Genomic DNA, 138,549 nt, shown 5'->3' on the forward strand with positions numbered 1-138,549 from the left:
AGAGAACTTTGGCTCCGTCCTTTCTTCTCTCTGTGGGAGATGCCTCAATACAATAGGGTTGAAGATGTTTCTTGACCTCTAGAAAACGTAAATGATGAAATTATGAATAATATTCCCCACTTAAGTGCTATATTTCTAAGCAAGAGATTTCTCCTGCAAAAAAAAAAAATCCTTTTTTTCTTTCAAAGTAATAAAAGGTGTAACACAACCTCAGCATCTACTTCCCTTATATTCTTTAGTAACTTTAAGGAAACTGATGACTAGTAACAAGATTCTTCTGCATGTTGAAACATTTTTCCTCCTTGTTCAGCAGCAAAGTAAAAAAAGAAAAAGCTTGCTTTTTCTTGGAAATGAGAAGGGAGAAAAGGCAAAATAGGGAGATACTCCAAAATGTCAGATTGCTAGCATAATATATTTTGTAAGATGCTTCTAAATTAAATTCTTTCCTTTCTGAAACTAACAGAAGGAAAATAACTTGGTAGTTTCTCGTGACAGTTTTTATAAGATTTCCACCAGCACTTGTGGTACCAGCACAGGTACCATTCCTGGAGCAAACTGCATCCCTCTGAGCACATCCAGGCCCAGGGTCACAGGACATCCTCAGTCCATGCACCAATGCCGTCGGTGCGTGCCAGAGACAGCGGGCTCGGCAGCAACACTGCTTCTCCTCCAGCTCATGGGCAGACACTAGCGCACGGCACTGGCTTCATCTCCCCAAAGCAGCCCAGAACTGCTGAGCAGGCGCAGAGGAGAAGCTGTTCTCCCCTGCACTACGCTTGGCCCTTCGCGCAGAGCCAGACGCAAAGACGTCCTGACCCCTCGTTACTTTTTCAGTTGTATTTTCCTCTCGTATTCCCACCCCTCAAAGTTGCGCTCCGTGAAGGAGTTGAGGTTGAGTCCTCAACCTGCCGAGGTCGAGTCCTTACAGCTGTGCCCACCTCAGCAACACTCACCAAGCAGAAGATTTCATCTGAGGAAGTCAGCGAAGCTCCTTCTATTTAACAACTAATTGGTTGCAAAGGAAGACATCTTGCTTTTGGTGGTTGCTTGTCCAGAGAGTTCCTTTGCCATTTACTTGGCCAGTGCAAAGTATTTCCTGAGCTCTGCTTTCCCAGCAGCGGAACAGGAAGAGCTCGTAATCAATTCATTAGCATTTAACATTATATTCATAGTAAGATCCACCACTTTACGAGAACTAACAAACGTTGCCACCGCGTTATGCCGCAAGCAAAAGATAAGAGGAGAAAATGTACTAAGCCTGTTCCGTGTTACGAATCTGCCGCCGCTAACTTTATTGTCTACGGCCATCATAACCTTGCTTTCAACTCTACCGAAACAGCTCGTAAAACCTGCCTCTGTCTTACAGCACTGCCTGCTCAGAGACACAGCGCTAACATCTAATTAAATGGATACTCTGCAAGAAAAGCATAGTGAAGGACAACGGCTACGCTTCCGCTTGCAGCAGTGCCATATAACTCGCTCGCACACAAATGCATCCGCCGTCCCAGCTTTACGAGGAGCACCTAACGGCACATAATCGACACACCCCAGGCCCTGGGCTAGCAAGGTGCATCTCTTCAACACCCGTTCTCAAAAAAGAAAGCATTTCATGGGGGCAAGGGCTTAATTAGGTGGAAAAAAAAATAAAACTCAGAAGACTCTTAACATCATGTTGATGCCCTCTTTTTCCAAAGTGAGCACCTTTTTTTCTTTTGTTTTTCAAAGTTAGATTGAGGAGGTATTTTCTTGGAATTGTTTTTTTTTTTTTCTCCAAATGTTTAGTTTAAAAGAATATTGTCAGGCCTGGAAAAAGAACTGCGTGCAAGTAGATAAATGAGGGGGAACAACATGGAGAAGAAGAGGTTGTAATGAGCGGGCAGAAAAGAAAGCATGAACGTGTTGTTTCCCTGTGAACTCTCCTCTGTAATTTCAGTGCCTGATCCTGGGTTTTAAAAGGAAAGACTCAGTCTACAGGTAAAACTCAGCTGTGCCCACTTGACTGGTAAGAGCAAACTTAGACTCTGACAATTACTGAATAAGAACATAATTAATTATTTCTTCAACTGAATAGTCCCGAATCCTACCACAAATCAATCAGCTCTTCTAGCCTAAGAAGCTCCGACTCTATTTTAGCTCAATGAAAACAAAATCAATGAAGGCCAATTATAGCCCATCTCGTTAGAGTATGCAAATAGGGCACCGTACAGATGAGCTGCTGTTGCCCAAGGCCCCGCTTGCAAGGCAAATGCAAACGTGAGCTGGTGCTGGCCCCTAGCTGCCTGTGCTGTAAAACACGGGCTTCTTCCCAATTTATTTGAAACGGATGCAAAAGCAGCAGAGACGGACTGCGCCCCAGGGCAGTTGCTCTTCGGTTTCCTACAAGGTAATTTAGGACCCAGAAACCTCCCAAGTGTGTCTCATAACGCAGACTCCAGGTTAGTTACAAGAAACGGCACACATGGAGATTACCGAGCAAGCCTACTAAGACAGCCACAGCCTTCCTGCTGTCATCCTAGATAACAAAAAGGCGCTTAAAGCAGCACGTAATCATATCGCAAGGAAGGGATTTCAGCCAACTGCCACCTACATCAACTAAGCATCTCTCCGTCTCAGTCGACAATGTAGAGCTTTCCGAGTCCCCAGCACAGATTTCTGGTGACAGACATCGACAACTGTACATCTCCTCCATGCTACTTCACTAATCAGAGTGTGTTTCTTCCCCCTTCACCAAAGCACAAGTTTGTAGGGAAACCAAAAACGTGTAGCGTTTCATGAACCTTTGTCCTCTTTCCTGTTAAAATTCAAAACGTAAAGGAACAGCATGGATCTTAGACCTCACATTAAATAGGAGCAGGGCTTTACTTTTACATTAGGTGAACTCCTGTGGAACCCCCTCACGCCTCTAATCTTTTGCAAAAAGAAAGGCCACCACCAGCCTCCTCATTAAACTCCACAAATGAACTACGGAGAACCAGAACTGCTGTTGCACCCATACAGCAGCACCTGAGCCTGCTCTGGCTTCAGCCCAACAACATCTCCAGCCAAAACCCGGCCGTGCACTGTCTCTCCTTGCCCATGTAGCTCAACTCTGCCCTTGGCTTTGTGAACCAGCTTGAACAGGCAGCTTGCATCTTCCCGTGTCCTGATTCATTATCTGAAAATTATGAGAAAATATTTTCTTCGTTGCAACACTTGTTTGCGTTGTCAGCACTTGAGGTCGACCATCTAGCTGCTTAGTGACTTTTGCAAGATCAGGGTATCTCCAGTTTTGGGGTGTTCACACTTGGAAGGCACTGGATGGTTTTCTGAAATCTCTTTAAGAGGAACAAGGTTATGCTATACTTGGAGTGAAGAAAAACTATTACTGCGTGTAACACTGACAATCTCTGACAAGTACATAACAGACAGGACAAAGCAAACCTGGGGTACAACTGCTCCTACCACATATTTGTAGGTAACTGATTTTTATAATAAATGCAGACACAAGCATTTTTGCACTGTGGACTGCAGGGAATAAGGTCTGAGCTTCATGTTTAACTACTGCAATCTCTCTAACTTCAAGTAGCCCCAAAAAACTTTTGAAGCATTAGAACCGAAACCCTTAAAGCAAAAAAGTGCTTTAAAGCAAACCATTGATTAATTCATGAAATGAAAAACATCCTCTTCAGACAGTTTAGAAAACAATGAGCAAACCCTTGCGCAAAGTAACACAACGTTCAGAAGCATAACAACCTTCTTGGAACAGGATAGTAAAAAGTCTATTTTGCCTTTCTGTTGAAGAGAATAGTGTGAAACAGCCACTCATTTCAGAATGCACATACTGTTAGAAAGTCACTTGAGACACTGCAATAAGCAAATTGTGTAGACTGTCACGAGGTAGGTTGGAATTGTTATCACTTACCCATGAAAAAAGTTTCAGGGCTATCAAGGGCATCCTCAAGACAGCACTTCTGTCGCATCCTAGGATGTACTGCTTCTGCCTTCTCCCTGGGTCACAACCAATTCAAATAGCAATTTTCTTAATGGCTGAGAGTTTTACAGAGTTCATCGTCATAAAGAACCACAGTGACTTATATAGGCAACCTTTTTATTTTTCTTCAATCTATTTATTGTTGGGTTTTTTTTTTTTTTTTTTTTTTTTTTTTTTTTTTTTTTTTTTTTTTAACCTCAAGAAGATACTGCACAAAAGGCCAGGAGGTAACAGCAGGCAAAGCAAGCCAGGCTGCCTTACTGATGGGAAGTTCAAAGGACAGCAACAAGACTGGAGGACTGGCAGGAGTAATATCAGCTGCTGTGAGAAAAGCAGCCCTGTTTAGGGAGGACAAGAAAGGCCAGCTGGGAAAGGCAAGCCACAGCTGCAGGCCCGTTTATAGAGATTCAATCCTTGTTCAATTTCATTTGAGCAAGTGATTTAATGAGGCAAATTAAACTAGCTTAAGCAAGGATTAATCCACTTTAAGGTCCCAAATTGTCAAGTCACTTCAATTCAGCAAGGCTAGCACGTGCAGGTCTAACCAAGTAAAGAATTACATCTTTTTGACAATAAGCCTACGCTTATTGGCCTCCTAAACTGGATTTCTGCAATAGTTTACTGTGATTTAACCAGGTCAAACTCAAACTCTATTTAGTAAGCCGGTATGTATTACCGAACCAAAAAGGTCTTACATGCTCCTGAAAAGAGAAAGCCCAAAATGTGACTAGCAGCATCCAAAAACCAGTATAGCTACAAATCCTGGCGCTGCCCTCAGGAATCGCTGCAGAGCCTGTCACAGGAGGAAGGTCTGGTTTTACATACACAGATTTCAAAGCCAGATATTGAAAGTAAGATAATATGTAGAGTTAAGATTTCCACAAGGACCCAGAGGAACTAGGTATGACACTTGGCACCCAACTCCTAAAACCTATCTGAAAGTCTCACCTGGATTTTTAACAACACACCACTGAATATTTATTAATCAGTATTTTCAAGATACTGGAGTCCAGAAGCCCAGCAGGGACCAGGATTCAAAGCCCAAGTTTGGTCTTTACACCAGACAACTGACAACAACATAAGTTTGTCCAAAAGCTGCCTCCCAACAGGTGTTAAGGTGTATACCAGCTGTCTCCTCCTTACCAGCTTCTTCTGGTTCTTGTTCTTGACAGTGATGTTACAAGTCCTTGCTCATGAAATCGTAGCTTCTCATCATGGCAAGTAATTTGACATTATGAGCACCACATCCTCACTGATGCACCAGGTGAAGAAGCAGCTGACAGAAGAATACATCTAAAAGTATACGTTTACTGTACGCTTCAGGAACATTTTGTGCTGCTAGCAAAGAATAGGAGAGTTTGACTTACTGGAAAGACTTTTGACTGAAGAGTTTCCATTATAAAAATGTATCTCCCTCATACTTTACAATCTTCTAGAAGCGTTATATCTGAGGTTTAAAAGGTGTAGAAATCTGGTTTAGAGAAACTACGGAGAATGCCTTACCTGCTGACCATTCTGTATCCCCAGAAGAAACATACTGTCATTAAAAGGAAAAAGAAAAACCAATGCCAACAAAAAACACTCCAGCTCATTCTGTCCTAAGTGTTGTAACACAAAAGCATTGTAATTCACCAGGAAACGTTACCCCCTACTCTCCGTACAATCAGAAACATCTAGGCTGCAATAAGGCAGGACATAACACTCAAGAGTCACTCTCCCAGATTCTGTGGGCCAGACTGCTCTCCGGGTTGATAATATAGCTGCCTAAGTATGCGCTGCTTGCCACTCAGCGTGATTTGAAACACTTACTTTAATAGTGCCTTGGCAGTAATTACGAAAAAAAGAACATAAAATTCCTTTTAGGTTCCTATCATCCATTCCAACTCTTCCAGTTTTTGTCTGTTTCTATTTCTGAGGTCACGGTGAGCTCCTTGGAGACAGCCTGTTAATGTAGTTGGAATAAGTGAGACAGACACGCCTGGAAAATACTGGAGATTAGTAAGGCTGGAGTGGAGGCAGGAAGGGATTGAGGGGACATCTTCATTGGAGTTAAATAAGCTCAGGACTTTATTTCAAGAACTTTGCTATGCCACATCCTTTAAGTCTTCCCAGAAAGAGCCCTAAGATGGAAAATTAATCTCTTATTTGCTGTTTGGTTAAATGAGACATTACTAGGATGATACACTCTCTCAGCTTTTTAGTACTAAAACAAAACCAATCCCCCTCCCCAACCCAAATGTCCATTACAGGTAAGAAAGCTGACAGTCTCATGACCTTTCTGCGGTTTAGCTCCTTCCCCTATATTCAGCATGTTTATCTCTGAGTTAACGACAGAGGACAAAACATTGAGTTGCTATAGCTCTTTTAACCCCAAGCTCATCACACTAATATTGAACCCAAAGCTAGACCCAACACTGCCACGTTGTCACTCTTCAGTTACTCCGCGGGACGCAGAACAGAGGCTGGTCCTTCAGTACGCACACTATCCCTCCAACTGATCTGCACAGCACACGGGAACTGGTTTTCTTTGATCACCTTTGAAAGACCTTCTAGTAGTACCTTCTAGTCCTCCTTGGACCTGTAAGGGTCGAGCTCTGCTGCAGAGGAAGCTGAGGAGAGCAGCCTCTCTAGTCTATGCTCAGCCCTTGGAGTAGTTCCTCAGCAAAACATCTGTCCGTGTTGCCACTAAAATCCATGCTAGCTGTGTGGGCTGAAGGTTGATAGCCAGGACAAGGAGAAGGAAAGCCACCAAGCCTTGGAGCAGATAGGGCCCGAGCTGACGCTGCCCGCCTGCTTGCACTGCCAGCGACACTGTTTGATTTGCCATTTGGCAAGGAGGCCAGTGAGCCTTGGAGAAATGAGTCGTCCCTCCACAAATGAGGGACAGTAGGTTAAGAAGGCGGCAGAGAAGAGGCCATCCCAAGCAAGGATCCCTTATGGAAAAGCCAGCAGCAAGCCCACGTCAGCCAAATAACGTGACAGCTCCACGGGGAGCAGGTTCGCTACAGAAGGCAGCCCTAGGTCGAGAAACTTGAGCAGAGCTCAAGCACTAGCAAAGGAAGTGGTGGTGGAGGGCTGGCTCCATGGCATAAAGCAGTATTTTCCAATGCAACAAAGAGCTCCATTTTGTTGCCTGGAGAAGCTTTCCTGAAAACCTTTCTCCTGCTGTGCTGGGCAGCACAAGGTCACTGCAGTCTCTCTTCAGCTTTCCAGGAGAGCCGCAGAGGGCTGGGAAAAGCTAAGGAGATGGCTGTTGGGTTTCTAGCAAAGGAAAACAAACAAAAAAAAATGAATGTGACTGCCTTTTACCAATCTGAGAGACTTATTTTAGTAAGAAATTGTCTTATTGCTGTCCTAAGGATTTAGATCTGCAGATTTCCCAAGGGACACCAAAGCCAGATTGGTTAAAAGAAAAAAAAAAAAAAAAAAAAAGAAAGAAAAAAAAAGAGGAAGAAGAAACCTGCAGCAGAATAGGGGTAACCAGTGGGTAGCCCTGTACAGCCCAGCTGCCCTGCAGGAGACGCTCAGAGGCTCTGACTGAACCACCTGAACATCAAAGAGACTTTCAGAGACTAAAAAGCTTCCCTCAAGACCGCGAGGAGCAATGTTTGGCTTTCAGTTTTGGCATTAGTCCCACACAAAGGGCAACAACCACCTCAAGCGTTAACATGTTCAGACTTAAGTGGAAAGTAGCTTTTTCTAGCTACCACACTAAGAAAGCTGCAGGCAAACAAACCCCAGAATAACCTCTCTGACAGAGTGTATAGCAACCCATTAATATTGAGACAAAGACACTCTGGATTTCCATTCACCTGGCTTCCTTATGTCTATTTTTAAATTGTACAGTCTATGTTTGCACTAAATTTCACCTTCAAAACTAACTGCAGAAGATCAGACAGATGAGCCTTTATTCACTCTATTTAAAATGACTCTAGAGTCAGAAATGAGAAGTTCATGGTAAGTTCGGTTGCAAGAACTGGAGAGAAGACCTCTCACTAACGAAGGTCTCACAAGGAACGAACGTGTCTGAGCGAAACGGAAGTAAAAGCACCAGAATTAGAATAACCATTAGAATATCATGAAAGTCCCACCTTTGCCACGTATCTCATCCTCTCTAGGATACTACATGCACCTTTAGATCTTTAAAATATTGATGCACAGAAAATATTTTTTATTACTCTACTGATGGAGCCCCAAGAGATTCCAGTGCAAATTAAGAACCTGGTGCAAACCCAAGGACACAGAGAAAGCACACAGAGCTGTATCGACTGAATTACAGACCATCCTTCCATTCATTTTCAACAAGAATTATAATTAAACCCACCTCCAGCATTTCTCTTTATCCCAAGACCCAGAAGAGTTGGCAAGAAATCTCAGTGTCACTTGGAAACTTCCATCGTCTAGGAGCACTGTCAGAACATCAGGTAAGCCACATCTCCAGGGGCTTTGTACAAAGCCACCAGGAAAGAGCTCAGAATGGGGACCGGTCATTTCACTAGACAGTAGCTTTAACAGCAGCTTCTCCTTTTCACAGGTCAGTAGCTTAAATCAAAGGCACATTTGTTTCTCACGAAATATGGAGGGTTCAAAGCAGTAAAATTTGTCTTTCACAGTTCTTGGTCTGAGATTCTGCCTATGGATTCCGGCAGTATTTTGGGCTCATAATCACTTTAAGTTATGTAAAATAATAGGGATCAATAAGTGGCATTTGCATTTAATAAATGAGAAAATGCCAGACTCACTGCCAAAGTACTGCTGGGAGATGCAATGTCCGGAAAAAAACCTGAAACGAGGGATGTATGAAGTTTAACAGGATGTGAAATTCGTTCAACAGACACACAGTTATGCCAGAGACTGATCATTGTATAAAACAAAAATAATTTAAAGAAAACAGCAGTGTGTTTTAATTTTAGCAATTGGAACAGCACCTCTAGTGGTGCTTAAAAAAGGGCAGGATGGTTAGTACTTGCGAGCGAGCGCATACGTGCAAACCGTAAACTTTTCTCTATGTTGTATATATAGTAGTAGCATTATAGTAACGCCACCCTGCACTGAAGGTAACTCTTGATCTTAGCCCTTAGGGCATCTTTTGTCACATCACTTTGGCCCTCTCAGAGGGCTTCAAAAACCTCCACAAATACTGCCGTAACCAACACTGTTAAAATAACTTCAGGAGCAGAAATCGAGCTCTCTGAGGAAATTATAATGATAAATCTTACCTGTGAAATAGCACTGATCAGCAGTTCTCGATGAGCGCTCTTAGAGAGGTAAGTCGGTTTTACAGAGGGAGTGGGACGCGAGTCAAAACACTGTTGGTATCCTCAAGGTTCATTTCTAACCCTTCAAAACACAGTCAGTCCTGACTAAAGTGGGAAGAGGAGTGAGTCTCGACTGAAATATATTCAAAAAAAAAAAAAAAAAAAAAAAATCAAGGACAGGACATCATATCAGACTCGAAACAAAACCACAGGTTTGTCCCTGAGGGTGAAAGAAGGGCTGGTCACTAGGCTGCTCAGAACAGCTTTGAAAGGAACAGAGAGGTGCAAGGAAAGGACGTAGTTTGCCTTGAACAAGATTTTCCTTAGCAGCAAGAGATCGCAGCAGCTACGATGGCACTCCCTCCCCAGATATAATTTTGTTTTCTTTGTTTAATTCACGTGTCAGTCAGCGGCAGTTTTACAGAACTAGTGTCCATCCGTGTTATTTAAGGAGCTTGCAAGACTGAAGACTTTCAACGGGGGCCCACCTCTCTAAAGCTGTCCGGGAATTTCCAGAAATCTTTCTAGACCTGAAGTTCAAGATAAAAGGTTTTTAGGCGTTTCAGTACAGCATCTAAAAGCCAGCAGGCACTTCACAACCCCAGAGGCCTAAATCCTCCCCCCCCCCCCATCACATCACAAAACAAAACAAAAACAAGCCTACAACAGCAGAAAACAGTTAACTTTTACGCTAAGGAAGGCAGCCCAGATAGATGAAACAGCTAGGTTTGAGACTTTTGAGCTGATCACTAGTTTCTTGCACACGGTTGACCGGAGAACGTGTTACCTATATGGGGTTTTCTTGGACAGGATTGCCTCCTTCCCTCCCCAACCGAGTACAGTCCTTATAGTCGAGCGTGGCAAGGAAGAGATTTCCGCTGCCCGCAGGAGGTCCTGCTGCCAAATTCCCTTCCCGGCCCTGGAGCACGAACCCAGCATTAGGAGTCACGTGCATGAGGGGAAGTTTGCTCACGGTTGCTGGAAAGGGCTAATCCCCGCCCAGGCAGCTGACCTCCTCAGTGCAGAAATTCAGTGGAACCCTTGCACGAGATGAAGCATAAGGGAGGAAATTACCGTACGCCGTGCCAGGGTTGTTTTGTGATAGAGCCATCCCCCATGGGTTTATACACTAGCCTGGTCACTTCATGCAATGCTGCCAAGCCCCTGGACTAATCCATTCGCCAAGGGTGAGGTGAGGAGCATTCAGGGCCCATCTCGTTGTTCTCCTCTAGCAAAATGAAACCAATTGCACGAGACGAGCGACTTGCTCACGTACAGGGGTAGAGAGGGAGACAGCCCACAGGCAAGCAAGAGTAAAAAAGGTTCAAATCAAACAAAAAGAACAAATCTTGTGCCTTATTTTTGCAGGCATTGAGCTGCACAGCCAAAGGCATAATCTCGAAAAAATAAATCTGGATTACAACAAAAGGCATGATGGGAACATTCGGAAAGGTGCGAAATTCTGATGAGCAAAACACACGCACAAAAACCCGTTGTTCCGTTGTTATTCGGTAAGGCCTCTGCTCATACAATTCACTCAACTTTTGAGGCAGAAATCTCGACACGACACTGACACGAGGCTACAGTCTGTAGGTGGCAGTGCTGCTAAGTAGATACTGAAGACTTTCAACAGGGGCCCGCCTCTCTAAAGCTGGTATCTTACTGTATCTAAGGAGCAGATACAGTAGCAGTAGGTTTCCCAAACCTCCACCAGCATCAAGAACAGCTTGCTTGCAAAAGACAAGCATCCTCACTCAGCCGCATCCCATCCAAAAACGCCTCCTCCCTACACAGAACAGGAATGTTTTTATGGTGTTGTAAAGATGAGTTAATACGCCAGTACCCCAAGCTAATCCACTGCACATGAACCTAACTGAAAAACTTCCATGCTGTCACCACCTGACACGTGACATCGCTTAGCGCAGAGGAGGAGGAGGTCTGCTTTCTTAAAGGTGTTCAGTGCGTGTCTGCATTAAGGTAATTGCTTCATAAATCCAAGGTTTCCCCTACGTTTCCGTGTGATGCTTTTTATGAGAGATCTCTGGACTCACCAAGAATGAAAAGCTTAAATACTAAGATGGGACATATGATCACGGTATAGCCCAGAGCCACCATCCTGATTCATCCTGGTTTTAAACTGCTATGATGCCAGTGAAGCCAACAAAGTTACACCGGGGGAACAGTATCAGATATAGCATGGCACAGCAATTCACAGAAATTTATGGTTACAAACCGCTCCCTCTGTCTGCAATTAAAATCCCTACAAAACTAAGTTACTGAGGAACGTTGTGCAAAATGCACGTTATCTGAAATGTAAGAGGAAGTTAAATTTAGCCCAGCCTATGGGCAGGACAATAATCTGGCATAAAAACACAACAGAATCAGTGATGATGACGAGGCAGCGTGAAGAGCAGGTAAGCTAATGCAGAAGTGGCCACCTGGCCACCTTTGGCATGCCAAACATGGCATGCCAGGGTTTCCACCAGCATGCCATCCCTGGCCAACAGGGAAGAGGCAGAAAGTCACTGAGGGCACTACTCTGAGCTCTCACCTTGTTGTAGGGGCAGCTCCACTAACGCTTGGACACAGACAGCTCTGCACTCGTCTGTCACACGAGAGGTCCCATCACCAGTTTGCAATTTGCAAAACAGACACAAGCACTTGCCCATCCCAAGGCATCTAACGGAAGCAGCAGTCTTATCTGGGGAACGGTATCATATCTGCTGTCTATCTTGCATTTAAAAACAATACCATTTTTCTTAATAAACAAAGGGTAGAGAGAGGTCACGCTCACAGTTATAGAGCCTAAAAGCCAGATATTAATTTTGAGAGACTGTAATAGCTTCGTGAGCTGTGCAAGAAAATCACTGTCATTCCAGATGATGTCTTACATGCACTGGCTTCTCTGTAAAATGAATTTACCTTTTCATTATTATTTACTGACGGCACTTGTATTTCATTTGTATGGATTTTATCCAGCAAATAGGGGGGAAAAAAACAGCCTCAGAAAATCTAATAGAAAGATGGAGACAGTGAACAATCATTGGAGTCTGTATCTTGACTCTCGAGGTCACATTTCTGCCTTTTTTATTATGTTCATTTCAGGGAAATAAAAAAAATGCTGAATGGCAACGTATCAGATCTGATAACAGCATGGACACATCCATCAGAAGCAGCAGTGCCAAAAAAGCACAGCTGAGACAAAACCAAGAGGTTACCCTCACTGCTAGGCGTAAGCAACTAATTCATCACCCAAACAACATTCAAGATACCACTGACTTCCTGACAGCTGCCCACTGTGGACCGCAGGCAGGGCTGAGTCACGACCCGCGTGCTGCAGCATGCACTGGCCCTCGTCCGCGCTCCCGCGGACTGTGCCCAAACCTCGGTCGTTAAGGCTGGCCTGAGAGAAGCTCAACAGTATCATTAGTTTCCATTCCACCGTCATTTAACAAAGTTATTTCAGTGAAACGTTGCCTGGAAGAAAGGTCGATTGGCTTGCAGGAGAAACCAGCACGGGGACAGTGCAGAAACTGTGATGTCAACGTGCTCAGGAGCTGCATCCCGGGACAGCCCAGAAGAGACCAGCAAGACATCGGCCTACAGTCTCCGAAATCACCGAGACAAACCCAGTCTGGCTTGTTACTTTCACTTGTCTTCTTCAAAAATAAAAATACGCCCTAACAACCAACCAGGACAACAAATCCCCATGCATAAAATCCAAACGAGTAGAGCGCTCATCAGTTGCGGTGAGCGAATGCGTTTCTCCCCCTTCTCCCCGAAGTTATGCAAAAAGGCAGGCAGTGACCAGGGCATAAGAAAGGCACGGCGGAGGGGGGGGGGCGGGGGGAAGAGACTTAGCTGTCCTTTGAGGCACTGAGCCAACAAACTTGGGCTCTTGTCCAAGAACTTATTTAGGTTTTGAGTGGTTTTCTACAGGAAATTAAACTTGCAGCATCATGACAATTATGTGCCAGGAGATGCATCCCTAATAACTTTGTGCTTGTCTACTGCTTTCAAAAAAAATTTTTTTTAAAGGAAGTAAAACTCTTCAAGATAAATACAGTTCTACCAATCTCACAAACCCAGCTGGCCAGACCAAGGACAGATTATATTCATGTCTCTGCAGAAAGTAATGGATACACTGGACCCAAGAGAATCCACAGCCCTGTACTGTTACTTCAACTACAACTTGCAGTCTAAGTTGGGGCACAAATCCGTGCAAAATCAGGCTTCCTTAGTCCTTGTACTGATGGAATTTTTGTTTATCCAATAGGTATTTGAAGTCAAACAGAGAACTAGGAACCAGCAGTCTCTTGCTACGGAGTTAGTACTAGGGCCTTGGGCAAAGTTTCATAGCTGAAGTCTGCTTCCTTCTTAACTATGGGGCTGCAGCGTTAGCAGCATTACAGGCATCTGTTCTCTGCAAGGTCGGGAGGCCCATTGTGCTCTAGGACTACAACAGAAGGGAAAATAAAAGAGCTTGGACAAAGCAAACTAACATTTGTGAGAATGAGATACAACAGCAAAAGCTGCTGTCTAGCAAACTGCAAGGAAAGAGAGAAAATATTCTTTATATCGTACTCCTTTAAATGCCTATTAAAAAAAGAAAGAAAGAAAGAAAGAAAGAAAGAAAGAAAGAAAACTAAGTACTACCTAACATAGAGGTATTCCTTTGGTCCTCGGCCCTGGTCTCTCCTATAAGAGGTAATAGCCACAGGCATTTCTTTGCTTCTCTCTGCCTCAGTCTGAGTCGTAACTCAGGCAGGCCCTGAAAATCAAGATATACAGCTCATTCTTGATCTTTTCTTATTAGTTTCTGTTTTCTGAGATCAAATGCCTTTCTCCAAATCTTAAAAGAAGGAATACAGGTCCTTAAATAAGAATCAATGCTCTTACGTGCGCTGTTCTAGGAACTAAGTCCTTAAGTTCAACTGCTCCACAGGTTTCTCAAGCTGTCTCTATTGATCCAAACCAATTCAGCAGCAACACTTCCCAGACCTGTCAGGGAAAAAAGGAAGAAATTGAAATAAAACCTTTCCAAAGGCAGGGGAAAGAGGCGAGAGTAGCTTAGTTAATAATGAGCCGAGCAGCATCTATGATTCATCATCTTACTGCCATCTGCAGTTGGGGTATGCATAGCTGCCCCGTAAGAAACTCCCACAAAGCTGGTAGGTTTACCTCCACACCACCCAAAGAATCTGGATGTCACCTCTCTAACTAGGAATAAGATCCAGAAACATCTATTAATAGATACCACCACTCACACAGCCTCCCTGAACAAAACACCTGAAGAGAAATAGAAGCAGCCAATGGATATTACATCAAAGATGCATCATCAGCCCCTGCCGGGGTTGGAGTCTAAAGACTAAGCAAGAATACCTGTTGTTTAAAAGAAGTACTTGAGTAATGGTATGCTCATAAAAACCTGTCAGCTTGTTCATTCACCTAGGTCTTCAGCAACTATGCAGCAATTAAGGGTGACTGAGTGATGCCTCATCTTGTGACTATAAAGATGCACTCTACTTATTTAGTCCTTAGCGTAAATTGTACTGCTACTGCTTATCCACACGTTTTCTTGGTACGGTATCTCCAGTTAAAAAAAAATAAATAAATAAAAATAAAAAAGGAAGACAGATTTTATTTAACAATTTGTTCAGTAGAGGTTATCTGCACACTCGTAGAAGTTACAGGTTTAAAAAGTCACACAACCCTACCGGGCTTCCTAGATGACACCACCACTGTATTACCTTATTATTACCCTTTCACTTAACAGGACTTTTTTTTTTTTGTTGGAAGCCAATTTTGCCCTAAGCAATAGTCAAAGCAGAGTCCTGGTGCTGTAAACACTTATAAATAAAGGGTACTCCCGTGAACACAGCAGGGTTTCATAATCCAATGCAATTCAGTTGCTGATGATTAACTCCAAACACAGGAAGGAATCAGCGGCACAGTCAGGCCGTAAGCTGACCATGAAGATTTGCTTAGGAATTAAAACTTCACCTACTTTTACTTCGTATTTCCTCTATGGAGTAATACGCATGTAACAATATAGAGATTAGAATGTATGTTGTGTCTGTCTATACACACATACCTGCAGAAAAGAAGGGCTTCCTAACACAAAGCTTCCTACAGAAAGTCAGGGCCAAGCTCCACCTCAGAGCAGGCATCTGGAAATTATGACCAAATTCCTTAGCCCAGAGGTCACACGACCAGTTCATCTTAGTAGGAACAATAAAACTCAAATCAAAGTTGAATTAGTTCCAATCAGGCAAAAACTTGCTTCATTGTGCCTTTCTGCATTTCTGTCACCTCTAACCCTCTCAATATAAACATTTTTGCTCTTAAAAGGGCCCATCATGCTAAACCAAAAAGCATTTTTCTAAAGGTTAGATCCCAGTGTTCTTTCCAAAGTCACATAGCTCCAGTGGGTTTCAAGACCAGATATCCAAGACCCAAGGATTTTAAGTCACAATTCTCAGTTCTGGAACAGTATTTTCTGCTCAGTATAAATTGAAAAAAAAACCTCTCTGCTCTAGGAAAAGATGACTTACAAATGAACTCACTGTTTCTAACAAGTTTAGACGTTCACTGTTGCTTTAGAGTTAATTACAGTTTAATTGGTCAAATCTCCCTCAGGTGACTTCACGTTCTGATCTCAAGTTCAGCCTGCATGATGTGCAAGTCATTTTTACTCTCTAGACAGAAGAGACACTTTCCTCTGTTGCAGGAAAGAAAATGAAAAAGTTATGTTAGAAATCATCTAAGAGTTCAACTACAGATGGTGCTTCAGTTAAGTTTCCATGACTCTAAGTTTCCAGGAAGTACAACTATTTCATTTAAACACACACAGAAACAGAACATAAATGTCACACAAGACCCATTAGAAATATAGAATTTATTTCTCTTTACATTGAGACAGCAATACATTGTAATTTTGAATATGCCACTTCTTGTATCATAGATGACTTATAGATCCTGTTTAGAGTTGTGATAGCTATTCCTGGCCCAGATCAACACAAAATGTGCTTCTGGAGTTGTACTCTTAAGACCTGTAAGCCATTAGCAGTAATTTTTTTTCTTTTTTCATTTTGGCAGAAAAGTAGTCTTGCAAATCCACTTCCTAGAACACATCTGTCACAGCCTAACTTATTCAGCGGCCTACCGTATCTTACCTTTAAGACAGCTCTCCTGGTTGGAAGAAAGCAATTTAAATACTAGCAGCAGACAGGTAAATTGAGGATTCATTCTTTGCATCTCCCCTCAGAGAGCAGTTCTTAGTAAAGGCAATTCCATGTTACAAGGCTGCCCAATTCCTCATAGTCCTTGAGCTGTGCTTTTGGCAGGGAAGCTCCTTCAGCCCGTGCTCCCCTCCTCCATGCACATCCAGGGCAAGGTAACCAGAGTCAGCTTTGATTTTGACACCACCCTAAAGCATGTTATGTTAAGAACTCTACAACAAGTAGTCTGCGAGCAACAGGGAGAAAACAAAATTGTTATGTTTAAAGTTTCCAATTACCATGGACAAGCAGCATCTGCACAGCCAGTGTTCTAACAGCACCTGCTCAGTGTACTTCCCTTCATCCTTACAAATTCAGAAAAAGTAGTGCAGTGCTTTTTTTTTTTGCTTTTGTCCCTTAATTCTTCACACGCTCCATTCCTTGATACCACGAACCACAATACAGCAGTGCATCATCATGCTTACAGTGAAGATGGGGAGGGACAGCAGAGGAAGAAAACAGGGGGTAGAAGGGAGAGAGCGCGATACAGAAACACTACCCTTAGCAGGCTCTGCACCAGCCACACAGAATATGTGCACACATCACAAGAGGGATTTTGTTGCTCTTTTTTTCCTTGTAATTAAAAAACAATTATTCCTGCTAAGGCTAGTTGTGCAAAATTGGTTTGAGAGAACCACCATTCAGTCTGACTCTGTTCCTGTAGACAGATTTCCTATTGATCCATTTCTTACTAGCATCTTGCTGTAGTTTTTCTGCTGTTCTTCCTTGAAAGTGTCTTTGACTTTAGCTCGTTTCAGGCCTCCATCCCTGAAATAGAGCAGGAGAGAGGTACTCCATCAAGTTTGTTACCACTACTGTTGTCAAGTATCTTAGTCTACTCTGGAGTCTTGTCCTACAACATGTTTCAGGAGGTTTTTCTTCAGAACTTACAAATACAAGTTTAAGTGTGTTTATTAAAACAGCACTTACCCAAAGCCATATTAATTCCATATTAATGAATACACAGGACAAGTTTAAAGCTTTGCCCATTAGATGAGAATAATGCTGGTACCAGGCTGCACCTACAACTGAATGAAAATCCTTGCCTATGTGGGATAGTATTTCCCTAAAGCATAAAGGTGGAAAGTGGCAGTCTTGTGGAAAACCATAGCTGTCCCTTACATTATTTCCTCTCTAGGGCCAGCTGGGCCTTATAGCTCTAACAACTTGCCCATTCTGGTTATCAGTAACCTGTTCTCGCATTTGCTTTCTATGGTCCAATAAAGATAAGAGCTTATACAGTCTTCTAATATTCAACTTCTTACCGAAGTAGCACACACTATGAGGAGGTCAGAACATCAGGGACTTTCAAGGCCTGTATTTTACTGTTCACTGTTTGTCACTGTGGCCAAGTAGCTTCACCTCAACTTTAATCTCAGCATGAGAAACTACTGTGAGGGGATCCTTTTCAAATGCCCAAAGCCTTCAGATATAAGTCACTGCAGAGGAGCTACCTGCTGCCAAAGACACTCCGCGGTCTTTTTCTTCAGCCATGTCCGCATGTGCGAGTAAAGTTACTCTGCTGTTTTCTCCTGACCAGAATAAAGCGAGCTTAAAAGGTATCTATCACAAAGATAGATCTTCAGATCTATCTCTGAATCACAAGCTGTAAGAAGTAACAGGATAGTCCATATACTCTAAGAACGATAGCGTTACTCACCAGGGAAGTTCAGTCAGTCCTCCTTGGCGAGCAATGGCAGACCTCACTCTGTTGGCAAACTGAACGGCATCTTCTCCTTCCTTCAAAGGTTTTAAGTTCAACATAATGAGGTCAGAAAGAATTGAATTGAGACAGATTTCCTTTGAGCTTTTTACATCTGTGGCCTCATCACATTAGCTTGGTGACAAAAGATCCCTCCTCCCTTCTTATGCCAACATAATCTGAGCTCCCTATGTAGTATTTATTTAGCTCATTTTCCCAAAATGTTGAAATTCGCAGAAAGTTTTGCTACAACACAATGTGTTCATGAACAATTTTGCAAACTATTAACGTATCCTTAACTCTAGCTAGCATTAGCAGCAGTGCTACTGTAAATAGCAGTATGTTTACTGCTATCTTTGGAGTATTTAGTGCAGTGCTGACAGTAGCAGGTTGCATTCCACACCTTTTTCCAGCACAAATCCTGCCAATCTTTCATAAAAATCAAAGCTCAGTCACGGGACAAAATGAACACTGGAAGTCCAGTATAAAATCCTTTTGATTTGGGGGTGGAGAGGATAGGAGATGGGAGAAAGAGGGGAAAAAAAATGCTTGCAGAGACAGTGTGGATCTTAAATAGCAATCAGACAGTCAACCATATATGCCAAATTACCTTTCTAACCATCGGTGGCATGTACCACACGTTGCACACAATGGCCCAGCTGGTCATTATTCGCAGCAGGTAGCTCACGATGTTGTATTTGCTGCTGTTCCAGAATGCATCTCCAAACTGTGGATCATACTGTAAAGGATCACAAAAAAAAAAAAAAAAAAAAAAAAAAAAAAAAAAAAGAAAAGAAAAGGAGAGAAAAAAGAAAAAAGGAAGTAAACCGTAAAACCATTTCCTCACATCCTCACAGAGCACCGCAGCCTGTTTCGGATCTCAGGGGGATGCTTTCAGTTGCACGCCAGAGTCTGAAGCAGCGAGCTCCATGGGCTGAAGGATCGATATCTCTCTCTGCTTCTCCCTCCCTCTCTGCCCTTCCCTCTGGCTGTCCCTCCCTGCATCTCTCTGCTTTCCCCCCTCTCCTCCCTGCTTTCTATCCCCCCTCCCGCCCTCTGTGCCCTCTCTGTTTCTCCTTCCTTCCTCCCAGTCTGCCCCTCTTTCTCTCTCCCTGCCTCCTGCTCCCTTCTCCCCCTCGCTCCATCTGCCTCCCTGCCTCAGTTAAGCTCTGGCTTTTATTAGCAGCTGGGCTGAGACAGCTTCCCACCTCCCCGAGAGAAACAGATCCCGACCCATTTGCAAGTTAAGCAAGCACTCATTTCCCCTTACCTTAATTGCAACGGGATAGATCGTCCCTCCGATTTCAAAGCTCCCCTTCTTGAACATCATCACAGACGTATTATTTATGCAGGTGCCTGTCCGGAAGAGGAAAAGTCACTGCTTCAAACAGCCTGCCACATTTCAGTAGCAAACCAACACCAACGCACAGTTTGTGAAGTCTCATATGAGACGCACACAGACAAAAAAAGAAGAAAAAAAATCCTAATAAAAAAATCTAAGCCATGGGTCAGCTCCATTAGAGCACCAGAAGTCAAGACAAGGCAATGAGATGAGATGAGATTATGGTAAATTGAGAGAAAGAGCTGTTCAGCTTCTTACCTTCCGGAAAAATTAAGATGGGAAGTTTGCTCTTATCTGCCACGTGTTCCCTCAGTCTGTGGAAGCAGAATAAAAGTTTAAAAACAGCTCCCTTCCAGTTCTATTTCCCCAGGCAGGTGCATTTAAGGGAAAAGGAAAAAAAAAAAAAAAAAAAGCCTTACTTATGTATATTTATAAAGAATTCAAAGCTTTATACTAGAGACAAATTTGTACCTGCCATTCTGTTTGTAACAGATCTGAAGCTTCGTGTAGCCTTTTAGACCCTCTGAGAACTGCTCCTATTGCTTTTAGATCGAGGAAACATCTCCTTTTCTTTCCTGCATATTGTTTTGTTAGCTAATGACTATCAGGAGAGCCAAATACATGCCATCAAGTCATTCCTGTAAACTGAACTCAAATTGTATCCACAATGTGGTGAAACGGTCAATTCGGGTTCTGCTTACCTAACACTAGATTTCTTAAAGACAAGGTGGCTAATGCCTACAGCTCACACTACCCCTTGACAGCACCTGGATGACTTGCCAGAGCCGTCCTGCCGTGTAGGATGTGCTGACGAGGTGATCAAGAAGGTAACCTGTCATAAAATTAATCTGAGAAGTTCTTCAAAAATTATGAAGGGTGCCTATCTTTGTATGCCAGTATTCATAGGGAAGCCTACAGTAATATGGCATTACAGATGACTGGCATCCCTAGGATCGGGGCTGGTAAGCAGCAGCCATCATTTGCAGTAAGACGACTAGATGTGATCCCTGCCAACAGAAGACATTTCTGCAAGACAGCCTGAGCCCTCACAGGATGATGAGGTTGCAAGCGCCATATCTCACAGCAACCTCATAGGCTCCTTGGGCTTTTGGCTTTCCAGATGAGTAATTCCTAATCTAGATCCTTGATTTTTGAATTACTGCGCTGAGAATCCCTGCACTTGTTGCCTCAAGCATCAGCTGATACTAAAATTACATTTACCCCTACAATTCGCCACTCAAACTCACGCTTCACCTTTTTGTCACCAGATGGCGGTCCTTAACTTCTGAGCGTTCAAACCAGACATGAGGACAGGCCTTTACCGTGGCTCTCTGAATAACTCCCATCAGCCCGCCATGAACTTGGCCAACCTGCAAGCCCAACGAGACATGTTAGCACAAAAGACTCCTGGAAAGTAGAATTCCCTCTCCTATATCCCTAATAAGAGAAAAAAAAAGCAAAAAGCAGAAAAAAAAAGCCTACTGGAGACTGCAAATCAGGATTGGGAAATACCAATAAAAACTAGTAAAATGCATTCACTTGAAAAGGTCTGCAAGCAGACGTAAAAGCATATCTCAGGTTTTATATCAAAAGAACCTGGCATTGACATCACCAGGATAGCTTTATCAGAACAAAAACTTCCCTGTAATCAAATTTCAGCAAAATTTATACTTTTCCCACTAATACTCAACATAGCTTTTATAGTTAGTATCTATGTTAAACACTGAACTCCACAACCAACGTCCCATAGCCTTCCCCTTTCGCATCCTCCCTCCCTCCTCTGCGCTCATCATGAACCTCCACGTACCATTGCGTAGCATCCATCATTTGTCAAAATGATTGCATCTATCGGTGACGTGTGGTTGGCCACACAAATGCCTCCTTTCTGAGGTTTGTTTTCCCTGCGAATACAGAATTTGTTATTAGACTAAGTGCAGGAAAAACTGCATTACACACGCGTTTCTTTAAAACTGCCAGGTGAGTCAGCATCTAGTGCGACGTGGACCTATGGGCCAGGAAAGATCTGCCCCATCTCAGCAAGGATACTTATGCATGTACAGCTATACACAAATGCTTAGGCTACCCGAGCATTGGCTCACTCACTTGTTATGGTAATGGATAGTACCGGAGAGAGCTCTGACAAGGATCCGGGAGCATGTGAGGTGGACAAGTTCACTGAGATAGCTCTTCACACTGCGAGAGAGAACACAGTATTGTGGAGCATCCTGAAAAGCAGTTAGACACAGACAATGTTCTCCAGTCTCAGAACTGAGGCTAAGGGAGGTTTTCCTGGGACTCAAGAGCACAGGGAAGGGGTATTCCCAGCTTGAGCACTCACTTGCTACAGCAGCTCAGCTAAGATACGTCATCCCCTTAGTCTTATTTGCTTAAAAAGCAGGCAAGGCAGAAATTTCCTTGCTGGATATTTTCTATCCTAGCAAAAAAGTAGCCCAGGATCGGTGCCTCAGAAACGCTGGTGTGTAACGGAGGACTGACCTTAGCGCGTAGACCCAGCTACGGAATAGGAATGCCAACACCTCTTCTGAATTACAGCTCGGACAGATGGCGAGAGAGGGAGGGAGACCTGAACAATTCAGCACCACCTCCAACCTCTTTTTTTGCTTTACTTCTGGCATTGTCCCCACACAGAGCTATGCCTGCCCTTTTCTACACCCTTCTGCGTGTTACTGGGCTGTCCTTGGCTGGACACTGCTTCACTATCATATCTGACCCCTAAGAAACACCACTGAATTCAAATTGCTTCCTCTGATTATTCTTCCCATTAGCCCTTTTAGAGAAGCATGTCTTAGTAACTTAGCTGGATACCACACTACTTTTCCGTCAGGTAGATTAAAAGCAGGAGTCTTTCATTTATTATATATATAATATATATATATATAAAATATCTTCTCATTTCTTTCTGTCTTCCTCACTACTCGTAACAAGGTCATGCCAGTACACAGCTCTTTCCTCCTTTCCTGAAGGAATGGGCATCACCAGCATCTTATCTGAAAGGCTGTTTTGGGCCTCAGTTCTTTGACTTGACAGTCCCAAGACAATGAGATTTTTGGTCCCCAAGGCCTTTGCGACATTTTTAAATTTTAACATCTCTTACACCTCTCTCATAAGAGGGGCCCATCAGAAGACACCATCCTCAGTGCCAAGCCTGGCAAGAAGCCAGTCTCTGCCCGAGCTTGAAATGCCACCATAAACAAGGACATTAGTTTGTAGATGGCGTGTACTATCAATGGCACATGACCTGTCAAAACGTGCCCAGTCTCAATCTCGAATTCTCCGCACTGCAGTGCTGCTGACGTGGCTAGTTTGTCCCTCACACAGGCCACACGCACTTCTCACCTGCTGTTTGGCAGCTGTCCTACCACTGTTGTCCCTACGATCATTGAGGTAATCCCAACGGTGGCCAGGGTAAAGCTGTAAGACAACAGACATTAAAGCAGCATAATTAGTTTTCTTCCTTTTAATATCACCTTCCCCTTTAAAATGGAAACGGATCGCAGAAGTTCAGTTATTCCTCAGTCATGATGTACTTCTTTCTCTGTAACTCCACTGTTAATGGCTCCCTGCCACATATTGCTCAAAATCATGGTGCAGCAAAGGCAACAGCATCAGACACCCTAATGCTTTGAAGGTCAGAGTTGAACTAGAGATTGCCCAATTTACTCTTATGTTGTCAAACCACGTGACTTCGGGTAAATACTCACAGAAAAGACGATCGCTTGTCCTAAACTACTCTGCATAGGGAACACAAAGATAAATGTTGCGAGGGGCTTTTTAGCCAAAGATTTTAAGCCAATTAACCATCTATATCCACAGGTGGCCTCTGCTAATATTCTCTTCTGCTAGAGAACTTCAGATGATCTTTCCTAAGATACACATTGACAGCTTCCCAGATTAACATAATCAATCCCTCAGCACCCGTGAGCTCACCGTAGGGGCAGCAGGAAGCAGTACCGCACCACAACCCCAATGACCCATACGATAGTCAGCCGCAGGCTGATGTAGTGGAAGTTGACATTAGTCCTTGTGAGGAGATTCCAGGAGACTAGCTCTTCAGAAGAAAACCTTTGGGTGACTTCATCTTCCACAATGGCCTCAAACCCTTTTCTGCAGAAATAGAATATGTCGGAGAATTCAAAGTCCACTCGATGCAGACCTGCAATTTCTTTCTCCATAGTGGTTTCATCTCTTTCTATGATACCTTGGGGGGAAAAAAAAAAGCGTATCTATATGAGAAAATAATCCTGTACAGTAATAGCCATCCTCCAAATTACTTGCTGCTCTGCAACATTCCAGGAGATAGATGTAGAGCTCTGATAATAAAGCTATGACAATAAGATCAGATGAGTAGCCGAACAACGTATACTGTTCGGCAGGCTGGTTACAGCTCCCTTTCCCCACATAAGCCCCTTGAGCAGCAAATACACCCAGCTCTGTTGCCTACTGAAGGTGAAGAAAGAAAGCCAACCCCTTTCCACCATCTGTCACATTATAAACTCAGAAACTTTATCCAAAACCATCTTGTGCTTCCACAGAAGACCAAGTGAGAACTTGAGCCCTTCAGAGCTCTTCTCCCAGTGCTCTTAAAGTGTATATTTAAGGGCATTCATGTTCCTGTGTGAAGGCTTCCCTATTTTCTAGGCCCCTGGCTCTTGTCGGGCACTGTGGCTTCCCACATCCATGCTCTGCTAAGACCTGCTCTGCTGTTACCTGTCGATGTCCCACACCACGACAGCTACCTGACACCTGAGCAAGGACCAGCTTTGGACCAAATGCATCTACCTTCCTTCATGGCACACATCTTTTCTACGAGCAGAGACAAGATTACACTGTTTTTTGTTTGTTTATTATAGTATATGCTAAAGAAAGAAAAACCCTCCAAAAGATAGTCAGATAAATGCGCGCCTAAAACTGCCTTAATATAATAATGTATTTTGTTACTAACACTTGTGCTTTAGTTGAACTCTGCCCAAATAACGCCTGACAAAACAAGGGAAAACTGCAGAGTTCAGAATTGCAGTAGAAATAGTTAAGTACCTTTTTTTTTTTTTTTTTTTAATTTATCGTCTGATAAGCCAGTCTGATATGCACTGATTTCTCACAGAGTCCCTGAAAGGAGGGCAAATGGGATAAGCTAAATATAAAGATCAAGTAGCTGCTGTCTGGTAAGCAAGTCTAGCTCCAGAGGCCAATGACTGAAGAAATCTAGACTGGCATTTCTCCAGAACAGCCACTGCCTGAAATACTCAACAAGGATTACAGAGGTCCAAGTTCAGGTCACTGCTCTTCCAGACTCCCTCTGGCAGGTTGCATAATCTCTATCCTTCGATGCAGGCTTTGAGGTAAGGGAAGGAGGAGGCACCCAATTGTCTCAAAATACACAGCACCTTCCCATAAATTCACATCCCACAGAATTAAAACCTACTTCCTAGGAAAGTCTTGCCAGCACGTGAAAGGAAAGACTCTGGGAATATATATGCTGTGCAAATACATATGCAGGCAACTTTTAGGTCACAGCTAATCCGGGGAAGGTTTGTAGGCTCCTGGCTCCTACTTCTTGGCTGAAAGTGCCACAGGTGCAGCGCATGGGAGCCTAGGGTTCAAGTTAAGCACACGGCTGGCACAGGCAGGATGCCCTTGCTGTAACCTCTCTTCTCAAAGGCCTGCTGTGTGACTGTCACACCATACCGCCGGCACGCACGCTGCCTCAGGGGTGAGGAGCACTCTGCCAAGAGCTCAGTAGCATCACGCACTGAATTAAACGCACGCTGCTCCAGCGATATACTTAGCTTTCTTCTAACCAGGAGTATCATTTAATGGCCTTTAAGCCCTTGGCCACGAGCAGAGCTGAGTTTGCCAGAGGCAGCTAAAAGGCAGGGTGATGCAGGAGCACAGCAAACATCACTTGTAACAGAGATGGATGCAATTGTCCCAATACTCACAATGTTATTGCACAAGCCCCGAGCGCTTGAGCTTTAAGTCTCAAGCTCTCATACTCTAATTAGCTCATTATACCACGCTCAAATTTCACACTACCTAGTTACAGCTGCATATTCGCATAAGCCCTTCTTGTAGTGGAGGACACTTGCAAAACTTGTAACCGAATAGTGTTTTGGTGTTTTTTTTAATCCCACAAACTAAAGAGCAGCACTGCCTTTTCCCACTATCAACACCCACGCACACAGCCGAGAGCCAGCTACTCAGAGACGCACATCCAGCCTCTGAAGCCCTGTCCAGCAGAGTGTCACCCAACAGAACTGGGCCCAGGGTGTGACACGCTGCCCTCTGACACAGGCAACACAGCAAGTGCCAGCACCAGATAATTCCCCACTCAGCAGAAACAGCTGCTGACCTTTCTCCTGGGACTACTCTGTCTCACACCACCACTGCGGGGGCATTGGATGCTCTCTTTGCTGACAGCTACAAAAGACACTGGACTTTGGTACTGGAGTGAAAGGTATTGCCTCCTCAGTCACGCTGTCGCTTGGTCGTCATGCTGAAGAACCAGGTGACACTAGATTTTAAGTTCTTTGGAAAAGGTACATTTTTTGCGCTGCCAGGGAACAGTGCCCTGAAAACAGGGAAACAAGTCATTTCACACATATCTGTGATTCTCCTCTCCTTTCCTAATCCACCTCCTAGCGATGATTGGACACAGTCAGGAAGGAAGGATGCAGTACTACAAATTCTCCTCAAGTCAGATAGCCCTGAACACACACACATGCATGCACTTACCTTTACCTTGTTTTATTCAACACTCTGCAATTTATTATCATCAGGAATTTCTCCTCCCTCAGTAAATATTGCATAACGCAGTTGGGCCTTTCCACCTGCTCATGTTCTAACACCTCAGGGGCCAACTCCAACATAGCACTGCTACGCCTAGACCTTCCACGGTCCCCAAGTAGTTTCATCCACATGCAGGAGCCCAGAGCACCTAATCACAAGTCAGTTGGTACCGTATTCTTTTTCAGTGCTAGAAATTCAATGTGGAGACAGCTGCAAACACAGACATTGAGCAGTACTCATCTCCGATTCATGCTGCTGCTCCACCAAGTTTCTAGTAGCCCCAGCACATGCACAATTATCTCTGTAAATGCAGGTCCGTGTTTGGTGCTACCTACCTAACATCTATTCGGATCTAGCAGAGCATTCATAACCACAGTTACACTGAGCACAGAGATCATTCGCATTTGGGCCTGTCCTTAGAGTTAGGACAGGATTTCAGAAGCAAACAGGCTACTGGACTGAAGGGGGAACAGAAGAAGCAGCCATGCCTCAAGAGGCAGTAAGCGTGCCCAGATCCGGTTGAAGTCAAAGATCCTCTGTAAGAAAGATAGGATGCTCATCACAAGCTTCCTATCTTATTTTTTTTCCCTCCCCTCCTGACTAGAATCCTGACAACTCAAAAAGCTCCTGAGAGCACAATGGAGAGTACAGCTTGGTACAGGAGACTACAAAATCTCCCCCTTTCCCATACTTTCCTCAAGTAAGGAGGAGTTAGGTTCCAATCAACCCCATGAAAAAGGGAATCATCATGTCCCCTTCGTGACAAGCTTCTTCTGGAAAGTTACAAAACTTAGTGCAGGAGAAGACATTCACGGGGGCAAGTAAGGGACACTATCACCCTCCAAGGAAGAAAGGGAAAGTCTAGCAGCATCACTGAGAAGCCAGGAGGCACGGCCAGTGGGGGACATGCATTGCTGTGGGTGGTTCCTTAGCCTCTCTTGTCTTTTCCATTGGCTATCCCACTCCCCACAGAAAAAGACAAAAAACACCGAAACAGTGACCAGCAACTGGCACAGGACGTTAATATTTTCACTTGCCAAGTTCAAAGTCACAAATTAAATTAGAAATCATTTCTAAAAAATCATTTCTAGAAATCAATGTAAATATGAACACTGGAAATGGGAGAAGACCAAGTGCTGGCTACAAAGGCAGGTTCAGCCTTCCCCTTCTTTTAGCTTCCCGTGCAAATTCAGGCTACTCTTGCTGCACATACAGCTCCAAAGTCCTCTTGCAGACAACTCTGACCTAGTACGGCCTACCACAACATGCTGTGTGGGATAAGATACAGTAAGAGAAGTAATTTCAAAATGAGGGTAAAGGAGGAAATATGAAGCAATTATTCAGCTGTCTTTCTACAGGAAAGGAGTTTAAGAAGTTTGTCTGCAAATGCTGAGATAACTCAGAAGGGCAAAAGGGAAATAGAAGCAGACAGAAAGGAAGGAAAAAAGTAAAGCGACACACACTGTCCTACAACAGAAGGAAAGCACTGAGCTTGTGAAAGAAGAGTGCTGGGCTTGGACTTCAAAACGCTTCCCGCTAAGCTCACAGATCTCTTTAGAAATCTGAGACTGTCAGGACTGACGGCCAGCAGCCTTGTCAGCACTGACCCAAAAGCGGGCTTCAAGACAAAAGCAAGTGTTGCAACACGACTGCTTCCTTCGACGGAGAACAGTCTCCATCTCAAGCCCCGCTTTGTTTGACTAAACATGTTGTTATTTCATAGCCTTGTTTTCTCAATCCCTCAGGCTTTTCAGCCATTCAACACAGGCCGATACAAGAAGCGTTTCATTCTGCAATAGCACTTCTTGTGCCAGGAGTATTTCAAAATAACTAGATCTAACTGTAAGCACCTCCTCTCCTGTTCACTCTCACGTATGCACCTACTTCTTCATTTGAAATTTTTCCCCTACTTCAGCATGCAAGTCTTAGCAGCATGACTTGACTCTTACCGTTAGCAACAGGAGTTTTGAGCATCTGCGGTTGTGCCTTTTTGACACCTTTTTCTATCCGGATGGTGGCCCACTGTTGAAGAGAAAGAAAAGTTAATTTCACAGCTGTAATATTACATACGTATTGTTAACTTATTATTACTTATTACATACATAATTAATATGCATTTAATAGTCACTCCAACAAGTCTCCTAAGAAGTGACAGTTACTTAGAGACAGGTTGCGACTTTCAAGGAATCTCTTCAGCTGGTAACACCTGCTCATCCTCCTCAGATGCACGCACGCAAACACGGGTCGTCCCTCTGAAGAACTGCTGCCCGAACACACCTCACGACTCAAAAGCGACCTAGTGATAGCCAGTGCCTCAGACGGTTCACCTGGGAAGCCTTGTCTTCAGGGAGCCAGCTCGGGGCTTTGCAGCTCCTTGGAAGCAGCTCACTTCTTGAAAGAGTCGCAACACCAGCAACGACCTTGCATGCCGGTAGGAAACACCCTCCAAAGAAACCTTCCGCTACCAGCCTCCCGGCCCGGCCACGCTCCTGGGAGGAACTGCAGGAACTGAAAAACCAAACAGCACTTGCCGGCGTGGGAAGCCTTGTTTAAATTTGCTTTTGCTCAGAAGACTACTGCACCCAAGATTTTTCCAAGTTGGGCATAACTGAAATTTCCCATTGCCCTGCAGCTGCTCATTTCCTGCCATTTTCATGGCTAAGAGCAGCAGAGAATCAGGCTAAAATGTCAGTTCTAACGAACAGGAGCAGAAAACCGCTTCCTCTGCCCTTGGACAGGGTTGCCAGACCGTTTGGGTGCGAGAAGCACGGAAAGCTGAGCAAATAATGCCTGACTTTGTGTTTGCCTGTGAAGAATATTAATCCTCCCACACATAACTTCATCCTATTTCCAGGAGAACTTACAATGGGTGTTTCATAGACAACAGAGGCACACAGCCTGAGAAAAACTAGCTCGGAGGTAGGGATTGGGATATTACCCTGCCCAGCACCCGAGTGACTGCGCGCAGGCACAGCAGGGCACAAACGGAGATCACAACAACCAGATTTCTTGGAAGCATCAGGCCAGTGCTAAACCATGCAGTTTCCACCTCTTCCCGCCAGTAGAGCTGTGGGGCGTTTGGGGATCCAGTTGCATTTTGAAGGTTATCTCCACCAGGGAACTTCCCAAGACAGCAGACTGCCAGGACTGCTAACTGCACCCGGCCCTGCTGATTCAAGACCTACCCTGCCAACATCTTCACTCATTCTCTCACTTCTTCCGCTGCTGAGGCAATAGCTGTTCCAGGAACTATTATTTCCAGGACTAGCTCAGTACCTTCTGGTTACACGAGAGCCTCAGCAATGCTACAGCCATGCATGTCCTAGGAAATAGCAAAGCAAAACACTCTCAACAGAAGAAATTACTCAGAATAGCTCCATTTCTGGAGTTCCTCTACTAACTGAATTTGGGGCGCATGCGGACCAGCAAATATGCTGATATAACCACTCTCTGACCAGGCTTGAGTCACTACACTAAACTGATGAGAACATTCGTGAGCAAGCCAGCCAGTTCTATTACACCGAAAAGCCAGAGCTTCAGCCACGTACACGAGCAGAGAAAATGAGTTTTCACCAAGCAAATCCTCTCAAGTTGCTAATCAGCACACAGTGCTGCCACCCCTCGTTTCGCAAAATCTGGGAGAAGAGTTTCTCCCTTTGGAGCTCAGAAGAACACCCTGCAGATCATTCCTGCTACAGAAATCATGCTGTAAGCAAGCTCAGTTCATGCTAGACCTAGTGTAAAAGTCTGAGACTGAGCAGAAGTCTGTAACACCATGAGGACACGGGCTGCGGAGACATGCCTTTGTAACGCTCAAAAGCTTACAACATCCAAATACACAGCAGTGTCTTCCAACGCTCAGCTTTGCAATGGACTTTTCCCAAAGCAAATGTAAACTATGGGGTCATGGAACCCAAACAGGTTTCTACTGTTTGGATGTGTTTATCTACCCATCTCTGAAAAGGACTTTCGTGATTCCAAATTCCTCTGACTTCTAGTCCACAAGCTTACCTAACTTCAAAGAGCTGCAGCACCACCATAAAGTGTCTAAGCACCACTTTTAAGGGCAGAAAGAAAATCTCCAGGGCAGAGTTTCCTTTGCCCTCCACCCTTGCCCTGCCAGGAGATGGAGCACCACCACAAGCATGGTACCAGCATGGCACCCCGTACAAAGGTTGCATAGGCCGTTTCAGGGGATAACTGACCTGTGCTCCACAAGTCAACAGTTGAGGCAATTTTATTTTTGGCACCAGACTTCCCAGGGGATTTAGGCATGCTTCATAAAACCAGCCAGCAGGAGGAAGATCATCTCCCCTTCTTGCCCAGCAGTGTTAGGGCATTCTCAGGGGCCCAGGGGACCCAGGCCTACCCACTCCTAACGCAGACCAGACTGAAGTCCTCTCCTCCAGCTTTCTTTCTCTCTCAATCTGTCCTATTTCCCAAGACCGTGCATGTTTTAACCACCAAAGAGCAAGACTTGTTTACTTAAGTTTACTTAATCTAATCCTTCCTCTTATTCTCAGGCACTTAAAATAAAGGCACTTTCATCAAAGTTAAATTTTTAACTTTGATCAAGTCAAAAGTCAGTTTACCTCGAAAAAAAGACACCGCATGCAGAAGCGTGAGCAATTTCCCTTCCTTCCTACTACCTACTGATTTACACTGCCCATTGCCATTCCAGCTGGCTCCTATACTAAAGCACAGCCCTGTGCTTCAAAGAGTTACCACAATATAACCTGATTCATACCACACAGGGGAAAATACTTTATCCAATTAGAGCATCTCGAAACACAATTACAAAGCCTAGCCTCCCATTCTGCTTTTACACGGAAGATAAGCAAAAAACTGCCTGGCAGGGTTTTCAGATACGTTGCTTATCAGCAACCCTGACACACATCAGAGGGGCTCTTCCTCCCAGCCCGCGAGCTGGCTGAGCAGGCAGCCTCAAGCGCCTTGGTGCCGACCTCACCTTTTATCAGGAATTCCTGAAGCAGTTTTAGGGAAGAAATATAAAACCCCAAGCTCCTGAAGGGATGATAAAGAAAGGGCTCTGCAGCTACCCACTGATACATAGAGTTAGAAAGCTGCATGATTGCAGAACCTGTGCAAATATCATCACAGGTCTGGCTTTAAAACTGCGACATTTCAGCTGCTCAGGGTGCGTGAAGCGGCTTGCATGCTTAAGCGACACACAGGCACAGTCTGAAGAAGACACTACACCACATTTCACAAGGTAAGAATAACATATCCACCTTTCCCTAAAAAGGTTGCCCTCCTAAACCTTTAGGAAAGGTTAAGTTATTAACACCTTAAAGAGAAATACAGCAAGTCAACAGCCTACATAAAAAATGTCAAAAGCACTACTACCCTTGTACATAGGAACTACACATTACTCAAGAAAGGTCCAGTTAGACCTCAGAGGCAACAGTTACACATTTGTGATACCCGTCCAAAAACAATCCCATCTCCAAGCAGATACTCATCTCCAAAGCCAAATTTGACATATCATTTCACGTAAGCATATCTAGATGATATTTTGCTAGGCTCCATCACAACTTGATTTATTACAAACATCTTAGAAACTATCCTTATTTTCTTAGCAGATGGAGCTTTGCTTCTCATCCCCTTCTTCAGCTTTAAACAGCACCTCCAGTTTAACAGCAATGCTTGATCGTTACAAAAGAGGATATCATTAAATATCTGGAGTCATATGAAGCTAGATCACTGATGTTCTCCTATTTAAAGATATTGGCAGGTCACATTCAGAGCAAAGGCTGATGCGCTGGTTTAAGTGAGCGCTCCTGCTTCCAAGCTTTCCAAAGGTTAATACCAACAGAACAACTTTAAAGCATCTCCCACACAATGCTGTGGTGTTTGACGCAACAAAACCTGAATACTAATTGTTGGGTTGCTTTGTAATGAGGAGAAGAAAACAACAATGCAGAGGCCAGCAATTGTCTTGGCATGAGCACAAAAGGTCTTCTGCGGTCTCTTCTACCATCTTTTCCTCATTCTGATGGTACCTCTTTGTCACCACCTCAAAACAGCTGCTGAAATGTTTCTGTACACACCGTGAGCTGTAGAGCAAGTCTTTCTTGGTGGACAAGTACCCAAAAGGCAGTGAAGACTAACTTGACTAGGAAGCACCCAGCATCAGCAATGAAAACGCCAAGTAGCTTCTTTTACATAAGCTTCATGCATTTTAAGACAAGATTTGAATACAGCTGCTTTTTGTTTTTGAACAGCCTTTAGTTATCAATAGCCTCTGAAATCCTGGTGTTTACATGCCGTGAAACTCAGCAGTTTCCAGTCGGTGCTGTTGGCCGGAAGGATGGAGAGTTAAATTACTGATGCTAGAGCAGAGTGCTCACCTTATGCCCCACCAAGGCTAGCGCTCTGCTAACCTTACCTAGGTGCAAACCTCACTGATTATTAACAAATATCTGTGCAAAATATGCAGAAGGGCCGGCACCGGACGAGGGTCTAGGTTAATACATCCGGGGAATTTACATATTTGAAGATTAACAAGGCGATTTCCTAACTTCTTGTTCCCAAAGCCACTGTAAACCTTGTAAACATGAGTGTGTCCTTCTTATTTGGCTCCTCTCGAAGAGATACTTCTTGTTAGCGCCTGAGCTGGCATGCTCTGGAGCTGCTCTCCTACTCCAGAGTTCTCCATTTCTCCTCTGCCCCGACAGTCCTTGAAGGACACCAGCTACGCAGCTACAAAGGCCTCTGCTGACGCGGACATTAGTCAGCACAGCTTGCCTAAGCAGCCAATTAAATAGGAAACTGCGGAAACCCATAATGATTCACATATTTATAGCCCACATATCCTCTGTATTCCTTCCCCACCCCGTCAGACCTAGCATCGCGTTTTGCGGCTTGCAGCCCCGACTGGGGTTTACCAGGAAGAGCCGCATCCCTGGGTGCTTCCGGGCAGACTGCCCATCTCGCCTCACCCTCGCAGCCCAAGCCTGGAGTTTGACCAGAGGTGCTGGATGGTGCTTTCTCCCCCTCCCCGGGTACGTTATTCTCAAATTGAGGTGTATTCACCCCACATCTCTAGCCCGAGCACCCTTGGCTTTACCTCCTTGCTACGGAATAACATGCCACCTTTGTCCAGGGAGAAGGATCTCCGCAGGGCGGCATAATAAACCGTTTGAAATCACTTCTGTTCCAAGAGGCCACTATTAAATCCAGATGAATGTAACATGTCTATGACTCCCAGCATCTGTTGCATTTTACAGTGCTCGGGGCGGGGGGGGAACTCAATAAATGCTTTCTGGGCTAATCGAAACTCCCAGAAGCTGTGTGCCCCAACAGAGCATGGGACTGGGACACTCAAAGCTCCGCAACCAGCAACAGTTAGTCCTAACAGCACGCAGTAAGGAGATGTTATTTTTTCGCACAGCTGTTCCCAAAGGCCTAATAACTTCATTTCACTGAGGCTAGCTAGTTGCCCGAGATTTCACTAGTAACACACGCCACATGATTTAAAACATGCAAGAAGTGTTTCTCAATTAGCAAAAGCAAACGGGGCAGAGCCTACACAAGCATTAAGTGACAAATCAACCCTGCTATATCAGAGAGCTGGGCAATCCCCAGGAAAAGAGCGGACTGGGGTGGGGAGGGGAGAAAGTCTGTTGGTTACTGGGTACAATCTGTCAGGCACAGACCGCCGCTCCGGAGCACCCGTCACTACTGCCTAATATTGAAGCATGCTGCATAAGCTAATCCTTCGAGTTTCCTGTAAACTGGCGTAAACAGAAGGACAGATTGCTAAGTGGTGGTGGTGGGTCCATGAGCCCTAATGCAAGACAGATTGTCCTCTGAAAGGGCAGTCTCTCCGCTCCTCGGCAAGAGAGCTCCAAGGGCACGCTTGCAGGTGCTGTATAAACCCCAACTCATGCCAGAAGTTACGGAAGAGGTAACCAGAATCCAAGATAGGGGAAGAGCAAGATCAAGACGCCCAAAATCCAGAACTGGAAACCATGTGAAGGTGATGAAAAGCAAACAAGGAGAGCCGTAACACGCTGTGGCCATGACAAGAGGCAGTCCCCCACATTTCAAGAGCGGGCAGGAGTTCAGCAGTAAACGATTTTGCAAGTGTTGGCCTGGCAGAACTTCGCCAGCCCGAAGAAACTCCTCACAGGAGCGAACAGCCGGCAGAGAAACTTTTGGAGCAGTAATCTGGCTCTCATCTCTAAATCTGGCTGAAACATCTCTAAAAAAAGTCATATGCCAATACAATACCAGGCGTCACGATAGTAGCACTGCAAGGGAAGCAGCATGCAGAGGAAAGCAAGCAGTTGCGTAAAAGCTAACTTAGTTTGACAAGAAAATTCAGAAGGAAGGTCATTATACTTCAAGGTCACTACACCTACGCAGCATAGTGGGAGGAAGGGACTTCTATCAGCTAGTAGACTGCCTGCTGCGCTGCATTCCTCTGGCGTTCAAATAGCTGGTCCCACTTCTCCACTCCTTTTCCCCACTCCAAAAGGAAAAATACGCTCCACGTAAACGTGGTCATCCCTTCGGAGGCAAACGCAGCCCACGGGGCAGTCTGATGGGAGCACGTCCTCAACAGCACCACATCCGCGCGCAAAGAATGTGCCTTTCGGAGGCAGCCTGGCAGAGAGAAAAAAGCTACTGTGCCCCGACCGATCTCCCTCTTTGGCAGTGTCAGGCAAAGCACAAGAACGCTCTGTTCCTAAAACGAGCTTTTCCACCCCCCACCTCTTCTAGGAACGCGCTTGTTGCACAGGAAACAAACATCTGCTCCCCTGAGACAAGCACAAACTGGTCTATTTTTATTAGTAGGAAAAAATTCAAGCGCAAGTCCAGTACCATGCTGCGCTCGCTCCGTACTGCAGCCTGGGAGGTGACCGCGCGCCACAGACTCATACTCACATGCCGTGTCACATCCGAGGCGACACTTGACCGGCGGTCACACCGTGTAGTTCAGAGTGAACTTTTGACTCCCCAGCTCATCACTCCCTGGATTACGGTGCCCCAGATGACAGGCTCAGATCCTCCTATCAGAGTAGCTCCAGTAAACACAACGTCACTACCCAACACTACCAGGCTCTGTAGAAACCGGGAAACTCTGCACAATCGCCAACTGCAGGCCCCGACTCTGCTAACACGGGGGAGACATCTCAGCAGGCCAAACTTGAGAATAACGCCATATTTAGCTGGGGTTAACGAGTGACCACCGCTTCACTGACCAGTCTTTCCACCTTGCCCATCAAAGAGGCAACTAAGGCAGCAGCAGCGTGATCCCAAGTGCCCTACAGTCCCAAGAGGCCACCTTTGGGCACAGCAGCAGGTAAGCAAGGGCTGGAAGCCAAAGAGGAAGCTATTAAGTTAACCGCTGTGCTGGAAAACGTCTCAGCCGTCAGAGACTGCAGCATCTGTCTCGGCCATCAGACTGTAGCACCCTGCGATTCAACGCAGCCACAAAACAGACTATGGCTGCTTGGTAGAAAGCCCATATATATTCAGTGCAGCAGTCCAGGAGATATCAGAGACCCGGCCAACCAGACCCGGCCAGCAGCTACGTATTTAAACCTCTGCATTACCGCCACTGTTTTTGGCGGCTGGAAACCAGATGCGACAGCACACATTTTTAACGGGCTCCGACCGGAGCCGCGTGGAGCCGGCTGGCAGAATATCCACCTCTCCGTCAGGCCGCTGAACAGAGCGGGAGCCAGCATCAAGGAGCACTAGAGCTTCGTAACCAACTGCTTTCTTTGAGAGGTTCTCCCCGTGCAGCTGCTCAGAGGATTCACATGTGCACCTTGCTTTTCTAAGTCTAAGCGGACTGACCTTCTTCACTCTTTCTTCTTCTTCCCAGGACTCTTCCGAATTTGTCATTAGCTTCTCTTTTTAATATATACGTATACATACACAAATGGATAGCAGAACTGGGCATGTTATTCCAAAAACAACTCCAGCCATGCCACACACAAAGGTAACATTTGCCATTTTCTTCTTCTAGATTTGTCACTGTCTCCTCCCTTACACTTTGCCTACCAGGTCACCACTATCATGAAAATGCTGTCAGATGCTTCTCCACACTTACGCCTGAGACATTTTGAGTTGCTTCCTGTCTCGACATTTGATGACACTCAAAATAATGATTAATGCCCTCAAAATAAAGAATGTGCAGTGCAGGTAATCACAGGTAAGGGCAAGTTGTTCAAATAAGACTATCTTTCCAGGTGATCTGCATTGTTCCCTCCGGCTGGTGTGACCTTTAGCTCCTCAGTTCTGCTATCTGATTTTTTTTTAAACAGCCACAGCTGTGTTTTCTAACCCTTAGCAGTTACCCTCATACCATTTAAACTAGGTAAGAATAAGCCTACTCCAAGCACACTAAAAAAAACACTTCAAGTACATGCATCCTCACCAAAACCCTTAACACACCACGTTTTAGCTGCATTTAACCGATGCCATTTTTATTAGGTGGTTGGCTGCTGTTTAGCAGAGCACCAAAGACCTTGAAGGCACCGAAGCGCATTAGCGAGGTTTGGCTGAAAACCTCGTGGAACGAGATCAAACGTGACAAAACCTATTTTCCGTAATAATGTATTGATCGGCGTCATGCTGCCCGTGGGCTGCACCGGCATCGTTTTGCTCTCTCTTACAGTTGTTTCCTCATCTTTGGAGAAGGAGTGAAGGACTGAAGCCGGACCCCTGCCCCGCAAGCCCGTAAAACACTTCCCCACCTACCTCCAGGGTCCGCACCAGCAGCCACATGTAGGCCTCGGAGATGCCCAGCGACACACCGAGCGCCGACGGTACCACGATGAGGGCCAGCACCAGTGCCAGCCACACCGCAGCCACCCGCGCCGCCACCGAGCCCGCGTCCTCCATCTCCGGCCGCGCTTGGGTCCGGGACCCGCAACCGGGACTGCGGCTGGAGCCGGAGCCAGCAGCGCCGCCGCCGCTGCCGCGCAGAGGGCGGGCGCCGCCGCCACCGCTGGGGCCGCCCCCGGGCCGCAGTCCCCGCCCCAGGCCCTGCCGCCTTATTCACTCCTTCGTTTGCTTACTTACTTATTTATTTATTTATCTAACTCATCCCTTCAGCTGCTCCGTGAGGCAGGAACCGGGCTGCAACGCCGGATTCGCCCACGCCGGCTCTCTCAGCGCGCGTCAGCGATCTCCCGCGAACGAAAGTTTTCCAGGCCGGCCATCGCAAACCTCCTATCATAAATATTAATTAACAGGATAGCGCAGTGGTTGTATCATAGCCGCCCCAGAGCAGGATTCCCCACCGAAGTAGCCACGGCAGCTGTCTGCCCAGAGGACTCGCTGCGCTCGCGTTTCCTGTGGTCCCGAGGTGGGGGAAAGGAGAACGGAGGATGCTGCTCAAGAAAGAGGCCTCTTCGGGGAGCACCGGGTTAGGGCTTCACCTTTTCCCTGATTAGAGGCTTTAAGACATCCCCCAGCAGCACCACCACCACCCCCCAGGTATTTAATTGCGGTGCTGCTTGTGCCATACACATGCTAATACCAGAGCGCCTGCATCAAGGTCAGAAAGCAGCTTGGAACAGAAATTAACTTCAATGACATTACTTTCAAGACTGGCTGATAGTCGTAACACAGACGCCCATGGGCAGTTTATGTAAATTTGTATTTTGCCAATTGCTTCATAAGCAGGAAGCAATACAGGGCATTTATTACCTGCTCACGAATCTTCACGTCAGCTGCAAGCGGCAGAGGCCAAAGGTTTCGGGGTGTTGCGGAGGGTTGTTTTCATGCCGCAGTACGGAGCAGAGGTCTCTCGCCAAAGGGCGAACGTAGCACAGGCGGCAGCAACGCACGCAGTCCTGCTGCTGCGGGGAACAGCCCTGGGTTGGCACTAAACCATCATACAGAGCTCATCTCCGTTACGTTTTAATGTCTTCAAGGAGATGAGAAAATCTGCAAGCATTGATATGCCAAGGGCAAAGAGCATTTCAGTTTCACGACAAAATCTTAAAAAAAAAAAAGGGGGGGGGAGGGGGGGGAAGATTAATTTAATCTGGTCCACACACTGGTTCATCATTGTTTCAGTAAAATGCAAAAATGGTTCAAACCAGCACAGTGCATATCAAATTTTGTGCCATACGGCAAACTCCTGAAGCACAGAAGGCTAAAATCCACTGGTGTCCCTCAAACATCAGAGGAAAGTTCTGTACATCACTAGTTTTTCATGACATGACTAGTTTTTCTGGATGACACCAGAGGCAGCCATCAAGGCCTGCAGGCTTTTTTGTTTGTTTGTTTGTTTGTTTGTTTGTTTGTTTGTTTTTTTGGTTTTATCCCTGCCATCACTGTGTGTCAGCGGGCAAAAATGACAGCAAAAAAAATGTTAAAGTAGTAGTTTTAGGCATGGCCAGCCACTCTTTGCAAACTGAAGTGTGACAGAGGCAAGGCTGCAAACATGTAAACTCTTATTTTGTTGCATTCCCCCCTTGCATGAATATTTCACATAGCCATTAATATTAAATTGGAGAAAAACAGTGCTGTTCTTCAGCTGCTCTTTGAAGCCTTTTTTCTGCCTGGTACAGTGAGGAGGAAACATGTTTAATAACTTGACAGCTTCTTTTTTAGAGATAGACACGGTGGCCAAGTGCAATCACGAATGTGCTGAAGTTCATCCTTGGTGTTTATCTTGCATTCCCATCACAGAATAGCTGGCTATTCACTACCAAAAAATTGTTGACTTATTAAAAGAAAAATAAACACCTTCGCTCTCATTGGCCTTTGTTTTCTAAAAAAGAAAAAAAAAAAACACAGAGCTGTCATAAACCACTGATCATTTATCTACCAATAAATCACTTTCAAATTAAGTCCACTATTACCTACCTTTTGTCTGCATTATAGCATGTGAAAAACATGGGACACAAGTTCTCTGCCTCACTTGAGCCAGTAAGCCTAATTTCCTAACAGAAAATACTTTTTCCTTTCAAGCCTTAGGACCAAGCTTTCAGCATAGGGCAGCTAGCATCAGCCCACTGAAGTCAGAGACATGATGCTAATTTTCATAACTGACTCAGTTTCCTTTTCTTGGAAGAACTGTTTTATGCAAAAAGACTACATCTGGCCATGCCTTCTAATAGAGTATTTTGCAGGAGAAAATGTAAACTGCTAGAAATGAACACAGCCCGTGAGAATGTGGCAGTGTTGATAAACTTGAAAGAAAATATTTTCATAAAACCTTATCTGAACAGCATACATGAACTTCTCATTTCAAATAATTTTTCCATTTGAAAAGTATTATATTTCAATTTATTTTACAAATTATAATGCTATAATTTGTAAATGCTATATATTATAAACTTAAAATTTAAATTTAAAATATATATTATAAATATATATATTACATTCATTGCCTAGAAAAAAAGCTTTGCAGGGCATACAATGCAGGATGGTGACAGCTGGAATGGATCAAAGAATGAGAAAAAGCACATGTAAAATTCTCATCAACTACACCACTCTGCTTTTCTCAATAATTTATTTTTACATTCCTTTGCCTATTCTGACTTTACTCTGTTAAAGTATCGAAGCCTACAGGGTTTTTGTTGCATGGAGTATAGCTGCGAACTTGGTTTCTAGGACTAAGGAAATCCCACTGAACCAATTCAGGAAGATTGTCTGGGAAGTAGACCTTCGTTCAGCAGTCACACTCTTCATTTTCTAAGTTATTGTACACAATTATTGATTTCTAGTAGGCCAGATCTAATAAAAAGGCAGCTTTTCATTTGTCTCCTATCACTACAGCCAGGCAGCGTCAGAATATCAGACAGTTCAATCTCATGTAAATATCATTATTTTACTGAAAATAAATATGGTCAGATATATCATAGTTATGCCAGCGCTCGCTTTTATCTTCTGCCATTCCGGAGTGGCAGGTAGCCAGGAAACCACTCAGTGCAATTCTTCACCCATTCATTCATCTTTTGATAGCAGGCAGGTCATGCTGTTTCTCCAACACTGTATTTGCTATTAACTCTCTCTAAAAATTGATACGCTTTATATATGCAGTCACATGTTCTCAGCTTCGCTTTGCATCCTGGAACCCAACCTGGAATTTCAATCTCCCGCTCTGCTGTCATTGACCTCCAACTCAAATTACACTAAAAATACATACAAGTATTAAAAGCAACGTAAAAGCAAGCCTACTGTTAGGCCTAGCGGCGTTTATTCCTGAGCTGAAGTACTGTGCACGGCCTCTAGCGTTGGTCAGGTTGGGACATGCTCCACGTTTCGTAAACACCGGGCCCAGGCCTGCCCCACGGCAAGGATTTAAGACAAACTTCCACAAAGGGATTAAGGTTTCTGGAAGTTCAGCAGTCCAGTTGCCATTAAAACCCCATTAAAAGCCCCAAGTCTAAGTTTCTCCTTACAACGCATAGGGAAATGTAAACACCCAAGAACGAGATTAACAGAAGCAAGGAAAACCAAAGTGGATTCAAGCTAAAACAGCTAGTAGGAAACACACTGCAGTGGAGACAAGCAACTCCAGGCCACAGAAAGCACCTCTCTCTGCCCAGGACTCCCAGTTGTCTCTCGAGAGACAACTTTTTTTACCATTTACATTTTTTACCAGCCCACCCTTTTTCACAGTAAGTACAAGACAGGATACCGAAAAGCACACCAATTTGGATGGCGAGCTTAAACAGTCTCTTGCTGTCTCCACTAACACAATCTTAGGTAATCCAGGCCAGAGCTTTTTTTTTCAGTTCCCTATTTTGGAACAGTTCTATTTTAGGAAAATCATGATATCATCTTTGGCACAGACAGCTCCTCACCCTAGCTGAATAAATAACACCAGGGCTAAAGAGTCAAACTCCTGTCTTGCCGTACTCTCATTCTCCAGTCCAGTAAACGCTGGACTACATATGCAAAGGGCAAACAAAAAACTCAGGAAGTCCCACATCAAAGCCTAAACCCCAGAATTGTCAGATTTTTTTTTCAAAAAAAAAAAAAAAAAAAAAAAAAAAAAAGCATTTATGAGCATAAAATCTTGAAATCCAGTGAGCTGAGAAACATCAAGTCACTACGTATCAGCTGTATTACAGAAGACGTAGATAAATAATGTAGGACCTCTGCAAGACCTACCAGCTTTGCACAGGCTACGTTATGCAGGGCACGTGTCTCAGACACTCCTCTGCTAAGGCAACTGGCTCAGAATCTGGGCCTTCAATGCTGGCTTTAAAAAAATGAGAGGGATTTTCTCCAGTTTGCAATGGTCACATGAATACGGTCAAAGGGGTAAGTTTTCATGAGTATTAAGCATATAACACTCCTCATTTAGAGAGCCAAAGCATGGACTTTTTGGAAATCCGGCCTCACATCTGTAACACAGATTTATCGCTTGAATGGAACAGCTGAGACTCCTTGTTAGCCTGAAAACAGTATTTTAGGAGACTTCTAGCATGCAATATGCTTGAACATTTTTCATTGGGTGCATCAGGGCTCGATGCAGCAAGCTGCTAAATAGGCTGGCCTTAATACCACAAAATATTTAAGCACATACTTAAAGCTTAACTCTGTAATACCAGAGAAGGATCAAAAGGCAATTCAGCAATAGCCCTCCCTTTATGCCCTTTAAAGCATCCATGTTATCCATGTTAAAACGACCAAACTCTCTGGGCTGTAGCATGGGAGAGATTTTGCGGCTGTGGGAGGGGTTCTACGTACCAAGCATGGGAGGTGATGTGGATACTATCCCCAAAGATCAAAACGCTGCAAAGAGGCAATTCAGCAGCCAAAGGAGAACCTACAAGGGAAGTAGGCCACAGAGGTGGCACCTCTAGGTGCACATTTCCCATGACCTGAGGCCTAACAGCCTGCCTTTCTACTGCACCTGGAGAGGAAAAAAAAAGCAAAAAACAGCTTCATGATCTCTCTAGCAACTTCAGCTTGCAATACAATAAAACTACTACTTAAAATACTGTATTTTTCCCATTTACGTCAGTATTATAAGGAAGGACAAAACTTGCTGCTGCGCAATAAATTAAGTTACCTTTTTTTAAAAAACTTAATAAAGTTATATTAAGGATATACTTCCCAAAAGAGCATTAATCATGTTCTGTTCCTCATGTTAGTGTTAGACACGTGTACAGCACTGCCACCTCCTGGTCCCACAGCGACAGCAACATGCAGACCAAACTCATGGGAACCGAGTATGCATTTAATGTGCCCACCAGAACCCCGTGTCACTCATAACGAGGGAGTGACAGAGGAGCAAAGCCTCTGTGATTTGAGTAGTGACATAACACATGCAAAAGGAGAGAGTGTGACATGCAAATAATAATAATCCAGATTATGTCTGGATTAAAAAAAGACAGTGAAAAATGTAACATTCGGTTCAGTTAACGTTTTAGATATTTGTAATAAATGTATGTGCTATATATAGCCTTATAATCTCTGGCAGATGTATTTTATAAAATAAAATTAATAAAAACACCCAACAACTTGAGTGGTTATACAAAGTTTAACATACAAGTTTTTCTATATGCGTGTATACGTTTTACTGATCTTGTACATACGTATCTCATGTATCTTTTGTAAAGTTAAACATCGTATGGATAAAGGAGATGGCCTCCAGCCACATCTCATGGGCAATTTCTTTGTATCTATTATATAATAATACACATTTACTATTTTATGTAGAAATTAATGAATAACCATGTTTATTACTTATGATGAAATGTACTGTTTAATAGGTGATGTCTATATTATGAGTATTTAGTAGCTATCCCATATAAAGAGAATAAATATATCTTTAGGAAAGTCTAATACACCAAAATATATTGTCTCCAACATTATTTTATTTAATATCTACTGACATGGTTAATGTTTCACCACATCTATCTTCTCTATCTTCCTTATAGCCAAATAGAAATACCAAGGGATATCAGCTGTTGTCAATAATCTACATCTGCACACAAATCATGCCTACTGATTAGTAAAGCAATTATCATATTAAAAGAGTTCAAAGGGGCTCAACATACTGTAAAATTAGAAATCAGTCAATACCACAGCCATTATATAGAATATCATTGATTGGATGTGCTAAATGCTAGGCTTGATGACCATTGATCACAAAGAAACCCCACTCACAAAGGAGTCTGGTACGCTAATTGAGGAGCCATCGTTAAATAGAATAATAAATCACGGTGGAGGAGGGGAGAGGAGAAATGGCTATGAACCTAATATCCTTCATAGTTTTTTTAAAAAAAAAAAAAAAAAGAAAGAAAGAAAGAAAGAAAGAGAAAGAAAAAGAGCCAGGGAGGGCTCTGCCTTTATAATGTGCCCACTAAATTCTAAGTTGGCTTTTCCTAAACCAAATAAATCCCTCACAGGTCACCTCCAGAACTTGCAGCACATTTTCTTCCAAAAATGACCCCATTCCCAAAGCAGGCACAAACAGCATCAACATACTGAGGAAGCTACAGAGTTCACAGCAAAAACTAACAAGAATAAACAACAAGTGACACACTGCCTCCAGGAACACACCAAGCTTGCAACCTGCCTCCACTGAATATTAAAACACAGACAAAATGGGGGAGTAGACCTGCACGTGATTTTGAAGCAGTCAGAGCACAGAACCATCTCTGCTTTTGGTTTGCCACAGCGATAAGATGACCTAAGCTTCACCGGCCCAGGGAAACCCTACAGCACACAGCTGCCAAAACTTAGACTGAGCACAAGTTTGCAGTCGTTTACTAAGGGAATGGTATCAGCTCCCACAGGTTACAGGCAGAGACTTTGACTCACACTAGCACATGGCTTCCTTCAGGCTATAAGCAGTAAGATAGCCCCCAGCATCGTCTCTAACCACCACGCTTAGGTTATCGAACCTGACAGTGAGAAGAAACTGCAACACGGGCAGAGCAACCTGAGAACTGGGTCCCTGGAGAGCAGCCTTAGTCTTCCTGGTCCCAGGTCCTTTTGCTGCCACAGCATCACAGAGCCAACAAGCACCTCTACAGAGAATATGAGGGACACCCAACACTGCCACCCACCTCAGAAAAGCAGCAGGTGCAGAGACTCCACTTTTCTCCAAATTATTTCCTACTGAGCACTCTCACAGCACCGTGGCAAGGGCCACATTCATTATTTTAGGCCTCAGCTCTCTTTCCTGATTTTTTGACTCACTTCTGAATCAGAAAGACAGCAGTTCTTTTTAACAGAAGGCAGAGTCCAACAGCGAGGGAGGACAAAGCATACAGCACGCACCAGCCCCACACCTTTGCATGGGCAAGCCCAAAGTACAAGCGATCTGGGCCAAAACTCCTCCATCCTCTAACCATTGTCACTGTGCTGCTTATCTCCTTTTGCTTCCCTTTAAAGGTTACTCCGACTTTGCAGATCTCCATCCCAGGACTAATGAGAGGAACTTACAGTTGCAGCCTAACTTTGAATGAGGCCAGCCTACCAAACTATGCTATGCCCCATATATTCTAAAGAGCAAGGTTTGCAATATGTATATCCAGCAGACCCATAAGTAGTTACCTAACAGTGTGCTAGTTTAGCAGTACATCCATATGCAGGGAGTATTCACAGTTTCCCCCCAAAATAGAAAAAATACATCATTCATTCATCAGTATTTAGGATGATCCTGCATTAAATGAAACTTTGAGAGTGCTGTAGGTGGGACAGCTTTCTAGCACTAACTAGATGTCCCTAGATGGGGATCTTTGCACTGGCTATAAAGCACATTTCAGACAGTGGATGCAATACTGAAACAAACTCCCAGAACAACAGTGAGTCCTGTCAAGTGGATGCAATATGGACTTGGTCCGATACTTAGGAAAAGGAGAGGCATCTCCCAGTGCAGTAAAGCAAGTCAGCAGAAATCCAAGAGTGTTTCAAACATTCCCAAAGACAGGACAAAGCTATAGAGTGAGAAGACATTAGGAGCAAACAGGAATAAGGTCTCCATAGCTACAACAATCCATTTTAAAATGCAGGTAGGTTACAGTAAAAGATCAATAGGTGTTTTAACAAACCCTGACTCAGTTCTCATAAAATGCAGGAGGTCATTAAGTTCTTTGTCACCCCATCTTACAACCATCTGTAAGACTTCTCATGTCTGCACTACGCTCCTAATCACTAGCAGTTACTTAGGCATCCTTTATAGAGTATTTCTAAACAGAAGTTATATTGGTATTTTATAATCTATAAATACACACACACACACATCACAGCAGATTGTTTACATATGGCTAACAGTCTGTAAACTATTTTTAAAAAGCTGAAAACCTACGCAAACCTCAAAACTTTTGGTCCCTTCAAATATTTGGTTTATATAAGTTTTTGGAGGCCTAGGAAACTTACAGAATCTGTTTATAAAGCTAACAAGAGATTAAGTCCTGGACAATCATCTACATGGAATTCATCTTACACTACTCCAACAGTGGACAGTTAAATCAGTTTCAGGCTACTTTACCCTGTTAGTAGAGCAGGGCAGTATAGTGAACAGCCGTAATATGCAAATAACATCTTTCTGGACCAGAACTGGAAACCCAGAAGTAGGAGCCAGATGCTCAAGCTATATCAGTCTGCACATTTAGTATAAAGGGGGTCAAAGCATAAATCTTTGCAAGTTCTAGTTCCAACCAAGGAAGACTTATGTAATGATAATACAAACGATCATAAAGTTACTTTCAAAGGACTCCTTCAAAAGCTCTGGCATGGAAAGCCTGCCTGAGGGAAGAGGCACGTCTGACTCAGTGCCCCAGCATTTTGGAATTTGGAAAGCTGCTCTTATTTATTCAAGGACGCAAGCCTCTCAGCTACCTGGGAAGAGAGCTCCAGCCTTCAGCACAGTGCATAAGACGACTAGTGCCTGAAGTGGCTTAAAGTGTTGTCTCACGTCAGGACACACACCATGCACTAAGATCCTGCACTGCATCTAGGGTGTGCTGCATGATTTGTATTAATGATCAAAAAGGGGGAGCTTATTTAATGAATCTGGCTTGCCAACTACAAAGCACATCAAACAGTTGTATTCGAAACTTAACGTAAGCATTCACTTTGGTTTTCAGTCTCGCTGACCCGCTCACATAACGAGATGGCCCAATTTTATTCATTCATTCCAACGTATGCGTGTTTTCAACACGTGGCCCACTGCCATTAGCCCTAGGCATCTCAGACATGAGGGATGAACTCACCTAGGACTCCTTTGATTTGCTGCAGTTTCATCAATAGGGTAAATGAGTGTCATGGCCACAATTAACATCACTTAGACACTTCATACATGGGTAGTAATCAGCAGCATCAAATTCCAAAGCAAGGTGAAGTTTTATAATGTAGGACTTCCTCACACTGATTAGCTGTACCAGGCCCTCATACATTTTATTGGGAGAAGTCACCGAACTGATTCAGACAGGAGGCACTATGAAGAAAAGTGCTCCTTAGGACATCTTGCTTAAACCAAGTATGAGGTTCACTGGCTAAGGCACTGGAGGGAGTGTTTAGTCCTCCTATAAAGTAGTAAACTAGGAAAAATTTCTCCATTTCTTCTGCTGCTCAGTTTCGTGCTCTTGAAGAAGACAGAGCTGTAGGTTTCTCCAGGGTGAGAATACATCTTGTGGCTTGCACATCTAACAACAATAACAGAAAAGTTACTTACACTAAAATATTTTTGAGGGCCTGATCCTCCGAAATATTCCTTCCCTTTCTTCCAGACCTATCAATGGGCACAATTCACCGTGAGACCCCACTGCGCTTGCTCTACATAGATGCAGAGCAAAAAAGGCATCTCAAGCAACTTAAAAGCTTGGTTCCCCCCAAAAAAGGATAGAAGATAAGCAGAAATAAGAGGAAGATGAGTAACACAAGCAAACATGTTATTCCACTGTGAGAAGCTGCAGTTTACAAACTTCCCACTTATAAGTTATCATGAGAAAGTGTTCTTTTTACTGTTACCATGTCCTCTTGCTGGAGGAGGAGGAGGACTTCCTTATCTGTGCTTTCCTTTTGGAAAACAAGCAACTTCCCCACAACCTCTGCAATCTAAAGGCAGTATATAACCTCAGCTGGAAGTGTTTGCTAAAGGCCACTGATAACAAATGCAAGTGAAATATAGATCACATGCAGAACACCAAGAGAAAGGAAAGCAATAAAACTGAGGTGATCATGGAGGATACCCGAAGAAAGCACCGCCAAAACCTGTGCAGGCATTTCTTCAAAGTGAGGTAAGGCATTGCACAAACAACAGTGCTGCTGCAACACACCAAAGCAAAGACTCAAGGTCCCAGCAGAAGTATCTGGCAAGGTAAGATTCAAAAAAGAGCAGTCTCCATTTAAAGTCAGGCTGGCATTTTTACCAGCAGCATATCCGACTCCTGTCATTGGCATGGTACGATCAGAACACATCAAACCAAGTGCAAATGCCCTACTGCCTCTGCCTCCAGTGGAGAAAGAATGAACATCCATCATCATGAGGCAGATGCGGTTTTCCTTTGCAGTCTTACTGCTAGCACTCTTCCTACGTGGGTGGCTAATAGCTTTTTAAAAGGGCATTTTTCAGCTACTGTCTACCCAAAATATCAAAGTTTGGGCTGACTGACCCATCTGAGAGAAGTCACGTACTTGCAGCAACTAAACTCAGGGACACACTGGGCTTGGCCCAGATGCAGGTAAGCTCAGTTTTCTATTTCTGCACTGCATAGCCTTAAGCAAATTACTACCCCTGTTAACCCCTCCGTTTCATATCAGTTTTGTATAACTAAACACTGAACTTTCCAGGGCTGGGTAGTTTTATAGTCTCTATTTGTGCAGTGCTGTATACACAGCTTGCCATGACAGATCTTCCATCTCTGATGAGATCTCAATCAATGAGCTGTTGTAATGCAAACCTTATTAACTGTTCTTACCAACCGATCTGTCTTCCAGCAATTTAGGCAGAGCAAAGTAATATCTATTCGTGTGCGCTTCATTAGTGACATTCAGATCATTAAAAAAGACAGATTCTTCCTCGTGAGAGCTACTCAAAGGGAAAGCAAACATTTTTATACAAAAAAACGCTAAATGTGACTGGAATATTTAAATCTCACATTTCTTAAGTGCACTTACGTGAATTATTTCCGGAGGGTGGGCTTGCCAGAGAGCAATCAGCAGCTTTCACAACCAGTGATGACATAAGCAGGCACCTAGCCATAAATAATTTCAGCACATGATAATGGACGCCATGACATAGTTCTCTTTAATTCATGCAAGGCATAAAAACAGACATAGAAAGGGATACAGCAAAACCGGAAGTCAAAACATAATGCAACAATATGGTGCATTTTTTCTATCATATTGTCCTTTCTTCAGACTAATTTATCCCAGTGACACAGCTAGGTACATGGGATAAGCTATCACGTCAGTTGTTCTACTGCTTTTCAGCAGAACCCTTGAACACTTCCTACCTTGCAACCCCCGGTCTTGTAACATGAAGATGGAAGTCTGCAATTGCTTCTCTCCCTGTGACAGCCAACACGTCATCTCCAATTTCCAATTCCAAAAGTGTATTTTAGTGAATTGCCCAATTTCTTCTGACATCAGCAGGTTACATCTCTAATGTAACACCACCTCTGGCTCAGGAAAACTGCTAAAACAAATTGTTGCTATAGGTTGGGAGTGTGGAGATGTTTTATTAAGAGTTAAGAATTTAACGTCTAAGGTAACTCAAAGATTAGAGATTTGGCGTTCTAAAAAAAAAAAAAAAAAAAAAAAAAAAATTACTAATTTTGCAGAGGGTTCTCACTCATCACTGGAGAGAAATAAAAACAAACATTTTAAGTTTTCCTATTTATAAACATGCATTCTTACTTAAAACACACTGTTTATGGCTTCTCTGCCACATCACATGCAATATATCTTACGGAGACAGCTGGTAAAGAAGCGGGTTTTAATATATAAAATATAGCTCTGTTTCTGAACAAGTCATGGAAAAAAGCATGAGCTAAAATAAGCACCATTCAATGAACATTTCCATTTCCTGCTGTTCCATTCTCTACTACTATCTGGCAATATTTTTTCTGTTGCTCCTCCTTGAAAGACTCTTTGACTTTTTTCCTTTTCAGTCCTCCATCCCTGGAAGATACAGATCAAAAAACAGTGTTGAGTTCATTTCACGGTAAAGGTAGAAAAAGTTCACAATATTTAGATTATATAGTCAAAGCAACTTTCACCTTAAACATCAGCTTTTACAGTACAACGCTTAATGATCTGTATTGCCAAGATTTATTACAAAATATAAACAGTGCCTTTCTTTGAATTCTTATCAAATTCTCCCTGCTAGCTGGATTCACTCTGCCAGATATGTTCCTCTTTTTATACTGTATTAGTCTACTCATTCTAGAGGAACTGTTCACTGAATAAGAAATACTCTCTCAAATTCAGTAAGGGCGGTGGACTACAGCCAAAGCAAGGCAAATTTAGAAGAAACTTTAAAAGACTCCAGGCTTCTACGCTAATCTTCCAGAACAGCTAACTGTGTTTCAAACCCAGCTTCTAAAGGTCTTGATTCTTACCAAGGAAGTACTGACATTCCTCCCTGAGCAGCGATGACAGCCTTGACTCTGTCAGCAAAGTGAACAGCATCTTCTTCTTCCTGAAAGAGATGTAAGTAAACTGCTTTACAATTTTAACATTTTCTCTACGCCCTACTTTAAAAAAACACTTCCTGCGAGAGAACAGGCAGTTAGGTTTATACCAGGCCCAAATGTGACCTACAGGGCAGTTTTCGCAGGTTCTAGCAAGTCAGTCTGCTGGGTTTGCCACCATTCAGTACCAAAAAAGAAACGGCATGCATTCAGCAGTCTGAAACAACACATGCTCCAAGCAAGGTCACAGGCCTGGCCAGAGCAGGGGATGCATCTGCTCCCAGTACCTCGGTAACCATCTGGCTACAAGAAACCCAGAGCAAATCAACAGTGTCATCTTAGAGGAGACATGGTGTCTTGAGCAGGATTGGGGCCTCGTACATTCAGTATCAGTGAATTATTGTGAGGCTACAGGAGTCAGTTTGCCCTAACCACAGAGGATACATGTGTTACCACCCTGTCAAGACTGAGCAAAGAGTGAGGTGGCCTTCAGGGGCAGTGGGCTGGCAGGCCATGCCAAGCTGCATAGTAATGCTACTGTGAAACAGATTAGCTGGATATTCTGTAGGGCAGAGAAGCAACAAGGTGGGAAGGAGCAGGGCAGACGGGGCAGAGGCAGGGCACAGGATGGCAGAAATACCCCAGCACAGAGTGAAGAGAAGGCCTGAATTGAAATATCACTTCTGGAGTAAAGAAAGAGAGGGTTGTGCCAAGCTGAAGGGCAGGACTCCTGCAGCACAACACCATATTTCAACCTCTATTCCAATCTCTGGGAGCAGATGAGAGCAAGGCAGCTGCACCCATGTAGCTGTTTGTGGGCAAAAGGAAAGATGGTATACAGATACCTAAATGTCTCTGAAAGAGCAGTTTTTACTTAAAGACAACAAACCCACATAAATCCATGCTGACTGTGTATAGTTGTGCATCTCAATACCATACTTAGTACTCATGTTATACAGCTTTCTTTACCATTTCAGGTGTCCCCAAAAATTCCATTATCCCAAATAACAGAGAAGTGACTGTGAAATCACTTTCTTGTATTGATCTAATTCTCAAAGAGCTGGAAGAAAAATGGTTCCTAAGTATACAGAAGGTTCCTAAGTATACAGAAACTAGCCCCCTCTTCCCCTCCCCCCCCCCAAAAAAAAAAAAAAAAAAAAAAAAAAAGATAGGCACATTTCAAGAAGTGGCTCATTCAACAAAGAAAAGAAAGGCTCCACATTCATTTCCTTCTGTGATTACCTCATCTAATATTCCCAGTTCACAGGCAGAAAAACTCCCAGCCCTGCAGATTCAGCCTACACACTGACATCTCTAGTAAAAGATGACACAGTGCATCTTCATTTTAAATAAACTTCTGGGAAAAAATATGTCTTCACCTTCTTACAGCTGCTGCCATACCTGCTCAAGGCTATTAAAATTAAGGTCAGTTTCCTTTCCGATTTCTAAAAAGATGGGTAGTGTATAAACCAGATTGCCATATAGGTTTAGTAGAAAAAACAAGAATTCAACAAGACACAAGCTAGAGAGAAGATGACAGCTCTTCTAGAGCTTTTCTGACTTTGCTATGTTAGCTGTGTTAAGACATCTTTTCACTGCAGTAAGTAGGTAGGAACAATGAATACTCTCAAACTGCCCAATTGTAAGTGCTCTGAGATACCAACTTTCACAGATAAACAGCCATAGTACAGAAAGTTTATAGCCCTCAAAGACATGAGCTTTATTTACTCCAATGGTACACCATGGAAACCTTTCCCTTAGAGAGGGAAATGTAGAACTATAGTTGGATTGCTTCCATTATCTTAGCATGCTGCATTTTCTGATTTCCAGTCTTTGCTTAATTTTAAAATTAAATTGAAGGTCATTTCTGGCTTTTGTCCACTAGGTTGTCAATAAAGATCAAAAACATAATGCCATTACATCATGCCTAGCAGTACAAGTTTCCTCCCAGAAAACAGTTACAGGCATCTCCAAAAAATATATAAGTACCTCTTTGACCATTGGTGGCAGGTACCACACATTGCAGACAACAGCCCAACTGGTCATCAGTTTAAAAGCATAGGTCGTCATGGAGTGTTTCATGCTGTCCCAGAAAGCATCTCCAAAGCGAGGGTCATACTACAACACAAGAATAATAAGCTGAAGGGCGCGATCTCTTATGCACGCAGTATGTGGAGATACAAGATGTATACGCAGAAGAGACAACAGGCATAGAACTAACAGCAATCACAGATCAGCCTAAGATTAAAGAACCACTTCAAAGATGAAAAAGTAAAAAGATACTCAAAAAGGAGTTCACAGTGTCAGTTCTGAGAAGAGACAATTGTGAAACAAACAAACAAAAAAAAGCTTGCGTATGCAAAGCAAGAGTTCATACTAGACTACATACACTCTACAGCTGGACCTGGGTTAACACACAGAGGTTGCTTTTTCTTTGGCTATGAAGTCACAGCTCAACCTCTTAAATCAGGTGCAAATTTATTCCCACCTCCTAAAAACAGCAGGAAATGCAGGCTGAAGCTCCATGTTTTCACTTTTATTAGAAGTTAATAAAATTTAACCTTTAAAGGTAACACAGGACTCCAAACTAGGACAGCCTCATAGAAACAAATCTCTACTGTAACCAGATGCAGCCATTCAAAAAGTATAACCTTGCAACAATGTCTATACCTATGGTTCTACTGACTACAAGGTTTGCTTCACATAATGCTCACAATACCTGCAACAGTTTCCATGAGATTAGAGAACATCATAGCTGCAGGAAAAGGAACTAATGTATTCAGAGGTGAAGTGACTCTGCTAAAGCTACTCAGAAAGCTCTAGAAATGCCAAGAAAATAATCAATTCCTAGCCCTGTGCCTTTATCCTCAAAACAAAAAATGGACCCAGGAGCCTTAGAACAACAACAACAACAAAAAAAAAAAAAAAAAAAAAAAAAAAAAAAAAGCAGACAGAATGGAACATAGCAATTGCAATGGGGCTTTTTGAGTTGCTCCCAACCAGTTGTAAAGACACTCAGGAATTCATTTCTCCTACGCCACTAACCTGTAAGACGCTGCCATCATAAAACGGTTCAGATTTCCCAGGGCTTTATCTAGTGCCTTATTCATGCAAAACAAAGACCCTTTTAAAGTTTACATACAAATATCTTCTCTGATTTGAGGGCTTCCTGCATATAATCCTTCCATGCTTGGGAATGGGAGATACATTACCTTGATTGCTACTGGATGGATAGTCCCTCCCACCTCAAAGCTTCCCTTCTTAAACATCATTACTGAAGTATTGTTTATGCAGGTACCTGGCCAGAATTAAAATAAGTAATGAGTTAATCCATTCTAATAAAGCTATCAAAAAATGAATCAAAATCTGCCTTAAGGAGACTTAAGTTGTTGGAGGATAAAGCAAACTTTAGAAACTCAGAGTCTGTTCTCTCTTCTGTTATGCTACACAGCCCAAATAGACTGTCATAAAACTGTTGTAGAATAATGGAATTTGACATCTAATACCTCAGCAAGAGCTACGGAATAATAATAAAGAAAATCCCTTCACTGTAAAGGTCAGGTGTAATAAACTACATATGACAGCAAGACATGAGCACAGCAGTAAAACCAGTATAGTTTTTTCTTACCTTCTGGAAAAATTAAAATGGGTAATTTGGTCTTCTCTGCAATGTGTTCTCTAATTCTGTGGAGGGAAAAATAAAAATTTAAGTGTACGTTTCACTTCCATAGAAGACATTCTCATTCACATCCAGTCATGAATCTAAACATATGTGATCTCTTAAATATGACAAGAAAAAGCCATCACCCAATTGCTCTCTATCAGGATAAGAATTAGTTCCAGGCCTTCACCTTGGACATTCTCTTGCTAGTTGCATAACAGGGTTTTCTACAGAAGTGAATAACTCATTTCATCCATTTTAACCAATTAACAGCGGTACTTGAGATGCATGAATTGTTTCTCATTATCTCTGACAGGCTCTGGCTATGAATGCTGTCAAGCTTCTTTTGCCTCAAGTATGACAGTTTTCCATATTTCAAGTTTTCATGCTTTCCAGCTTCATAATATCAGTTTTATACATATCTAATAATCCTCCTCATCTAGATAAGAATTAAACCAAGTTTTTACTACATTTGGTGGGGTTTTTTTTAATTTTTTTTTAATTATTTTTTTTAAAAATTTACTGACACACAAGATTAGTTGTTTCTCAAGACATATATCTGTCTTTCCTAAGAATCAAAAGAACACAGTTTCTCTACAGGCCATGTTAAAGAACAAAAACAAAACTTCAGATAGCAAAACAAGGGAATGATCCAGCACAGAGTGACCTCCTCCATTTTTCTAAAGACTAACTGCCACAGACACTTGCTTAATGTTAGCCGCATTGCATCCTCTTTCCTGAGGACTAAAAATAGCTAAAAACAATTTGCTCTATAAAAAAAAATGAGAACATGAGAAAAGCCACACTGAGCCAAACTTGTTCATGTCCTTCAAGTCCGACACGCTATTCTGACAGCAATCAATACTGCAGGCCTGGAGAGCAGTACAGCAATCAAGCAAACATACAAAGACATTTTCAGAATGCTCTTCCAGCAGCCAGCTGATATTTTTTTTTCTTATGAACTCATTTAATTGCATCTGCAAATTTTTGCATGCAAGACTGATAAGGGCTGAGGATGTTTCCAATGAATAGTGATTGGTTCCACCAAATGATCTGTCCATCTCCAGAAGCAAATACATGAACCTAAAGTTAAGTTTGAAGCCTCCCTTTATCCTGTACTCATGATGGTAAAACCAGTCTCGCAATGCTCAGAGCTGATGAAAAATGTACGAGGGCAAAACATGATCTGGGAGGCAGATACGTTGACAAAACTCGGATTCCTGTCCTGACATCCCGAGTTATCACTCTTGAATCTGAATGAACAAGCGGCTGTCAGGGGCAGGCAGGGTGATAATGGAAATGCAGAAATTTCCAGAGGTTACAGGGCAAACGGTCAGGAGTCCAGAAGATTGCTACACCTTGCATCGTAAGTGATGGAGCAGTTACAGAACTCACACTGATGACAACCTACAGTTGTTCAGCAAGAGCACACGTAGGGTCAAAACATTCTTAATTCACACTCATGACTCACAGTTTCTAAACCTGATGGGTTAATTAAGTTAACACCTCACTACCTTACTTTTTTCTCACCAGGTGACGGTCTTTCATTTCTGAACGTTCAAACAAAACATGATCACTGGTTTTCATGAAAGATTTTTGAATAAGTCCTAGAAGCCCTCCGTGTGCCTGGCCAACCTGCAAGCCCAAAACAAACTAGTTACTATGCAAACACATGCACACTTTTAAATGATAAAGTTATGAAAGAAGATGCATCAATTTCTGAGCTCATTCACATGTGATCCTGGTGCTCTTGGTCAAAAACATGCACAAGCCTACCTGTGTTCATCACTCTGTAGTCCTGAAAGTGAGAACCTGAATCCTATCACATCCTGCTGTCTCTACCTATGATCTCATCCAACACTACCTGCGGGCATCTCAAAATTACCAGTATTTACCAATTCTCTTGTTCATACCAAAGAATAGCATCCATCACTAGCCAGGATTAGAACATCTAATGGAGATGTGTGGTTCGCTACGCAGATGCCTCCTTTTTGCGGTCTGTTTTCTCTGTAACGACAACCGTTAAAGTAATTACTTGATGTTTATTCTCAAGGCTCCAGCCCCCACTAGGAAATCCAGACTTCACTAGTTTTGGCATTTCAGTAAATTCCTTAGTTCTGTATGTTAGTATCCTCATAGCTGGGAACATGCAATTTCTCTGCAGAAGACATTTTAGTTGCAAACATTACCATTCAGAGAGGCACGTATCAAAGACTACTCAGAGACACTGAAACTCTATGTTCAAAAATACTAGAGCATGATTTTGTTGTCTTCTAAAGCAAAAAAAAAAAAAAAAAAAACACCACACAAAAGGAGCCTGTATTACATAAATCTTCTTAATTACAATAACCAAGCAAGCAAGATTTTACTTATATACCCATCCACAATACACTTCAGGAAAGAGCGTGAAGGATTAGCTACTGAACAAGTCAGCTAATAAAGCAATTGTAGGTTTTGAGAAAAACATCCGAGTTTAAATTTAATCAAGTATAGAACATTTATTTCACCTTTGCATACCCTGCAAACACACAACAGAAAATACAGTAGTGGCATGAAAACTACTGGAGAGAAAGGAAGACAGATAAAGTTTAAGATTATCTAAATTCTCGAAACTAATTTCATCCGTCGTAACACACAATAATGGAATAAAAATCCCCCTCTGAAACTTGAGATGCTTGATACCATAGAGAGCACTAAGAAATGAATAATGCACATCTGAGAGTGGGTTGGCATCACCCACCTGTTATGGAAATGAACAGCACCGCTCAGACATCGGACCCCTAACGCAGCACATGTCATCTGAACCTGGTTGCTCAGCCAGCATTTAATCCTAGAAGAAATAAAACCATGCATACGTTTTTAGTTCTCTGTAGCCACTCATAGCACAATATCATTATTCCTAACCATTGTTATTACAAAAAGTACACTAAGATGATTTATTGCAATAGCTGTACCCAACAGGACAAGCTGGTTGGTTATCAGAGATAATTCTTGGCTCCATTCCTCTATTCAGGAATATTAAAATATTATTAGATTCAAAGCAGAGGAGATTATAGTAGGGCTTTTGATCTACAGATTTCCTCTAGAAGAAACTTATTGACTCACTCATTAACATTCATTAAGTATAGAAATATTTAGCTGGTAAATCATATTTGAGTTGTTTGCACTGACGGAACTTAACTATTCCACAGCGTTAATACTGAACTGCTCGTGACAGGACTTACTTGCCCTATGCTGAAACAAAAAGCATGCTTTTGATTTTCCATTGTAAGATGATGTATCTATCTGGGTTACTCCAGCAGTATCTTTCTGGGTTACATTGCATATCCCCTTTTGGATACCATTACCTTTCAGTACCCTATCAGTTTACAACAGAGAAATATCACTCCACAATCTTCAACGTTAATCCTCCCTCCCAGTTCAAGCAGAATTATACTCTAATGCCTTGATTCAATTACTTTAAGAACTGCAACAGAAATGGCAAAGAGCTCTCAGCAAACATTTACCTGCCATTTGGAAACTGTCCTACGACCGTGGTTGCTGAAACCAAGAAGAGGATACTGAAAGACGACAAGCTGATGCTACAAAATAAAATAAACCTCTTAATTAATGGTAAGAAGGAAAATTGGAAGATCAAGTGAAAAGATCTTTTAACCCCTTTATTCCTTCTAGAATGCTTCTCACCTCCGTTAATAGCATCTAATCAGCAATATAAATCAGTTAAGTCCAAAGGGATAACACGAGCCAATTAATCCTGCATTGAGTCCTAAATCTTCCGTTATCTGGAGTATATATTCCAAAAAGCACCATGTTTTGGTCTAAGGCTATCAGGTAGTAAACAATCTACCAAGTGCAAAGAGGCTAAGCAGCGGCTATGCGATTCTTTAAAGTAGGCGAGGTTATACTATAAAATGCAAAGCAGAGACTCATCACTAAATTTTTAAAAATCTATACAGACATTTCAGTACATATTTCTATCCTGCACAGTAAGTTACTACATAATCATGAAAATTAAATGTCATTAGTTACTAATGACCAAGTAAAACAAATTCTAAAGACATTTCCGCATGAAAAGCTGTCTCCTTAAATTGCCTAGCTAAGCTTACACAGAGGCATATGTACTTTGATAGGTTATTTACTGGTATAAGACACCTTTATGCACTGCAACAGTTTTTAGAATATTTCCCTCCTTTAAAAGGAATCAGAGTCTTTAAAAGCTTCTTCTCTATAGAGGAATATATTAAGATTTGTAATTGCACTGTCAATGTAATACAGGTTGTTTTTGTTTAAAGGCACCTCAAATATTCTAAAAATACATCTCAAATAGGTGAGTCTCTCTGTTATTTTTCCTCCATCTTTTTTGCCCCATCCAGATCTGCACTCCCAGAACACTAGCTTTCCTCCCAACTCGGGCATTCAGCATAAAAGCTCCCCCAAATTTTTCAAGAAAGTAGAGCCCCATCCTTTCAATTGTTACTTTATATCAAAAACATCTGCAAGTCTTCTCTATGAGGTTTTGCTGGATTTGAAAAAAACTAATTAAATGAATAGACACATTAGCACACTAAGAAAACAAAACATGAGAAATTTACCTCCTCAACACTTTTCAGGGATATTTTGATGTTCAGAGTTTTCATGGCATCTTCAAAAAAAATCAAAGTCATGCCACAAACTCATTCCTGCATTAGTCAAAAGCATATTATTTCACTGATCTTTTGTAAAAAACAACATGAAAAGAAAACAAACTCCAGTTAATTTTATCTGGCTCACCGAAGAGGCATCAGGAGACAGTACCGGATTAGGATCCCAGTGATCCACACAAAGGCCAGTTGCCAGCTGACATGGTGAAAGTTGGCATTAGTTCTGCTAAGGAGGTTCCAGGAGACCAGCTCCTCAGAGGAGAAACGCCGGGTGACTTCGTCATCTGCAACCGCCTCAAACCCCTTCTTGGAGAAATACAGAATATCAGCAAGGTTGAAGCATCCTTGTCGCTGGCCAGCAATCTCCTCTTCCATGGAGGTTTCTTCCCTCTGGATGATCCCTTAATAGTAAAAAGCAAACAAAAAACACCTGGATAAGGAAAGGAGCCCTCCTTCCACACAGGAAAATGGACAATCAAATCTCCAGGAAGAGGAAAATACTCCTCCTTTTGAGGAGTAGTTCTCCTACCGTAAGCACTCCCAGTAATGCATGGGCATGTTTGGTTTATGGATTATCAGTTAACTCCACAGGTTGCTTCACTAATCCTGTGCCATATCACATCACTAGACTGTTGAAGAGACAAGCCTTCAGAGTCAATTGCAAATAAAACCCTGAGCATGACATTGTCTTCATTATCATTTACCAAACAACGTATGCCCGCAGTTAGCAATGTCAACCCTGCACTGCCAAGATTACAGCTCTCCGCTCTTGTTCTGAGATAAAAAGTAAAGTAGTGTTTATTTTGTTGTTGGTTTTACTGTCCTCATTTAATCTGGAGGTTTTTTTGCAATATTGCCCCAGCTGTAAACACCTTCTTCAACATTTTTTCCTTAGAGCCTTCTCCCCCTGCACTGTTTCTTCTTTATGAGTCACTTCACTTCCAAGAAGCATGAAGTTGTCAACCTTTTCTCCATAAACATACATACGGTAACACAAAAACACTATCAGAAAGAAACAAACATATTCACATTTCGTATTTGTAAAATTGTGCCTCATTGTGAAATCTCAGTGATGTTGACTGAAACGGCCCTGAAAACAGATTCTTAGCTAGCTGTTTACTGTAAACAGCACTGCATTGATTTGTATCAACTAATATTTCCTTTTTTTAATAGCATTAAATATGCATGCCTTTAGTGCATCTTAATAAGTGTGCTAGCCTCTGATCAGAATCACAAAACCTTCCTCTAGCTGGATTTCAGTTGAACCTTCAATGTCAGGGAAATCAGACCTGTAAGTCTTCAGGTGACAAACAGAACAATCTGTCTTGGATTCCTATGACTATAAACACCACTACAAGTAAAAGAATTATGAGACTTTGATCCAGTCCCTTTCCGTGGAAAAAAAGAAAGGAAAATAGTTGGAAAAACAAAACAGAAACAAAACTACACTGTCTTTGAGATTCTATCCCCATATTTAGAGAGGAGTTCAAAGAGTAACAGTGATCCAAGGGCTTATGCCACTGCTTTGCTTAAGGCTCAGTCTTTTGCATAACAGGAGTTATAAGAAAAACAGAGAACCTGTGAAGAGAAGTGTCAGGTGCAAAAAATATCCATTCTTCCTCCTAAACCTCTGAAGAGGGAAAACTAACGGAATCACAAAGTACAAAATCCCCATGAAAAAGGGGACAGCTTCCCAAACACTTATCAGCAATGTCTTTCTCTTCCCACATTGCTCTCTCTAATGTCCTGTTACCCAGAGGATTAACCAATGGACATCTTACTTATTATATACTCAGTCTCTTTTACTGTTTTGTTCAAACTTCATTTTGACCATTCTAGTTTTCTTATTTAACATCAGATGCAATTTTGTTTGTTCTCTTTCCTAGGTAAGATATTAAAATAGTTGCCGTTTTACCAGATGAATACTGCCGTGTCATCTTCATACAAAGATCTTACCATTGGAGATTAAATTTTCAAGTGCCAGCGCCTTCTGCTTTTTTACTCCCTTCTCAATCTGCAGGGTGGCCCACTGTTCCCAAAACAAGAAAAGTAAATGGTGATGGTTTTTATTTTGTCATTGCCAGGTATTCTGCAAAATCCATTTGTGAATTGTCTGAGTCTTTCTTACTGAAGTCGGAGCTTAGGTTTTCATTGATTTTTCAAATTCAGTCCTAAGGCTGTCACGAACATCCCCTATTTCATTTGTTATATTGATTACTTTTTGCCACTGCACTGAAATATTATTTGGTTCAAACTTATTTTCAGGACTCCTGCAGGGTTTTTTGTTTGTTTGTTTTATTTTGTTTTTAAAATCAGATTACTGAGCTATCTGAGAGATTCTATGAGGTCCACAGGTCCAAGACTCTCTTCCCTAGTCAGCTTCAGGCAAACGATACAAAAAACTGTCACTGAAGTTAGAGACATTCTGGAATGACAGACCTAAAAATGTATTTTAAAGAATAAAACAGAGCCTCAGGGTAGTCACACAGTTTGTGTTAATAAAAGACAAGGAGAGGAGGGGGGCCATTTCTTATTGAATAGTACTTTTGAAGTAGTAGTTTTGGTAATGAGTTCACCTTTCCCTATTTGCACCTTTTTGAACCATCTCTGTTTTCTCCACCCTGTGCAAACTAGCTCAAAACTCAGTTACCAAAATCAAATACACCAGAAAAAAACACCGCCTTTTCTACAATACATTCAACACATTGAAACATCTCTTATAAATACACAAAATCATTACAAAGACCATTTGCAATATCGCTGCCTATTTCTTCAGGTTTTATGTTGGCACAAAATGCAATAGTAAATATATAGATAAACAAATAGTAGCACTTATCAATACCAACTCTTCCCATATTTATGTTGTCTGTCATAACAGGACACAGAAGTCTTGTGTGTGTGTGCTCTGCTCATTATTAAGAAAGCAACTACCCACTCATCTTCAGCTGGCGTAAGGCTTCACAGCTACAACAGGTAAAGATCTATCCTTCTGGTTTGGGTAAGCTCTTGCTGAACAGTTTCTTTCTCTCTTAGTGACATACACAGCCATTGAAGTCACGGTGCAGCTTGATTCAAATAATTTTACCATCTTCCAGACCTACAGTTTTGCATACGCCAACAACTTAGATCAGCTTTTTGTCATCCTTAGGTTTTGTGTGTAGTGTGTAGTCCACCAGCTCCTTTCATAGCTACTGAACTAAAGTCAATGATAAAAAGGGACTCTTTTATCATAGGATAATCAGGATGTTTCAGTTACCTTCAGTTGACATATAGTACCAGTCATCTTTAAGAAAAAAAAGTAGAAAGGGTCCAGCGATGTTATGTGATGCTATTAAATGCCACAAAATCCATCTGTTATCACATCATAAAGAAAGAAATCCAAACCTCTGGACTGTCCATACTAGAACATTATTAGATTGAGATACAGTGAAAATTTTAAACATACTAGCTGTTCCAGCACAGACAAGTCCCATTATTCTCTAGAAAAAGGGAACTGACACATATCTACCCCAATGTTTCTCAATACGTGGTAAGTCAATCAGAAGTAGGGAGCTAGGGGGCTGTCATGAAAACTGGATCCCACACATTGAGAAATGAAAGAAAAATGCCATATGAACAAGAATGCCACACCATAAAAGGAATGAAAGACATGCGACAAACCTGAACTGTTCATAATCTGCTGCTGCTCCTCACCCCTCCTGCAGTATCCCAAAGAATAATTGCAAGGCATAGAATGATAGAATTAGTAAAGTTGGAAGGGACCTCTGGAGATCACCTAGTCCAACCTCCCCGCTCAGCAGGGTCACCTACAGCATGTTAGACAGGGTTGCAGCCAGGTGGGCCTTGAAGAGCTCCAGAGAAGGAGACTCCACAACCTCTCTGGGCAACCCTGTTCCAGTGCTCTGTCACTCTCCCAGGGAAGAAATCCCCCCTCACGTTCAGGCGGAACTTCCTGTGCTTCTATTTCTGCCCATTGCTTCTTGTCCTGTCACACGGGACAACTGAAAAGAGTTTGTCCCCGTCCCCTTGACACCCTCCCTTCAGGTACTTGTACACATTGATAAGATCCCCCCTCAGTCTTCTCCTCTCCAGGATGAACAGGCCCAGCTCTCGCAGCCGTTCCTCAGAGGGCAGGTGCTCCAGCCCTCTGATTATCTTTGTGGCCCCTCGCTGGACTCTCCCCAGTAGCTCCATGTCTCTCTTGTACTGGGGAGCTCAGAACTGGACACAGTACTCGAGAGGAGGCCTCCCCAGGGCTGAGGAGACGGGCAGGATCACCTCCCTCAACCTCCTGGCAACACTCTTCCCAGTGCACACCAGGACACCATTGGCCTTCTTGGCCACAAGGGCACATTGCTGGCTCATGGTGAATTGGTCATCCACCAGCACTCTCATGTCCTTCTCTGCAGAGCTGCTCTCCACAAGGTCAGCCCTGAGCTTGTGCCGGTGCCTAGGGTTATTTTTCCCTAGGTTCAGGGCCCTGCACTTGCCCTTGTTGAACCTCAGGAGGTTCCTCTCCACCCAGCTCTCCAGCCTGGCCAGGTCTCTCTGAATGGCAGCACAGCCCTCAGCTCTATCAGCCACTCCTCCCAGCTTGGTAGCATCCACAAACTTGCTGAGGAGGCACTCCGTGCCCTCATCCAGGTCATTGATGAAGAAGTTGTACAGGATGGGAGCCAGTACTGAGCCCCGGGGGACGCCACTAGCCACAGGCCTCCAACTGGACTCCACACCACTGATGATGACCCTCTGAGCTCGGCCTTTCAGCCAGTTCTCAAGTCACCTCACTGTCCACTCATCTAACCCACACTTCCTGAGTTTCTCTAGGAAGATGTTAGAGGAGACAGTGTCAAAAGCCTTGCTGAAGTCAAGGTACACAATGTACACTGCTCTCCCCTCATCTACCCAGACAGTCATTCCATCAGAGAAGGCTATCAGATTGCTCAAGCAAGATTTCCCCTTGGGGAATCCATGCTGACTACTCCTGATCACTTTCTTTTCCTCCATATGCCTGGAGATGACATCTAGAATGAGCTGTTCCATCCCCTTTTCAGGGATGCAGGTGAGGCTGACGGGCCTATAGTTGCCTGGGCCCTCCTTCTTGCCCTTTTGGAAGACTGCAGTGGCATTGGCTTTCTTCCAGTCCTCAGGCACCTCTCCAGTTCTCCAGGACCTTTCCAAGATGATGGAGAGCGGCCTGGCAACAACATCCGCCAGCTCCCTCAGTACCCGTGGGTGCCTCTCATCTGCGCCCATGCATTTGCAGATGTCTAGCCTGCCCAGAAGGTCCCTAATCCTATCCTCCTCAACCAAAGGAAAGTCTTCCGTTTTCCAGACTTTCTCCCTCACGTCCAGGTTGCAGGATTCATGAGGGCTGCCCTTAGCAGTGAAGACTGAAGCACAGAAGGCATGCAGTAATTCTGCCTTCTCTGTATCCCTTGTCACCAGGGCCCCCGCCCCATTCAGTAGCAGGCACACATTTTCCTTAGTCCTCCTCCTGCTGCTGATGTAGTTGAAGAAGCCCTTCCTGTTGTCCTTGATATCCCTTGCCAGACTCATTTCCAGCTGGGCCTTAGCATTCCTCGCCACATGGTGGGGGGGAAGTAAAATAAGAATCACCTAACATGGCAAACAAAGCCCCTTGCCTTACTTTTTGCTTTCCTGTCTGTTGTCTACCATCCTTATCTTGCATATCATGCTCTCACATGGACAGCACCTGCCATGAGCTTGCTCATGCTGTCTTAAGGTTATTTTGAATACCTCAAGGAGACCAGCCTTTGAGCTCCATTCAAAAAAATAAAAATAACCACCACTGACCAAAGGGATTTCTACTCAACAAATGTATATTACCAAGTTCAAATGAGTCAAAGATAAACCGAACAAAAATTGAAAAAGTTGACTAGTCAAGTATGAAGTCCTACCAGGCTATTACCTAACACCTTCGACAGCACAGAGCAACAGTTGGGTAAAAGCAGCAGTCTGTAGTTAAACAGACAACTGAGACTACGAAGATAGATGATCAGGAAGAGCTTCCAGAAGAGAAACAGTTACACAGGACTTGTTATCCTAAAAAGAGATGGTTGAAACAGTGTATGACAGGGATCTATAAAGTCATGACTGGCATAGAGTAAATTCATAAGAACAGTTACTCATTTTCTCTTCTAGTATAAAAACTGTGGAGCATTATACAAGAATGTTGGGCAGCAGCTATGAGGGGGAAAAAAGAAAAGGCAATCTCCTCCTCCACAACGTGCAGTCAAGTTGTGGAGTTCACAACCAAGAATGTACTGCCAGAGAAAAAAAAATGAAATCCAGTCAAGTAAAGTCAAGCTATGGAAGGAAATCATCATGAGATATGAAAAACAAGAATCTGCAGTAGAAGCTCAAGCGATGAACAGCTGGGAGAGTATTCCTGGCAGTACTGCTATATGTTAACCCGGCTCTTACACATTTCACTAAGCATTTGAGTTGACTCCTCTTAAAAGCAGGCTATTGGGCTAGGTCAAACTTTGGATCGACCCAGTGGAGCAAGCATTTACCTTCTCACGCATTTGGTGACATCCTTACATTTAATCTGTTTTTCAAACACAAAGTAAGGCTTTTGTGATTGCCTTTGTTTTGCAAAGTATTGAGACAGAGCAGTCACACTCGTCTTTGTTGCAACACTAATGAAAGGATGTTTTAAATAGCTTACAAAACCATAGATGTTGCAACTAGCACAGAATTTAAGTATTAAATGGAGCAACTTCATTCCTAAGTTTGCTGACTGAATAATGAGAACTCAGGTACTGTGCTTTCCTCCCTCACGTTTCTGAAGGATGAGGACACAAGGCATCTAAACATCTCTCAGGTAATCTCAGCCTGAACATCGAAAAAACTTGACAGCTTAACTCCAACAGCCCATTTATTTGAAGTTCCCTGTAATCATACTCTGAGTGAAATGAGTGCGCACAATACTTCATTACACTAATTATTCTCTTCATAGTACGTTAACCTTAAAAGCTATACAATGCAGCACATTCACTTTTTAAAAACTCATTTCTACTGTTTTGGTGAGTTTTTTCACTCCTTTTCTTTCTCAAGGGCAGCTTGATGTGTTATTCAGTAATATATTCTCCTGTCTTGTGTCTTCATTTACTTTTGTCTCTCTTTGCTTCTCTTCCAACATTTTGCCGTCTCTTCTCCCATGTTCTCCTAAAAGCTTTTTCAAATCCCTCATTACACACGTTCTTTTCAAACTTCTTGGCCTAGTTCTCATAGGTAACAAAGACACATCGCCTACTTCGCATCAATTACTCCATCTAAAATTTTCCGATGTAACTACAAAGAGAAGGTCAGTGGGTTTTTATTGGAAGCTAAAGTAAAACTCTAAAATCAAGCCCCTCAGGATTTTTGCATCCAACAGCCCTTTCTGCCTAGCTTCATCTCACCTTTCAGATCCCAGCCAAGAACCCAAAGTAAATAATCTGTGTATTATACCTCTACACAGGTCTGAAGAAAATGTCTAAGCTCTAACTCTCCATGTTCAAATGGTGGCAAGTATTTAGAAGTCTCCTGGCTGCTCACCTGAGGGCAGAAAAATCAGTTCAGTAGGGTTCTAGCAAAATTTGGAGTAAAAGGAAAAGTATCAATTCTTTGTTCTGTTTTGCAGTGGCTAGTTCGGAATAACTGTGTACTTAAAAGCATAGCAGAGATTCTATTCACCTAAGCATTCACAGCATCTGCCCATACTCGAATGGGAGTTTAGAGCACATTAGCTACCCGAACGTACAAGTGAGCTACTTCTCAACTGAAGACACAGCTACTGCAAACCTTCCTGAAACTCTTCTGTGGGATGGGTCTGGACTTTTGGGGTTCTCAACCCTCTAGCAAAACACAGCAGAGCTAGAAGAGGTTCAACACAGCCCACCAGCTGCTGTCCAGGAGCAGATGTCAGTCGTGCATGTATAAGAGCAGCCTGAAATAGCCTTTGCAGTTGGACGAAGCAATGCTGACTGGGCCATGTGTGAGGCTGAAAATTTTCTTAGGATTTACTCTCCAGACTGGGAGCGGGGCATCAGACTCCAGAAGTTTTATAGGGAGGGGTGGAGATCGTCCCAGAAAATCCTCCATGTCAGTGCAATTTCTATCAAAATATTAGCTGAGATTCTAGTAAAATGAACTGGTAAGGGCAGTGCTGATTTTACTCTGTTCTTGAGTCCATTTTTAGACCTAGGCAAATCCACCATGCATCAGTTCAAAGTAGTATCCATAACGCTAGCTGATTGATGCTTTCCCTATACACGACTACCTCTCAGGAAGCGTTAATATTCTAACTACACGAGGAAATTCAGATCTCATAAAATTCCAAACAAGATTCCTGGGAAATGGGACTACAGCTGCAAAGCATGCTTATCTAACTTCCCACAGGCCTTTAGGGTTCAGTATTTATTTCATACCAACAAATACATTTTCTTTTGCAGGTGCCAATCAACACTAAAGGGCTGGGGGAATATTGCTAGCTTACCTTTGCTGGTATTGTTGTTTCCACCAAAACCCATTACAGACAAGTAACTCTGAATTTTAAAACAAACGTGCTATTTCAGAAATGAAAGCTTACAAGCGTATTGGCCAGGATAAGCCCATCCAAACCTAATTCGTTTTTAACATGTTCAAAAATATTTTTTATGAACAAACGAAATGTAATAATAGTAAGTACTAACAGCTGTATAATAGAAACTTATGAAACTAATCTCTCAGAGATCTTTTACTGTTATACCATCCTCTCACCCTCAAAAGCAGATTTTCAGTCTTGAGTTCTGTTTTTAGAAAATATCTTGTTTTGTTTTACGGAATAAAGATCCAGATCCCTCATTGGAGGAGAGGCAAAGGATACAAACCCAAGTCTTGCCATGCACAGATTCCATCTTGCTCATTTGTTCCTGTTGCCAGTGCTAGAGCACCGAGAAAGTGAAGAAATGAGTTGTCTCATGTGCCACCATTATTCATTGCTCAAGAACAGATCTGCTAACTTGAACCTGATCTTAAAAGACCTGGTGCTCCCAGAAAATTCAGCAAGGGCTAAAGATATCCTTTCTCTACAAACACAGCTTTCAAAAAAAAAAAAAAAAAAAAAAAGAAAAAAAACATTTGACTTTAAAATCCATTATTTTAATATCTAGTCTTATTTTTCTCAAATTGACAGAACAGAGGAAAATAAAACATGTTTTCCCTCCATCTCCCTGTTTGTGTAGCCATTTAAAGCTGTGAGAAACAAATATAAAGTATTCTCAGATCAGAATGGCCTCATTTTCTGCTCATTTTGCTCAACTATATAAGAGACTAAATCAAATGCAAGACAATGGAGAATCCAGTCACGTGATTTCAATAGGTTTTTTTTTTTCCCTCTGGGCAAAATATCAGCTACTTGTTAAAGTACTTCCAGAGCATTGACATGCCTGAGATTTAGTCAGTGTTATACTGACATGTGAGTAAGTGTCTGCTATTACTTTTTTAAAATAGCTATCCAGCAAGGCATCATATTTCACTAGTCAGGCTAGCCACATGAACCAAACAGTCTTTGTGCCATTCCTAATCAGCGAGATCTCAGGCAACCAGAGAGCATCACAGCCAGAAACAAGTTGACACTTGGCCAGACTATCAATATCAAGTGACAAATTTTGAACAAAGGGTGCATATAAGCATACAAACCTGCTTAAAGCACACTGCATCTCAAGCAGTGGTTTCAGCAATATCCTCTTTCATCAGCCCCAGGACTTCAACAAGAAGTCCAGCAATTGGATGCATAAGCTCTGATCTAGCACTTCCCCGTACTAACTACCCTTCCAAAGAAGGAAGTGATCCACTGCCAATGCGACCTAATACTCCCTCCCTCCTTTTCCCCACCAGGATGTATCTTAGCTATTCTTGGAGCATAGTGAGAAGTACCTTGAATAATACCTGGCAGGAGATAATTGCAATGAATCAAAACATAAAAACAGAAAACGTTCTTTTTTGCCTTCAGGACAGTCAGAGAATAACTTTCAGCTGAAAAACAAAACAAAAAAAGAAAGCATATGGGGAACCATCCAGAAGTACAGCACATTATGTTGTGTTCTTTCCTTTGTTACCTGCTGCAAATTGGGTAACTATGCATATAAGGTTATCTCAGAATAATTTGATTACATATACATATTTTAATAAACTACTCCTCCATGTTGGGAGCACAAGATTATCCAGCTTGTAATCAGTTAAGAAAACAGTAGATGATAACAAAAACACTTAATACGCTTTTCAAACGAGAATTGCCTTCCAATAGTAAATGCCCACTCAGTGGGTCAAATTTCCTTTCAAATAGGGAAGAACATAAGAAGAAACTATAAAAGTTACTGTAATATGCCAGTTGCAACAGTAAAGCTGTCCAATGAGCTCCTCAGATTTATGTTCAATGTGAGAGAGCCTGATGAAATCAGTCGCATGTATAAGTGCCACAATCCTCTTGTTCAGGTTACCAGTAAGAATTTGATTAGCATACTTCTGGCTAATAAAAAATGATCATATAAAAAAAGCCAGCATTACTTACAGTCGCTTATAAGTCAACATTACCTATAGCCAGTCAATTCCCGTTGATAGGAATGTCAGAAAATACATGCCACCCTTAAAGTTTGCAATCCTGACTCAAGTACTACTGAGTCAGACAATGTACCAAACAGCTGTAGACAGTCTCTGCCCAAAACTTTTTAATCAGTATAGGGGTGGGGGGGAGGAGAACATACAAGAGACAACTATAAGATAGAACTGGGGAGGTAAGATGGACTAATATCACCAGTATCACCAATAATATCAGCAGAATCAGGATCTTAGCCATGACTTATTTATTCCCCTCTATAAAAAAGTTACACTTTTAGAAGATAGTATGGATTCCTCAAGTCTTATACAACAGAACTTGTGACTAACTGCTATGTCACTCAGATTTATAAACGAAAGAAGCAGATACACAGTTAGTATTCTTTCTTAGAATAGTATTCACTAGTACTATATAATTAAAATAGTGCAAATGAAACTGATAACATTTATGTACTTCTAAAACACATTTCCTTGTTACTTACAACCTCCCAGAAACTCATACATCCTTTTATTGATATTTGTTAGTAAGCATACTGTGAAGCAGTCTTACTAACTTGAACCACAAGCTCCATATCACGAAATCTCTATTTTAACAGAAGACCACCTCAAGTTAGTGCCAGATTACAGCCCATCACATAAGTAGAAATCATTGAATGCACCATTCAAAGGAGCTACACCATCAGTAAAAGCTATAAAAAACACATTCAAGACTCCCACAGTTCACAGAAGTCTTTCCGCTGACTTTTATGACACCTATATCAAAAACCCAGTTTAATAAACATGCCCTGTAGTAAACACACACCTTTTAATTCAATACTCAACTTACCTCTAACACTTTTATTACAATTTTCACATAGATATGAGTAATTCCCAGCGACACTCTAAACATCGAAGGCAAGAGAACTAGCACCAAAAACAGAATCAGACAGAGTGACAAAATCTTGCCTTCCACAAGACTGTAGCCCCCTCTATTTTTTTCCATGCTTCAAAATGCCAACCTGCTGCCTTTCTGACAGTATTTGTTCATCTGCAGTAAGAAGTCCAGCAAACTTCAATAGACAGAGGCAAACAGAAATTACACATTCTAGGAGCCAAAACTATTCCTAGGAGAGGGCTGCTGTCCTCTGATGCATGTCACCTCATACTCTTAGTGATAATATAACTTTTACTCTTGATCCCGCCCTACTGCCACCCACTTCCTTGCCATTGATAAGCATTTACTCATCAGATGTAATTCAGGGGAGAAGAAAAAAAATAGATAAGTAATAATACATGTCAGGTAATAAAATGCTGTCAGTAAGGAAAATTGTCAATGCATCAACTATTTTTCACAAGGTGTCTTACCAATAGCTTATAATACAGAGCAAAGTATGTACAGTTTCCAGACCTTTGAAAATGTTGCCTTTTAAAACTAATTTAACACGTGTAACACTTCTGCCACTGAAGTTTGATCAAATTAGTAATTTATTTGGTCAGATTTTCTACTACATGGTAATATGACAGTTTTGTTTGGGTAACTGATCAGAGGAACCAAACTGAAGCTTTATATGCAGTAAACCAAACTATTTTATTAATATCTGCGAGCTGGAGACAAAAATTGCAGCTGGTATGAATCAACAATCCAAGGAAATAAAACATGCTTCCTCCATTGCTCTGCAAATTAACCCAATTGTATTACAGTGTTAGACAAGGCAGGGCAGTAAGGTAAGTAGTCCCCTAACTTTGAATCTATTCAACTGCAGAAGTTCAATATGCTAAGTAGGCTTCTCTTTTTATCCTATGAAATTCCAATAGTTAAATTCAGTATTTTGGGGAAAGTCCAAGTTCAGCTCTTTAGAGCTACCCCTACTCTGTCCATTTCTACATACCAGAGAAGAAATAAAGCTAAGTAATGTCGTTCCTAGCAGCTCATAGCAGATAAACTAATTTTTGTGGAATGATGACTTCCAAAGTAGTGTCATGTGGGTCTGTGAAAGGCTCTTCCTCTGAGCGTACCTGCACATTTTTGTTTGGAGCAGGGGCAGTGCTTTTGAAACAAGTTTCACTATCATCCCCACGTACCACTCTCTGGTCTCTGTTGGGGAACAGTCCCGGCACATGCAAACTGGATTCTTTAGGCACAAAAGGAATGCAAAGATCAACCCTAGGGAGCGTATCAAAAAACACTCCACTCGCTAATGGAGGCGCAAGGATCAGAGTGGGCTGCATCACCCTAAGTTCTCCAGGGTGCGCCAAGCTCACATGCTATCATGACATGCTTCCTGTGCCTTGAGTCATACAGTTTTTGTACCTTCAGATTTGCGGTTGGATTCCAGCCCTCAAGTCTTTGCAACTCCACTGGATCTTCCTCCTCAGTCTAACTTTTGATCTGCCTCTTTCTTTCCTTCTTTACCTGTCCTACCTTCTTCCCCTTTGCTGATCTCTTTTTCAGACCTTTATCTCATCTACGAACCCTCACTGTCTTATCCTTTAATTAGCTCTGCCTTCCCACTGCCTATCTCCCAGTGGCCACCTCAAGCCCCTCAGTTTCCCAGATGACTAGTGCTGCCCATTGCCTACTATTTCCCCGTCCCACTAAAAGCTATAGGGTACGTTAGTCTTCTCTAGGAATAAAGTTTGATTGTTTAGATAGTTTTGCTTATCCATTTTTGTTTAGTTGTCATTCCTTATGTTCTCACTTTTGCCCTGTTCCTAAAGCACCTTGCCATCCTAATATATGTTCCCTGGCACGGTATAAGGAGAGAATTAGATCAAGAGACATTGGTGATCCAGCACAATGCAGTGCATCTCTGAATAGCTGCCTTCAGCATCAGCACAGGGAATTGGTTGGTAAATAGTCTAGGTGCTAAACACTTTGTGGGCGGGAGGGTGGAGGTAGTTTCTGGAACCTAATTTGAGGCAGGAAACACGGGCCAAATGAGGTATTGATAGTCCAGCAGGAAGTAACAGGAAGGTGTGGTAACTCTCTTAAAGGAATTTCTCAGCCAAAAGCCTAGGCACAGGAAAGAAGGGTCATTTCTTAAAAGAGCCAGAAGGACAGATTTCCCTTCCCTGTGGGAGGGAAGAAGAGGTTTTCTCTGCTGAATGAGAGGGAATTATTTTCTGTCCTGTGAGATATTATTTTATTACCTGCACTGCTTCTCTAGCCCTTATGGAGATACGTTCCCAAGCCAAGTACTGTAATTCTTCCTTGCCCCTTTCCAAAAAAAAGGAAGGCCAGCCAAGCCCTCCCTTGCTCACCCCTCCATCCTGATGGAGGGCGGGACTACAGCCATTTGTCAGCTATTATTATCCTTCGTAAGCCATTCAGTCCAAGACCTCTGACCTTTCCTGGGAACTGTTGCAACAACTATCACAAGCATATCCCCAAAAAAGCAAGAAAATTGGCAAAGATACACCTGGTGAAAAGTGCCATTAGGTTTGGGAGGTAACACAGTGGCGAGGAAGTAGCAGTTTATTGCTTTTCACTCAACACTTGCCACACACTGAAAGACAGCTACTCCACCCATCCCTCTCAGTTTGCTCCTGGACACATAGCACCGCTATGACCCACTGCAGTTAAAGTATTACCTTGAAACTCGCAGCCCGGCCTGGGGAACCCGGCCCTTTGCAGCACATGAAAGTTGTCCCATCACAGTCTAGGCAGGCAATCCAGTGACACAGGGGATGCCACATCTCCAAGAAAGTAGAAGGGCACCAATCATCACAAAAAATGCCATCCCACTGCTAAGAAAGTGCCAGTATCCTCTGAGTCCAAAGCTGAATTACAGGCAATTCAAGTATTGAGGCTTCTTGCTCCAGTATGATTCCTGGAATGGCTGTGAATCTGCCTCGGTAGACCTCCAAGGCCAGTAAGACAATCAGGTGGTAGCCATTGTAATGGTGTTCCAACAAAAAGCGGAAGAAGATGAAGAGGTGCTAGCAGCCTCTCTCCCAAGATAGTCAAAAGATCTAGCCCAAAGGCAGGCAGAAGGCAATACAAGATCCACATGGCCAGGTCCCTCACAATTTTTATTCTTCACTCCATCTGCTTTGTACCTCCTGAAATAATGAATCATTTTGATTTTCTTACACTGCTACTGCAATCCTTTATCTCACATGGTTGGGGGGGAGGGGGGGAGGGAACACACACACACCAAAATCTACCAAGCTGTGAATGGCACCAAAACCAAGTAGAGCCTCTATGTCTACATATTTACAGTATAGACTAAGAATTGTAATACAATGAAATAATAACCCCCAAAAAGCAGTTAAAAAAAAGGTGAGGGGAGGCTTGAGTACTGAAATCAGCCCAGCCAGGTCCAAGAGGTTCAGCCTCAGCTAACTTATTTGCCAAAAGAGGCTGGCAAGGTGTTTAAAACATCCTTCTGCTCATTCATACCTGTGATCAGGAACATGAAAACAATTGAGAAACACTGACCAAAGCCTGCTTCCAAAGTGCTTGAAATTGCTGGAGAAATAAAACTGCATTTTAATTAAGCCTCTGGCCTGTCTGAAAGTCATACACTTGCTTGGAACACAAAGGGGAAAAGAGGTGGTTCATCTCCAGGCAATTTATAACATAACTTCCTATGTTAAAGTCAGAAAGTTGATGTCGCCTATAACATTGCCATCACAATCATTGATTAATTTTATTACCTCAAAAAGAAACACTAACGGGTAGACTTTTATCAAATTCCCGTAAATTCACTCATGTATCCGCTATTATACGCTGATTAGCTACAATGTGTGATTGGGCTATATAAATACTCTCAGCACCATAATTACTTTAAATAGCTTTGCCATCCTCAAAATAAGCAGAGCCTCAACACATCATTCCTCTGCCCATCTTGCTGCTTGTTCCTCCTACCTATAGTCAGCCTGCTGCAATGGTCCATTTTGAAGCTGGAGAAAATGGAGGGAAGACAGTTCAAATAACTAATTTAAATAAGTTGATGAGGCCATATCTACAGTACTGTGTCCAATTCTGGACTCCCCAGCACAAGAGAGACATGGTACTACTGGAGAGAGTCCAGCATAGGGCTACGATGATGATGATGGGACTGGAGCATCTCTCCTACGAGGAAAGGCTGCGAGAGCTGGGCCTGTTCAGCCCAGAGAAGAAAAGACTGAGAGGGGATCTTAGGCACTTAGGCATAAGAACTGCTGAAAACACTTTTTTTTTTTTTGGGGGGGGGGGAGGGGGCATTAAACTTTTCCTACATGCAACAGAAGCTGGCCCCTTCAGTTTTTGCTAATATTTTCTTCATGTTACAGACTTACATCTTGCAAAGCCTTCACCTGACTGATATTCAAGGGTGATAGCATCTGCGACAGTTTTGTCTGGATTTTTAAGGAAACTGAGGCTCATGCCTCACCTGTGAAATCCTCCAAACTGTCAGGATAATCTTAAAGATCACTTATTGTATGGTAAGAGGTTTAATTTTGGAAACTTACCAAAAGTTTGCATATTCATTTATAGTAACCAAACCGTCTTCATGTACTAAAGCGCACATACCCACTGCCCTCAGTGCCTGTACTCTAACGAATATACGTCCACTGTTCTTTAGGTCTGATTGGATCCCATCTATGCCAGAAAACAGATCCGTTTTCACATCTGACTGCAGAAAAACCGTGCTGGTTTATGATTCATCCCTGACTATTAACATCTGAATTACGACAACATTAGAGAAGTACGTTTCAGCGTTGTATCATTCATTAAGATGATTTTAACGCATTTAGCTCTGACTACGCAAGCATTGCTTCCACACAAGATAAATTCAGCAATCACGAAAGCTTATTTATCATATCCTGTAGATTACAGCAGGATTATATCTTAGCATCACAAAAGCAGAGAGTCTACTGCCTGTTTTGACTACATTTGTTTGCCTCATCAATATAAGGATACCTGTAAGATGCATAGGCAGTATACAATTGTCAATATATTTTGTATATCGTCCACACATCAAAGTTGAACGTATTATAATAATTTGTCAACATCTGACATCTCTTGTATTGATTTAATGTACACAACTTCATTGCCCTGGCTTAAAAGTCACCGCAAGAATGATACATCAAACTTTTCAAGCCATTTCTGAAAGATGCCAGCATTAGCGTTCATTTTTACTCTCTTCTCCATAAACAGTAATCTAAGCCACTCATACCATCTTATCCTTGTTGCCTCCACCAAAGCAATGTGGTCTTTGGTTGTATTATATTAATTGCTCATTCATTTAGCGGGGTGTGGCCTCTGTTGCAAGAAATGCCTAACAGCTGTTTCCCATTCACCTTCTCAATCATTTTGTATTATCTGCAGACTTTGCCACCTCTAGATCATTTATAAGTTGAGAAACAGAAGTCTTTGCTAGAACTTCTCTACACTGTAAGTACAGATAAGAATAGCAGCAATTTTACTCTCTTAAGTATTGGTACTACTTGCATATATTTCAAGTGCTACTTAACAAAACTCATTTAAATCTGAACATGCTTGAGGTAACCATTTTTCCCCTCAATTTGTTGACAGGTTTTAAGGGACTAAGAAATTACACCAAAAACATTAATTACACGTGCTAATTAAAGATACAAGTGTGACAGCTCAATTTACAGAAACACTCCTTTAAAGAATACATAGGAGTGTATATCCTATTTCAAGAAATGAAGCATATGTCTAAAGCAAAGAATATGCTTACATAAAGTCTTAGTAAGGGACGAATTTAAACACTTGCTTTCCCAAATTTGGGGGAGCTAGAGGAGCAAAATGGCAGCTTTTAGACTGGGTCTCTGATCATGCTAAAAAAAAACTCCCAGAACTCAGGCCACGGCCTGAGATGGAGTGCTGTGTTTTATTGCAACCAGACTGTTGTTTAAAATTATCATTTCATTATTTCTTTATCACAGTTTATGAGGTCCTTAACTCAGAATATTCTCAACAGAACCTGAGAGAGTATAGTGCATTTCCAGACATACTCACACAGCAAATATGTGTAAATAAGTGATAAACCCCAAAGCTATATGTCACATTTCCAAAGGTACAACCTTTTCACAAACACCAGTTCAGCTAATCCTGTGCCTTTACCCATTTTAAGGTTAAACGACAGAGTCCTCCCACTCTTAGAACATGACTGCTCCACTCACAGTCCAGGCTAGATGATGCGCATCAAACAGCTTTGTTTAAATGCTGTTTTGATGCTTTACCGCAAATCTTAATCCAAATTAACGAGGCCCACTGAGAAGCACAGACCATGACTTTCAGCATGGAGTTAAGCTGGTCCTGATGCCTGTGGGCCGCTGACTGTGTTGGTATCTACTGCTGACAGCATGGGTGGGGACACCTTGCTTTCTGGAACAACTCCAGGACCTGCAGTCCCTCACTCCAGAAGCTGTCTGTGAAACACATGGGAGCTGAACAGCCTTTCTAAAGCCAAGTATTGTTTCACTTTAACGAGGAAAACAAAAGAGAAATTTGGACTGAAAAAATATATAATCTATGAAGCAGAACTGAAAAAAATAGTGGTTGCGATAGTAAAAAAAATAATAATAAAATAAATAATAGCGGTAGCAGTAAGTAAACAAGAGATGTGGCTTTCTAAGCAACAGAGGCTACGCAGATTATTCCTCCACCTCTTTTTTGTTACAATGACCTGTGAGTTAACACTACCTACGTTACTTAAAACTACAGTTTTACCAGCAATCAGTTTTTTTTGCAGTGAACACCGCAGGTTACGAAGAGGAAATAAGCAGACCGAGAGAGAACTCGGACGAGGGAGGATTGAAGGAGGCGAATATCAAAACTCACATGAGGCGCGAAACGCCAGGCGCCGCTGCGAGCGGCCATCCCGCCGCTGCTTTTCCCTTTTGCTTCGCGCCCGCTCACCGGAGCGGACGGGACGGCACGGCACGGGAGCGGGCGGCGCTGCCTGGCGGAGCCCTGCCCTGCCCTGCCGCCGGCGGCCACTTGGGGCTCCCTGCCGCCGCGGGGCGGCGCGGCGCGGCGCGGCCCGCCATTGTAGGGGCATGGAGGGCGAGAGCACGTCGGCCCTGCTCTCGGGCTTTGTCTTCGGCGCCCTCGCCTTCCAGCACCTCAGCACCGACTCGGACACGGTGCGTGCCGCGGCGGGCGGGCGGGAGTATGGGCGAAGGGGGGGGGGGGGGCGCGCCCTGCGCGGGGCGGGGCCACGCGCCCGGCCGTTGGTCGTTAGCGATCGACCGTTGGCGGGTGACCGTTGGCCGCGCGCGCCCGCGGCGGGGGGGGGGGAAGCCGCTCGCGCAGCAGCGTCGCTGCTGCTGCCGCCGCCATGGCGGGTCGCGGCGGCGCTGGGCCTGCAGCGGCGGCTGGCTGCGGCAGCCCGCTCGCAGGGGCGAGGGGAGGGCGGGCCTGCCGCCGCCGCTTGCGGTCCTGAGTAAGGTCGGAAAAATGGTTGCTTTTAAAACTACTAGAAACCAGTGGCGGAACGTATGGTGCAGGACGGGTGGTGTTGTTTCCACAGAGGCTTGTCAGGCGTTTTGGATTCAGCCTTGGAAACGGACATTAAAAGAAAAGCCCCGAACTGTTCAACTCTGAGTAAAAACAGAGAGGAAGGAGGGAAAACATCTGAGAAGGGATCTCAGCTCCTTCTAAATACTTGCCTGTATTTAAAACAGAATGAGAACCTACTCTGTTTAAAAACAGTTGACTCTGAGTCGTGTGTGTGTGTGTGTGTGTGTTTGTTTTCCCATCCTCTCCCCCAAGGACAGAATTTACACTGTTATTAGCCATCAAGAAACTATTGTTAAATAATAACATAAAATCATAAATGATTTTAACTTTTCTTCTCCCCTCCCCCAATAAAGGAAGGTTTCCTTCTTGGAGATGTGAAAGGCGAAGCCAAGAACAGCATTACTGACTCGCAAATGGACGATGTTGAAGTTGTTTATACAATTGGTTAGTCCAATTTTCTAATACTGCACTTGGTTTCAGAAATATATATATATATACACACATATGCTTTTAGTTCTGCATGAGGGCAGCAAAAACCTTTCTGAAAGTGTGATCCTAGATTTTGAGGTCCACCATGGTGTGGAAAAACAAATGCAGAAATAATTTTATAACAGTCTAACAGCTAGAAAAAAAAATAATTTTAATTAAGAAATATCTAATAATTTAGTGAAAGTACAAGTTCTTAGTCCCCTGAATGGCTCTTCCAGACATCTTTTACATTAAAGGTGCCTTAGACTACCCTTTTGTCTTAGCCAGGTCACTTGAACCTTCCTGGACTATGTTTGCCCTGGATAAGCCCAGCATATTTCAGCAATGAGAGTTTTAACACATTTGTTACACAATTCAGCCCTTTTAAATCATGTATGTCACTGCCCAAAATTACTTATATAATTTATTTTTGAGCAGATGCTGGAGGTATTTTGCCTTATGCTTTACACAGGATTGGAGTGGAATATACTCCAATTACACTATCCCTAAAAAAGAAGCATTTGCGTGTACATACATGCCTACACACACGCTGATTCCTTTAAAATACAGTCATACAAGAAGAACAGGATGACAGAACATATGCCTTGTTTCTTGACCTTTCTGAAAAGATAGAGAAAATTTGCCCCTCAGTTTCCAGTTTCATTCCAAAACACAATTAAGGAATAACCTCTCATTGACAATCTGATCAAGAAATTCGGGGACTTTTCTTGTGAAGTTGAACAAGTTGTGCAGTCTCACTATCACATACTGATCAGCAGAGTTAGTTGCTCCATAGTTGTTTTTAATTCATTTCTGAAAATGAAAGTAGTTGAGAATTAGGGCAAAGAAAAGGATCTTGAATGCTGTTAGATCAGCTACCATTTTCATCTCTTATTCTCGATCCTTTAACTTTGAGGGCTTCTGTTCTCCAGCCTCCCCTTTCCTGATAACAACATCCATGCTTTGCTGAAGAATGCGAAGCACTTTTCATGTTTCATATTACTACTCTTGTACTTGACAGAAGGGAGGGAAAAACAGTGCCAAATTCATTTTTTCATTTAAACTAGAGAAAAAAAAAATCCCCCCAAAACCAACCATAGTTTACATAGGTAGTTTCTCTTTACTTCTGAACGAAAATTACTACCAACTTTTAAAAAGAATTATTTCTTAACCTTATTTAAGTAGATGCCAATACATTCCATTTTAAGAAACAACATTATATGGAATTCTTCCCTGGCCCTTTCAGAATTAAGTTGTAATGACAGTCCACAGGAGAATGTATATCTTGAGCAGATGAACCTACAGTAATACTAGTTTCTCTTTTCAGATATACAGAAGCATATTCCATGCTACCAGCTGTTCAGGTGAGGATCTTAAGTAAACAGATGTGAAAAATTTGGTGCTAACCCTCATTTTAGCTCTTAAGAATTAAATTCCTATTGTATTATTGAGAAAATCTTGAAGCTGGAACAATGGATGCTACATCAAGCCCTTGAAATTACAAGTGCAAAGTGTCTAATCATGTACCTCTTTTGGTGTTACATGCCTTTTTATACATGTTCACCTATGCATGTAAAAATAGACGCAACATACCACACTTTATATTGAGCTACAAAACTATGAACTTCAGAACTTAATGTCCACCTGCTAAAAATAAAAAATAAAAAGCGTACCTCCTGACTTCTCACCGTTGCCCCTCCCCCCCAAAATAAAGGTAGTATCAGCCTGAGGCTTTAAGATAGGCCAGGAGAAGGAACAGTTTTTAATCCTGTGTTAAGAGTGTTAAGAAAAGGTTCAAGGAGTAATACCAAGTCACATCAGAAATAAATGCAGCTGTACAGGCTTATACCATAAGAAGAGAATTACAACTTGGTTTCCACTTAAAAATCTTCCAGGAAATTAATAAATTCACTGTCTTAGGAATGTGTTTCATATCAAACTGAAGACATCTTACTATGTTGTAGTTTTGACTACAGTTTAAGTAGATTTTAACTTTGTTTGTGTTCCAGTAGCATTGATGGTAAAACAGCACATAGGCTGTGTAAGACCACCTACATAATTATTTCAGCAAACAGTCAATAATGATATTAACTGCACTGTCCCACCACAGAGGCGGTGTCAGCACATCTTTAATAGCTTTTTTCCCTTTGGTAAGCTTAAAATAGGATAATTACCAGACCATTTGGGGATAATTTGTTAGAGTAACTTTTTTTCCACTCTTACTGTTCTAATTTTCTTGTAGCTTTTATAATTCTGCAGGAGAAGTGAATGAACCTGCCCTGAAGAAAATACTGTCAGGCTGCAAAAAGGTATTTTATTTTCAAACCTAACCCATACCAAGAGGCTGGCTCAGGTTTTTGGTGGCAATTTGGTATCTCTTGTGTCTCGCCTATTGTATATAATCCTTCAAATTGCTGGTCAAGAAGGCACTTACTTCCTTTTCCCTGAAGAACAGTATTCATGTAGGGTAATTGTGGACAAAGATATGCCTAGCACACATTGCAACTTTATTTTTCCTATTGGTTTTTCAAGCAATTGAAATGCCTCAAAGCTCTAATGATTTTTAAATGAGCATCACTTGATGTAAACTTTAAACTGAGGGGTTATGCTTCAGCTTAGTCAAATGACCATGCAACACCTGAAACATACCATCTTCTCTGCAGAAGCATTTTTCAAAACAAGGAAAGCAGAAGCTAGAAAAGGATAAATAGATAAGTAGTGGAACCAAGTTTGCAGACTTCCATGTTGACCACAAGCTTCAAAAAGAGGCCAGTTCAAACTTTTGATAGAGAAAAGTTGCCTTAGTAGAATTACTGGGTTATTAGATGTTTTCACCGAATGGCTCAGGTTGGAGGGATGTCTGGACATCATCAATCCAAGCCCCCTGCTGAAGCAGGGGCAGCTAGAGCACATTGGACAGGATCATACCCAGATGGGTTTTGCCTATCTCCAGAGAAGGGGACTCCTCAACTTACCTGGGCAAGCTGTTCCAGTGCTCTGTCACCCTCACACTAAGGATGTTCTTACTCATTCAGCTGGAGCTTCCTGTGTTTCAGTTCATGCCCATTACCTCTTGTCCTGTTGCTGGGCACCACTGAAAAAGAATATGGCCCCATCCTCTTGACACTGTCTCTTGGCAGATATTTGCAGACATGGATAAGATCCTTCTGTCCTCCAGGCTGAACAGATCCAGCTCTCACAGCCTTTCCTCGTAGGAACGATGCTTCAGTCCCCTACACCTAGCCTTTATAGCCCTACACTGGACTCAACTCCAGTAGTTCCATGTCTGTCTTGTACTGGGGAGCCCACAAATGGACACACAACTCCAGAAGAGGCCTCCCCAGGGCCTCTCAGAGCAGCAGGGTCACCTCCCTCAGCCCGCTGGCCACGCTCCTCCCAGGGCCCCCATGCCACTGTTGGCCTTCTCGCACACGGGGCGCCTCGCTGTCCAGCAGCGCTCCCAGGCCCCTCTCGGCACAGCCGCTTTGCAGCAGGGCAGCCCCCGGCCCGTGCTGCACAAGCTTGTTCCTCCCAGGGCGCAGGGCCCTGCGCTTGCCTTTGCTGAGCTTCAGGAGGTTCCTCTCCGCCCAGCTCTCCAGCCTGTCCAGGTCTCTCAGAACAGCAGCACAGCCCTCAGGTGTATCAGCCACTCCTCCCAGTTTGGTATTATCAGTAAACTTGCTGAGGAGGCACTCTGTCCCTTCATCCAGGTCATCCAAGTTTTAGGGGTTTAAAGTTAGGTATCAGCTTGAACACATACCTATCACTAAGCAATTCAAATTCAGGACTTGGTACCATATTGTACAGTTTTTCTTCAATATAGCACATATGACAAAATGGTTTAACAGTAGCTTACCAATTTTCTTTTGCCTGCAGAGCATAATAGGATGGTACAAATTCAGACGCAATACAGATCAGACAATGACATTTCGAGAAAGACTTCTTCACAAGAATTTACAGTCACACTTGTCAAATCCAAGCCTTGTATTCCTTCTACTAACTTCCAGCGTGATGACAGAAAGTTGTTCTACTTACAGACTGGAACATGCTTTACACCGACCACAAGAAGGGTAATTTATTTTTTTCTATAGTTTAAATGGTACTGTTGCACAGCATAAACTATGACTTGGAAGAATTAATTTTTCTTACTAGTTAAGATTGAATTACTGTTAGTGCTGGTTTAGTTTACTCTTGAAACTATTAAACACTACAGAAAGTTATTCCTTATGCAGATGGAGCCCTTCTTATAGGCAGGGTTGAAACCTCTCCTACTTTTTTGGGGGGGGGGGGGAGGGGGGAGGAAGGAGGGGGGGGGACAAAGGCCCTTCAGGGCCTTTATAACCACCTGCAGCACCAGCATAAGCAGGCATAAACTGTCACTTTATACATACATGATTAAGATCAGTTACTGTGGAAGTCTTATTCATAACAGCTAAGGTGTGTGTGTAGTATTCAGGTTTATAGAATATAAAATGTTAAAAGTCAGGGGCAACTTTCAGTTGATTTGATAGAGGTATTGAGACAGGCTGATAAGAGGGAGTTAACAAGGAAGTATTGTATCCAGAAGCAGGGGAAAGTCCCACAGAGGCATGTCTGAAATTCATAGGCTTTTTTGAAGTTTGCTTAGCCATACATCAGTTACTCAAGTTATATACTCTTAAGTTTAGCAGGAATTACACTGAGAATCTGGGACACCTAATGACAGGGCAACTTTTTCACTGCTGTTGAGAACTTTTGAATGTTACTGTAGTAAGTTACTGTATTTCTGTTTAAGTCTTTTTCAGAAAGTTCCTCTAGTGGTTACTAACTTGGGTATGGCAGAACAGCAGGGCTACAGAACAGTGTCTGGTTCCTGTATATCTGCTGGCTTTGTGAGAGCAGTAAGACAACACAGGTACAATATATACCCTCTCTGCTGACAGCCTGTAGCTTTCACAAGTTATGGGAAAACTAGTTTATTACCATTTTCAGTGTGAAATAGTAGAATGTAAGCTAAGTGATGTTCTACCTGAATTACTTTGATGCAGCCCACTATACATACAGAAGCATCATAACCATATGGCTTAAATACAACAGTTCTGTAGAAGTAACTAAACTATCATAAATGTAAATCAGTTTCCCCCCCACATGCAAAAACCTTGTTTGATAGCCAGCTTAAGTCTCCAAACACAAAGTTGAACTACTTTAGCAAATGCTAACATACATACCCTGCTCACTTTTTTGGCCTAGTTTCTTCAATTATTTGACTTTAGCTAGGTACTTGGAAAGTAATTTATTCATCATAACTTTCACTGATAACAGGAGTCTGAACATAGGCATCTAGGGCTGATCAGGCTTTGCAAACTACAGTATCATCTATTCACGGGGATACCAATGCATCAGAGTTCCATGCTCAGCCAACTGAATCCCATCCAAACACTCAATTTAAGAGCAGCACATACAAGATTTCTTACCAGAAATTAAAGGTTTCCCTTTCACTTCTATTGGTGGGCCAGTAAAGTCACTTTCCCTTCTAATGAGTTTTCCACATCACTGCTGCAAGATGATCTTTAGGTATAGCTTAGTTAAGGATAGCTAAGGATAGCTAATCTTAGAAGAGTCAAGAAACTTGAAATGCTACTTTGTGCATTATAGGTTTACTAATTAAGCACTGGGATCATTAATTTTCAATTATACAATTGATTCTTTGTCTAAAGGTCAAATTTCTTTTGTGAAGATGGATCTTTACAAGAGGTTCATAAGATAAATGAAATGTATGCCACCTTGCAGGAAGAACTAAAGGTAAGTCAGGCTTACCTGCTTGTACAGATATTCTTCCACCAGTATTAGTAAACAGACATCAAGCAAAGGCTGAATCATCCTGCACTAAATTAGGCATAAGCCTAGTGTTGTCACTGAACCATTCAAGGACGTGAATTTAGAGTACAACTACAAACAGTAAACAGGTTCTCAAAGAGGAAGCTGAAACACTGTGGAAGACATACCTTTCCATCTGGGCAAATATTAACTGTATTAGCAGAACTGAAAAGAATATCTAGGGACTACTGTCTGTAGTTCATTCTAGTTCTGAGAGGAGAATAAAAAAAGTCAAGATGTCTAATACCTCACTCAAGGCAAGATTAAAGTTCCTAATCTCATAAAAAAACAGTCCAAACTCATTAGTGCAGCTGTTTAAATACTTTTAAAATTAGAAGCTGGAAACAAAGCATCTTTAAAGGAGTCTGCTATTAAGTTAAATTCAGAAGTTCTGTGAAAACAGCTGATTTGTTAAACCAGACTTGTCCTTGCAGAACATAAGCTCTACTGTAGAGGTCAGTGAACGATCTGTAGAAAAGCTCTTGGCAGAAGTGAGCCAGTTAAAAGAAGAAATAAAGAGAAAGAAGCAACACAAAGATTCTATGGGTAAGTTAATAAATTCAATGCTGGTCTCAGTAAAACTTGCAGTTAACTTCACTGACAAAAAAGAGCAAGGCTCTTTGAAAAGCCCTGCCAGAGCTTCTGAGGCAACCAAAACAGTACTGGTAAAAACATGCAAGCAGAACTGAAACTCTGACCTTTGTTTTTCAGGAGAGGACAAAAATCAGCCAGGAGAGCCAAAGGAGAATTTTTTCCTATGTCAGGCTTTGCAAACATTTTTTCCCAATTCTGGACTCCAGACATGCATTGTTTCCTTAAAAGGTAGGCAGATATTTAAGAACTGCTGTAACACCAACCATAATATTAACATTGTAGACAAACTGACTCTTATGGTAGAGGAAAGAGACTTCACTGAAGCTGAAACAAGACAATTAACCAAGCGTAAGTTGAGAGGGACCACAGCAGGACCAAAATCATTGAAGAAATCAAGATCACTGCAGCTTCACCAAAAATTACTTCAAGACCAAGAGGACAGTGACCAGGAAAGGAAGCTTACACTAAGTAGTACTGAAACAGATGAGGAGGTGTTGGAAAAACTGAAGGATACAACTGAGTATCCACACTCTCCCACTTTCTGATCACTTAGCTCAGTGATTTGTCCAGCTCACTAAAACTGCACCAAGAACTACTGCTAGGTTGTTAGAATTGTCTCTTACCGATTTTACTACTGCAGGGATAAAAATGACTTTCCGAATTTCTGAAGGATATACTTACTTTGAAATGCATAAATCTGAGTTGGCATATGCAGACCAGAGTCCGAATCACATTTCCTCATTTTGCCTTCCAGAGTTAAGTTTATTCTCTTCTCTCTCAGGGTTTAAATACTACACTAGTATCACTGCTTACTCCCTACATGCCACATACTGTCTCAGTAATACAACTTCAAGCTACTGCTGAAAAACCAATAGCATGCCTTGGATAAACCTTTTCTCAACAGAAGGTGTTAAAGAAAGAGTATTAAGTCAACCCAGTTAACATAATAGAAACAGTTGTTGACATATCAGCTTACATACTTCTATCTATTCTTAGCGATCCAGTACTGCATCAGCTTCCCACCTGCTTCCAATCCAGATAGGGAAAACCAGCAGTTTCACTTTGAACCTTAGAAAAAGTCACCTAACAGGACAAGTGGTCCATACAGTTCAGGATTTTGCTATGACATTTAGCCTTCATAGTTCTTTCAATTAGAGACTTAACTCTCCATAAAGAGATTAACATCTCTCCTTCAACCAGTCATGTTTTATGCCAGCCAACTGCATTTTTAGTAAAAGCTCTATTAACAGCAATAAAAAGTTTTATTGTTTATTTCTTCACAGTACATATTACTCTGGATACTTGACATTACAAATCTTGGGATCCATAAGAAATGCTGGGTTCTTAAACATAACTGGCATAAATCCTGTAAAAAAAAAATAAGATTTAGGGTTTATTAATAAAATATACGCTTGACTTTAGGAAGAGTCCAGTTATAATCATACTTACCAAATACATGAGCTCTTTTAATAGCTTTTGCAATCTCTTTCTGTTTCTTGTTACACAAACCTGCATAGATAAAACATTTTTAGCCTCTACCTGCACAATAATCAAATAGTTTTAGAGAAAATACTGCTATTCCTTCTAGCTTTTTTAAAATCTTCCTAGAAAACACAACTGCTTATACAAGCTGTTAAGCTATAGAAAAAGATGATTATCAAATATTTTCTTTCCAGGATTATGAAAGTTACCAAGAGCAGTATTTTCCAAAGAATATATCCAGCCATTGCTCCACTTTCAGAAACATAGCCAAAACAAAATTACTTGACACATAACAGTCTTAACAGTGACTGAACACTGAATCAGTTAAATATTATACTTACCCGTTATGTGCCTGCCATAAACACGACCAGTATGTGGAGAAACAAACTGAGAGAGAAGCTATTAAAAAATAAGATCAGTATCACTTCCTTAAAAACTTTAAGCTTTTTTCAAAACCTGTTTTCACTGTAGTACTATTCTATTTTTCCTTTATGAATCTGTTCTTACAGTACCTTAGGTCATCTTTTTTCAAAGGAGAAAAGTTATTTATGCTAGAATTAAATACTGAATAAATGCTAGTTACAACAAACATATAGGGCTACTGGGTTGAACAGGTTGTGTTTGTATTTTTTGATTTATTTGGTTACACTTAACCATGCATTGTCACTGTTAGAGTTTTAGATCCCCTTGCACCTAGCCTTAAATTCTTCAGCTTTCCTTGGACTTTTTACCCTCCAGTTCAATACATTAAACCTAAGAATCACCTTGATTATTTAAGCACAGATACTCTGAAGAAACTCACCTGCACATTCTTGTAGTCTACATTAATTCCACATAAGACACATTTTTTTGGAGGCTCTTTGTAGGGATTCTCCATTTGTATTGGCTGAAATTAGAGAACTGTTAACATCTCAATTTTGCAAGAACAGTGTTTTCTATTGTTTTCTTCCGTGTCTTCAAAAATTAAAAGTATTCCCTTAAGCCAAGACAGGTAGTAACAGTGGATATAGAGTGTATTAGAGAAGTTTTAAAGATTCAGTACAATGGCAGAAAGTCTGCTTATGTATGGTCCCCAGGCATGCTGATATCCAGTGTACTGAGAGAAAATTGGTTTTTTTTTGGTACAGTGCAACCCTCTGTATCCCACAAGAAGTAACAACTCACACAGGACTCAGAGCAGTTCAAAACAAACCTAAAAAGCCCCTAAACCCACCAGCAGCATTCACCCACTGCAACAATGAAGAACATCCAGTTTAAACTCTCAAAATGGCAACAAGGATATAAAGAAACCTGCACTGATCAGTGGCTGTTATCTGTGTATTTGGGAGAGCTTTTTTCTCACTTAGAAAGTCCTCATTCAGTAACTTTTTTTTTTTTTCTAAAAATACTTTCAGAAGTTTCCAGAGGCCTAGTAAACTCCCCTCTGAACACACCTGGCACCAAGTAAAGCAGAAAGTTACCTCTTACCATGATAAAGAAAAGAAGCTCCAACAGACACTGTATTATTTCATTATAGTATTGCTCTGTCCTATATGATTGAGATGCTTAAAAAAATTTAGGGGAAAAAAAGGGTTCTGCAGGTTTCTCCCACAGCCGCCCTGCAAGCCGGGAGCACGGCGAGCTGCGAGACGTCGCCCCAGCGCCGACCCTACCTGATCCCGCAGGGCCGGCGCCTCCTCCCGCCACGAGCCGCAGCTCCTTCCGCACAGCAGCACTGCAACGCAACGCAACACAGTCACCGCCAGCCGCACGCGAGTCCCTCCCGGCCCCACGGCGCCAGCCCAGACAGCGGCGAGGGAAACGGACCGGCAGGGAGCCGCCGCCGCGGCGCGCACCGCTCCGCTGTCCTCACAGCTAACACGAGCGCCGCCATCGCCTCCCCACAGCGGCGCGCGCAATAACCGTCACTTCCGGCAAGGCACCCTACTGACGTCTTCGCGCTGCCCCGCGCTGCGCGAGAAATAGGCGCCACCAGCCAATGGGCTCACAGTCTGCCCCTTTAAGGCAGGCGATTGGCCCGGTTGCTGTCACGTGCATGTTTTTGCTTTTGATTTCAGTCAGGGGGTGGTTGCGCGCGCGCGCGCGCGCGCGCACACAGCGGCGGCGGTTAGAGACGTTGGCTGGGGTCGTGCTGTCGCTCTCGCTATGGACGCGCCGCTGCTCGTCCGCCTCCTGCTCGGCTCCCCGGCCCTGGCGCCGCCTTGACGCCCTTCGCACCGCTGCCTGCAGCGCCGTGAGGCGGCGATGGCTGAGCCCGGCCCTGCCGTGCGTCGCAGGAGCCGCTCTGCCAGTAAGAGGAGCCGGGCCCCAGCGCAGCTTTGCAGCGCCGCCTCGCCGCTGGCGCGCAAGAGGCTCAGCCCCGGCCTTGAGGGGACCCCGGCGGAGCCCCCGGGACAGGCTGCTGGCGCTGAGGTGGGTGGTGTACCCGGGCGGAGGGGAACGGGCCGGCAGGCGGGCGCAGCCGGGGACTACACGGCGGGGACGGGCACAGTGCGTCTGGCTCCACCTTGGGGTGGACCTACGTGGTGTTGGCCCAGATGGCCTTGCTCTCTGCGAGCTGTAGAAGGACCTTGCTTTTAAATCATAGTTTCCATTAAAAAAGTATTTATTAATAATAAGCAGCTATATAGGCACGATATTGGCTGATATGTAAGCTATTGCCAGGTAGTAAACGTGCAGTCCTTTTAAAGTCAGCTTAGGCGTTTTTCACAATAGAAATCAATGGTGTGCTTCTCAAATAATTTTTGACTTCTCTATCTTTAGACTCAACAATATACTAACTATTGCACAAACACTTTGCTTTGGAGCAGTAATGTTTTCTAATTCATTCTTACAGTGTGAAAATGAGAGTGAGGAAGACATGTTTGGTGACTATGATAGCTTTTATGGAAATGACTCTTTGCTAGCCCAAGTTGATGATATGGAGCAGGTGTACCTGCAGGATAAAGATATGGATGTTAAAGCTGCTGGAGACTTTGTGCTCGGGAATCCACAGTCAGGATTTGATCCAAGGAAACAATTGGGTTTTTCTACTTCAGAAAATGCTGCTGTTCGCAAAGTTGAAAGAAGTGACAGTTTTCAAATGAACGAAAAAGAACTAAAAGATAGCAATGAAGAACCAGGTAATTTTATTTTAGATGATCTGCCAGCATCACAATTCTTGTATCTTGATGAAATGGATGAGCTTTCCTCTGCTTCTAGGAAACCTGCAGACACAAAAAAGAACGATAACTACATGAATTCTTGCTCGGACAAAATCTCGAGTCCATCTTTTTGTCATGTTGTGGAACAAAGGGAAGAAAATATTGAATCTCCTGTGGGCTCTAAGTGTGACTTCAGTAAACGAGAGAGTCTCAAAGATCATCTGAAAAGTGCTATGACTGGAAATGCCAAAGCTCAGGCTCCACTGATTTCTAAGACCAAGCAGCTTAAAGAAGCTATCTTATCTGAAGAGATAAGTGTTGCTAGAAAAACTATTGAATCTTCTTCTGATGATATTGGACCTTTTTATGGATTACCTAGTAAAGTAAAAGATCTCCTCAGACAATTTCGAGGGATCGAAACACTTTATGGTAGTATCACTGAAGTTTTCTTGAAAAAAAATAATTGTCTTGTTAAAAGTTTCTTGTGTGTTCCTTTTGTTTCTAAAGTTATTATTTGATAATATTTTTGTCTGTCCTTATGAAAACTAAATATCTGTGTTATGAAGAAAAGGTTTTAGGTTGTTGTGATAGAATTTTTAATTGATGTCATGTCTAAAAGAATTTAAGAAATGTTGGAACTCTAAAGGTGAAAAAGAAAAAGCAAGCTATAATAATGCTTAAATAAACCACCTAAGGATGTGGGAAAGACAGCTGATTTTTAGAGGGAGGAGGAGGTTGGTGTGACATAAAAAATGATTTATTTTGTGGAATATGACAAGGTGAAGGCTTTAGAAGGCTAGATTATTGGACTTTTATGGAGTCTTTATAGTGCAGAACACTTTAATGCTAAGCTTGTACCATCTTTTTGTATTACAGAACATTGATGTTTAACTGTTGATCACCATGCACTAAAAAGAGAGGGTTAGTAATTTTTTTTCTAATTTTGCAGAATGGCAGCATGATTGCTTAACATTAGAATCTCTGCAGCAAAGAAAGAATTTAATATACTCGTTACCAACCAGTGGTGGAAAAACACTAGTAGCTGAAATTTTAATTCTTCAAGAATTACTCTGCAGGCAGAAAGATGTTCTGATGATCCTGCCATATGTGGCTATTGTCCAGGAAAAGGTGTGAAATTACTGTTTCTGTTATTGGTTATCTTCCATTGTTCGCATTTTTATAAATCTGTTTTTAACTTTAATGTTAGGAGACAGTCTTATTTCAAGTTTTTATCAGGCTACAGAATAGCTGCTCTTAAAGTATGTCTGTGGTTTAACATAAATGTAATCTAGAAGGTGAGTAGCTGTCCTCTTTCTAAATCAGATCTGTGTGTCAGTAATGTTGGAATAAAACACGTTTTGATCATTGTCTGAAATGCTGAGGTAATGAGTAATGTGAGCTGAATTTTGACATTAGTGTTTTACGGTGACTTTTGGATAACAGTTTTAATCCAAGGCTCATAATGTTTATAAGCACTTTTGCAGATGGAAAAGTCGTAGCTGATATGATTTCACTTTATTAGAAAATAGTTCACTGGAATCTGGGTTGGCTACATGTGTGTTGAGTTCTGAGACAGCTGTGAAATCCGAGATGAGCATGAGTTTGTCCTCTAATTGATACTTCCCTATTTTATTATAGGTTTGGGGTTTATCGAGTTTTGGTGTAGAATTAGGTTTCCTGGTTGAAGAATATGCAGGAAGTAAAGGAAGATTTCCACCAATCAAGAGAAGAATAAAAAACTCCCTTTATATCGCTACTATAGAAAAAGGACATGCTCTAGTGAATTCCTTGATTGAAACAGAAAGAATTGATCATCTGGGTCTGGTCGTTGTAGATGAGGTTTGTTAAAAGTTTTAAAGAATAATTAGTTAATAGCACTGTTTTAATTACTTACTGGATTTTGTATGTTTATAGTAACTTAATTAGTATAATTTTAGACTACTGCAGTGGTAATTAATGAACTGGAAACCTGAACTGAAACCAAAACCTAGGTTTTTGAAAATTATTTTCTTTTATTGACTGAAGTATTTTAGTACCGTATCAGAGCAATACATTTTACGTTGAAATATCTATCATTTTAGAGTAGTTCACAGTAGATTTTTTAACTATTTGTTAACTTGGCTCCAGTGAATACTGACACAGACAAATGATTAAATATCTTAACCTTATAGAACATATTTTACAAATCCTGTAAACTTTTAAAGCTGAAATTATGTGGCTGGTAATGATGATTGAATTAAAATGTTAAAAGGAATGCATCAAATCACACTGGACTGGGAGAACAGGTCCTTGTTCGACTTCTGTAGTGGTACAACTGAATACTGCTCCTGTAGCTAGATTGGAGGATTCTGTCACAACCTGTAGCATGTAACTTAGGTGAATAGTATTTGTGTGCTTCTTTAGGTTGACTGAGCTTATTTAAATATATTAGGTTCTAAATGGAAGAAGATTGAAAAATTAAGGTCTGTTTTCTGTAGTAATAGATACCTGTTAAAATATCATTACCTTCCATTCTAAGCATTGGTTAGAGCATGGATTGTATAAACCTGGTTTAGGCTGGCTAATATAAAGACCTGTATGCTAATTGTTTACTGCTAGGGGATGTCTGTGACCTGTGATCTAACCAAATGGAAGGAAAACCTTGTGAAATACACTTGGTCTTGTGTCTGTTTTTCTGTGACTCTTGAAAACATGTTATGATGAGGTGATTCTTACAGAAGATTAAGTCAGAATTTACCAGATGAATGTTGACAAGTCTGACACAGACTTTACTGTAATCAGAGTTGATAGTTTGTTTCTAGAAATATTCCTAGCCAGTAAAATTCTCTCCTTTTCTTTTTTGCTTCTGTTCACAGTTACATATGCTTGGTGAGGGAAGTCGTGGTGCGACACTGGAAATGACTCTTGCAAAAATTCTGTACACTACTAGTAAGTTATGACTGTGGTTAATATGACTAAAATATTGTAGCAATGGAACAGCTAGAGAGAAAAGTCTGTCTTTGCTTTCTAGATATTTTTGTTCCTTTGGTTTCTTTTGAGAAATGTTTCATTTGGTAACGATGATTCATCATTCTATTGCAGGAGTAATTTTTACCCTGTAAAGATGGACTGAGTATTCTTGAAGCTTTTGTGATAGCTCCTATGTGAGAAATTGAGTTTTGTGTCAAATGTCCCCTCCCTTTTTTTGCAGAAGCCCCTTAGCCGTTCCATTTAAATGCTTCTTATAGATGCTTTTGTGGATTTTGGGATATAGGCCTTTAGAGGCATGGGTAAGTGTTTAATAATAGAGCTTAGGGTTTTTTAATAGCTATAGGATTTCTTCTTGCATTTTCTCTGTGTGCAAAAAGCAACATACAGCCTGATACTGAATCTCTGGAATATTTATGTTGCAGTCCTGAGGAGTGATCATAAGGCATTTGTTTAGCATCTTGTAAGGTATTGAAAAACATGATTCCTACTCACCCACATGTCACTCAGCTCCTTATAGTCCATCTTCTGGAGGGCACACAAATGATAAAGGCTTATGAATATTGTTGGAATATTTTGCCTGTTAGAATAAATATGAATGAAAGGATGAATTTCACATAACTCATTCAAAAAAGTTAAAGCAATTTTGATATGGTAAGAGGAAATGCTCTACTTTAATTTTTGTGGATCTGTAGGAGGAATTACTGGAAGGACACTTTCCTGCGTGAGCAGCTATCAAGGAAGACAGGCCTTTTTTCCTTGTTATAAAATCGTGCATGTTTTTGCTTCATATTTTTCTCACTAAAGGAACTGCATTCATGATGAAACTTTATAAACCTCAACTGATAGAAGCAGGTTTCTACCTTCTGATGTTGAGTGGACAGGCTTACAGCATCTCCACATGAGGGATAACATTAATGAGAATTTATGTATTCTGGAAAAAAAAAATACAAAAAGCAATTAGTGTTTGTAAAACCTCATTTGATTTTAAGATGCAGCTACTCAGTGTTTAATTCATCAGACTTCTTCTTCATTGTTACTCTTTTTAAATGCTAAAGTGGCTGGTTTTCTGGGAATATAGCCGGGAACTATTACCTGTGGTCTAAACATTAGGGAAAAAAAATCCAGCATCCACAATGTATTTCTTACAGCTCTAACTTCCCTCATTTTTGGTAGTAATGCATCATTCTGGGCACCCTCAATCAGCCTATCTCATGAATCAACAGGCAATGAGGAAAATACTTTTCTTCAAAATAATAATAAAAAAATACTGCAGCTGTTTAACAGAAGCTGAGCATGGCAATAAGTTAATGTCAACTTCTGTCTTGCAGAAAATACACAAATCATTGGAATGAGTGCAACTTTAAATAATGTTGGAGACCTGCAGAAGTTCCTACAAGCGGATTACTATACCAATAATTTTAGACCGGTCTGTATGCAAGCTACTGTAAATTAGTAGTTAACATTTTTGACATTAAAACTAGAGCGGGTTTTTTTAAGGTTGCATCACAGATTTGTTTGTTACTTTCATTGCTTTAGTTTTAAACAATTAAGTAATATAATGCATGTTACTGTTTAGAATTGTATTGATATAAAAATGTTTACAACTTCTCGTAATTTGCTACACATCAGTACATTGTATGTACTAATGTATATACAAATGTAGGTACCTGTATACTGTTGTGTTTACAGTACTGTTAATCGATTTGTCATTTTAACTAATCTAAGCTTAAACTAAGTTTTTAAAATCATTATAGTTCATATGATGTGAAGTTTCTGTCACATCCTTTGTTATATTTAAGATGACACTTATTTTGCCATGGCAGATATTTAGTAATATTAACTTTTCTAAAAGAAACTGTTGATGCAGGAGCATGCGCTTGTGTGTACATGCAGGTGTGTGTGTGTGCGTATATATATATATATATGTATGTATGTACATATGTATATCTGTATGTATGAAGTGTTAGACTTTGAAAGAGGCATTAACAACCCCTCAGTAATAGCTTAAAGTTTGGAGAGAAAACTTGTTAATTTAGCTAATACTTTACTGCTTCTTTCCTTAATTCACTAAGGTAGAATTAAAGGAATATATAAAAATACGAGATACTATTTATGAAGTTGACAGCAAAGCGGAAAATGGCTTTACTTTTTCACGCCTCCTTAGTTTCAAGGTAAAACCAAAGTGTTTGAAGTTATCTTCTTTGAACTGTTTTTATGAAACTATTTTTTACATTGTTTTATTTACGGTGCTTTTATAACACAAATTACTCTAGCATGCTATTTTGTTCATATCAGTTACCTAAGTACTAAAGGTCATTGAATAGATTTTTTTCAGCAGTTAATCACTTGTAGATGATAAAAAGATGTTTATTTGTTATCAATATTTGACTGAATTCCGGAGATTTATTTTAGTCTTCTACTGGGAAAAAAAGAGGTGAATAATTATAGACCACCACCAGTATCAGGTGATATCACTATGGGAGTTGCTAAGTGAAATCTGAGTATTAGGGAAAAAAAAAATAAAACATTTGATTCTGCCATGTGTTCCCGAGTTCAAGCTGGATCTGTTACACTGTTTTTTTTAAGTGAGGAACTGAGAGTAGAGAAGCTTGTCCTAAAAATTCTTAGTTATGTCCAGTTAAAGCAAATGGGACTATTCTAGTGAAGCAGAGAACAAGTACTAAGTATTTGCTGGTATTATGACTTGTAAGATAATGTACATCAATCTGTTTTATGATAGTATTCTAGTAATCTGGAGAAAGCGGATCCTGACCACATTATTGCACTGGTGACTGAAATTATTCCGAAATACTCCTGCCTAATCTTCTGTCCCACTAAAAAGAACTGTGAGAACGTGGTGTCAATGGTGTGCAAGTATCTGAACAAGTGTGTTTCTCTCATTTTATTAATTACATATGGAGTATTTGGTCAGAATATAGAATTTATCTTTGCTAGCATGAAAATGACCTTCTCTGATGATAAATAAGTACTTTGGATATAGAATCATGCAAAATGAACTGCATAAATTGTTGGAAAGTGTTCACAGCTTCTTAGTAAATTTGCTACCAAAACACTTTAAAATTTTGAACAAATGAGTTGAGCAAATAAAAGAAAGAGCATTCCAAATGCATACAAAGAACCAGTGTATTTAGTTTCTGTTCTGATGACCCTGTTCTCTGTAAGTTACTTTATATATAAAAATATTTAATCTGTCTCACAATTGGTGCAGTGTTTCGTTATATATATCCTAGTGTATTTGTTATCTTTGTTTCATAGATACTTTGAGAATATGCAGTCTGAACTCGCTAACAAAGAAAAACTGTAATCATTTATTTCATTTGTGAAAACTTCTCTTTGGTTTCATGCAAGTCTAATGTGATAAGCTTGTAACAGTCGAAGTTAAACTGTATTTAAGAAATTATATTAAAGTAAATATTACATTTCCCTCACCACCAAAATTGAAACCATTTTTTGATATTTCCATAAGCTTAATTTGCAGCTGATGCTGCCCTCTTCTCGTTCTTCAGTGCACTTGATATCCATATCTAGTCGTATTGATCCCATTTATACCTGTACTTCCAAATACAGAAGCAGCTCTACTGTTGGGAGCTTATTTAGCCTCTTGCATATTACATAAATAGATAGTAAGCATGTTTTTTTAAGTGGTTATTGAATGATCAAAGTCTAAAGCAATGCTTTTCTTCCTCCAAGAGAATTTAGAGCTCACAGGGAGAAAGAAAAGCAAGATCTCATTAAGAACCTAAAGACTATTGGAAATGGAAGTATCTGTCCTGTTCTGAAGCACACCATTCCTTTTGGTATTGCCTATCACCACAGTGGCCTTACTAATGATGAAAGAAAAAGTATAGAGGAAGCTTATTCTGCCGGTGTCCTATGTCTTCTTGCTTGCACAGCAACTTTAGCTGCTGGTGTCAACCTACCAGCTAGAAGGTTAGTTGTTCAGAAATGGTTTTTATGGTTTCTTTCAATCTTGCATTGTGAAAACTTCAAGCTGGAAATATCAGTGCTATTTAAAGTATGTTTCTGCTTTTGTTACTGAGTTGCAGGGCAAAATGATTTCCTTTGTGCAGTTCTGGGCAGAATTAAGGCTGCAAAGTTTTGTTTATGAACTGTGAATTGGTAGTAAGTTCACTAGGATGCATAATTGAGAAATATTTTTTAAAAGATGATAAAGGAAGTTTTGAATTAGGAAATTCTTCAATATTTCGGTGACTTTATTTAGAAGAAAGAGTAGTGGTTTTAGATGCTTTCCTAAGAAAAGGTTTTAAATCCTGAAATTAATCATTTGTAAGAAGATATGACATGCTTACACATTTTTGTGTTAAACCATTTGTTTAAACCCTGCAAGTCTTAATTGTGTGGCCACCATATTCTTTATGACCTGGGACTGTGTGCTCATGATCTAATGTTTTGTGTATGTGTGCTTAGATAACACATCTGAGAGGAAAAACAATTTTCATACAGAAAACTTGTTTTCAGTGGTCAGTCTTGCCTTTGTTCTTTAGTAGAATTTGTTCTGTATCTTGGTGATTTTCAGTCTTCAAATCAGACCTTTGAATAGACGTAAATACTATTTCCAAGGACTCAGCAATAAGTTAAAAAAAAAAAAAACTTATTTTTCCAATAAACTTGAATTTGTTAAACAGCAGCAGTTCTAGCCAAAACTGTTGATTTGCTCATCCATTAAAGCAAAGTCTGAAGATTGATATTGGAACAGGTATGCTTAATGTTTGCTATCTTATTTCCTCATCATGAAGCATATCTGAACTTTCCCTTAAGGAATAGGTATTCCTATTGTAAAATCTTACTGCTGCTTTAGTAATTTTGATATAGAGCATGACTTTCTAAGGGGCCTTTTTTCTTGTTTTGCTTCTGTCACTATTTTTTTATTTCCTACAACAGGGTTATTTTAAGAGCTCCTTATGTTGCTCGAGAGTTCCTGAAGAAGAACCAATACAAACAAATGATTGGCAGAGCTGGTCGAGCTGGTATTGACACTACTGGTGAAAGTATTCTCATAGTACAAGAAAAAGACAAACAGCTGGTAATTTTTACAGAACTGGTCATTTGAATCACCATAAGCTGAACTTAGTTTTTGTAGACATTTTCTATTGCAAGTATTTGACTTCTGTCGCACCTGTTAATTACAGAGGTTTTTTTCCTTATTACCTTTGTCATGTGATTTAAGGTTTCAGATATTAACCATAAATTTTAATGTCTACAGTTATTTTCTGTATAAGCAAGAAGGTGAATATCAGCAGTGTAAAATGACAATGTAAAATTGTATGAATGAAATACTTCCCCTGAACTAACATATTTCTTGCTTTCTTCTTAGGTTCAAGATTTAGTTAACAGTCCTTTGGAAAACTGTTACAGCAATCTCCTGCCTGAGTTCACCAAGGGAATACAGAGTCTATTGTTATCTTTGGTTGGATTGAAGGTATCAGTTAACTCTCTTCTGTAAATCATTTGAGAAGCATTTCAGAATGTAAAGCAATTATTTTGTGTTTGTTTTATAGAAAAGCAGTTTTTTTCAGCAGCTTAACTTCCAAGAAGTTCAACTGGCTTCTGATCAAATGAAAAGGACAAAGTTGTGATTAGTATTCTTATCTAATTCACCTGTCAAATAATTCTGTAACATTATAGTTTTTAATGTGGACAAGTCCAAAATTACATCTCCTTTCTGATAAAGAGTATTTATAATATTCCATTTTGATGCATGATTTAAGACTGCCAAGAAGCAACAGCAGAAACAAAAACGTAATACAATGGCTAGAATAATAGAGCAGATGAACTTGTATTTCCATCAGATCCTTAATAGGTAGACTGTCTACTGTTTTCTTTGTTACTATGTCATTTTCTATATAAGCGTGATTAGTAGGATTGTGAAATATTTCTGTATTCAGTTAATTATTTTGGATGACTTACATGTTTTGTTATGTATAATGACACTTGCATTATTTGAACATGCTAATCACTTGCAAAACTGCTATAGATTGCAGTAACCCTTGAGGAAATCTACAGTTTTATGTGCCATACATTGCTGGGTGTTCAACAGCAATTGCTGCCTAAAGAAAAGAGTCTCTTGGATATAATTAAAGAAGGAGTAGAAAATCTGATAGAGAATGGACTCCTAAAGGGAGAAATATCTGAAAAGGACCATAATTCCCAAAGTAAACTAACAATCACACAGTTGGGCAAGGCTACATATAAAGGTAAGACATTTGTCATTCTCTTCATTTCAACAAAAACTTTCAACTCCATCTTATTTCCATTTGGTACGGCTCCCTGTCCTGCTTCTAAAATTGCAATGAAAATATGTACAGTGCCTGTTTTGATTATTAAATGATGTGGTGAGCTGAACAATGAGAGTGAACAGTCAATGGCTGAACATGATAGGGATGAGCTGGAACACATCAATCACAGTGGAAGTCAGACCAGACCTCTGCCAAAAAAATTAAGGATTCAATTCTTTGATTACAGTAAAAAAGCGGTTCGCATACTTGATTTATAGTGATCCATATTTATGAATAGATACTGTAAACAGTGGGATTTCTTTTCCTAGAAGGAAGGTAAAAGGGAAAGAAAGCATATGAAATCTGGGCCAAAAGTGATCCAAAGTGAAGACAGTATATCAAGAACTTCTGTTTTAAGTCTCATAACATAAAGATAGGAGCATGATTGGAATAGGGTGTCCGAATTGCTGAAAGGCTTCTACAACAATCTGCAGTTAAGTTTTGGAGCATGTTGCCCCGGAAGTCTGTTAAAGTCAAGAGAATTCCTACGAGATTCCAAAAATGTGCACAAAATTGACATGTGTGTATGGAAGTCAGAGTGACTGCCTTTTTTTCAGTTTGTCTTCCAACTTACTGAATATAATTAGTTACTCATGTTGCAGTTCTTCCTTTAATTTGGATGGGTTTTAAAAAAAAGACATCTTTGAATGCCATGTATGGATAAGTGCCTTTGGCCAATCAGTATGAAGATCTCTAAATCCTTGAGCTTTAAGCTTTATTTTGTCAAGAGTAAACTTAGGGCACAGTGGGTGTTCAGTTTGGATGGAAACAACCGCTTTGATTAAACTATACATACTTAAAAGTTGAGAGGATGTGCCCAATCTTGTCTTTGTTCCCAAAAGACTTTCAGGTAGTAGTAGAAGTGCAAGACTAATATTTTTTGGAAAATGTGAAAAATAATCTATGTCCATGTTGAAATGCGTGCATCTAGTGTATATCTGATAAGTGAATACTTGTTTAAGATTTTAATATCTATTCTAGGATCTATAGACTTGGCATACTGCAATGCGCTCTACAGAGAATTGAAGAAAGGTTTGGAAGGCCTGGTTCTTGAGAGCAATCTTCATCTTCTCTATCTGGCAACTCCATATGATTTGAATTATAACTGCAGCCCGGATTGGATGATATACTTGAGACAGGTGAGAACTGGCTTTCAGACATAGATCAGGGCATGTATTAACTCATTAATTTTTAAATTCTATTCTAATTATAGGCAATCTAACCATTGGGGTAACAATTTGACGAAAAGATTGATATATATTATTTTATTTTTGGTCATACAACTGAAGTGCTTTTTCATATTTAATAAACACCTGGAAGATGTTGTTTGCATCTAAAATTATAGCCATGTTCAAGAGAGAATATGTAATATGAAACTGCTCTCTTCAGTTCCCAGTATTCCACTTCCTAACATTAACCATGGTGCTAGCCTAGTTATGACCACAATCTGACTGGAAGGTAAAAAAAATAACCCTACTGTTTGCACCTGAATGCTAAAGTAGGATATGCATTCAAACAAACAAAAAAAAAAGCAGAAAACTTTTTTATCTGTATACACACCAGGAGTTTATCAATTTAACAGATTTGTTTATGTAGCTTTTTGTACTAGTGGAATAATTCTCCTTGAAAAGGAATCAAAGATCCAGTTAGGGAAGAAAATCAGGGAAAGCAAAACTATGCACCTCAACATGTGCAGGTGGCTCAATATTATACACTTAAGAAGACTTATTTTTTTTTTTTTTTACATCTAGATAAAGTACGTTCACATTGCCTGCAGATTTTCTGTTCTGTAACACTTGTAACTTTTAATGAGCTCTTAAGAGGAAAAATGATTTTGACCATAGTCAGTCTTTTTTAGTTCAACCAGCTAAGTGCAGCAGAGCAAAGAGTGGCAGACATTGTGGGAGTACCTGAAAGCTATATTACGAAAAAGGCTTCTGGTCAAGCCATCAGAAAGGTAAGCTTGAAAGCTTGTGATTCCTAAAAGAAAACACTTTAATCTTTTAATTTGAATATTTAGAAATGTTAGGTAACTCTTGCAGTAGTATTTTTTAGTGTTCTAACTTTTTTTAGTAATTAATATTCTTTGAACCTCACCCAATTCTTTTTCTTAATGCCATGTAACATATTTCAGATGTAACATAATATACATTTGTTTATGTAAAGTAATTGTTGCATTCTCAGAACATCAGAAATTTTGTTAGCTCTGAATTCTAATTTGCTTTCTTTCTAGAATGTGGACAGTGCTATTATAAACAGACTGTACCTGTCATTTGTCCTTTATACCCTACTGAAAGAGACCAACGTGTGGAGTGTTTCAGAAAAATTTAATATGTCTCGAGGATATGTGCAAAGTCTCCTTACTTCTGCTGCTTCGTTTGCCTCTTGTGTTCTACATTTCTGTGAGGTAGTATGTGTTAAATGTATCTGAATACCTTATTTGGATTTCTATTTTGCAAAACAATGTGAATTTTTTTTTTTATTGTGGCATATTAGAACTTAGAACAGATGTTGCATTTCACGTTTCCTGTGCAAAGCAATGTGTACTTCCTGTTCAGAACAGCGTGACAGAAAATGCTAAGTAGTTTTCATGTGCAGGGCATTGATGACAGTGTCAGAACACGCTGTTAATGAAACAACTGACAGAAGTTTCCTTTTCTCTTTGAAATAAGATCATCTAGTTGCAGAATGTCATCCCAGGAGAAAAACTGCCTTGGCTTGTTCTCTTTGCTGCTTCATTAAAAAAAATATATATTGTTAATCCTTCAGAATTGTCTTGGCTTTGGAACGCTTAGCAGAGGGTAACTACAGATCACTACTCCCCCCTGTCTAAAAGCCAAGTGTATGCTCGTTGCCTTTGAGCTCTATCAGTAGTAGTTCATAGCAGAGAACTTGGGCTGAAATTCTTGAAAAGTGTTTTCTGATTTTTATTCTCTTGTCTCTTCAGGAACTGGAGGAATTCTGGGTTTATAAAGCCCTGCTGACAGAACTTACCAAGCAGTTGACCTATTGTGTTAAGGCAGAACTGATCCCTCTAATGGAAGTAGCAGGGGTGCTAGAGGTGAGTAAACCTTGGCTCTCTGTTCATGAGCTCTTAAATGTGAACTTTTGTGTTAGGCATATTGCTGTGTCACTCGAGTATCTCTGGAAGACCAAAAGAGTGTCTTATTAAGAATTTAGTATCATGAAAATATTCTGCAGTGTTTTGTTTTGGTTTGTTTTTTGGGGGGGTGGGGGAGTCCAGGCCAAAAAAGTAGTGTTTAAATGTTCAGAAAATGTGAGTTGGAGCTTGTTTCTTTTTTTCTGGCTCCTCCACGGCAACAGTGAAAATGTAATTGTATAGTAATTTACAGATCTATACATTCAATCAAAAACCAGAGTCCATGTCACTTGTGGTAAGAGTTCTTCACAGTTTATGGGTGTAAAGAGGAGTAAGAATTAACATTAAGTTAGATTCTCAGAGATAGGTGATGTTGTATTGGGAACTCACATTTTTACAAAACTTTTGTGATGCTAATGTGCATTTAAAGTTCAGCTGGTCTCTGAGCTGAAGACTTCTGTTCAAACGAAACGCTTTGGGGCCTCAGTGCAAGGCTGTGAGTAGCCCCTGGACTTTTCAAAATGATGTAGCTTGGCTGTTCAGCATATTGTGGGATCAGTTTGTCAGCAGGCCTTTTAATTTGGTGGCAGTAAGATTTTACTCTGGGAGAAACTAAAGAGCGGTGAAGAGTGGCAGCCGAATTCTTTTTTTATATGTATGTACTTAAAAGTATCAGGATTTTATGCAAAAGGAAATGCAAATTTATTTCCTCCTGGCTCAAGCTCTTTACACAGAAAAAAATGCTCCTTTGTAAAGGCAAGATAAATCAGAACTGCATGATTCTACTGAAGTTTTAAGCTTTTTAAAATTCTTGCTTGCACCATGTTGCTTATGCACTGGAGTTAAAACTGCATTGAAAGATGATACTTGTGGCAGATAGACCATCTTTAATAGACAAGATTTGCATCGATTTCTGTGGCGGAAACTGCTAAAATCAATTCTGTGATTACTGGAGTGAAGGAAAAACTGCCCTTTTCTTGAAAATAGTGTTCAAAGAGCAATCTAAAACCATTCTATGAGATTAAAGCCGCTAGTGTGGAATTAATTTGGGCCATCAGATATACTGTGCACTCAGTAACAGGAAAATAAAGGCACAGTAAATATTTGCTGGTGATTATTCTTTTGTGACATTAACCTGATGCCTCCTTCCAACAATTGAATGTTAATGGTTCCCAGTTACCATAGAGAATACTGTATTGTCTGCAGGCCTTTCTTGAAATCTTTATCAAAAAAGGACCTAGGTAGTTGCCATCAAATACTTTTTGCCCTCTTTAAAGAAAAGAAAAAAGCCAAGGATAAGATAAATGACCAAATGCTTGGAGATGTAGTACTTGGTCATCAAATTGCTGAGTTACTTTATATCTCAGTGTACAAAAGTGTTTATTTGCTTGGGATTATACCACAATGTCTTCCATGACTGGACTAGAAGTGCATTTTTATTTAAACTTCATAAAGATCTAGCACTATTTGTTATGAAAAGAAGTTTTCCTCCAGAAGCCGACTTTGCTTAGTAAATAACTTTACTACTGCTTTGTCTCCTTTCATCGCAACAGGACCAACCCAAGTAAAAAGCAGCAGGTAAAACTCCCTAATGTCATAATCTTTCTATTCCAGAGAATATCCTGTGTATGTGAGTTCACAGCCACATCTTTGCATAAAACTACAGAAATCAAAAAAACTATTATTCATAACACTAAAGCCTCTAAGAAAAAAGTGTATGTTTTCTGGACTGCTATAGAAATTTGTACGAATGCCTTCTGAATTGCAGAAAATTAAGAACTAGATCTTTCAGATTAAGTCAACCCTCATTCATTTAGATAACCTCTAAAAGAAAAAAAAATTGTCAGTGACAGTGGATGCAAAAAGGAAGATGACAAGAAAAGAGAATGCTAAACTCAATATTATGGCTCAGAAAGTAATGAGAAATATTAAGTTGTGTAAGAATGCGTAGGGAAAATGCTAGGGGTGAATCTTTTTTAAGGGGCAGGCATGGATAGGGATTCTTATTAGAAGATCAGCATCATTGCGATGAGTACTGGTGTACTTCAAAAGATGAATCGAAAGGGGTTAAATTGATAGCCAGAGATAGAGATTGAATGACAATTTTTGTTTGGTCTGACAATTTTGTCACATCTTAATTTTTGACTTTCAGGCACGTGCAAAACAGCTTTATAACGCAGGCTACAAAACTTTAGCACACTTAGCCAATGCAAATCCAGAAACACTGGTGAAGATGATTGAGCATTTGTCACGACGTCAAGCCAAACAAATAGTTTCATCTGCAAAAGTGAGTAAAGATATTACTAAAAAAAAAAAAAAAAAAAAATGCTTCAGAACTTCAGAATGTCAGACAGAAGTGAAGGTATGAGTAAAATTTGAAGTAACGGAAGTCTTCAGGTGGTTTTGGCTATCTGAGACCAGAATTTTTGATCTGTATTTAAGAATCTATTAAAGTACTACTATTCTTGACAATATTGTTTGTCTAAGAATGTGGCAAGAGTAATGAATTCAGCATTTGCTGGCCTTAATGCACCTGAATGATAGGCAAATATTAATTTTTTTTTTAAGTTTGTTGTGTACAGGGTAGGGGAGAGTTCTGTTCTTTTTTTCAAGGGAGAAGCAGAGTTTGATAGCTTGCCTGATGAAACATGGGATGTAAATGACTACTATCACCTTTCAGTCCCAAGTCATTGAAACTGAAAATACTTGCCTCTGGCAACATCTCAGGACTCAGTCTCTAGAAAGTCTAGTGGTAATCATGGCTAGAAAAGAACAGGAGTTTCAGGGCTGTGGAAACTGAAACCAACAAGATACATGGTTGACCTTACCTTCTTACCGAGCTGCTTTGTATCATGCCCTACTGTCCGTTCCTCCTCAGTTGTCTACCATTTTGAATGCATGCTGACAGAGAAGGGCCTTTGCTTCATATTAGTCTGTAAGGCACACTGAGTGACTTAGGCACACAGGTAAATAATGGAAGAGAATTAAACATTCATGTTTAATTCAACTAAAATAGTAAGCTGTTCAGTAAAATAAGGGAATGCTGGAACAAATTTAGAGGCAGTTGGTATAAAAAACATGCAAGTTAAAATCCTGCTTTGTATGTTCATGCTCATTAAAAGTACTGACAGTGGTATTTAAGTGTTCCTTCACTAAGAAGTGTTAATGGCTGTGTAAGGTTGTTGCAACCCTTTTGCTGCATTTTTTGCTGCTCTGTGAGCTGAAAGAACAGGATATACAAGCATTCCTCATCTGTTTCAGTGCCAAATCCAGCAATCTAACTTAGACTCTCTCATGCCAGGATATTAAACTGATAGTTTGCGCTAACTAGGAGGAAGAGAGCTCGTGTGTCTTACCCTACAAATTCTGCTGGCACATGCTTAGTCTCTGTCAAGTGCCAGTGACACAGTTCAAGGTAATAATTGAACAGCTGCTAGTATTTGTCCTACATGCCTAATATGAAAGACTTTTTCTTACAAGTGTTTCATAAAGCAAAGAGTCTGCAATTTGACAGGTACAATGCATGAATACTTATTTTAACATTGAAAATAAGTGCCTTAAGTCAAAAATGCTTTTGTTAAAGGTACTAGATAAAATGGCTTATGTTTTGTTACATTTTGTGTATTACTTAAAACTACAGGACTATAAAAAATGAAATAGTATGTTTCATGAGTTTTGTGGCTTCTAGGTTTTAGTGTTTTCTGTATGGATATGCAGTAAACAGTAAAACATGTTAGCAATAGTACCTGTGAAAATGTTACAGGCCTTTGAAACAAAGATGCCTCAGTCTTGCTAGCAACAGCAGAAGTTTGGTTTTGTTTCATTCTGGAAGACCTAGGTACAAGCTTGGAAAGAGCATTGATTTCTCTTTCCTTGAGTATAGCAAATGCACTTGTATTTGTTTCTTAATGATTTGATTTCAATTATAGATGCTGCTGAGTGAGAAAGCTGAAGCTTTACAAGAAGAAGTTGATGAACTGTTAAAGATGCCTACAGATATCCCAGGGGCCTGCTGACCAACTATTTCATTAAAAAACAAAAATCATGAAGCAATAGAATTCAAATGTTTTTTTAATTTTTGTATAAAGCTACTGTAATTAAAATAAATATTTAAAGTCTTTTGTATACCTCATTTTTGTCTGATTTTTGAATCCAAATTACACCTTGGAAAGTAGTTAATTTGAAGGTTCTGATTGTGAAACCTCTTCAGCAATAGATTAGAATCAAAAGACATGATACTAAATTCAGTTGGACTAATTGGCTGGTGCATGCTTTCGTAAACCTAGAGCTCAGGTTCATAGCTGACTTCTAAAGCACAACAGAAAATATTTTTATTGTAAATCCTCTGTAGGACATGTATGCATGAGTGAATTACTCCAAAATTCCTACTATTTATCTCAAAATTCCTGTAGGAATCCTTGTCCTCTAGGCATAGCTAATAGAATCAGAGAAACAGAATTCTAATTCATAATTCAGAAGTTGTGCTAGAGCTATATAAGAAATTTTAAGTGATTCATAATGTAAACATTGATAAGCATACTCATATTCCATCTTTGCTAAAATACCTGGAAAGAGACAGTTCATTCAGGATGTTTCTATAGCAATCTTTCAGATACTTTGTGTAAGGTAAATATGATCATGACACATGCAGAGTTTAAATATTGGTCTTATGTATGACAAATTAATAATAAAGAGAGGGGTTTAAGTAACAGTTTCATTTTCTATGGCTACATTTTATGGTTTTCTATAGGTTACCACAGCTTCTGAGACTCCATGAGCAAATGTCCGTCATTCTAGCTAGGTTTTGAAAGGTAGGTATACCAGATCTACTTTAGCACAAAAGTAGGCTTCTGTAAGTATTTTTACACATGTTCTTCAGCTGTGATGCAGTCAACTACTTTATATGATTAATACATAGTGTGTTATAATTTCTGCACATAGTGACGTAAAAGCCAGTTGATAACTAAGATGAAAATTTGACAATTTTATGTAAAATCAGTTGGCCCTTTTTCAATAAAGGAAACCTAAGATTAAAATTTAGTAAGCATTGCCTTTTTTATTCAATTCTACCATTATGTTTATGTTGCGGCTCCAGAAATGAACAAGACTGTTTTTAATTGACTAGGATCTGCTATTATGTTTGTATTGCAGTTTACAGTAAAGAACTTGAGGTTGCACCCTTGTCCAAAGGTGATAGTGGTGGGAAAACCGATTTAAAAATTACATTGCCCTTTTGAATGTGACACTGGAGAAATCTTAAGTAGCGAGTAATTCTGTGTTAGCTTTCGTTTAAGTAAATGAAATACTGAACAGTGCACTTGGTATTAAACCAGGCAAAGAATTTCAAACCTGCAGCTTTCAGAATCATTTGTTTGCTAGACTTCTCAGCACCCTCAAGGGAATCGTGTTACTGGTGCTTCAGTGCCGAAGGCGCAATGGTTTTGGAAACATCAGAACAGGTTTGTGAAGTTGGTTCTGTCAGTAAGAGAGAGAAAAGTGGCCTTCAAGCACAGAACCAGTATTTTCCATGCCCCAAGGTTACCTAAGTATGTCTTTTAATTCTTCCCCTTTTAAATAAAACAGATTTTGGTGAAATGGTGACTAATATAAAAAAAAGATTGGTTTTATATTTAAAATAGCTTTAAAAGACAGAAGCTATATACTTCAGCATGACTGTGAGTGCATCCTGAAGCAGTCAATGGAATATTCCTGAGGGAAAACTTTAGTGATGCCTTTAAGGCTGAACCAACTGCTTCTGAGGCTTTTTTGGTTTGCTTGACTATTTTCCTCAAAAGTTTGAAGCTTAGACTTTCATAAACTCATGGGAAGTGTGGAAAAAATTGAGTAAATTAAATGATTTGCTGCCAGGACTTTGTTATTACAGTAACTGTTGTGGAGGAGTTGATCTATTAATTGCTTATACAAGTAATTAAAGAGCCATTGACTGCAGTCATGCTTAAAAATTTGAGCTTGCTTTTATGCTATTTAATTTTAAAATTAAGTGTACTTTTCTTATTTTGGGAAGGGGGAGCAGCAGAAAAGCAAGTATTTCAGACAGCTGTGCGTATTTGGGTCAGTAACTCCCTTGGCCTCAGGTTGGTTGTTCAGCTGATGCACAAGCACAGCAGCGAGATACGGTTTTGATGAGATGTACGTTTAGCATCGTCTGTGAAAAACAGCCCCTTTGAAAAGCATAGCAAATGTTTCTATGTGCTGGAAATGAGCAGATGGATTGAATTCTTCACGGTTCTTCACAAGGCTGGTCTGGGAAGAAAATTGGGCTGGCATTTGCCATTTCTGCAGGCTGTGCTGTGCCAGATGGGTGATTGCAACCTCCCCGGCGTTTGCTGACCGTGACCTTTGTTGTCCTTTGAAGTGAAAGGAATAAGATTGAAGTTGCTTAAAATAATGCTATAGAAAACTTACCCTTTTTTCCCTGAAATAAAAATAGCATTAGCCAATCAAGCCAGTACACTTCTTCCACATCGCCTTTTTTCATTAATATCTAATATTGTATCATTAAAATTCTTTAAAACTAAAATCAATTATACATGCCTTTTCTACGGATGGAAGTGTTTTTCTTTTTTTTTTTTAAAAAAAAGGGGGGGGCAGATACTAGATATGTTACTTAAACACTGGTGGAAGACACTAAGGTACTTCAATGTTAAGCATAGTACTGGGCTCAAACACATCACGCAAGTGTAAAGCTGGGCATTTATTGGATTAAGAAGTGCCTATTACCAGCTGCCATGCTATGGAAAGGCTTGTGCTACGATGGCTTCAGAAAAGTTTGGAAGGCAAAGATATTTTTTTCCCTTGCTTCAATGGAGTGTTTGCATCCTAGAGCTTGTCTAAGGAGGATATTGGATGTTCCTGACCATTTCTTAGTAACCCACGTTATTCCACTTTTAATTGGCTTGTGTTTTTACGGTTTCTTTTTACCCCAAGTATTTAATTCTGCATTTGGGGAATCCCTGTGCAGAATTCATTTAAAATGATCTTTTAGGCCACGTCGATAAAAGTGTTGGGCTTTGCTTACTGTTTAGCTGTCAATTTTCATTGTGCGAATGAGAGCTATTGGGATTTGGGTGTTCCAGAAAGCCGCTTCCATGCAAGCGAGTCCTGAGCAGGCAGTTCACATTTGGTCATTTGTTTTAAAGCTTCTTTTTATTGTATATGGTGCGCTGATATCCTGAAGTTACCTAAATTCGTCAGCTGCACAGTCCACAGAAATAAGACCTTTGAGAAGTACCTATATAGCTGTATAAATACTGAAAAGGACTTGGAAAACAAAAGAAAGAAAAAGAAAAGAAAGATGGATTGTGTCATTTTTCATCTCCAAATCAACTGAGTGCATCCTATTTAAATGTTTTTAACCAGCTGGTTTCAGAAATAAAGTTAACTGAAGATATTAAAATAATTGGAGAGACTTTTGCTATACATTACCAGGGTTTTTCAACCCGTTCAAAGAAACATGTACGCTTTTCAAGCGTGCACTCATCTGCTCGTGTGGAAATGCTACATTTCAAGTGCCAGCTTGACACAGGCAGCTCTGCTTGCCCGTGTAAATGCTGCAACGCTTCGGTAATTTCTTGTTTTTCATGTTATTGAACTTTTACTGAATTCCCTAAATATACACTGGCGTTTTACATGAAGTTTTGAGTTCTCGGACAACTAGCTGGGGTGGTGGCGGCAGCGATAATTCTGCGCTTCCTCTGCGCGTTTGGTTTCCCCAGAAAGTTTTATTCTTAGCGCTTCGCTCGAAGAGCTCAACTGGCACGGCGGCGGCATTGCCAGCAGGAGAAAAAGCAGAACTGTGCGATAAGCGCTCTGAAAACCGCAAGGCACGGTTTAAGCTTTCTCAGAAATAAAGAAGCCAAATGGGATGTTGGTATGGAGCGAGCTTTAAAAACTAAGAAAGTGCTTTTAAGCCCTGGTTCGGATGCCCTCTCTGTCTGTATTTTATAGTAAATGGTTTAAATTCTGTCTTTTCTGTGGAAGAGGCTGCACGCTTCTATGTTATCTCCCTTATTTTGCAGGATTTAAAAATGTATATAACGCAATGTGAAAAATGCCTTAAAAAAAATATAACGCTTCCCATTTAACACATACAGCTTTTGTATATTTAGCTACATATGGCTCCGTATATATACTGCCTGCAATACGTGGCTTGAATCCCTGGCAGCGTCGAGCGCTCGGCGTGCGGATTTTGTGCCTATGCTGTGGGAAGGGCGGAGAGCACCGAAAACTGGTTCAAAGCATCTCTGTGCAAAAAAAAAAAAAGGAAGCCGGTTTTAGGAATTGGAAGGAATAGCAAATACTGAGGGGAATAACTGCTCTGGCTGCATCTCAGCTGAGGACTGTGAACGTTTTCTGTGTGTGCAGTAACGCCCTTAACAGCCGGGTTCGCCCCAATGATTTGTCGGGCGTTTATTTGATTTCTTAAGTGCTGGGTTTGCTCGTGGGGCTGGGTAGTTCGCGTGACTCTTCAATCACGCGCTGATACGCGAATTATTGCTCCGACAGGTACTCCGGAAAGACTGACTCACTCCAGCCCTTCCCGGCGGAGCGGACGTACCGTGGGGGACGGACCGCTGCGATCGGAGGCGATGGCCTGGCTCAGGTGCTGAGGCAGCCAGGAGCGTCGCCGATACTCCCTCGCCCCGGGAGCGGCGGCGGCGGCGACGCGCTTTACCGAAAGCAGCCTGATAATTTGGTCCTTCCCGACCCGTCGCCGGCTTGCGCAGGGCAGCGCCGGCCACGCTGAACCTGACTGTTGAAAAACACGCCGTTTCTCTCCGACGTTACGTAACGCCGTGAGCGCGTCTGGCGCTGGTTAATTCGCAACGGCGCCCCGCGGCCGAGAACGGCGAGTCTTCTGCGTGCCCCGAGCCGCGCGGCGGTGCAGCAGCAGGAAGGAGCAGCGCCCGTCGGGCGCACGGAGGCGCGCTGCCTCCTCCTCCGGCCCCGCTGGCAGCTCGGCGATCCGGTCCCGCGAGGCTCAGCCCACGCTCGGCAGCTCCGCTGAGCGCCCCCGAGGAGGAAGAGGAGGATGAGGATGCTCCTGCTGCAGCTGCTCTGCTGGCTGCCCGGGCGAGCCCTGAGCCGGGCGCAGCCCGAGGTGGCGACGCTGAGCCTCGGGCTGCGCGGACGACCTCTCGGGGAAGTCAGCCCGGCTTTCCTGTCTCTCACGCTGGATGCCAGCCTGGCTCAAGACCCGAGATACATCACCTTCTTGAGGTAAGGCAGGGCAGGCGTTTGCCACCTCTCCCTCCTCTTTCCCTTCCTGCAGCACCTGGCAAGGCTGTGCCTATTCTGTCTCGTGAAAATTTTTCTCCCCAGCCCCGGCTCTTCTCTCCCTGCTCTTTAGCGGAAAGGGGTGCTGAGAGGTGAGCCCCCCTCTGAACCCTCCCTCGAGCCGTCCTGGCGCTGACCGAGGCATGGCCAACGTCCTCCAGAGCTTTGCTCCGCGAAGCAGACGCAGCTTTGCGGTGCTGGAGCTAGGCTGGGACCCCAACCGGCTGCCTCTGCGCTTGGGGGTGCAGCTCAGACCTGGTGCCTGGGTCGATGCAGGGGAGGAGGAAGAAGTTACTTTCAAATGGAGAAGTAAGAGAGGTCCCACAGAGGAGGAACTGGGCGGCTCTAGGTGGGCTACTGGTGACAGCTTTAATAATCAGCGCGCAAAATCTGCAATCCAAGACCTATGTAACCCGCACGAGTTGTGTTTGATTCAGTGTCCTTGAGATACACGAGGTACTGAAATAGCTAAAGGATGGTAGGAGACCCTCACCCCCTTGGAGCTTTAGATGGGAGAGACGTGGGAGGCGTCATTGTGGAGCAGAAGTTAGGATTGCCCCGTGTGCCTCGGGAAGAAATAAGCTATTTATTTGTCCCGGGGCAGCAAGCTGGGGTCTGTCATCAGCGCTGAGGACTGCATGACCTTTGCTAAGGGAACCGGAGAAGAAGTGGTTGGATGGGAAGAAGACGTGCTTTGGTGATACTCGCTGGAAGAGGCGTAGGGATGAACTCAGGAGGGGAGCAGCCCGGCAGGCGAGGGAAGTCGTGGGATGCTGAGCAGAGCGGGTTACGTGTGGCCAGGCTGGGGGCCAGGGGCTTCTCGCCCTTCCGCTCTGCAACGATCCGAGACCTAGCGTAGCTTTAGAAACGTTTGCCGGGGAACTGCCGGCTTAAAGTCGAATCTATGCTAGAGGCTGAGGAGGGTCACAGCTGAGGCCAAATCTACAGTTCCTGAAAATGAAGCTTGTTTTTTTTGTTTGTTTCCTTCTCTTTTGGTAACACTTCGAATGGCTCAAGACTACCAAGTGGTGACGTTGCTTCTGGCTCTGATCTCTCTTGCCTCCTTTTCTCCCCTTTTTGCTCTTAGTGTTTTCTAATTAGCTCTTTCTTCCTTTTGATTCTATAATTTTCAAGGCTGCTCTATTTTTTCCCTTTGATCCCATTTTTCAGTCCCATCTCATTTCTTTAGTCCTTCTGATTTTCCTCATCCCACCTCGTTCATCTTTTTCTCCTGCCCAAGGTGGGATGGAGGCTGATACCACCTTGTTCGAAAGACGTTGGGTCTGCAGCCTTTAGACCTCCTGGCTGCAGCGGAGTCAGACGGGACCGGAGGCCAGCAGACGCTTCGCTCGGTTTGCCGCTGCGAGCGGGAACTCGCTGGCGGGCAGCAATCGGTTGCGATGTCGCTGGGGCATCGGCTGCCGCCTCTCTCCCCGTTTCCCCTAGCGAAGGCTGGGGTGAAGCGGTGTGCGCCTTGCTCGTGTCGTGCAAGTCGCAGAAGTGTAGCTGTAAGTCTGCTTAATTAAACTAATGCCCCCCTTTTTTTTTTCCCCTCTCTCTCTCTCTCCTCTTTGGTACAAAAGCATTTGATTTGGTGGCTGTAGCTTAGGGAAATTGGGAACGGTGGTGTAAAGGCTGCTTTACATCCAGCTTCTCACGGGAGCAGTATGTTACTTTTTGCCTGAACAAAATCAAAAATACGTCAGGGAGAAGAACGCCTGTTCTCAAAACGCTCCTACTTGGGCCCCCCCTGCCTCAGCCCCTCACCAGCGAGCACGATCCCTGGAGCACATCTCCCTCGCTTGCTGATTCCCAAAACCTCTCCTAGTCCCTCGAGCCCTTTCGTGACTCTAATCTCTCTTCCGTTTCTTGATATTCTTCCCCCAGCAACCCCAAGCTGCGCACCCTCGCCAGAGCCTTGTCCCCAGGCTTCTTGAGGTTTGGGGGCACCAAAACAGATTTTCTGATTTTCGATCCCCACAAGGATTCAACTTCAGAAGAGAAAATCATCTGGGAACTCCAGGCGAAGCAAGGTAAAGTGCACGTGAGCGAAACGGTCGGTAGTTCAGCCAATAAAATAATTGCTCCAAATGCTTCTGCAAGGTTGCTCCCTTCCACAGGGACCTTCTGGACTCGTCTCCGCTCGCACCTTGTTCTGTTTTGGGCCCTCTCCACGTCTCTCTCTCTCTCCCCTGCCTTACACAATTCCCTGAATTCTCCACAATCTGTCGATCTCTCCTTTCCTCCAGCACTATTAGAGCAACGAGATCTGTCGGGGGCCGCGTGAAAACGAGGAACGTTTGCAAAGCGCGTCCCTCGCGTGTTCGGTACCTGCCGCAGCTTTGCTGCCCGGTGCTCGTCTCCGCGATGCCGCCGCAGCGCTCCCGGCTCTCCCGCCGTCCGGGAGCCGGACAAGGTCAGCTCAAAAACTGTGGTTTCGCCCAGAAAACAAAGTACTGGCTGCAAGAAGGAATCTGCCCAGAGCAAAGCAGGTGTTTTGCTCGGGGTTAGGCTGCTGGTGAGTGGTACGGCGTTGCCTTCCGAAAACACGGAGAAGTGTAAACCGACCCTGCCCTGGCGAGCTCCGCTGCTTACGCTCAGGCCTTGTGTGCGAATATTTTCCCCTTGAACTCCCTGAATTAAAGTCGAATTTTCTCCTTAAATTCTGTGAAAATTTGCAAAGCTTTCTGGAGCTGTTAAACGTGAAAAAGCGCTGAGTAGCCCTTTGCATATAGGTGCCAACAGGTGACGTTCGGTTTGGAAGTGTTATTTTTGCCCTGTACGACTTCCTCGAACACTCTGCTCCTCTTGGAGTATTTTTAACTTTGGCCTGCTTTTAGCTTCCTCTTTGGTTGATGGTGTGATCCTCTATGGATTTTCATACTTACAAAATGTATATATGTGTGTGTGTGTGCGTGCGGAGGGAAATGCAGTGTGTCTGCAGACTTCTGCCAGTGTTTTCGTTTGAATCTTGTAAGGCGGTCAGCGGTTCCTCCCGCACGAAACAGGAGACGCTGGCAGCAGTTCCCACCACGGAGGAGAGGAAGCGGAGCTTTCTATCTCCCTTGAGCAATAAGAGCCGCGAGCCTTACCGCGGTACGGTCGCACGGAGGTTGCTTATCCGCTCCTCCAGCGCCGTGCCTGCCTGGGCACCGCGACCGGCGCTGCTCGGTCCTGGTTTCCAGAGGGGCTATCTCGCAAAAGCAGGTTAGCAGGTTACAGCCACAAGTTATACCAGCTTCCAGAAGCTCCATTCAGCCTTTTTTTTTATTTATTTATTTTTTCTTCCCATCTCCATCACCTTAACTGGGGCTACAGACATACACACGTATCAGTTTGGCCCTCTTCTTCCATCACGAAAGCAGGGACGAGGTCCACAGAGGTGCAGGACCGGCTCCCAGCTCTGCACAAACCAGTGTAGAGCTTGGTGAGGGACGCAACCCTCTGAGCACTGAACCCTTGCCGTGGACGTGGAAGTTTTATTGCTGTCGCGCTTTATTCCCTCTTACAGATGCTTGTGGATTGAGATCTGGGTTTTCGGCTGTTGAGGAGCTGCTACTCGCCCAGTGGCCTGCCCAAGAGAAGCTCATTCTTAAGGAACAGTACTGGAAAAAGCACAAAAACACCACCATTACAAGTAAGATTTTGACGGATTCTTCCACGAGGATTTATAACTGGCAGATTGCAAATCTCGGTTACGCGGTAAAAGTGTCACGGGCAACTAGGAGTTGAAGCCACCAAAAATTAAGGTTTCTCTAAGTCACAGAGACGTTTCTAAAAAAAATTCTTACCCTGCTCTCTGTCGTCTGGTTTTGTGTTTAATGCTATCTGGGCGCTGCAGGAGTTCGGCGAACCTCAGCGTCCTGCAGGGTGACGCTGACCAGGCTTCGTTGGGGCTGGGCTCTTCGAGTTGGCTCCGAAAGCCCGGCGTGCCGACAGCACCGGGCTAAACGCGTGCCGTGCAGATTTTAATTGGGCTTTAGATCCATTAGCACGCTGGACCTTCGAAGTCAAACGGTCTGCGCGGTGCTTTTCTCCGTCGTGCAGGAAACACCGTGGACATCCTGTACAGCTTTGCGAACTGTTCGCGGTTCCATCTGGTCTTCGGGCTCAACGCCTTGCTGCGGAAAAACGGCCTTCAGTGGGACAGCTCGAACGCGGAGCTGCTGTTGGATTACTGCGCGTCTCGGCGCTACGACATGTCCTGGGAGCTGGGCAACGGTAAGGGACCAGCGCGGCCGCGGGCGAGGGGACACCCCGCCGAGCGCGGAGCGCGCCGGCCAGCGCGCACGCAGGGCCGGGGCACGTCGCGTCCCGCCGCGGCGCGCTCTTTCGGTCCCAAATAGCAACCTCCGAGCGCAACGTGGGGCGAAGCCGTGCAGGGGGTCAGTATTTTGCCTCCGGAGACTAGAGGTCGGGGGCGTTGAAACGCGTCTGTCTCTTCCCAGAGCCCAACAGCTTCAGGAAGAAGTCGGGCGTTTACGTCGACGGCTTCCAGCTGGGACGGGATTTCGTCCGCTTGCGTCACCTGTTGGACGGCTATCCCCTCTACCGGCGCGCGAGGCTCTACGGCCCGGACGTGGGGCGGCCGCGGAAGCGCACGCAGAGGCTGCTGCGGAGGTGAGGGGCGGCGGGAGCCGGCGCGGCGACCCGGGGGGCGGGCGAATTCGGAGCCGCTAGTCACGGAGGAGCAACGCGGACCAAGCCGATTTAGCCGAGAACTGATTTCTTCTGATTTTTTTTATCCCTAAATTAGAATTATTGATTTTTTGGGGGGGGGGGGAGGGCTGAGATGATCGAAATCTTCCCTGCGTGCAAGATCTTAAGCTTAAGCTCCTCCACCGGTTGCAACCAAGACATGAGCAGCACCTCACCGACCCGCACGCATCTCCCAGTTCCCCCCGTCTCCGGGCTCCAGCGCCGAGATAGGCTTTTCACCCTGGAAATCTCCCCCGCCCCGCGTCGCCCGAGCGTGAATTCGACGCTCCCGACAACCTCTTTGCGCTCTCTGCCCGCAGCTTCCTGAAATCGGGAGGGAAGGCGATCGATTCCGTCACTTGGCACCAGTAAGTAGCGCCCGGGCGCCCGCTCTGCCGGCGGTTTTTCACGACGGGTGGGTCTGAACTCACTAACGGGAAGGGGAAAGGAGAATTTTCTTTCAGATAGCGACAGGGGCCGAAGAAAACGGCTCAGGGCGACGGTGTTAGTTTTCGACTCGGAGGCGGGAAATTAAGAATAAAACAGGAGCCTTCGTAGCTGCTGCTTTAAATTCTGCCGCTTTCTTTCCCCTCTGTTTGTGCCTCTTTAATATATATTAAAAAAAAAAAAAATCTTAACTAACCTTTGCCACTTGGAGAATTGATACTAGTTTCATCCACCAAGCTGAATTTGCCCTCCCGGAGGCAGAACTGGACGTGCACGCAGCACCCTCGGGTCCAGCTCAGCCTGTAAACTCTTCTCTGACTCCTTCATTCCTGTTTCATTTTTATTTTTCCACTGACGCTCTTCTAAAGTGCAGAAGCGAGAAATGAGGCCCCCAAAACTGGCATTTGATGGGGTTTGGGTTTTTTTCTTTTTTTTCGGTTTCAGCGGTGTAAGTTTGTCCTCGCAGCGCCCGTAATTAAATGCCGAGCAGTCCAAGTTGGGTCTCACGCTGCGGGGTTTTTTTGTTTTGTTTTGTTTTGGGGTCAAATGCAGCACAGTGAGCTCCAGCATTAGGTGGGAACAGCTTTACATGCTTGAATTTATTTTGCAAAAATGAACTACCAGTCAGTGTCATCCTATCGGAAAGTCCCTCATAAAACAACATACCTACACGTTTGGCAAAAAATATTAAAAGCTGGACAGAAAAATGACGATGTGAATAAACGTATTGAGCAACCAAGTTCTTTTATTGCTTTGTACCAGTGGTAGATTTTTTTTCCTTAGTTTTGACTGTGCTTTTTTTTCCAATTGCAGTTACTATGTAAACGGGCGAAGCGCGACACGGGAGGATTTCCTGAGCCCAGACGTGCTGGATACGTTTGCCACAGCTATACGCGATGTCTTTGAGGTGCGCTGCCCTGTTCAGTCGTTCACAGGGTCAGTTACCGGCGGCATTAGCAGAACAGAATCCTGACGAAAATAGAGCTCCTCGGCTAGCAATAAATAGGGATCCTCAAAGCTCGGGTGCCACCGTCGGCATTTAAAAAGAAAAAAAGAAGGAAAAAAGCATATTTTAGCAATACTACTATACTAACAGGTGTACTCGAGAGAAAAGGTCTGCCATCCACCAAACACGATGCTAGGAACTTCACAAACCTACAAAATTCCGATTTACCGATTGAGTCGCGCTGCCGAGATGTAATTTATGGTCAGATGTCCCTCCTCCCTTTGCTCACGTTTCACTGTATTTAGAGATCCTGAGAACCGGGCGATTTAGAGTGTAACACTAATCAGCTTACAGAACCTGATTCTTACGAGTGATGTTTTCCAAATTCTAAATGAGTAGGTGTGATTTCTTGGTGGAGGGGGGAAATCTGCTTTTCTGGTCCTGTTGACTAAAATTTCTGTGACAACCTGCCTCGGTCAGTGTTACCACCCATTAAACGCAAATGGCATACGTAGGTATCTGCCTGAAGCATGGAACTCCGAATGCTGATCGTTGCAGAAGCCATAAATTTAATTACTGTCTCTTTCTCTTCTTTCCTACCCACAACCGACTAGATTGTCGACGGAACCACACCCAGCAAAAAGGTCTGGTTAGGAGAAACCAGCTCCGCGTATGGAGGTGGCGCTCCCAATCTGTCCAATACGTATATCGCTGGCTTCATGTGAGTAAAATAGCACGTCTTGTAAATTATGCATTTTCATTTGGTTAAAGAAATGCCCATCTGAGGCCTCCAAATGCCCAGTACATCACTAGGTCAGTAAGGCTCGATTTCTACTCCCCAAAATTAGTTGCACAATTTTAAACAAATGTCAGCATTAAGTCTTAATTCCTTCTTTGCTACTTCCCATCTTGGTCAGACAGAGACAACAGAGTACAGCTTAAGTCTGCAACTTTATCTGCATGTTGTTTGCCTCTTTTTTTTTTTTGCAGGTGGCTGGACAAACTTGGACTTTCAGCCAGGCAGGGAATTGATGTGGTGATGAGACAGGTGTTCTTTGGAGCAGGAACCTATCATTTGGTGGATGCAAATTTTGAGCCCTTGCCAGTATGTATACAAACGCTATTTTAACGCTGTATGTACTTATGTACACACACAATCTGATGTGCAAACAGAAGATAGCTATTTTTACAGCATAAGATAGCAACAGATTTTGTAGGACAAATTACATTACAACTGAAAAAGAACATAATATGAAATTAAGAATAAACCTTTCTTGGGTCATATACGAACTCAATAGCAGCCGAAGCATAAGCAAGTGAAAATGTGCATTTAGCATGGTTTAATTTATTTAGAATAACATTCTGCTACGATCAAACACTGTCATTGAACATGACATTCTCTTCATGTATTTATAGCATGCTCTTCTGTGCTAACAGCACTTACCTCTGGATGAAAGGAAAACATTTTTCCCTTTCTTCTCATTTTTCTGCTTCCAAGTTGCAATTTTTACAGGCTTATAAAGAACTTATAACAGAGGAAACCAATATATGGAGTTGTTCTGTCCTGTGGTTTCAGATGGTCCCTATGCCAGGGAGCAAGCTGTTGGGGATGGAGGAACTTGTTACTTTCCCCCACCACCCCAATTTAAAATAGATTTAGATTGAAAGGATGCATCTTGTTTTCATCTACAGACAGTACAAACGCTAATAAACCAAATAATGCTTCAGAGGTATGGAAATCCAAAGCAGAGCAATCAATTTCACATAGCACTGAAATGAATACAATGGTAAATATTTCCAGGCAGCATCTCCGTACAGATGGACTGAGCAAGCAGGCCAACAGGAAAAGTCACTTCCCTGGGTCTATGGGTGTTAGACGAGAAAGAAACGTTACAGCCTTCCTCCTAGGAAGGCTTCAAAACAGAAAAACTGCTGGAGGAAGCTCTTTTCGAAAGCTGCCAGCTTTAGCATAATCCTCTGCTGGAGTTTTGATCCAAAAAATAACATTGCAAAAACATGTCTCCTAGCCCCAACCAAAGGCCACGTTTCCCCCTGTTATGGTTACAGAGTTAAGAAAAGTTCAAGAAAAAGTAGAGCTGGAAAAATGAGCTCTCCGCAGCAAGCATCATCCTGCTCTCACAACACTTTTATGTTGGCATCTTAGGACTTCAGTGGATTTACTCTTGTCTCGCATTCAGAATTAATCCTCTAAAACCCATTTAAAAGCACCATGCCAGCATGAAAGTTAGGGGACTACACTTAGCACCGGTGTGTTAGGTGCAAGTATCTCTGCGGGGAGGCAACTCATCCCTCGTGGGTTCCCGTCAAGCTCCAGGGAGCTTGGCCCTCTGCCAAAAAGGCAGAGCATTCCCAAAATCAAACCCTTTCTCCCCAAAAAAGGAGCTCCCTAGATCAGCAAAGGAAGAGCAAAATGACTCCAAATGAACCTTGCAAACACAGGCATTTTGCAACTTGGAGACACAATTCTTTTTTTTTTTTTTTTTTTTTTGCTAAATTATTTGTGTGGATTTAAATGAACCTGATGTAAGAAAAAAACTTGGCTAAGTAGAAAATTAAAGGGAAAAATACTGAAGTTATCAGCAAAATGAATGTTACATTAAGAAGAATGTGAATGACAAAACTACTTGGATACTTCTTGAGAAAGCCCTCACCTCAGGGAGTGCTTTTGGCTTCCAAGTTTTTCACGTCATCTTAAGGAAACACAGATTTCTGTCACCACACAGCGCTTCCCCCTTGGTAGCTGCAGTCTTTCCAAAGTAAAAATATTTTCTGAGCTCGGTCTATTCTGCCAGCATCTTGCTGGAGGGGTCTGGAGGGGAGAGTAAGAATGATAAATATGGAGTTAGTATCCACAGCGGATACAAATGCACGTGTGTTTTGTCACACAGGACTATTGGCTTTCGCTGCTGTACAAGAATCTGGTCGGCACCAAGGTGCTGCACGTCAGCCTGAAGGGAGCCGAGCAGAGGAGGCTCCGCGTGTACCTTCATTGCACAAACACCCACCAGTAAGCACGCCTGTTTCCGCAGCGGCTGCCCGCGCGGCGTTTAGGAATGACCAAATCTCAGCCGCGGACTCGCGAGGGAGATGTCTCCCGTCTCCGGCCCGTCCCGTATCCTCGACCCGCCCTGCTGAATCCCTCGAATCCCTCGCCGTCCGTGAGGTGTAAAAGCAGCAGCGGATGCCTTCCCTGCGAGCACCCACCTCCGGCGCCCCTCGTCAGGACGCCCGCAGACGCTCGTCCCGGGGCCGCGGCTGGCGACCCGGCTGCGAACGGCAGCCGGACTCTGCACAGCTTCCTTATTACCTGAGCATCACGGCGATTATTATTATTTCCCCCCCCCCTCTTGCTTTTCAGCCCAAAGTACAGAGAAGGGGATGTTACACTGTTTGCTTTAAACCTCTACAACGCCACCAGGTATTTGCAGCTACCTGACGGCTTATCTAGCAAGCACGTCGACGAATACCTTCTGCTACCTCACGGGAAAGGGAACATACTTTCCAAGTAAGGGTGCAACTCCTCTCCTCTCTGTAGAGAGTATTGCAATTAGCAGACAGCCTCTAAAACCGTATTTTTGAACATGTAAGATAAAAAAGCAGAGTTGCCATTCCATTGGGGATTTTTTTGATATTTTTTTTCTTTCGAGGTTCTTTTCTTTCTTTCTTTTTTTTTAACCAAGGTCTGACTTCTATTAAATCAGATATCCTAAAATCAGGCCACTAAAACCTTGCTGAAGCACGATGGCGGTTGCTTGATGCTAACTCTTCAGTAGACTGCCACTACTCCGGACCGGAGTCTAATGCCCTTTTTATTTTGAGCAAGCGTAAGCATATTGCTTTCCATGGTGTTGGCTCCTGATTTACAGCAGTTCGTTGTGTCGATACTACAAGTGTTAACCACACAAAATGTGATACTGGTCCAACACAGTGCAGTAAATCAGCAAAAGAAAAAGCTGGTGACAAACAGTACTCTGGTCTAGAGTACTGACAGTGATAATCAAGTTGTTTTTTTTTTCCTGCAAGTGCTAGCGTATCTTTCACATCCAAAGCACACATGCTGTGTGAGTGCACTAGATACTGTACTTGTATGGTGTATCTCTGCATATATATATATTGATTTTTTTTATTTTTATATATATATATACATGTATTTTATATATATTTATGTATGTATATATATGTGTGTGTAAAAACTTAAGGGAAGGTTTATGCCATGTGCCAAATTGGTTAGGAAGCTTTGTACTTGCAGTTGAATTTCAAGAGGTATTTGCATTTGATGGCAAACAAAAAAATAGCTGCCACAACCATCTCTCTTTCTCTAGGTCTATTCAGTTGAACGGCCATGTCCTAAGGATGGTGGATGACAAAATGCTGCCAGCACTTAACGAGAAACCTCTTGGTCCAGGGAGTATTCTTGGCCTTCCAGCTTTTTCTTATGGGTTTTATGTTATCAAGAATGCCAAAGCTACTGCTTGCATCTAAATCTCAAATACTCACTTGCAGGATAACTGCAGTAGCAGTTAGCTAGTAACTAAGTTTGATGCTAGATATTCACATTTCTATAGCGAGATCTAATTCTGGCAATCGATTCAAATCTGCTGGTGGCGCTGGTACTCTTTGTGGGGTAGACATGAAGTCATACTGTAAAGTTGGTGTGTAAAACACATGCTCGCTGGGCTTCAGGAGCAAATTTTCAAGTAGAGAAGCCTCAGATGGAGGAGGGTTTTTTCCCATCTGGCCTGCATCAGTACATTTGATAGAAAGACCCTTCTCTATTCTGTATGTTAAATTGTGTATGTTTTTTTTCACACTGCAATTTCAGGTTTGCCAGCCAGAAACTTCCTTGTTCTCTTATTTCCTAGTTTAAGTAAGCACAGTTTTCAGAGCAGCTGATCTAAAAACTTTTCTTCAGAAAAGGTTAGGATAGTTTTTTGTGCACACACGCACACTTGCGGTTTTGCTGGCAGTGTACACAAGAAATACTCAAGGGCTTGGGATTTTTGTAGCTGTTAATTGTGGGTTCACAGCTGTGGACCTCTTTGATCTTAAGGCTCAGCTTCTCTTGTCGGCTGGCAATCAACCTTCCAGAGGGATGAAAAAAGCAAGAGATGCATTAAAAAAACAAAGTGGAGTGCCTGAATGGGAGCCAAAATCAGGGAAAACGCTGTTTAGAGAAGTAAAAACTGCCATCGGATTTTGGGCAGCTCCCTGGCTGACGTAACTTGTCCACACGCGTCTTAAGTTATGATAGTAAGGTCACGAGCTGGAGCTGGAGCCCTGCGTTTTCCAAACACACATTTCTTGACAAATAAAGCACTGTTGCTCCTTCGGAGCAGCCTGCAGTCAGTACTGCTTTAAAATTGGATCTCCTAGGGAGGAGAGGGACACACTGCTGCTCCAAGAAACCATCTTTTCAAGCGCAGGACACTGCTTTGCACAGTGAGGGCTCATTACTCCATCGATTAACGCAAAAATATCACCTTTGGAGTTGTTTTTCTGGTCAGAAGCTTGCCTAGTTGAAGAAAACTCACCTTCATATAACCATGCTTTTTCCTCACTAAGTCCTGAAGGCTGATTTTTTTTTTTTTTTTTTTTTTGATTGAGCATCTCTTGCCCCATCCTTAAGGGAATGGGAGCGGAACGGGAGCCTGAAGCCACTGAAGTCATCAGAAGGCTTTTAGCAGCCTTTGTAGCATGCTGAGAATAAACCTGGCTGCCAGATAAACCAACCCGTTTTGCACCGCTGGGATGCAGAAGCCACCTCGTTGCCTTCCTGAGCCACGTAAAGACTCCTTTTGGGGGGAGAGAGAAGTTTCAGCTAGACATTTCTGCTCTTGGCCAGCTCTCCGAGACACTTATTTTTCTCTCTGCGCGCGCATCTCCGTTCACACCTTTTTGTAGGTTCGGTGTACCACAGGCTCCTTTTTCTCTCATAAACACACGGTAAATGCGCAAAGGAGCAAAAGAGTTCAAAGTGCAGCTGTGGTCTCTCTCGGGTGTTTGATTGCATCCACTCGTGAAAATATAACCATGCTGTTCCCATCTCCTTGTGATAATTTGAGCACGGAGGAAGAAAACAACACACAAATATATTTCCCTTTGTACGCTTTAAAAAGGCGCTACCAGCTAAAGGGAGTCCCGGTGCAGGGAGGCAAGGAGGTTGATTTTTTTAAAAAATAGAAAAGGCTTTAAAAACACAACATTGATGATAAGCTTACGAAACTGGCATCAAAAACTGCCCCAATTTGTAGGTTATGTCTAACTTCAAATGCGTCAAAGGTATATTTGCATCTCCAGTGTAGGAGTAGTGTGCTAAGGCTTATATACCAGGAAGTAATATAGGTGAAAAACTGGATGGGCTTTTTTTTCTTCACGTTGTCCAAGTCCAACAGCAGAAGTAAACACACAGCGTAAGGTGACGGGGGAAAAAATATCTGTCAATATTGTTACAACCTAGACATAAATTTTATTCTTTGCGTGGCAGCTTCTTTTTAGAGCTTCCTAACAGCTTTGTTTATTTTAACGCGTGTATGTGAGTTTTACATATGAATATTTTTATTAAACTAATTTATACTCTTCGGGTAGTTTTCACTGAAACTCCCCCGCGTGAGCGCAGCCCCGCGCAGGCCCGGCGCTCTGCGCATGCGCGCTCCGGCTGCGCCTGTCGTCAGCACGCCGGAAGTCCCGCCCCGCCCGGCGGCGAAGGGAAGATGGCGGCGCTCCTAGCGCGGCTGGGCCGGGGCCTCCGCGCCGCCCGCCCGCCCTTCGCCGCCTTCCCGCCGCGCCGCCTTCTAGCGCCGCCGGGACCCCCGCGGCCGCTCAGTTTTTCGGCGGCGGAGCTGGTGCGCGCCGCGCCGGGCCCCGTGCGGCCTTACTTGCGCCTCATGCGGCTGCACCAGCCCGCCGGTGAGTCGGGCGGGGTGGGGCGGCTGCGGGGTCGGCAGCCATGGCGACGGCGCCGACGTGGTGACGTAACGGCGTGGTCTCCATGGCGACGAGGCCGTCGTCGCCATGGCGACGCTGCCGCACGCCGTTAGGGGCTGCGCCGACCGTTGGGGCCGTTGCAAACCTTCGGGAGGGTGGGCCGGAGGCGGGGGGCAGCGCCCCCCACAATGACGCTGTGGGCAGGAAAGCTGGCGCGGGAAGCGCCGGTAAATTCTTCCAGCATTTCTCTCTTCAAGGATTATCATCATTTCTTCCCTAATCCTTTTCCGTATTTGTTGTTTTTTGTTTTGTTTTGTTTTCTCCCAGGGACGTGGTTGTTATATTTGCCGTGCACCTGGAGTATAGGCCTGGCAGCAGAGCCGGGATGTCTTCCAGACTGGTATATGCTGTCCTTGTTTGGGACGGGAGCAGTTCTGATGCGTGGAGCAGGCTGCACAATTAACGACATGTGGGATCAGGACTATGACAAAAAGGTAGAGAAGTCCCTGTGGACTTGAAAAGTCCAGGCGGGCTCATAACGTTTGATAAGGAAGTGAATTGTTGGTTATTTAACAAATCTTTCATCTAGAACATGATAATTACTTTCATGCCCAAAGCGCATGTAGTACTCCATGCAAATTCATTTTTTCCCCAGTTTGGAAATTCTTCCATGTTTCTCTTTGAGATGCAATTCATTTGTCTACATTTCACACTAGAATGGTATAATTGTTTTATCTTTTTATTACTTTATGTTGGATTATAGTAAGTCTTCTAGAATATGTACCTCTGTGTAAGCTAATCATATGATGTCAGATGAATGTAGTACTTGCGCAAAATATATTTATTTTTTTCAACTCTCTGCTGTAAATCAGAGTAAAATAAATAACCTGTCTGCTACATTTTATAGCTAGGTGAGCTGTCAGTGAGGTGAATCAGGAACTGGCTGAAAGCCAGAGCTCAGACGGTTGTGCTCAGTGGTGCAAAGTCTAATTGGAGGCCTGTAGCTATCTGTGCCCCCCAGAGGTCAGTACTGAGCCCAGTCTTGCTCAGCTTACTCATCAGTGATCTGGATGAAGTGTAAGAGTGCCTCCTCAGCAAGTTTGCAATGATACTGATCTGGGAGGAGCCGCTGAGACACCAGAGGGCTGTGCTGCCGTTCAGAGGGACCTGGACATGGTGGAGTGTTGGGCAGAGGGGAACCTCATGAAATTAAACAAGGGCAAGTGCAGGGCCCTGCACCCCAGGAGGAATAACTGTGCACCAGTACAGGCTGGGGGCTGCCCTGCTGGAAAGCAGATCTGTGGAGAAGGTCCTGGGAGTGCTGGTGCATGACAAAGTGACCATAAGGCAGCAATGTGCCCTTGTGGCCAAGAAGGTCAATGGTGTCCTGGGGTGCATTAGGAAGAGCGTTGCCAGCAGGTCGAGGGAGGTGATCCTGCCTCTCTACTCAGCCCTGGTGAGGCCTCATCTGGAGTGCTGTGTCCAGTTCTGGGCTCCCCAGTACAAGAGAGACATGGAACTATTGCAGTGAGACCAGCAGAGAGCTGCAAAGATAAAGAAGGGACTGGAGCATCTCTCTTAAGAGGAAAGGCTGCAAGAGCTAGGCCTGTTCAGCCTGGAGAAGAGAATACTGAGAGGGGACTTTATCAAAATGTATATCTGAAGGGAGAGTGTCAAGAGGGTGGGGTCAGACTCTTCTCATTGATGCCCAGCCACAGGCCAAGAGGCAACGGGCACAAATGGAAATGTAGGAAGTTGCATCTGAATATGAGGAAAAACTTCTTTCCTGTGAGGGAACAGATTGCCCAGAGAGGTTGTGGAGTCTCCTTCTCTGGAGACACTCAAAACCGCCTGAATGCAATCCTGTGCAGTGTGCTCTAAGTGCCCCTGCTTGAGCAGGGGGCTTGGACTGGATGATCTCCAGAGGTCCCTCCAGCCTCAACTGTTCTGTGATTCTGTGACTTGCAAGTTACAGTTTACTCAAGAACCGTTTATGTGGTTTTTGTAAATTTTCAGGAGCGGATTTTCTTTTGGTATCCTTAATTTCTTCATGAAAATGACCATTATCATGCTAAAGTTAAGAACGTATCTTCTTTTCTATTTATTGTCATTTTTTCCTCTGTTTTGTTCACGAGAGGGAAGAAAAAATTGTCTGAACCGAAGGCAGTGAGTGCCTAATGTCAGATTTTGAAATATACACAGGTGCAGGCTCAGAAAGTATCCTGGTGAAGGGTGATAATTGCTTGTGCTATTTCCTGTTCTTATATTTTTTTCTTAGGTTTGGGGTATTTGGTGCTGGCAAGTGACAGGATAATAAGCCCGTCTGATGTGTGAAGTTGTCCTGACAGCAGTGTTGCATTAATGCTGTGGGAAACAAATAATTCAGTACAGTTTTGTGGTATCTTTGGATGGTTTAGGGCTCCACATTTATGAACAACTCCATGTGTCAACATGATATTACAGAGCGGGAATTGTGTTTAGCAAAATGGAATTACGGTATTATGACTTCGTTCACGGATAAATGTAAAGGTTTTAAATACTTTTCCACAACAGCAATTTCTCCACAAGCCTCAAATCTATAGTATGCTTGAGGCTAGACTGATAACAGAATGTTGAGTTGTGATGTTGGTGATGTCGGTGATGTCTTTGTTTTTTGTTTTTTATATTCTTGATCATTTGATAAGCGTAACTTTTTTTTTCTTTTTTTTTAACATCCCATAAACACAGGATCATGAATTGGTCACAAATTTGTTAAGATGTGCATGTTTAAGTAACAACCTTTTACATTGTTTAAACTGCCAAAACAGTATCTGAAGTTTGGTGTAACTGAGTAATGAGACGGGAAAAACAAACTAAAAGACTTTACACTTTGTTCTGATGTTTCTTTCTTCCTTTATTTGCCTTGATTTCTCTGCTTCTGAGGGAGATTCTAAACTCTTTTATGCCCTGATTAGAGCTAAATTAATTTTTTTGTTACTGTTATTAGCAATGGCTATGTGTGGCATTCTTAATATTTCAGTAATAGAGAAGCACAGAATCTTTAGGATCTAAAATCATCACCATAATCACCTTGATCACAGAAAAGTTGCTCCTCTTTTATTGGGATAGTTAGCTCTCAGCATTTAACCTTTTAAATTTTACAAGATTTTTGTTCAGTTAATAAAATTCACATGCAAGATTTCTGTATACGTGCAGTATATCTCATCTTATATCTTATGTGCATATCATTGTATGTAAGTGGCATTTTATTTCTGCTTTAATTTTTGAAGGCAACATCCTTCTGTTAGAAGTATTATCGCTTAGAAATACTTCTCATGGTTGTGATGATACACTGAGTTAGTATTCTTGGAGGAACCCTGTCTCATTCCTTTTGTGACCTGTTTATGCTTTATTTTTTCACTTTCATGCCAGTGGCATGACACTTAATTTTATGACAAATTTGAACTTACTTAATTTAGTATTAACATTTTTTTTTTTTGGTTTAGGTTGCAAGGACAGCAGGTAGACCTCTAGCAGCTGGAGATATCTCTACTTTTCAGTCCTTTGTTTTTCTTGGAGGACAACTTAGCTTGGCTCTTTGTGTGCTTCTGTGTCTGAATTACTACAGGTGATTTATAAGTGATCTTTTATTCTTCTAAATTTCATTTCTGGACTCTGTGTTAAACAGAGGTTTCAACAGAAGAGGTTTGGGTGGGTGGGGACAGAGAGAGGAGGTATTTAACCATTACATTGTAGCTGAAAGTAAAATACTCAGTCCAGTACTATGAACAGCACTTGCAGTGCTGTGTAATGACTTGTGATTCTTAGACTAGAAAGTAACAAAACGTCTTAATACTTCTTACAGTATTATTCTGGGAGCAGCCTCCTTGTCTCTTGTGATCACCTATCCTCTGATGAAGAGAATAACATATTGGCCACAGTTAGTTTTGGGTAAGTTTAAAATGTTTTTACTGTTTTCAGGTACAGTTTTTAGGTTGTTTTAGAAATTAGAAATTGAACTTCAGCCATCTGATTTTATATATATTAACATAGAAATACCTTACAGATAAAGTTGTGTTGTGCCAGAAGCACGACAATTTATAAGATATCTAAGAATTAGGATTTGTTTAGTTTTTCTGTTAATAAACAATTTCTCTTCCTGTCTTGAGAGACAGTATTTGTCACGTCAGAATCAGCTGTAGTTTTGAGGTTATCTTGAAACCTTTCTTAAATGTGCATTTGCCCTCCATTGCAGTCTTCAGTCTCTAATATAACTACTGCAGGGAAACTGACTGCACTTGTATTTCCACTGGAGCCCTAAGACATCTCTCAATATCCTGCCTTTACGTTTCAGCTACCTTCAGCTTTTCAGTCAAAATTATGATTTTCAGCCCTTAATTACTGTCATTTGCTGTGTATTCTTTTGCAGCGTTTTAACTTTAGATGCATTGTCTGAATACACTCAAAAGCAAATTTCTCCCTATGCTTTTGACATCAGATTTAAATGGGGGAAAAATATGTAGCTGTGTATACTTCTCCATGCATGTCCAGTGTATTTAATGTCAAGTTACTTGTATTTATTATCTGACTGAAAAAATGTGCTAGAAAATAGAGATACTAGTGTGTGTAGAAAAACCTGCTTACCTGATACACCATCAAGCAAAGAATATTTAATTCTACAGATGTAATTTAGATCTCTCCTGGCACACTTTTAGCTCTTTTTGTTTGATTGATTGATTTTTTTTTTAACTCTCCCTCTGCTTTTAGGACTTGCGTTTAATTGGGGAGCCCTTCTTGGGTGGTCGGCCATCAAAGGGTCTTGTGAGTGGTCTGTGTGTTTGCCTTTGTACTTAGCTGGAGTTATGTGGACGCTGGTATATGATACCATTTACGCTCATCAGGTAGAGTAATGGTTGGAACTTTTAGATATTTGTGTATATTTGCATGCTTGATTTACTACTTTGGATTCAAACAGTACTAACCTGTTGCAGTTCTTCACCCTTGAGTGATCTAAGCTAGGAAAAAATAAAAAGTTCCTGGGACTTTTTTTTTCCGTGTTTAAACATTCAACCTAGTATGCACAGCATTTGGAGTGTAATTGGTGTGGTGTACCTACACATACATGCCCTGTGTAAATAACTTTGATGCTATTAGCGATTGGGTACCAAAGTAGCTCTGAGGATCAATCTTTTAATTTAGGGATCTATAGAGAGGCTTAAATGGGGTTCCTAAATAAGAAGCATTTGTAATATTAGCGAGGACCATTTTTTTCCCTTATGACATAACATTTGGATTCTGGATTTTTTTTGCAATTTGTTCTTTTGTTTTAGGATAAGAAAGATGACATCCTCATTGGTGTGAAGTCAACAGCGTTACAGTTCAATGAAGATACGAAGCAGTGGCTCAGTGGCTTCAGCGTTGCAATGATCTTGGGCTTGTGCATGGCAGGAATGAATTGTAACCAGACTTTCCCTTATTACTCAGCTGTGGCTGCTGTAGGTGCTCACTTAGCACACCAGGTTTGATTGATTTATTTATACTTTTTCTATGTGGAAGTTCTTGATAAGAAACTAGACTGCTTTTTAACCCTTATCAATTTGCAGACTACCTGAAAATTTGCTTGTAAATTCCTGTAAATAGAATTTAAGCCTTCTAACTGTAAGCTTGCTTCTCTGCAGTACCTTTTGCAGAGATTACTTTTGAGAAACTCCAGTGGCACATAGACTGTAGAGAACTGTTCTTCAGTCTGTTCCCATTTGAAAGAACTTTGGCTATGATCTCAAGGGAACACTTCTCACTTTCAGTAACAACTGTAGCTAGATCCACTTTCAATATGAAATAAGATTTTGCAATTTCTACTGTTCTGATATAGTTCTCACTGTGGCTTAGGCATATGATTAAGATTGCGATTGCAATCTATTATGTTCATTTAAAAGGCTAAGTGGTCTACTGTACCAGGCACGTGCAGATTTTTTCTACAACATGCTGTACCATAGCTGTATAAAAAAAGAGTGTTGTATCTTGTCTTCCAGAGATGGTTAATTGTGCATCTAAACAATATTCCTCTACTGTGCCCTAGCGCATCAGTCTGGGATTTGACAGTATAACAAAACTTCACATGGCTTTTTCTCTACCCCCAGGGCAGATGTTAATATTACAATTTTATAGTAATTGATTGTTGTAGTTCACAGATCCTTTTGTACCTGAGAACAATTCAATTCAGTCTTGTATTTATTTTAGTTTAGAAATTCTAATGAAAAACAGTAAAACTGAAAATCAACTTTGTCCAAAAAGGAAGTGAATAGGGTCTTTTTACTCTGTTCTTTCTGAATCCTAATGATTTTTAAAATTATTAATGACTGTCTGGTATAGTATTGAAGTAACAAGCTAGTCTATAGAAAATTAATTGTTGGTCTTAATAGGTGAGTGATAATTAAGGAGTCTGTGCATTGCAAATAGTAAAACTATAAGCAGTCTGAGAAGCGAAGTGTTTGATGAACATGTAACTTGGCATGAAAACAGCAGCTGATCTGTATGTTAAAGCACACTAGACTTAAGTAGCACTTTAGTGGGAAGCTCATGTGGCTTATAGATATTATACATAACTGTGTATAAGAGAATTCTTGTGATAAGGCAGTTTGGTGCTTTTCAGCCACTGCTGTTCACGAGGATTGTGCTTAGAAACCTTTGGAAAAAGTGCTACATTTCACTGTATAATCATTCAAAGTTTGAATTGCCAGCAGTGGCTGTAAACTGTAGTTCTGGCAGAAATGCGGATAAGTTTCCTACAAACAGAGGATTTTTATGCCCAAGGATGCAGATCTACTAGATGTAAGTGAAGAAGATTGTACAGGAACTCTCTAGATTACCAAAATCTGTGTAACAAAGAGCTCTTCTTTTTGAGTGATCTTTTTAATATTAGTTCTACATAAGCATTTTCATGCTTACTTTTTTGTTCAACATTTTTGAACATCCAGTTATCTAACTGATTTTAAAAAGCTCAGTAAGCCGCAACAAGGGTTAGCTTTTCCTTAAACCATTTAATTTTTGCCTGAATCACTGTCTTAAGTAAAAATAGAGGAGTTCAGGTCATGGATATGACAAGTTTCCGTCCTATTAAAGAAGCTTACCAACAGAAAAATAACATCTCTATTTGCTGTGCATTTCTAAAGGTGCATCTCATGACTTGGTTGCTGTTGAATTTTATTTCTCAGTTCAGTGTTTCAAATTTATGTGTTTTAAATCTGCGCTTGAGGGGCTTGCAGATTTTTTTAAGGTTGTGGATAACACCATATTTTAGAACCTCATGGACAGTGTTTCGGGTTCATGAAGCAGCCCTGTCGTCTCCACACAACTGCAGAAACCACAACTGGTAGAGAAATGGGTTCATCAAGGAAGGGCTAACTTTCATTTCTTTTAGTTGGGTGCTCTCTGTTTTGACTTTTTCAGAGGGTGAATTGCAAAGTTTTGGGTGTGTGGCTTTGCTGTATTTTGGGCGGGGTTGTACTACTAATCCTTTCCTCTGTTTTGTTTAACATTTCCTCTGTCACTCTGTCGAGAAGGCTTTTGCACTGTGTTTAATTTTTGATGCACAACAGAATTATAGAAATGCGCTTAAGAGCAACTGGATTAAACCAGCCCTGTGTGACAAGGCAGCTTCTTGTGCATTACAGTTAACTAGATTCACTGCATTCTCTCCATTGGCTTGTTTCTACTGAAACATAGGCCACCATTTTATGTTTTAAATTCCAAAATGTACAAGGAGATAGCATTTCTTTTAACTTCCCATTGAAGAATTAGATGCCTATCTGTTGAGGAAAAATCTCAGAAAGACTTGTTCGCATGCCTAGATATTTTTATGTTTCTAAAAAAACAGGCCAGACAGTTAAAGATTTAGACTGTTTATTATGTGCTTCACTGGGAAGGTCCAGGAATCATGTCTGTATGAAATACTTTACTTTTCTGCTGTATGCTCTAATTCAAGAAAACTGTCAGGTCAATGTAGATACCACTCGTGCAACAAAAACCTATGTAGGCACAGAGTATTACTGTTTATTATGGAGCTTCAGGTAGACTTTAGAATTTGAGATTCAGTTTTTCAAGGTGCAGACTTTTTTTTTTTTTTTTTGGCTAAGTGATGTTTGTGATTGCAGAACAGAATAATAACGATGGAATATTATACTGTACTTCTACACTTTCACAGATTTACACTTTGAATATAGACAAACCTGAAGACTGTTGGAAGAAGTTTACTTCAAATCGTACTGTAGGAATTCTGCTCTTCATAGGGATTATGCTTGGAAATCTTTGGAAAAGAAAAGACTCCAAAACAGAAGACCGTTTAGAAAACAGGTAGCTGAAACTACTACAAATATTGATATTTTAGTCTGGTTAAAAATAAAGGTGGTATAAGTGTAAAAACACTTGCAACCATTTCTGGTTTATTCTATTTATTTATAACAGGTGGTTACATTTTTCTTACTTCTAAAAATATGGAAGTGAAATTAACCAATAGTATAAATTGTGATTATCCTTGAAGGACTTTAACCATCATAAAAACTTCAAAAGTAAAACTGCTGAGCTCTGCTTCAGGTGATGCTGAACGTTTAAATATTGATCCTGTGTAGTACAAGTGAACTTCTGTAAAATTCTCAAGACTGTGAACCCAATATTTTATACATAATGTAGCAGATATCTATTGATTACAGTATGTGGAAAATGCAGAGTGATTTTGTGATGTAAATAAAATGTGGTTGTAAGTGTTTGGTGTTCTGATTTATTACATGAATAATTTGCAGTTTGAGTTGGAGCTTGTTGTGTGAAATAATTTTCATAACTTATTTTTATCCTGAGATGTTCGGAAGCTGTCAGGACTCCGTGTGTGTGTTTTTTGTGTGCATATGTTGTCCAAAACAATAAGTCAATAGAAGAGTACTTTAAAATCATATTTTTGTTTTTGCTGTGATTGCTGGCAGCAGTTCTAAGTTGTGTAAGAGCAACAGATTTCTGCAGAGTTGCTGGCACAGAGTAAGCTGAGCTAGTCTATCAGGAACAATTTGAACATGGACTACTGACCTTTTGACTTTTAAAAACAGAAAAGCCTGGAAACCTTGCAATGTGTGCATGACCAGTAATTGACTCTAAGCTACCAATTCATCTTGCAAAGTGAACATCATCTTTTATTCTAATCCTTTTACCTTACATTTATTATCTTTATTTGTGATCTTGCAGGAAGAACATGTTTATAGGAGTACGCCTCTAAACAAAAAAATAACAATTGCAGGCTAACAATTACATAGCTCCAAACTGTTACGTATTTTTAACCTTTTAAGCTCTATTAGTTACGTAATTTGCATAGCAGTTCTGCTTTTTATTGACTCATCATATTGAAAGGTTTGCACTATATGGTCTGGAATTAGTTTCTATGCAAGAAGCAACAGACACTGTTGTTCTATGAAAATGAGAGTGGAGTTTACTTCAAGCTAATCATGGTAGGCAACGCAAGTAAAGTTTTTTCCAGATAGTGTTGCGCATGCCTGCATTTGGAGCTGCAGTTTGATGATACAGAGTATTTGGTAGCTAAAGTCATTACGGTATTCACATGACCTTTCCTTATTTCAGTTCTCCTCCTTTAGTGTTAGGGTACAACTGTTTATGCAGTCATGCTGAAGATCAAACTAGGGAACTGCTCTGCCTTTAAATGAACTATCATACTTTAGGGTTATTTAAGTGGTATGTCAGAGAGACATGTCAGTGCAGAGCTATACGTTCAGGGTTTGTTAACTTTCATTTTTCCTTGGTGATGGTAACAGGTTAAGAATTTCCTATTGCAGCAATGTGAGATAGCTTTGTAATGAGTAAACAGTTCTGGTTACAGAAAGTCTTTCTTGGGGCTGGGCTTGACTTTAGTTTTTTTTAATATGCTGCTTCCTTTTACAGTGTACTTTGTTTTCTTCTATTTTTTTCCTTTTGTGTTCTCTTACTTTTCTAATAAATGATGTCAAAGATCTTTTGAGCAAATTGTATACAATCTTTTTTTTTCCTGATTGCATATACAATAGAAGTACTTGAAAATGTCAGGAAGCATAACTTTTTTAGGGCCTTTTAGGGCGTTAGGCAGAAATTGTTTTAGCACTTGATTTATAAGTTTTCAATGGAGAAAGTATTAAGATGGAGAAAAATACTTTAAATATGAAGAGCAAGAAGTTTCTGAGTAATTATGTGACAAAGACACATTTAGTAGAGGGAGAATTGGACATACCCAGTTTGATGTTGAACTTCAGTTATTAGGCATTTGCTAGTAACCAAAAAACAAGTCTTATGATATAATTAGCATGCATCAGTTCCTTATTACTTATATATTACCTTAGAGAGGTTGTGACAAGTTAGTTTTATCCATTTTAAACATATTAAAGTGTCTTTAACTAACTCTGATTTGAGGAATGCTCACATTTTGTAGTACCTTTGAAACTTCTAGGGTCCTTTCTCCAGTGACAACCTGTCATAATCAAATATTTATTTTGTAAATAATTTTCTTTGCATAGCAAATGAGAATAAAAATTCAAATTTCAAAACAGCCCTTCCCTAAGCTTTAAAATTGTTGCATGTTTTCTGTGGTGGTTTCCCAGAAACAACTCTAAATGTGGTTTATTACAAAGATAGCCCCCAGCTGTATTTTAAGTTCATTATATAAAAGCTGTAAATATACATATATATTTTTTATAGGCTATCCTATTGATAATTCCAAATCATTTTATGATTAATATACAGAAATAAGACATTTTATAAGTGCAAGAAATAACACTTGGCCAAACCATTTTCTGGCTAGATGGCTGTTTGTATTTGCACGCAGATACATATGCATGTCTCTTCTCCTTCCATTGTGCTCCCAAGTTATTCTATTCTGAGTCTCCAAGAATCAAGCACACACTCAGTTGTGTTTAAAGAAAGTCTGATGTAAAATTATTAAATATACCTATCTCTAAGCAGCATCAGTTTCGTTATTAGCTGTTGTGATTTTGCACAGCTAAGCAGTGTTCTTTGGAAGTACTTCCTGAAATGTTGGATGTTGCTTTTCTTCTCCCTTTTCTTTTCTGATTTGTTCCTTTGCAAGCGGTCAAAATAACTAATGCTTTTAAAGGCAGCAGAAAGGTTGAAGCCTTACAAAGGCAAAATTTCAACATTGGCTATTGCTCACTGAAAGAGAAATCACTGTAAGCAGCACAAATGTTTGCCTTTACATACTACGTGATATTTCATTGAAAGGTGCATCCAAAGCAACACCAAATCTGGTCAGAGGGAGCTGTGTACCCACACTAGCTCCTGTAGAAGCAGCAGCAGTGAATACAAGGCTGGAAAATATGAGGGGCTGCCAAGCCGTCAGCAGCAATTTGTAGCTGGGTTAGAGTTTTGCCTTAAGTGCCTCGTAGTTGTGTGCGAGATCTTTCAAACTCATCTCTAAGGGAGGAAGGGAATTGTGATGGGGACATCAAAGGTCCCTGGATTTTACCATTTTCGTATTTCCTTAGCAAAAGAAGAGATTTTTAGACAAAGGAAACCAGAGATTGCCTTCTTCTGTCTCAGAAAAGTACGTATTGCGTGCACTTAGCTCAGAAACTGTCTAGTGGAAACAGAATTGCCAAGAGGGCTGGTAAGAGTCAATGTTGTTGGGAGGGGGTTATCAGCTCACTAGGTCGGTCTTACAGCTGGCCATTAAGAGTATGACCTGGGAACAAAAGGGGTGTGCTAGTGACATTTTCTGATGTCCCAAAACCAGAAAGTTATGTCAACACGTAGAAAGAAGACTCATTCTCTCACCAGTGAATATTTTTCCAATGTATGCGGAGTTCATTTGTCGTGGGTCTTCATCTGGTGAAGGTGCTCTGCGTAGTTGGCCAGCTACCAGTATCCTGTTTTTTTTTTTCTCATATGTTAGATAGGATTGAGAGGACTTTCTCTGCCATCTTCTTGTGTCTGTCGGTAGATTAGTGAACTACTGTGCTGTTGCTGTTTGTGCACGTGTTCAGTGGTAGTCTGAGATCTTGGGAGATCTTTAAAAAGAACCCATGCTACAGAATAGGTATAAAACCAGTAATTATTGTGTCTACCATCTTAAGGCCTTGTTCAAGAAATGAATAGTGTGGATGCTGCTCAGAAAGTTACCTTGAAGAATTTGAGCTGTTCAGAGCTGCTTTACTTCAAGGTAAGTCAGAAAGTACTTCAGAAAATCGAAAGTAGAACACACAGCAGCTAACTTCAAAAACAATCAGGGCAAATGTTATTGGCAATGGATGTTCTGGGCCAACTGAGAGAGGATTCCAATCTTCCTGCCACTTACATGTTTTATGCAAAATTGGATTAAGTGCTATGTGGATGAAGTCAAACGGAAGAAATCCAGCCGTACACAAGACACATCTTGTGCATGCCCAGAGGAAACTATACTGATGCAAAAGTGAAGCTCCTCACTGAAGAGGACTTGTGATGAGGTACATGTAGCAAGAACTGAATCGTACAGCTTCCCTTTCTTATAAATCATCTCTTCTATTTTATCTTCCAATTCAACTATCTCTTAATTTCCTTCTCTATAAGAGCCCTTGTTACTATAAACCTGCTTTCAGTGATTTCTCAGGTTTGTCTCTTCAAGTAGTGTTTTATTTAGCCGAGTAATCTATGATATGTGGTCATGGTGCTTTTTTTCCTAAATAAAATACAAAGTACGTGTGTAGCGATAAGAAAGTCAAGGGCTGCTTTTAATCAACAGTAGTAGAACTTATTCTACTGATGTAAGCAATGTAAATACGTTTTAAAAGTAATTGTGACTGTAAATTCTGTTGCAAAGTATCTTGAACATGTAATTCTCCAATGCTTTGGATGCTTTGGTTAATTTTACATTAATTTCTGTTTCTGATGCCTCACTGGAAAGATGGTTAGAAATAATAGAAAACTAATACAGGAAGTAGAAAGTCAACCAAACTGCGTGAGATGTTTTGTGACAAATCTTTACCCATGCCAGAATGTGACCAAAGGTGGATATGAAACTACTCTGGGTACTATTTTTCAACTACTACCTCTTTATACTTAATATACTGCAACTGTGAGCTGCTAAACAGCAAGTGGCCCCCACTCATCCTGGCCATGAATTGCCTTTGGTGTGTTGAATCTAGTGTTTGTGTGTCTATAGCAAGATGGTTGTTCAGGGAGTTTGTCCAAATGAAAATTCACTCCTCCCAGCCTCGCCCTCCAAATAAGCCAAACACCATTTTCTGTCTGATGAGTGAGCTGAACTGCCTTACTCTGCTATTTGTGTGGTTGCTAGATCTCTGCAAGAGAGGAATGAGGAACTTGGAGCCACGGACAGGGGAGAGAACAACTCTCTTTTTGTATCAACTGCAGTTATATCATGTTCGCTGAGATACTACGCTGGCCCTTAGAAGTATTTCTAAGAGCTGTCAAAACGTCTCCTAACATCTGCTCAGCTCCTTTCTCCTTGGGCTTTTTTAACTGTGGGAGTTTTCCTTCTGCCTAAAAACTTCCAAGTTCTGAGAAGAAGGCAAGTTGCAGAGAAATGTTGTCTTTTATTAAACCAGCTGGAAAAAAAATAATTGAAGTTCAGACACAGGAAGCCTTTTCCAAGTCTGAGACAAAAAAAAAAATCGTTAAAATTCTGAGAACATTATTCCTTCTTCTTAAGGGGCAAGTGAGACAAGATAGTTGAATAGAGGAAAAGAGAGATGGTTTTCAAACATTCTGGACTGTTGTGTTTTGGATGGGCCTGTAACTTGATAGCAAGATGTGAAAATCAATCAGGGTTTTCTGTGAAGAGCTGAGCTCTCTCCTTTCAGCCATGCATCTGTAACTGGCTTCTGTTTAAAAGCTCTACATCACCTTAAGTCTTTATTTTGTTCAAATTTTTTGAACAAACATTTCAAATACTTTGCTCAGTTTCCCTCGATCTTTTCATGCTCAGATGCTATCACTTCCTCTTAGAAGTTTTTAACACCTGACTCGCCTTTCTTCAGTAGATGTACTTTTCTGAAACTCCCTTGTGTTATATTTGATGTTTACAGTTCTGTTCTGCTTTCTGAAACTCTACTCCTCAGAGCCATTCAGATCTTCTGGTAAGATACTCTGGTCTTCCTGGTATCTATAATACCTTGCAGTTTTACACTACAGGGGCATTTCACAGCTTAACGTGTCTTAGCATGCTTTAACAAAAAGACATTATAGTTTTTGTTTTGTTAACCCTTTTCCTTTCTTCCTAGCTATCGAGATTTTGTACTATTAATTGTTGCCTTGCGTTAGCTAGCAACCTTGTATTTTGCGGCTGACTTTACATTTTTCAGCAGTGCCACTTCATACAGCCAGAAAAACCTCGTCTGAAACAAGCCGAGTTTGCCAACCTTCCCTGGAGTCCAGGTCAGGATCTTTGAGGAACCCAGCTAGAAGGCCAGGCTGGTGAGACACAGGGAGATGGGGATTCCTGGCACCTGTTTAGCAAAGGAGATGCTCTTCGTGCGTGTTTCAAAAGTTTGTGTTTTGATTTTATTGCCAAAATGGTCTTGTTTCTTTGTTGGTTTTTTTTGTTTGTTTTTGTTTGTTTTGTTTTGGTTTGGTTTTTTTTGGTCCAAATTAAATACCTGGCTGAGAAAATTAGATGAGGTACTTGCTGACAGTGGCATTATGTCAGGGTCATAACAAGAAGTTAAGTTACTTTTTCATACCTTTTTTTTTTTTTCCTCGTAGAAGTGAGCTGTTTTTCTGTGAAAGAAAAGCATTTAAATGACCTGGTTGTTCATATCACCTGAGTTCCAGGATCATCAATGGCATCACAGTTCTGAATGGAGGATAAACCATTCAAATCCTCAAACGTGGTTGAAGAGCCCTTTTTTTTTTTTTAGTAAGGTATTTTCCATACAAACAGTGCATTTCAGCCTTCTTTCTCTGCACAACATACTCTTTGTTTAGCCAGATAGTAGGATGTCGGGTGT

The 138,549-nt window shown here is 41.8% G+C and overlaps 7 protein-coding genes across 14 annotated transcripts; 4 read left to right on the forward strand and 3 right to left on the reverse strand.

Annotated features, from left to right (window-relative positions):
* Positions 1-16,107: 16,107 nt before the first annotated feature.
* On the reverse strand, positions 16,108-37,347 carry LOC134139671 (glycerol-3-phosphate acyltransferase 3). 3 transcript variants are annotated; one of them, XM_062574356.1, is made up of 12 exons: positions 37,097-37,347; positions 28,309-28,381; positions 23,501-23,771; positions 22,910-22,984; positions 21,656-21,745; positions 21,360-21,453; positions 20,807-20,922; positions 19,811-19,866; positions 19,481-19,566; positions 18,821-18,949; positions 18,169-18,248; positions 16,108-17,276 (listed from the first exon to the last, which is right to left on the reverse strand). In XM_062574356.1, the coding sequence occupies exons 1-12, from the start codon at positions 37,238-37,240 to the stop codon at positions 17,150-17,152; spliced, it is 1,341 nt and encodes a 446-aa protein (XP_062430340.1). In that variant the 5' UTR covers positions 37,241-37,347; the 3' UTR covers positions 16,108-17,149. The 3 variants fall into 3 exon arrangements, with proteins under 3 accessions (XP_062430340.1, XP_062430341.1, XP_062430342.1); XM_062574357.1 differs by lacking the exon at positions 37,097-37,347 and adding an exon at positions 35,210-35,266; XM_062574358.1 differs by lacking the exon at positions 37,097-37,347 and adding an exon at positions 34,747-34,981.
* Positions 37,348-48,475: 11,128 nt separating this feature from the next.
* On the reverse strand, positions 48,476-76,926 carry LOC134139673 (glycerol-3-phosphate acyltransferase 3-like). 4 transcript variants are annotated; one of them, XR_009958237.1, is made up of 12 exons: positions 76,640-76,926; positions 58,391-58,661; positions 57,127-57,201; positions 56,361-56,450; positions 55,534-55,627; positions 55,140-55,255; positions 53,588-53,643; positions 53,172-53,257; positions 51,949-52,077; positions 49,888-49,967; positions 48,781-49,447; positions 48,476-48,570 (listed from the first exon to the last, which is right to left on the reverse strand). XR_009958237.1 is itself a non-coding variant. In XM_062574360.1 (12 exons), the coding sequence occupies exons 1-11, from the start codon at positions 76,857-76,859 to the stop codon at positions 49,333-49,335; spliced, it is 1,332 nt and encodes a 443-aa protein (XP_062430344.1). In that variant the 5' UTR covers positions 76,860-76,926; the 3' UTR covers positions 49,097-49,124; positions 49,330-49,332. The 4 variants fall into 4 exon arrangements, 3 of the variants coding, with proteins under 3 accessions (XP_062430345.1, XP_062430343.1, XP_062430344.1); XM_062574360.1 differs by lacking the exon at positions 48,476-48,570 and having other exon boundaries at positions 49,097-49,124; positions 49,330-49,447; XM_062574361.1 differs by having other exon boundaries at positions 48,476-49,447; positions 58,415-58,661.
* ABRAXAS1 (abraxas 1, BRCA1 A complex subunit) lies at positions 76,823-86,331 on the forward strand. 2 transcript variants are annotated; one of them, XM_062574363.1, is made up of 9 exons: positions 76,823-76,944; positions 77,674-77,764; positions 79,116-79,152; positions 80,031-80,097; positions 81,665-81,858; positions 82,563-82,682; positions 83,485-83,569; positions 84,079-84,190; positions 84,356-86,331. In XM_062574363.1, the coding sequence occupies exons 1-9, from the start codon at positions 76,858-76,860 to the stop codon at positions 84,781-84,783; spliced, it is 1,221 nt and encodes a 406-aa protein (XP_062430347.1). In that variant the 5' UTR covers positions 76,823-76,857; the 3' UTR covers positions 84,784-86,331. The 2 variants fall into 2 exon arrangements, with proteins under 2 accessions (XP_062430347.1, XP_062430348.1); XM_062574364.1 differs by having other exon boundaries at positions 76,855-76,944; positions 80,048-80,097.
* On the reverse strand, positions 85,482-87,602 carry MRPS18C (mitochondrial ribosomal protein S18C). Its single transcript, XM_062574365.1, has 6 exons — positions 87,527-87,602; positions 87,373-87,434; positions 86,523-86,606; positions 86,062-86,119; positions 85,688-85,747; positions 85,482-85,604 (listed from the first exon to the last, which is right to left on the reverse strand). The coding sequence occupies exons 1-6, from the start codon at positions 87,591-87,593 to the stop codon at positions 85,528-85,530; spliced, it is 408 nt and encodes a 135-aa protein (XP_062430349.1). The 5' UTR covers positions 87,594-87,602; the 3' UTR covers positions 85,482-85,527.
* Positions 87,603-87,873: 271 nt separating this feature from the next.
* Positions 87,874-105,368, forward strand: HELQ (helicase, POLQ like). Of its 2 annotated transcripts, none has more exons than XM_062575114.1 (18): positions 87,874-88,132; positions 88,557-89,292; positions 89,813-89,991; positions 90,502-90,702; positions 91,719-91,791; positions 93,162-93,259; positions 93,906-94,004; positions 94,574-94,719; positions 95,545-95,784; positions 96,757-96,898; positions 97,190-97,294; positions 97,850-98,069; positions 99,132-99,289; positions 100,009-100,107; positions 100,384-100,557; positions 101,098-101,211; positions 103,403-103,537; positions 105,180-105,368. In XM_062575114.1, the coding sequence occupies exons 1-18, from the start codon at positions 87,965-87,967 to the stop codon at positions 105,264-105,266; spliced, it is 3,174 nt and encodes a 1,057-aa protein (XP_062431098.1). In that variant the 5' UTR covers positions 87,874-87,964; the 3' UTR covers positions 105,267-105,368. The 2 variants fall into 2 exon arrangements, with proteins under 2 accessions (XP_062431098.1, XP_062431099.1); XM_062575115.1 differs by having other exon boundaries at positions 95,554-95,784.
* A 1,317-nt stretch (positions 105,369-106,685) lies between these two features.
* HPSE (heparanase) lies at positions 106,686-121,336 on the forward strand. Its single transcript, XM_062574983.1, has 13 exons — positions 106,686-106,709; positions 110,324-110,490; positions 112,435-112,580; positions 114,059-114,184; positions 114,595-114,768; positions 114,996-115,167; positions 115,566-115,613; positions 116,506-116,599; positions 117,253-117,359; positions 117,629-117,743; positions 119,548-119,666; positions 120,018-120,164; positions 120,982-121,336. Exons 1-13 carry the CDS (start codon positions 106,686-106,688, stop codon positions 121,139-121,141), a joined length of 1,599 nt encoding a protein of 532 aa, XP_062430967.1. The 3' UTR covers positions 121,142-121,336.
* A 2,033-nt stretch (positions 121,337-123,369) lies between these two features.
* On the forward strand, positions 123,370-132,325 carry COQ2 (coenzyme Q2, polyprenyltransferase). The gene is made up of 7 exons (XM_062575116.1): positions 123,370-123,565; positions 123,911-124,077; positions 127,069-127,190; positions 127,428-127,513; positions 128,330-128,463; positions 128,893-129,081; positions 131,766-132,325. Exons 1-7 carry the CDS (start codon positions 123,370-123,372, stop codon positions 131,916-131,918), a joined length of 1,047 nt encoding a protein of 348 aa, XP_062431100.1. The 3' UTR covers positions 131,919-132,325.
* Positions 132,326-138,549: the final 6,224 nt, after the last annotated feature.

This window comes from Rhea pennata, chromosome 4 (assembly GCF_028389875.1).
Source record: "Rhea pennata isolate bPtePen1 chromosome 4, bPtePen1.pri, whole genome shotgun sequence".
Lineage (NCBI taxonomy): Eukaryota > Metazoa > Chordata > Aves > Rheiformes > Rheidae > Rhea > Rhea pennata.

Excerpts from the sequence above, each read along its gene's own strand:
- LOC134139671 (XM_062574356.1), bottom strand. The coding sequence starts at position 37,240 with ATGGAGGACGCGGGCTCGGTGGCGGCGCGGGTGGCTGCGGTGTGGCTG. Across the intron at positions 22,985-23,500 it reads TGCTTCCTGCTGCCCCTACG|CTTTACCCTGGCCACCGTTG; the intron begins GTGAGCTCACGG and ends GTTGTCTTACAG. Across the intron at positions 21,454-21,655 it reads ACTATCCATTACCATAACAA|GGAAAACAAACCTCAGAAAG; the intron begins GTGAGTGAGCCA and ends CTGTATTCGCAG.
- ABRAXAS1 (XM_062574363.1), top strand. The coding sequence starts at position 76,858 with ATGGAGGGCGAGAGCACGTCGGCCCTGCTCTCGGGCTTTGTCTTCGGC. Across the intron at positions 80,098-81,664 it reads TACTGTCAGGCTGCAAAAAG|AGCATAATAGGATGGTACAA; the intron begins GTATTTTATTTT and ends TTTTGCCTGCAG. Across the intron at positions 82,683-83,484 it reads AGAGCAGTAAGACAACACAG|GTCAAATTTCTTTTGTGAAG; the intron begins GTACAATATATA and ends CTTTGTCTAAAG.
- LOC134139673 (XM_062574359.1), bottom strand. The coding sequence starts at position 76,859 with ATGCCCCTACAATGGCGGGCCGCGCCGCGCCGCGCCGCCCCGCGGCGG. Across the intron at positions 49,968-51,948 it reads TGCCACCAATGGTCAAAGAG|GAAGAAGAAGATGCTGTTCA; the intron begins GTACTTATATAT and ends CATCTCTTTCAG. Across the intron at positions 49,448-49,887 it reads GGAATGTCAGTACTTCCTTG|GGATGGAGGACTGAAAAGGA; the intron begins GTAAGAATCAAG and ends TGTATCTTCCAG.
- MRPS18C (XM_062574365.1), bottom strand. The coding sequence starts at position 87,593 with ATGGCGGCGCTCGTGTTAGCTGTGAGGACAGCGGAGCGGTGCGCGCCG. Across the intron at positions 86,120-86,522 it reads TAGACTACAAGAATGTGCAG|CTTCTCTCTCAGTTTGTTTC; the intron begins GTGAGTTTCTTC and ends ATTTTTTAATAG. Across the intron at positions 85,605-85,687 it reads TAAAAGAGCTCATGTATTTG|GATTTATGCCAGTTATGTTT; the intron begins GTAAGTATGATT and ends TTTTTTTTACAG.
- HELQ (XM_062575114.1), top strand. The coding sequence starts at position 87,965 with ATGGCTGAGCCCGGCCCTGCCGTGCGTCGCAGGAGCCGCTCTGCCAGT. Across the intron at positions 88,133-88,556 it reads GACAGGCTGCTGGCGCTGAG|TGTGAAAATGAGAGTGAGGA; the intron begins GTGGGTGGTGTA and ends TCATTCTTACAG. Across the intron at positions 96,899-97,189 it reads AAGAAAAAGACAAACAGCTG|GTTCAAGATTTAGTTAACAG; the intron begins GTAATTTTTACA and ends CTTTCTTCTTAG.
- HPSE (XM_062574983.1), top strand. The coding sequence starts at position 106,686 with ATGGTTTTGGAAACATCAGAACAG. Across the intron at positions 110,491-112,434 it reads AGATACATCACCTTCTTGAG|CAACCCCAAGCTGCGCACCC; the intron begins GTAAGGCAGGGC and ends TTCTTCCCCCAG. Across the intron at positions 117,744-119,547 it reads CAAATTTTGAGCCCTTGCCA|GACTATTGGCTTTCGCTGCT; the intron begins GTATGTATACAA and ends TTTGTCACACAG.
- COQ2 (XM_062575116.1), top strand. The coding sequence starts at position 123,370 with ATGGCGGCGCTCCTAGCGCGGCTGGGCCGGGGCCTCCGCGCCGCCCGC. Across the intron at positions 127,191-127,427 it reads CTGTGTCTGAATTACTACAG|TATTATTCTGGGAGCAGCCT; the intron begins GTGATTTATAAG and ends TACTTCTTACAG. Across the intron at positions 128,464-128,892 it reads ATACCATTTACGCTCATCAG|GATAAGAAAGATGACATCCT; the intron begins GTAGAGTAATGG and ends CTTTTGTTTTAG.